This window comes from Dermacentor silvarum, chromosome 3 (genome assembly GCF_013339745.2).
Source record: "Dermacentor silvarum isolate Dsil-2018 chromosome 3, BIME_Dsil_1.4, whole genome shotgun sequence".
In the NCBI taxonomy this organism is placed as follows: domain Eukaryota; kingdom Metazoa; phylum Arthropoda; class Arachnida; order Ixodida; family Ixodidae; genus Dermacentor; species Dermacentor silvarum.
The window spans coordinates 109597522-109741700 of NC_051156.1; the positions used below are offsets into that span (position 1 = coordinate 109597522).

Below are 144179 nucleotides of genomic sequence, written 5' to 3' on the forward strand. Positions count from 1 at the left end.
TTTCCTAGAGCTTCAATCCAAGTACTCATGTACAGAGTTTTACACAGACGCTTCTAGATCACATGCCGGGGTTTCTTATGCAGCCGTCGGCCCATCTTTCTCGGAATCCGGTGTACTCCACCCGCAAACAAGTATCTTTACGGCTGAGGCCTATGCACTATTGCCGGCTGTGAATCACATAACGAAAACAAAACTTGAAGAAACAGTTATATTTACAGACTCTCTAAGCGTTGTGAAAGCCCTGATGTCACTCTGCAAGCACAAAAATCCTGTACTCATTGAGCTCTATTCTGCCCTATGCAGAGCGTATGTAGCAAACCAGCATGTAATAATATCCTGGGTGCCGGGCCATAGAGGCATTGAGGGTAATGTGCAAGCAGACCAAATGGCCACATCAGCGACATCACACACTAGTAATCTTACAGTAGCTGTTCCTGCAACAGACTTGAAACCTTTCTTGCGAAAGAAACTGCGAAGCCACTGGCAACGCTTGTGGGACGCTGAAACAAGTAATAAACTTCACATGATTAAACCACAGTTAGGTTTCCGGCACTCAGCTACGAAACCACGACGAATTGACGTCATATTCTGCTGTCTCAGAATAGGACACACGTACGGCACCCACAATTTTTTGCTTACTGGTGATGAACCACCAACCTGTGGTAGATGTGGTGAGAGGCTGACCGTCCTCCACGTCCTGCTGGAGTGTCGGGAAGCCGAACCGGAGAGAAGAAAACATTTTCCTGTAGCATACCGCTATCATATCCCTCTTCATCCCATGATGATTATTCGTGAAGAACCACTTTTTAATGCCAATGCAATCCTTGGCTTTTTGAGCGATGTTGTGCTACATGTTATTAGTCCAATAAGTTCGTAGCGCATCCTCTCTCTAGAGGATGCCGCTGTGATAGTTTTTTTATAGCACATGCCTCCAGGCCCTTGTGGTTCAAGGGCTCTCTCTAGGCAGTTGTGCTTCTTGCCAATTACTGCATCTTAAATATTTTAAATATCGTGTCATTCTTTCTCAATGCATTCTTCATTGCATAGTACACCTCATTAGTAATTGCGATAATTTTAGTACATGTATATTTTACGCACTTTACAGCGATTATTTTAGGCCCCTTTACAGCCACGCATCATCTATTTCTCAGAATTCATCACTCCACTTACAAACTCACAAACACTGGCATGGCGCTCTTTGGCCATACTTGGCCCTTGCGCCATTAAACACCATACATCACGGCCAGGTCACCGCCTAATACACCGCCAGCATAGACACCTAAGGTTTTCGCCCTAAAATAAGTAGTCGGTGGCACAATTCGTCCCTGCTCAGCCGGGCCATGCCCATCTGCGGAATTTGGTCCGTTGTGTGAATCCAGCTTAAGCGAAGTTTCCTTTAATTGTTTCATTTATACCCGTAATGCCAAACCAACCTTATCTGAACGCTAAAAGGCACCCTTTTATAAGGGTAAGGGAAGTATAAGCTTGACAAAAAGGCAAGGCATGATTCAGAAACGTGCATTTTTGCGTGAAAATGCACACTTATGAAATGCGGCCTTATCATCATAAAGAAATGAGGGTGCGAGGAAGGCTCTGAACTTTCCTTAGCTATAAATCGCTCATTTATAAACAGAAGCATTTTCTTTGCTCAAAAAATAAAATTAGTGGCAGTGTCGCCAGTCAGGCGAATCATCAATTGTGATAGCAAATTAGCAGATAAGGATAGTACATCTTATCGGCCGTATCAACTTCTAAACGTTCCCTTGTTAACTAAATTTACAAGTATGAACACATCACACTCGACGACCGCGAATACTCGCTGTCAAAACGCTGCCGTGAGGAAACGCTGCAGCAGCTGCGAGCACAGCGCTAACTGAGCCCCGAGAATACGCAGCACGCACAAAGTTACGAGCCGCCGACGCACCTAGACCATGCCCCCAACGCAGATCGCTCTCAAGATACCGCCACATAACGCAGTTACAGCGGGAGTAAAGCTTCACCCTCCCCCCGCCCACCTCCCTACCCTTCCCAGGTACCTCGAAACGTTGGGTCGCGTGGGCGAGATTCAGCCGCGATCGCCGTCTCACCCTCGGACGCTTTCAGTCGCACATACGTATACGGCGCGCGGCGACTATTTTATCGCCCTTGGACTTAATACGAAACATCACGGCGATGGCGATGGAAACAGGGACGGCCGCACCGACGGCAGAAGTGCGCCTATAGTGTCCATATTGCCGCCAGCATACTGAGAACGAAAGGACGCCCGCCGCATCATAGCTGTGTCTCAAAGAACCGCCACAACACAAGCGTCAGGCAGGGCACCGCAAGGCAACGCTGCGCCGCACGTGCCCACACCACGTGCTGACAGACCGGTGGCTCGTGCTCGAGGATCGAATGAATGGTACGTGACAGGAGGTGAAATCGAAGAGAACAACGTAAGACGAGGCGACGCTCGCAGGCGTTTTAGGGGCGAAGCTCCTTAGGGTGTGGGTCTGTCCCTACTCTGTAGTATGTAGTCGTCGTCGTAGTAGTAGTCAGTCGTAGTAGGTAGCCACGTCTACTTTTATGAGAAAAAAAAATTCCGAAAGTTGTGTCCGTAGCGGAATCGAACCAGGGACCCCTCGCTTCTGAACGCGCGGCGCTAACCACTACGCCACGAAGCGCACATGGACACACGCACCACGATGGCAATAAATACCCAACATTAACGAAAGACTGCGCGTTTCTAACGCGTTTGTGCTAGCGCGTTACGGCCCGAGTAAGAAGCTGGTGTAAGACGCTGTGGCCTCTCCGCCTTACCCCCGTATTCATAAACGCTGATGGCGTCGGCAAACGCGGTGCACGTTCCGGCATGTGTAAACGGCTGCGTAAGACGCTGTGGCCTCTCCCCCTTACTAGAGAGTACTGCACGTTTCTAACGCGTTTGTGCTAGCGTCCCCTTAAGCGGGAGATGGTGCAATTATAGTGAAGGGCGCTGTTATAAAAGTTGTCGCAGTTTCACCTGAAAGGCGAAGCATCAATTGCGATAGCAAATTTGTAGAGAGCTATACGGCGTAATGATAGTAGGTTTATCAGCTGTATAAACTTGGACATGCAGCAGCACCGGCAACACGCAGAACTGTTGTCGACGCTCTCGGCGTTGTGCCCGCGTTCGCACAAAATGCGTGCGGCGTTGGTGACTGTTGCCGGAGCCTCTGATATAAATAGGCACTTGGTGCCGCAGCTAAACGTCGCCTCCCTTCCCTCCCCCACGGCCTTTCGTGCGTCAGAAGAAGGCGCGTTTGCTCTACACATATGGTGATGGTAAAGGAGGAAAGAGACGCCTACCTCTGCAGACCTTAAGGGAGCCGCACGCCTCTAAGACATCATTTCGGCAAGCGGGACGGCCTCGCGGCCTCCCATCCCACCCCGGGCCTAACAGGCCCGGAACAACACCCCCTGCAGTCTCTGCAGCACACGAAGGCCTTCCATCCCGGCCTGATACGTGCCGCCACAGCCTGCCGGTTTTGCTTCGCCGAGCCATGGCGACTCCACCCTATCCTCCTTTCTCCCCCACTTACCCCTTCCCGTTGGCGCTGAGCCGTGCTCCCTCAAGGGCTGCAGAAGATAGCGTCAACATTTCCCTTTCCACATGAACCACTTACTACTACTACTAAGGGAGCACGGCACAGAACGCGCGTTTGTTCTCCGCCGTGCGTTCACTCCCCGTGAAAGCGCGCGTCCCTCGCGCCCTTTCACTCGCACATACAGCGTTCGGCGGCGCGCGGCGACGATTTCATCTCCATTGACGTCATACGGAACCTCACGGCGACGGCGACGGCAGAAATCTGCTTTGGAGTGTCCATATAATTGCTATCGCAATAAATACAAATGACGTCACATATGGCGCGTGTCATTGGTGGAAGTCAATCGTTCGATTTAGTGCGGCGAGACTGGGCGAATTACACGGAAGATTCACGGTTTACCGATGATTCCCTCCGGAGCTTCGCCCACTCATCATCATTCACCCCGTGGATATGCGGTGTTTTTTGTTGAGTGTTGAGTCTCGGGAGTTGTAGGGCGCAGGTTCGCCGAGAAGAAATCAGTTTTATTAGAAACGGTTGTCGTAGCTGTCAGTTACAATATATGTAAATGCTATCGTAATAAAAAGCAATGCACCTTATTACGCGCCTCGAAAAGGGCAGTCTGAAAACTGCGAGTTGTAGCTGTCGTGCATCTCTCATCTGGCAGCATGTATCACCTTTTAGGGGCGAAGCTCCTTAGGGTGTGGGTCTGTCCCCTCCTCTGTAGTATGTAGTAGTAGTAGAAGTCGTCGTAGTAGTAGTCCTCGTCGTAGTAGGTAGCCACGTCTACTTTTATGAGAAAAAAAAATTCCGAAAGTTTTGTCCGTAGCGGAATCGAACCATGGACCCCTCGCTTCCGAACGCGCGGCGCTAACCACTACGCCACGAAGCGCGCGTGGACACACGCACCACTATGGCAATAAATACCCAACATTAACGAAAGACTGCGCGTTTCTAACGCGTTTGTGCTAGCGCGTCACGGCCCGTGTAAGAAGCTGGTGTAAGACGCTGTGGCCTCTCCGACCTTACCCCCGTATTCATAAACGCTGATGGCGTCGACAAACGCAGTGCACGTTCCGGCATGTGTAAACGGCTGCGTAAGACGCTGTGGCCTCTCCCCCTTACTAGAGAGTACTGCACGTTTCTAACGCGTTTGTGCTAGCGTCCCCTTAAGCGGGAGATGGTGCAATTATAATGAATGGCGGTGTTTTAAAATAGGAATGACGTCACATATGGCGCGTGTCATTGGTGGAAGTCAATCGTTCGATTTAGTGCGGCGAGACTGGGCGAATTACACGGAAGATTCACGGTTTACCGATGATTCCCTCCGGAGCTTCGCCCACTCATCATCATTCACCCCGTGGATATGCGGTGTTTTTTTTTAGGGGCGAAGCTCCTTAGGGTGTGGGTCTGTCCCTCCTCTGTAGTATGTAGTAGTAGTAGTAGTAGTCGTAGTCGTAGTAGGTAGCCTGGCTACGTCTACTTTTCTGAAAAAGAAAATTCCGAAAGTTGTGTCCGTAGCGCGGAATCGAACCAGGGACCCCTCGCTTCCGAACGCGCGGCGCTAACCACTACGCCACGAAGCGCACGTGGACACGCGCACCACGATGACAATAAATGCCCAACATTAACGAAAGACTGCGCGTTTCTAACGCGTTTGTGCTAGCGCGTTACGGCCCATGTAAGAAGCTGGTGTATGACGCTGTGGCCCCTCCGCCTTACCCTCGTATTCATAAACGCTCCTCGACTTGAACTTGACTTGCCACCGCCTTAGGCAGCGCGTTCAAAACGCGTTGAAGGCGGTGGCAAGTCAAGTTCAAGTCGCGGAGCGTTTATGAATACGGGGGTTATACTCTCTCAGTAGTCATGTGATGGCGTCGGCAAACGCGGTGCACGTTCCGGCATGTGTAAACGGCTGCGTAAGACGCTGTGGCCTCTCCCCCTTACTAGAGAGTACTGCACGTTTCTAACGCGTTTGTGCTAGCGTCCCCTTAAGCGGGAGATGGTGCAATCATAATGAATGGCGCTGTTTTAAAATAGGAATGACGTCACATATGGCACGTGTCATTGGTGGATGTCAATCGTTCGATTTAGTGTGGCGAGACTGGGCGAATTACACGGAAGATTCACGGTTTAGCGATGATTCCCTCCGGAGCTTCGGCCACTTATCATCATTCACCCCGTGGATATGCGGTGTTTTTTTTATTTTCTTTTATAGCAAAGCTGCATATGGCTACTTTCCAGCGAATCGATGTCCGTAGACCAGAAATCCCGAAGATTGTGCAAAACCCAGCCGACCCGTGGCGGAGGAGAAGCAGGCTTCAAGCACTCCACCAGCCCCTTGCAAGAAGAAGTTGGGCTCAAATACAAGCCGTATCAGATATAAAGCTGATAAGAACGGATACTACGCTTTTACCCGCGTCGGCCGCGTTTACGTCCGCACCATACACGTGTACGCCATTCCGCGTATTCAAACAAGTGCCTACGAAACTGAAGGTCTTCTGTCTCCTGACGTCATGCTCTATGTCGGCTCCTTTCCTCATTTCTGCTCTAACTGTGAAATGGGTAGGCCGCATGTTGTTCGGTCTGCTTAACAGCGGGCCTACCAAGAACGACGGCGTGAACAGAAAAAGTTGTCGCAGTTTCACCTGAAAGGCGAAGCATCAATTGCGATAGCAAATTTGTAGAGAGCTATACGGAGTAATGATATTAGCTTTATCAGCTGTATAAACTTGGACATGCAGCAGCACCGGCAACGCGCAGAACTGTTGTGGACGCCGTCGGCGTTTTGCCCGCGTTCGCTCAAAATGCTTGCGGCGTTGGTGACTGTTGCCGGAGCCTCTGATATAAATAGGCACTTGGTGCCGCAGCTAAACGTCGCCTCCCTTCCCTCCCCCTCCCCCACGGCCTCTCGCGCGTCGGAAGAAGGCGCGTTTGCTCTATATGGTGATTGTAAAGGAGGAAAGAGACGCCTACTTCTGCAGCCCTTAAGGGAGCACGGCGCAGAACGCGCGTTTGTTCTCCGCCGTGCGTTCACTCCCCGTGAAAGCGCGCGCCCCTCGCACCCTTTCACTCGCACATACAGCGTTCGGCGGCGCGCGGCGACGATTTCATCTCCATTGACGTCATACGGAACCTCACGGCAACGGCGACGCCGACGGCAGAAATCTGCTTTTGAGTGTCCATATAATTGCTATCGCAATAAAAGGGAATGGTCGTCGATGGTCTCCTTCCGATGGCGGAAGGAGACCATCGACGATGAGTAGACCATTGACGCCCAGCGTAAGCATGCTGCCCGCCAGGAGCGCGAGGTGAAAAGAAATGTGAACCGTCCACGTGGCCCCGATCCCGCAAACTTGGTCAATCAGCAACGGTCAATCATCGCATACACAGCTTCGCTCGTCATCCACCATCACAGAGTGAAATGACACTGAGTTTTTTTAAATAATTCTTTCGCTTTCTGCCACTGGTTTCATTTGAGTTGCTTAGGCTCAGTGTTGTTTTATAGATCACCTGCCAATCATCACCGAATCATAGCGTGTTAGCCAATCACAATTCTTCAGGCGCACGTTCTTAGACGTGTAGCATAGGGGTCGGCGAAGTATTTTGCCCTATAAATATTGCGCTGTTTCATGAAGTATCGGTTAAGATGAACGGTCACACGTTCTTGCGGAGCAATCTTCTACCGCCAGAGAAAACAGCATTTTGGAGGTTGCGTGCCCCGGTCGTAAGGTCACAAAAGAAACCCGTATAAGTTTCATTTGTACGATAGTTTGGTGCTGCATTCGGGTGGATGACAATTTTTCCTTTAGAATTTGTCTTTCTGCTCTTCTTTTTGTGGTGCTGCGGCGTGGTTTGTTCACTTTTTCTCATGTGCGTTTCCTGGAATTTTGCACATTTTACTTTTATGTTTTGTAAATATTATTTGTTTACTCATCTATTTATTCAAGTGTTCGCTTACTTATTAGATTTTTTCAACTAGGCGTTCCAGTTAACTTTGTGCTTAATCCACAAAACAGTGTTTTCCTCAAAAAGTTATTTGGAACGCCCACGCATTTCGTCGGGCATTTTGAAAATTAATATCACGAAACTAGTTTAGTCCTGAGAATTCGTTACAAGTGGATACGCCTAGCGAACGCAGCGGCTAAAATTCGTAGCTTGAAAGAGTTGCCGTAAACAAAATAATTAGAAAGTTATTAGCGTAATTATGTTAATTATTCAATTAGGCGTTTTGATTTCTCGTGGAAGTATTGACCGCCTCATCGAGTAGTTTAGATCAAAGATTATAATTGTGCTTTCTGCGACAGAAAATTTTAAAAAATTTGGTGCAGCTAAAATGAGCACCCTGTATAAGCTGCAATATTCTTTTACAGGGTGTTTTTACTGGAGAATTTTTGCGAGGGCAAAGATGTGTAATTTGTTTTCAAAAGGCAAACTTGGGTATATATAGCAAGTAATTCATTGTTCACGCGTGAATGTGCAAAACTTTCATAGAGTTCTCGTCGCTTTCATTTGGGGATCAACGTCGGGAGCGTATACGGAAAACCAACCTATTTCGTCGTGCACGCTACGGAGGATTGAGTTTGCCGCACCTCTACATAAGACAGCTAGTTAACCGATTCATGGTTGTTCGCGATGTATCACACCGCTTTTTGCGAACTGTTTGTCAAGTTAAACTGGGAAGAGCATTGCCAAACTTTGTAGTCGCGTCGGAAAGTATGCCGGAAGGCCTCGGTAGATATCTAAAAGGGTCGACCTATCATGTGTTTATCTGCAGGCTCGTTTTTCATTGGACCACCTTTGGACTGGGTCGCGGAAAAAACTATACAAAGATATGTGTGACATTGTCTTACCAGTTCCTCTTTAAAGATCACAATATTGTGCCGGACTGTGGGCAAACGTTGTTAAACGAGTGAAAAGCATGAGTGTACCAGGAGGAGTTAAAATAGTTTTTCTTCAAATTGCGAACAAATACGTTAGATGTGAAGACTTCTATTTATTTATTTATTAAAAATACCCCTAAAGGACCTCGCGCAGGAGTGTGTTACATAGGGAGTGGTCAATACAATAACAAAAATAAACGTTATACAGTGGGATAAGTCAAACGCGGAAAGAACAACGCATGCGCGAACACAAATATCACAAAATAATATTGGCTCCTAATAACACAAAGATAGACATGGAAGAAGCAAAAACAAAGAAAGAACAATGTGTCAGAAGTTGTACAATAAAAATAGCGATAGTTTTAGTTTTCTTTCACAACTTCTGTCATTATTCATGAAATTTAACAGAATCAATGACGGCGGCTATGTGTGATGGCAGTGCGTTCCAGTCAACGATTGTACGTGGAATGAATGATTGTGAATAGTTCAAGGCATGACACGCAAAACGCTTCACTTTGAAAGGAAGGTCACTTCTGGGAAGGATGGCAACTGGTGAAGAAAATAAGTCGTCATGAAGCAATGGGTGATGATAAAGATTGTGAAACAGTGATAACCGTGAAGCTGTGCGTTGTTGCAACCAGTCTGGCAGTTCTGTACGAATTTTCAATGCTGAGACACTAGAATGACGTGAGTAGTTTGAACATATGAAGCAAACTGCGCGGTTTTGAAGTGATTCGATGTTGTTGATTAAGTAAGCTTCGTAAGGGTTCCAAATGGCACATGCATACTCGATTTTAGGATGGATTAGGATGATGTAAGCAAATTTACGTAGCTGCGATGGAGATGCTTCTAGTTATGTTTTAAGAGACCTAGTGAGCGGTTAGCAGGTGCGAGTATGACGTTGTTGTGATGATTTCAGGATAAGTCTGAACTAAGGTAACCACCAAGGTATTTGTAAGTAGTAGTAAGTTCAACTGCAGGGTTATTTGAAGAGTACGAGGTGGGAATGCGATTAGGGCTTTTAGTGAAGGACATAAGCTTGTTTGAGAATTATTAAGGCACAATATCCATTTAGAGCTTCAAGTGGTTACGCAGTCCAGGTCAGCCTGGAGTGCCCATTCGTCATCTTTTTTTTCGTCAACTTATTTGGAAGAAAAGGCTTTTTTGTACCTTGGGGGACTCCTGTTTCATTTGTCAGAAACGAACGTCAGAAACGATTTTTCAGAATCCAGAAATGATCGAGCATGTATTCCTAGATTGTTGGGAAGCATTTTTCTTCTGGAAGGTCTTACAACGTACTCTCACGAAAGACCTACCAGTGGACTCTTTCGGTATACGATTTTTGCAAGTTGAAAATGAGGGTGGTATTCCATTTGACCTCATTAGGCATTTGGATCTCCACAGCATTTGACGATCCAGGATGGCAGTTCCGAACGCTGACATAGACGCGAAGTCGATAAGACTATATTTCAAGGAAAGCATCAACAGAATTATAGCTGTGTACCAGTTTCAAACCACAGAGCCTGAATGGCTCCCAAGAGTTGAAGCACTGTTAAACATAAACGAATATAAACGGGATCGCGCAAAGCCAGTTCCGAGATACTGTTCCCTCGAATATATCTTTTTGTGTAATTGTGCTGTTCAATGTTGCAATAAAGAAGAAAAAGGTGTATAGCCTGGTGGTCATGACGCTCGCCTTAGCACCATGGGTACCCAAGTTCGAATCCAGCCTCGCCAAGGTAGTATATTTTACTTATTTATTTAATACTCTCACTCTATGTTGTTTGTCTCTCTTTCTTTCTCTCTCTGCACCTCCTCTCTTCACGCTTCGTTTTGGCCGGGCGGTTGAATCTAGTGACAGACAGACGGACAAAGTTTTTCACGTTTAGGTAGCCCAAGAAAGACAGTCCTCGTTAAAACTCTTGAGAGCCCATGTAGCATTTACGAGATGAATGACGAATTGCCAGGCACTTTCATCAATGACATACAACATAAAATTCGGCAGAGACACTTACGATTGCTTACGTGTGGGAATGTGAAAGAATTGAAGTCATTTTGGCGAAATGTTTTTTTTTTTCGCGGTTTCCTTCTCCGCGCAAGCACTCGCCTGCGTTCTAACTGCGCCTCGGTAAGAGAAAATGAAAGCTCACCAAATGTCTCAGCGCACTCGCTTGCCGGCGAGGAGATCATAACTCGAAGGACCACTCAGCGGCATTCAATCAGACAATAATACTTTTTATTTCATACACTCATTTTTTTCACTGATGACGTGGCGCCACCTCCAACCCACTGGTTGCGTTGTCACGTACCTAACGACGCACGCAGTAGGCCACACGTTTAGTCAGCCAGGTGACTGTGACGTGACGTGCGCAATGGGGCATGCACTGGGCACATCTTTCGTCAACCAGAGCCGAGGTGGCGCTGTGGCATCGGCGAGGCATGTTCGTCTCGCAACACGGAGGCCCGGGTTCAATTCCCACCCAGACCGATATTTACCTTATTTTTTTCCAAGGCATTAATTTGCTTGGTTTCCAAGAACCTCACTGAGAAATTTGACGTCAGTCGGACTATTTTTTGACGGGCTTTTACTCTTTGCCGTCGGCTATTTTAGGTACCATCATTCGGACACGCTGCCGACTACAACGCCGGATTTTCGCGTGGTGAAGCTTTGGCATTAATAAATGTGACTTAGAGGTCCGCGTGTTTGATATAGAAACAAGTGTGCTCTGCACTCTGAGTAGCCAGCACGCCAAGCTTAACTTCTTGAGCGACGTCACGCTATTTCCAAAGTATTTCCGCAAATAAACTTCAAAGATAGTCCTCTAACAAATACGAATGACAAAATTTCACAGTTTCAAAGTTTCTACAATGTTTTGTTAAGGGACCCTCACGATTATCACGGAGCAAGAGTCGTACAGAGCATTGTCACTGGTAGAACCTTTAAAAGATGATCAGAATTCATCAATGGTTCCCTTACAATGGAATAAATTCAGCTATCTATTGATCAGATGCGTTCATGGCCCTGGCACTGATCATCATCCTGGCCCTAAAGGACCTTGAAGTGTATTTTACAGAGCTTTCAGAAGAATTATCAGTGCCATGTTATTAGATTCCAGAGAACTGGAAGAATGCCAACATTTTACTAATTCATAAGAATGAAGACATTAGAGAATTTAGAAGTTATAGGTCCTTTAGCATTCTTTCAGTATTCCTATAAAATATTCACCAATATAATTTCCAATAGAATCAGGGCTACAGTTGGCTTCAATAAATCAAAAGAACAGGCTGGCTTTTGGGAAGGATATTCTACAATGGATCACATCTATATCATCAATCAGGTAATGGAGAACCTGCAGAGTACAATAAACCTCTCTATATGGCTTTCATAGATTAATAATATTGTTACGGGCCGCCTCCTTGCATTAAGGAAGAAGACGACGATCGCCGAAAAACGCTGCGCAGTGTTCAGCCATCTTGGCCATCTCTGCCAACAATCCCTCTAGATAAATACTATCCCTTTTTCGTCTCTTTGACGCCCCGTCACAATATTATGATTTGATTTGTAAACATATACACAGGAAAGAGAAAGCGAGGAGCAAGGCTGGCAACTGCCACCAGAAGGGGCACAACGGCTGCCTACTCTTCAGAAAGGAGGAGACAAACATAGAAAGGAAAGATAGGAAGGAGGAAAGAAAAAGCGACATGACAAATCTCAAAGAATACAGTACAACATACAGTAGGGCCCATCCCTGCAGGTCGTGCTACTAAAGGATGTAAAATAAAAGAAATAGTTGCTGGGTTACAAACGTGCCCCTAAGTTCGTTGCCTAGAAAAGTAAGGAGAGCGCGATGAGCTTGATCACGTCGAGTCGCGCAACCACTAGGATATAAACATTCGTCTAGAGTCGTACACCGCAGGCCAAGGAGATGATAGTCCCACACTAGCGATATGCGTTGCGCACTGAAAGGGGGACATTCCAATATGGGGTTCTGGAGTGTCTCATAGCCACCGCAAGACGTACACGATGGACTGGTCACACGTCCTTGTCTGTATAAACGTTCGTGCACGTTAACACAGCCAACCCTTAGCTTGAGTAGTTGCGCTCTAGCACGAAGAGGCAAGCTTCGACCACTAACACGCGGCGGGAACGTTCCATTTGCGACGCGCTAGTCTGGATGCTGCTTGAGTAGGTGGCGACGAATCAGCAGACGAGCGTCATCAAGCTTGCACAAAATTTCCGGGCAAGCACAGTCGTTATGACTGCAAGTTGAAGCCAGTCGATCAGCCTCTTCATTTCCGACGATCACTACGTGCGAAGGTATCCATTGAGCAACGAGAGATACCCCACACGGGATAAAATTTTGTTGGCAGAGTCAGTAATGCTGCGCACAATTGGGCAATCAGCCTGACTGCGTTTTAATCTGCTAAGGGCAGCGCAGGAGTCCGTAAATATGACAATCTTCGGTGTGGTTAATTCCTCTTGCACGTATTTCAGTGCAACATTAATTACTGCTAGCTCCGCAGTTGTTGACGAGGCCAGATGGGGTATATGAAATATACGTCGTGAAGGGCAGAAAAAAGCCGCAGAGGCGCCTTGACCTGTCGCTGTGTACAGATGCATCTGTAAATACTTGAAGGTACTCTAGAAATCTCTCGAACATGTGCGACTGAGCCAATTGGAATATGGCCGAAACAGGCATATGGACTTTTTGTGTATGTCAGGGATTGTAAGGTAAATGGGCAGTACGTGTTGGGTGATATCTTGCGGAGGCGAATGCGTAACTGAAGCATCATGGTCAGAAAAGTCAGTAATGTTCATAAATAATGCCGCCATTTTTCCAATGCGAGAAAACGGGCTGTGAATCAAACGATAAAGGAGCATTTGACCATTCGATGCGCGGTGGCGACGCTCAATATCATATAGAGCTCTCTGGTCTGCTTGTAGTCTTAGAGGTAAATGATGTGCTTCAGTGAGTAATTGAACTCATTGCGCCTCACGAGGTAACCCCAGCGCTATTCGAAGGGCAACCCGATGATCACGTTCCAGTTGGGCCATAAAACTAGGTGGGACGTTCAGGAACGGTAACGCATACATCATGCCTGAGAGTACAGATGATTGGTACACCTGCAGAGCCGTTGTTTGGTCACAGCCAGCAACTCTAGCACTCAAGGTGGCCCCATACTTAAGGGATGGATTGCGATTTTCGTCGTACGAATTTAACGGAAGGACGCCAAGAGATGCGATCATCCACAATTAAGCCCAAATAACGGTGTTGTCGCACCGAATTTATCGGCGTTTCGTCAAAGGTACAGTCGGCTCATTGTTCGACGAGCGCGTTGTTTAGGGTGGTATGCTATTACAGCCGACTTAGCAGGTGATATCTGCAGGCCAACTTCACCCACCCAAGTACTCTGAAGTCGCGTTCAGAGCTCTTTGCAAGCTTGCACGAAGCCGCGGGCAAAGGTGTGAAGGGCCGCTTATCCACAGAGCAATATCATCTGCATAGATGGATATGCTCACAGGGAAGTCATTGTCTCGAGGCGAGTACTGTGTTAAACAGAAGCGGCGATAAGACGCTGCCCTGTGGGACACCGCACTTAACAGTGCGGGGTTCGCTTGTTATTGCTCCGACACGCACTTTCATCCGGCGCTCCGATAGGAAATTGCACACAAAGCGAAGCAGATGACCCGAAATTCCCGCGGTTGCAAGAGCGAAAATAATCGCCTGATGGGGAACAAAGTCGAAAGCTTGCTGTACGTCTAGGAAGAACGTGTAGGCGGAATGCTTGTTTGCTTTAGCACATTCAAGCGCTGAGACAAGGTCTGAAATGCTGTCCAGCGCGGAATGACGGCGACGAAAATAGCTCATCACTTCAGGGAAAAAATTTGCTTCTCTAGCCGGTCTTCTAGACGAAACAGGACCATTTGCTCCATTGACTTGATGACATTTGATGTTAGGGATATCGGCCGGTAGGACTTGAGGTATCGTGCAGGGCGCCCGGGCTTTAAAATTGGTATTACCATGGACGATTTCCACTCAGCAACGATTACACCAGTTCTCCAAACCTCATTATGCTCGTCCAGTATACGGTCATGAAAACTATTATCAATGTTCCGTAATGCTTGATACGTCACACCGTCTTCACGTGGGGCAGTGCGGCATTTGGAGAGACTGAGCGCGTGTCGCAGCTCCTCAAGAGTGAAGTCTGCCTCGTCCATCTGGCAGGCTGGACCGTAGAAAGCAGTCATGGTAGTCTGACTTGTCAAAGAAGAAAGGTCGCCATTCGTGGTGTCACGGGACATAGGAGAGACGAAAAGGTCTGCAAATGCCTCCGCTAGAACTTTTGGTGAATGGCCAGTCGCTATGCACAAAGCAGCCGTTGGGTTCTTGCAGATTTCGAGAGTGCGGAGAGCCTTCGGTATGCGCCACACATTTCCAAAACCACTTCCGGTATGCATCGGCCTAGATAAGGCGGCCCAGCTCTTGCGACGAAGCTGTTTTGTATGCCACCGTATGGTTACATCAATGCGGTTATACAGAGTCCAGTCGGTGCGTCGTTTAGAGCGCTGTGTCCGCCTGTAAGTGCGGTGTCGACATGCGCGGAGCCGCAAAAGCTTAAGATCAGGGTTTGGTTTGCCGATACTTCGTCGTCGTTGTATTGTAGCTTGTCGTAAACACTTACTCACCCGATTGAACAGACTGTCTTGAGATGGTGCCTCTGAGATAAGCTGACGGAACTTATCCTAGTTTGTCACTGTATAGACGGTAGTCTCTCGGCCAGCAGTATGTGTTGGCCTTAACCAAATCGACAGGTGACCTGAGCCTCACGGGTCAGCTTCGCATGACCAGGCTAAGCACACATCTCTCGTTGAAATCGCAAGGTCTATAGAGGAATGCTCTTTTCATCTACCAATAAATGTAGGTGAACCGTCATTGAGTAATTCCAGATCATTCTTTATAATAAGCTCGTTAATTTCTGCGCCACGATTGTCTTAGGGGCGGCTACACCATCGCTGATGGTGAGCATTAAAATCTCCGCTTAATACAAACGACGCACCACACCGAGACACTAAGCACTCAAGTAGTGAGGTTTCTGAAGAACGTGTATAGGCCGGATGTAAATGCTTGCCACCGTCGTAGTCACACCCTTGAGGCTCACAGTAACACCTGTGCACTCAAACTCATCATCACAGATATCACCAGGGTCAAGAACCGTGAAATCCAAGTCAGCACGTACGTACACTGATGCTTTTGAAGCATCGCGCGTATGCGTCGTGTCCACACACTGGGAAGAGCTACAGGTTGGTTCTCCGCACTGAGTGTTACTTTGGACACCCATGGATACTGGCAGTCGATATTCGTCTTTCCTTACGTTAGTTTCCTGAAGCGCTATAACATCTGGTGGAGTCTTCATAGCAATGAGTCGAAGAACTAGATCAGCGTGTCACAGTCGCAGTGATCTGACATTCCATTGCAGCACAAAGGGGCGAGGCTGCTCACAACTGATAAGATTCTTTCCGGTAACACGTCTATTGAAGGCCGTCGAGAACTGGAACGAGGGCCTCCAAAAGTTGCACTGCTGCTGATGCTGCTGGTGTCTGACCACTGGCGATTAGAGACCTGATTACGTTGACAAGCATCTTCAGAATGACAAGTTGCGCCTCGTCGTTGGCTATGACCGGTTTATGCACTGTGTTTTCAATGATCACTGTGGTCGCAGTCTTTGTAGAGACTTGTGCCGACCATTTCGATGGCAGTGCTGGCCACGATGACTCCGAGAAGTAAAAGGTCCGCCCCCCTTATTTTCGATGCGTTGTTTGTTTGCATTCCTTGAACGCACTGTTTTTTGCTTAGTCGAGGCATTTCCAATCGCTGGGCCAGCACTACGGAGACGCGTGCTTTCATCTCCTACTGCCTTCTTTTTTGGCTGTCTCTTTTGGTGCCTTTTGTACGTCCTTCAATGAGGGACATCCTTTATTCGTTGCCAAATGTTCGCCTTTACAGTTAGGGCACTGATATGTCTGACTTTCACAAGCATCTACATGGTGATTCCCACCGCATTTGGCACATGCCAGATCTTAGGTGCAAAATCCCTAAACATGACCAATCTTAAGACATTTATGGCATTGTAAGGGCCGCGGAACGAAGGGGCGAACAGGATAGCGCACAGGTCCAGCCTTTGTATGACTAGGCAGCTTTCCACCGGCAAACAATATTTTCATACAATTTGACGAGCCCATCCTACGAAGGCTAATTATTTTGCATGGTGGTGTGCAAACGATCATGCTCTTAAAAACGTCGTCTTTAGGATCCAAGTCGACATCAGAGAGGACACCAGCTGCAATATGCGCATCCTGTGGTATGTAGGGCCGCGTGCTGACACCACAAATTTCAGACAAACCAAGCAGAGTTTGCACCATCTTACCATCTGTTGTGTCAACGGCTATGACATTTTTCCAGGGGTTCATGCGAACTACGTGGATTAGTCCAGGGGCAAGTTTGAAGAAGAAATCATTGAGTTCCTGCCGGGAGATAGCATTCAGGCTTTCCATCGCGTCGACGGGCATGAAGGCTACTGTCGTAGTCACGATGCTGCCGTATACGATGGTCGCTACGCTTGACGACGATTCCGGAGACGTCCGTTTCGAACGGCTGCGCTTGGTAGGTATAAAAACATTAGAATCTTCCCACGTTGAGACAGAAAGCTCAGAATCAGCAGCTATGAAAAGATACTTGATTTAGTAGAGATACAAGCAGTCGTATAGGCACTGCGCAATCAAGGAGTACAGGAGCCGTACGTGAATATCTAGGAAATATGTACAAAGATTCCACAGCTATATTGGCTCTCCACAAGAAAATGAGAAAACTGCCGATCAAGAAACGGGTCAGGCAAGGAGACACCATCTCCCAAGCTATTCACTGCATGCTTAGAAGAAGTAATCAAGCTCATAGACTGGGAAGGCTTAGGAGTGAGTATCAATGGTGAGTATCTCAGCAACCATCGGTTTGTAGATGACATTGTCCTATTCAGCAACAATGGGGATGAATTACAACAAATCATTGAGGACCTTAACCGAGAAAGTGTAAGAATGGGGTTGAAGATTAATACGCAGAAGACAACAATAAGGCTCAATTGCGTGGCAAGGGAACAAGAATTCAGGATTACCAGTCAACCTCTAGAGTCTCAAAAGGAGTACGTTTATCTAGGTCAATTAACCACAGGGGACCCTGATCACGAGAAGGAAAGTCAGAAGAATAAAATTGGCTTGGAGTGCATATGGCAAGCATTGCCAAATCCTGACTGCCAGCTTACCACTGTCGTTGAAAAAAAAAGTGTACAATCATTGCATTCTACCAGTCCTAACATATGGGGCAGAAACTAGTAGGTTAACAAAGAAGCTCGAGAACAAGTTAAGGACCACACAAAGAGCGATGGAACGAATAGTGTTATGCCTAACGTTAAGAGACAGGAAGAGAAGAGTGGTGTGGATCAGAAAGCAAACTGGGATAGCCGATATTCTGATGGACAATAAGGGGGGGGGGGGGTAATTGAAGCTGGGCAGGCCATATAATGCGTAAGATGGATAAGCGGTCGATCATTAGAGTTTCAGAATGGATACCAAGAGAAGAGAAGCGCTTTCGAGGACGGCAGAAAACTAGGTGGGGTCATGAAGTTAGGAAATCTGCAGGCGCAAGATGGGATCAGCTAGCGCAAGACAGGGGTAATTGTAGGTTGCAGAGAGAGGCCTTCGTCCTGCAGTGGACATAAAAAAGTAGGCTGATGTTGTTGATTATTGGATATTTTTCACAAATCTAGAGGTGGACGCCTTTCCGGAAGCGTTTTGTAAAAACCACAAGTATTAATTCTAAATAGGCCCGATAAAGAAGAACTGCGTTCTGTTAAATGCTACCGGATAATCACGTTGTCTAACGGTGAATGAAAATTTTTGACAACGTTTCATTTGATAGATAAGATTTTGCGATTTCAGTACTGATTAGTTTCCATCAGACGTGCGGACTTATGGGTCGACCCATTCAAGCCAACATACGTATCGCCCGTACATGTCTTCAATACATCTACGTTTTCCCTGAGCAGCTTGCAATGTTCCAGGTAGACCTCGCTAAAGCTTTTGATCGTGTGAGTCATTTATATTTATTTTCTCTCTTCGAAGAGCTCAATGATGGCTCCACTGTGCTTAAACGGGTTCGGGTCTGTTAAACAGTATTTTTGACTCGCTTAGTAATTAATGACCATCTCTGCGAACCCATTTCTATTTGATCTTCGGTTAAACAAGGGTGTCCGATGTCCCCACTTCTCTTCGCCCTTTACCTGAAACCGCTATGCTTAAGCGTAATTCAGTCGAGTGGCATCTATAGCTTCAATATTCTGGGTAATGAGGTAAAGTTGTTACCTTATACAGATGCCCTAAAGTTGTGCTGCTCTGATAAGCCCAGTGTAGTAAACGTTGTATCGACAAGCTCTTCACAATGAAAAGGTTTATCTTGACGTGGTGCTAGACGCATATAAATTAAGTGCGGAAAGAACGGATTTCGACACTGTAATGCTACGCTCAGAAATTCGTTCTAAACTGACTTTCTATCAGGGGCGTAGCCAGAAATTTTTTTCGGAGGGGGTTCATCGGCCCGACCGGGGGGGGGGGGGGGGGGCCAGCGTCTGCTTTCCTCTACGTGACGTCATCGATAACAAATATCGGTAGTTTAAGCACCCTCTATGTATGTATATCAAAGACATGGGACCCCCCCTCCCCCCTCGCGTGTGTGTGTGTGCTAGAGCACTGCACGGGCTCGGGCTTACCCGAAAGCCCGGGCCCGTGGGCCGGGCCGGGCCGCGTAGAACTGTTTTTTCACGGGCTCGGGCTGGGCTCGGGCACGGCGTGTGCTTTTTGACCCGGGCCCGGGCCGGGCTTGGGCTTTCTGGTGGTGTGCATGTAACGTGCAGTGAGTTATTCTCGGGCGACTCAACTCTGAAAAACATTATTTTTCGGTCTCGGGCCGGGTTCGGGCCGGTTTAGAGTCGGGCTCGGGCCGGGCTCGGGCCGGGCTCGGGCTCGGGCCTAAGGTAAAGGGGTGGCGGGCCGGGCCGGGCGGGTAACGTAGATTATTTCCGGGCCCGGGCCGGGCCCGGGTCTCGCCATAAAAGTTTCGATCGGGCTCGGGCGGGCCACCCAACGTAATAACGGGCCCGGGCCGGGCCCGGGCTGAAAAAATCGGCCCGTGCAGTGCTCTAGTGTGTGCTTGTGAAGAAATTAAGTAAAAAGTAATGTAAGCTCAGTAAAATACAGTAAGTACGACAGGTACAGTGGGCGTTTGGAGCAACCGTCTCTCATCGCGCCACTGAATGGACCAGTCTTCGAAAACGCATCATTGAGACGACCCGCCCGATCGGAGAAGACATCATTAATTGTTAATCTCCGTTAAGCGTAGATGGCGTCGTCCTCGTCGGGGCTAAGTGCGTTTCACAAGTCAAGGACGGCTATACACGTGAAAATGCACGTGTGACCATGCAGGCTATATACCTACTCCCATAGCAATAGCTTGTTCGCTGCGTCTTTGCGCTAGAAAACTGAAATACGCGCAAGAACGAGTAATGCTTTTTTTTACGAAGCTTTCGTCGCCTTGCATTTCCTGCGGCAAGTGCATGGGCCACTGTGTCTTCCGCTGTGTGCGAGCGTGAAGCCGTCATTTGCCTTTACGTCAACACATTCAGAATTTGACAGAATATTTCACCGCACAGCATAGATATGGCATGTGTACGCATTTTAAGTAATGCGTGCAACTCATTTCTGCTTCACTTACGCCGGTGCAAACAGGAAGCGGCCTTGTAACTCACAGACTCTCGACTGATTGGTGTACTAGTGATGCAGGAATGAACTCCGGTCTTGTTCAGTGCATAGTGCACATAATCAATTTCTCAGGACGCGTGAACTCCGACGAGAACTGTCAGCGCCTGCAACAACAGTTTACTTACGCTGTACTGCGCACATGTAATCCATGCTTGTCGGCTGTCTGTTTCGTGCATTCTGTTGCGAGTCGGTGGAATTTCACTGCTGGCATCAACCCTTTGGTGTGTACATTGCTGGTTTGGGATTCCACAACACAACAGCAACTACCAGCCTTTCGTAATTGCTGGTTTGAGATTCAGCAACACAACAGTAACTACCAGCCTTCCGTAGGGGCGCAATCGCAAACGAGAGACGTTTTGCGCTGCAGACTATGGCTACGTTCACACTTGGGAAGCGGCAAGCGCGCGGGTGGAGAGGCCAAAGCGGCCGGAAAATCTTTTCCGCGCATGTCCAAGTTCACATTTGTTTTGTTACCACCGCGGCCGCCGCTGCCGCTTTCGTCCACATCCATCTAGTCTGCGTACGTTTGTCGGCGTGGTGGCGCTCATTATCGCATTATTTGGAGCGGTATGTTCATTCACTGACCCACCCGTCATCAAAAGTGATCATCTTGCGCAATTACGCGTGTCATCTGCGACCTTCGGTAAATTCCTCGTTGGCGCTCTGTAATTCTCCTCACACGGGCGCGGTAGCGCTGTGTCACAGGTTGCTGCCTAGGCGTGATTATATTTCTTTAATAGCTTTTATTTACAAGTTGTAATAACATTTCATCATTTCGTATTATTTTCGGCGCCTCCAGGACACGAAAGTGGCAACGGGAACATCAAAGCTAAAACCCGGGCTGGCCCTTGTGTTGAGGCTCGCCGAAGCCTGCGCGTCCTACGTGAGACCTACGCTCCCAATCTATCGTCGCGACGAGAAAAGCACCCCGCGACTTCTGCAACATACCGTGCACGTGCGAGGAGAATTATGGAGCGCCAACGAGGAATCTGCCTAACTATTGTCTGTCATGGAAGTGGAAGAAGAAATGGCTTTTATACTTCTACCTACTTGTCTTCTAGAAGTGGACAATGAATAAACGGAAGACAAGAAAACCTCGGAAACGGCGGTGGTGGGTTCGCCTGGCTTTGCAAAAGCGCGAGAAGTTGGGTCACGCGACTCCGTTGGCTTCGTTGCCGCGCCTCCGGTCGCGCGAAGTTGAATACTATCGCGAGTATTGCTGACAGTACGTTTTAGTACTTCTCTAGTCGTAGAGCAAGGGGTGGTTCTTGATCGCGTCGATCAGCATTGCAGCCTACACTTTTGGTGCCATGTTCAATGTTACGACCGGAAGTTTACATGCTAGTGTAGCTTCCGGTCGAGCAGAACGACTTTCCGCCACGTTTCCGCTTCGCCATGGCGAAAAAATCGGTCCGAGACCAATTTGGCTCGCCGCCTGTTTTTCTGCCTGTTTTGCCGCCTAGGCGGGCGGATTTTTGCAAGATTTTGCCGCTTCCGCCAGCTTCGAGACCAAGTTCCTACGCGAACGCGGCCTAACCGGCACCTGAAGGGAAGCGGCGGAAATGTATACCGAAAATTCGACCACCTGGGGACTTTAACGTGCACCTAAATCTAAGTAAACGGGCCTCGAGCATTTTCGCCTTCATCTAAAATGCGGCTGCCGCATTTGTTGCTTCATTTGTTGCGCATTTGTTGTTTCAGAATGCGGCCGCCACATTCGCGCCCAAAACCTCACAGAGTGTCAAGGCCTTGACAAACACCGTGACAGTTTTTTTCCATATGAAGACATGATTCGCTGTAAATTACCAACCCAAACGGAAGCGCCCAGGAATGAAAGTGTGAAAGTAGCACCGGTTTCTTGAAATATGTCAGTGCGAAGCGACGAGAGCAAAGGGTGGGTTAGTGAGGGGGGGGGGCAAAAAATTTCGGGGGGGGGGGGGTTTGAACCCCCCCCTTGGCTACGCCACTGCTTTCTATTTAGGGAACAGTTGAAGCCTGCAATATGTTTTGGCAACAAAAATGTAATACGTATTTCAAGTTATTCACTGTGCCGGACTCTACATCCAACGTTTGCGCCAATTTTTTGCAACTTGCGTAAATTCTTCAACTTTTGAGCCCATAAGGTGAGGCAATAATTTTTGTCGAGTTAGTGAGGGTGGCCCGGACTTACTGCATCTTTGCCTGCGATAATAGTGGCTCGTTTCTTCTTTTTAACGATACTGCGCATCCCATATTTCGGTTATTCATGCAAGTCGCACTCGTCATTGTCTTACCTGATTTAGTTCTTTCTTTCAAACTTTCTTCCCGTTTTTGCTTGGGGGGGGGGGGGGGGGGGTTCATGCAAGAAGCTTGGTTGGTGGTTCGTTTTTCCGCGTCGCATAATGCCCCTGACACACGGGCACTCTAAAGTCCTTTAGGTAAGGGGACATCTATTGGAAAGGCGTTCAAACGCAGCGACCCACGACAAAAGAGTATCTCCATCCCGGCAATGTTCCTTTCCCGGAAAGATGATCGGGAATCGGCTTCTCGAGCGGAAAGGTGTACTCTCGCATACAACCTGCACAACTCATCAATAAAATAAAACCTGTTACATAACTACGGTGCCCCGTAAATATTTTTTACCTTGGAAAATGTTTTAATTTTTAGCGGTATTGCGATTTGTTGAACAGTGAATCTTTACTCTTGCTATACTCTCAAGCGCCCGCACCCCGTCGCTAGCGCCGCCATGTTGAATTCCGAAGATGCGCATTATAAGCCATCAAAAATGGGGAAAAATGTTTTTAGGTTCTACAATCACTAAATGTAATCTACATGCGCAGCTTCTTGTAAATGCTTTCTGTCTTGCTGCTTCAACAAGCAGCGCTTTTTTTTTCTTTGTTTGCGGCGTTAATTTCAGGAACCACCTAAAAAAGTTAGTGCGCTGCTATGTGTCGTCGGCGCAACTCTTTACTGCAAAGGGCCCTTCGGAGTAATAAAAGGGGTTTCCTGCAAAAGACTTTACTTTTGCCCATGTGTCAGGGGTATGAGACGCGGATGGCTACAAGCCTAAAACATGGCTACAGCAAAAGGGTATCTTTGTGCCTACTGTTAACTGTCGCCATTGTGATGTGCCAGAGAATATTGAGCATTGTTTTATTAGCTGCAAGAACGCCATTCTGTTTTGCGACCTCCTCTAATGGACTCTAAAGAAACAATTTGAAGTTAACCCTCATACTATGCGATGCTGCTGCCGACCTCTGATGATGATGCAATAGTACGATATGTTTTTTTTTCGCATAGCGATATAAAGCTTTTGAAAAGCACGAATGATGGACTGCAAATTCGAGCTGGATGTACCTACAAGGCTGAATTTTATCCAGATGACTGTGCACCTAAAGAATGTTTATGATGGACTTGATATTCAACCGGACTGGTACCCTATTTTGGTGAGGTGCTTATCCTGCCATCTTTCTAAAACGTGACCGGCATTTCCACCTAATTTATGAACAGTGCCTCCTATGTGTTTGACTGTCATTGTGCTTGCCAGTTTATGACTATGCAGAATTGTTTCATGTTTTATTCGGTTACATTTTACTGTAATATAAACCACGAAAAAAATCGGTTGTGCAGCGCTCACGTCTCCGTCTCTAAAGAGCTGGGTTCCATTCTCGACTGACGTCAACTTTTTTTTTCAAAATTCTTCGTTTTTTTATTTATTTCTGGCGAAGATGAAACGTTATAAATAGGCCGTTTCGCCACATTCTTTTCAACTAGGCACGTTAAAAGTTAACGGGATCTAGCTCAGGTGTGGAAATGTAATCGATTGCTTTTTCCGCTTTGAGCAGAATTTTACTGCACTAATGAACTTTCACAATTGTTGTTTTTATCACAAAAGGCACAAGCTTTTTCTGATATTTTCCAACGCTGTGACGGTCGCGCCTTACTCCTAGGCACAATTACAGCGGCGCAAACACGTTCGCCGATGAGTCGTCGCATTAGGGTTGGTGTCGCGAAAATACGGCGGAGCGTCTGGCGAGATTTTCAGACACACGAACGTCGTCCAGAAAATACTCTCCTTGAGCGCCGTACTTTACTCCTTATTACATTTTGAAAATGTTTACCTAATGTGGCGCACTATATTGTGTAACTATGTAGCATGTGTTGGTGATGCACGGGCAGTAAAGGTGGTGACGACATTGCATGACTGCCCAAGCAAATGTGTATCTCGAAATTTTGAATTTGTGCAATGATGCAGCCTACAGATCGTTCGACATGTTCTCTTCGGGATGCTTCACTGTACTAGTGCCATGACAGCTGCAGCGGCGTAAAGCAAGTGCAGCTGCTTCCTGTAGTAGTCCGAGACTTTATTTATAAAATGCCGTTAATAAATACAGCCGGCCCATTGTGTCGTGGAAGTTGGAGCGTAGATGTAGGGAATACGCAAGTCAAGAAACATGCAACATGCGGAGTAGGAAAACACAAGCAATACACCCGAGCACATTGCTATTTTGGAATTCAAAGTCAGTATCAAGCATCCACATGTTAAGTAAATGTTGGTTAAAAGTTAATAAATAAACACAGGCTGAAGCACTCGGTTGATGAGCAACCATATAGTCGTTGCATAGTTTCAGCTGAAGACTTTGCGATGCCTTGATTCTTGTTCACTGCTTAAGTTCCAGCATCAACGCCTGCAGTGTGAACTTTTTATTTATTGTGCACCATCTTGCCTATAATTATTGGTAAGCGAACCACTTGTGGCACCTTTGCAGACAGTAGGTGCAGCAACCCATGCCTCATGTGCCCTTGAAAATGCGTCCAGAACTGTCGTTTGTAAGCACTCTACAAAAGTTTTTATGTTTAAAGACAATATTTGTACATTATTTTTCTTACTTTTTTGTTAATTGGGCCGCTATAGCTAGTCTGCACTCATCCACGAGGTATACATATTAGCATTTTATGACCACCTAATTGCTGACTATTTTATAAATTTTCTGACATTACGGTTTTTGCATTATTGAACGAGTATGATAGTCTTTTTCTTAAGTGAATCTGGGTAATCAGTTATATATTCAAGCATTTCTTAGCGTTTTCTTCGCAAAACATTGCATGTTGTCCATCATTAGGTAGCTACGTGTTGCTGACATAAGTTGTAGTAAAGTATTAGTGGCATAATAACCTCAATTTTGATATCCCGCATTAGCCTACTTTTGAATAAGTTCACTGTTAATTTATACGAAGACCAAAGTATCCTGCAAGCATATAAAAATAGGTCCTAAAATATTCTCAGATTTCGGAACATTCTCAATATGATTTTGGTGGAGAAATTGATCATGGCAGGATTAGTTCAAGACATTTAAGGATGACCTGAGGATTATGAAACGCCCTGCATTTGATGTCCTGTGGTCCAGCTCAGGCTCACATTACGTTGTCCGAGCGCTTCACTAGTGAAAAAGTACTAGGAGAGGGGGTGTATCTACAATTCAGTATAAAACACTGCAATAGATGCAAAACCCTTTAACACCTCTGACGAAAGCATTAACTATCAATAGCCTCCCTACCCCTCCCTCCCCAGGTGACGCTAATCAACCGCGGAAACTTCCCGCTGAGTCCAACTGACTTTGTCTTGTAAATATTACGTGCCTTCTCTCTCTGCACCATAGCTGTGTGGAAGACCCCCTCCTACGTCTACTCGGCGTTCCACCGCTGCCCAAACTGGAGCAAGAGGCGAAGAAGCTTAGCACTATGCGATCGCACTATCAGTATTATGAGGGTTGCACTACCTGCAGGAGTGACTCGCTTGGCAAACAACATTGAAAATTGGAGGATGCTTAAGCTTCGCCTTTAAGAGTCGAACGCTATAGCGTGATCGAGCCCCATTCGATCCCCGTTATCAAACCCCTATGTAAGCTGGCTTTCCCGTTGCAACCCAGAACGTGGGAAAGCCAGCTTACACAGACCAAGTTTACACCGATCCCCTTGAAGTCGGACTTCACGTTTAAACATAAATGCCTTGCTGGGAAGACGTTTTTTCAGTATCAATATAAGTCGTGTTTTATAAAATGTGAAGGCACCTTTTTATTATTTTAATAATTGTTTGGTATTGGCCCAACTGATTATTGGTGAATCTTCGTTTAATGTTCCTTGATTTCTATTCTCGGTAGCTTTACCTTGTATTTGGTCTGCATCTTGGGGCGTGCCATGGGATGCCTGTCGACTCGTGTCAACTTTTTCTGTGTTACTGCTGTTTTTACAGTTCTTTTCAACTAACGTTTTGTGCGACGTCGTGTCGGCTGATGGGGGATGATTTTGATAGGCCTCCTTTGCTATGGGCGTGGCCGGTGTCTCGTTTGTAGACGTTTGTAGGCGCGCGCGTGTCCAAATCGCATTATGCAGGCGAAGTCCCAATTTCACCTGCCGAGGATGCGAGCGCTATCTGGATATCATTTTCACAAGTAAACTAAGCAGCTGCAGGTCTGGCAGAATTGCTGGAAAAGGGGTTTGTATTTGAGTTTCCTCGTAACAGTATTATGTTTTCTCGTACATTCAAATTACAATCCGATGCCACCAATCTATAGGTGGTGGTTAAGCTGTAATTTACTGTTTTTCTCACGGATTTCACTATCAGAAATACAATTTTTATTCACCTAAAACCTTGCACCTTGTGGAGGCCCTGCTCGGTTGGGGTAGTTCGGGATGATTTTCTCCGCCACGGACGTCGACATTGCACGCAGGTGCCGACACCGACTCCGTCGTCGACGCCGGATTTTCTGCGACACGCGGCCCTTAGGCTATCGCGTTTAATCATTAAACGAACGCACATCCAGCACTCATATCGACAAATCTGCCCACCATTCACCGCCTTTGAGTGCTCGGGAACGGCGCAGTTTTGCTGACACATTCTAGTGTATCGGTCCAGTTCACTTTACATTCTTTCGGGGATTGGCCTACTTTCGATTGTTCTATGTCTGGATCGGCAAAGTTTACTGTTACGCTTAGTCAGGTTTCGATTATACTATCTTCAGGATTGGCGCACTTTACTCGACGAGAAAGCGCCGGACAGACTTAATCGATTTTTGGTGCTATAGTTGGTTCATAGCTTGTCTTATCACCGACTGTTGTGTTTAGAGGTTTCTAACCTGCCTCTATCTTCAGTTCGCGCTCATAACATTTTCAATAGGCATACATACACTTAGCCATCGGCGTCTATGCAAACCTGTTTTCCTTTAAACGTGTCTGCGTTCCATTATGAATCGCCTGCTAAAAGTTAGTTAAATGAGCTTATAGTGATGACACCATCATCGAACGTTAATTATCAAGTTTCGAAGACATACCAAAGCATAACTTATGCAACTGTCTCCAATTGTTGAGGATGTGCCTACAGAACTTCGTAAAATAGCCTATAGTGGGTAGTAGCATTCAAGTTCAGAGATGCCCTGCAGAGGAGGTGCAAGACTCGTATATTTTCTGGTGACCTTCGTTTTCAGACCGTCCTTAAGGATAAGTGCGTCTTTAGACGCGTATGCAAGCCATAATTAGACAGGAAGACGTTGAGACAGGAGTGCGACTGTAGCCCGACTGTATGCAAGCCCGACTGTCTTCCGTCGCCCTTCCTCAGAAGCCTCCTCCGGCGCTGCTGTTTACATTTTCTGGCGCGCTCCGTTTTATTGCCATAGCAATTATATGGACACTTCAGATTGTTGCCGTAGCCGTCCCGGTTGTCCAATCTTCGCCGCGCGCCCTATGCTGTATGTGCGAGGGACGAATATACAGAGCGCAAATGACGCGCGGTTTCACGGAGAGCGAACCCACGGCGGAGAGCAAAAGCGCCGTTTCCGTCGCGTGAATGGTCGTGTTGGGTTGGAATCGAAGGCGGGGGGGGGGGGGGGGGGCGCCGTTGTGTTCGAGAACCAAGTGCGCATTTAGCGAGCCGGCTCAAGGGGATCTGGCGATTCAATCTCGCGCGCGAAAGGAGGATACTGGGAAGGCAGCGCGGGAGGGAGGGGGTGCGGCTTCTACTCTGCCAGCAACGGCGCACTTGTACTTTGCGCTGCTACGAGCTTTCGCGCGCACCCTATGTTGAAAGCGATCTCAACAAGGCTCTTACCTTTGTATGTGCTGTGGTTTTGCTGTTAATTTCTGTTGAAGCGATAGACCGTATGAACCTTCGCTCGCTGCTCCAGCGCGCTTGCTCACGCCAGCGTTTTGACAGTGGTTGTCTGCGGTCATCGAATGTGATCTATTCATGTTTGCTTGTGCACGCTGACACCATGCCTGTTCATTCAGTTAGTTAAGCCAATGTGCCCAAGTTTATGCAGCCGATAAAACTACTATCCTTACTCCGTGTTGCTCTCTAACAATTTGCTATCGCAATTGATGCTTTTTGCTTACCTCACAACGCGACCTTGAAACAAAAAGCTCTAAAGATTTTGCCCTAATTAACCGAGGTGGTCAAAGTTACTCCGGGCGTGCTTCATAATCACACTGGTTTTGGCACGTAAAACAGCGTTATTTAAAAAAATACGTGGCTTTGTTTGCTCTCTTCAAACGCATTCACTAGGAGAGAGAGAGAGAGAGAGAAACACTTTAATGTGTGCCTGGTATGGGGTCAGCGGAAGGGGAAGAGGTGGGAGGTCCTCTTCTGTCTTCTTCCCCCTTTATGCTGCACCCTGAGTTCTTGGACACCGGAACCAGTGGTGTCCTCCGCCATTTGGACGAGTCGGACTTGCACTTCCGGATCGGAGCTGAGCCGCGCGCTCTGCCACTGCTCCACGGTTCTGATTCTAAATAAGCATGTTATTTCTGTCGGACGTGTCTGTGACTGAAGGAGAAACCATGTGCTGGAGGTTTGTCCTACCTTTGCAAATTTTGCATTCAGCTGTGTCCTGGGTAATAGGGGCTGTAGGCCACAGGGTTTGGGAAGGTGTTGATCTCGAGCAAACGGAATAAACTTTATTTGCAAAGAGCTCAATTGTACCGTCGGCGCTAGTGCCACGCTGACATGTGGCACTTTTGGTTTCGGAAATCTCGGTGTGTTCAAATTGTAGGACACCTAAATGCAATGTTCAATTTTAATTCACGATAGCGGGATTCTTCTTGTCTGTGAACTTGTTTCTTGGAATCAAATTTACTGGTCAGCTACACGGAATGCAGGAACGTGGCGCAGACGCATCAGAAAAAAATTCTACGTATTCAAGAAATAAGGGAGATCGTCAACCTTCTCAAATAGCTCTAATCTGTCTGCTGGTGTGTTCATTTCAACAAAGTCTTGTTGACAGACTGGTCTGCTGCTTTGTCAGACAAGAATATGCTTTCCGTCGGCTCGAATACTTTGTATTGGGATATGAAAAATGAATCTGACATCCATGTTCTCTATTGTTCTCACTCCAAGCAGAACAGCTAGCACTCGCAACGTCGTCACAAACAGCCCTTTCGCTGCTCGAAGCCTTGTGTAGATGGGGTCGGCCGCGCACATCAGTGTTCGCTTGTGCATACTTGGTAAGGTCAACTAAAGCTACATCTATTGTTTAAAAGATTGTACCAGGCCTCCGATTTACAATAACACTTCCTCTTCCCACGTTTCTGCTTCTGGTACGATTATGTATAACTATCTTTGTTCTTTTATCTGCTCTGAAGATAACCCCTGCACTTTTTCGACAGCGTTATAGGACTATAAGTTCTTTTTCATTGTCCTCGTGCATGTCACACAATCAACGGCAGTGTGAAGATGTGATCACTGCTTGATTTCTGACTTCATTGTGCTGTACAATTTCTGTTACTCCTCCAAAGCCGTAAATCCATATATACGATGCGCGAGTGGCAAGGTTTTGTTTGTCGCTGCAAATTTTTTCTACATTTGCGTTAATGCCTGTTGATGCTGCTGGATATCAAGAATCAGATAGTGCGGATCGGCAAACCTAAATTAGTTTGTATTGGACATGAAAAATATTCAAGAAATATTTTCTTGAATCAGCAAATACTAACAAGTTTAGAACTCTACCTAAGATGTGCGCTAAAGTGTAAGGATGTCTACAACCTACTACTTTTCTGACGCTAGAGACGCAAGAAAATAAAGGCTTCTCAGTATTATTTCAATAGCTAAAGCTGCCTAAACGTTAATTGCGGTTTTCACAAGCTTAATGCCTCTGCTGAGTACTTCGTACTTTGTGCGGAGCATTTAGTAAATATGATGTAAATATTAAACACTTAAGGCTCAGTGCTTGCCTGTATGATTATGTTAAACACTGCAATGAATACTAACAGTTCGCTTCTCTACTTTTCACAGCGTTCATCTCGGCATGGCCCATTGAGCCCACAGAGTGCCGCCCGCTACATGAAAGTGAGAGCTACCACGGAATTGCCAAACTACCCGTGGATGAAACGCTCGTAAGTAGCCACAATGGAAACTTGTGCACTGTCTCGGAAGTCTTGATAAATAATTTTGTAGCGCTCATGTGTAGAAATGTAGAAACTTTCTAGATTAAGCTTAGTTGAGCTGTAGTAAGCAACGTTCTACATCAAATGAAAGCCTAATTTGAACTACATTGCTATACTTTTAATCTTTGCATATACTTTAGTGAATAGACCGTTACCAGAAATTCAGTATACTTAGCAAGTGCTCTTTTTTTAAATAAAATAAAGGAAAGAGATCTAGTCACCCTGTATTGGTGACAGCCAGTCCTTTTTACACAGCAGTAAGAATAATAATAAGAAAATCTTGTAAGAAAAGAAGAAACAACGCCATAGGTTCGAAAAAAGTACAGTATACAGCCCTATACACACTCGAACATACAGAGTTAAACGTCGAGGGCAAGTTTCACTACACCGAGTCCTTACATATACGCGCATACATATGAGTTGGAGAAACTGCGTACTGCCAGATGCTATTATGGGTGAACATAAAGCCTTGAACACAATAATAAACCGATGCACTTAAGAATATGCATCTCTGTTATGGCAAACATTTGTTTAACTGCCACCGATGGATAGGCTTAGATGCAAAACGCACGAAAATACAAAGTGGACACGCGTTCTAACTCCGCTTCGTGGGCCCTGCAGCATCTGTAGTGGTTTGAAGGTCACGTGCCGCTCGTCGCGCAGCAGTCATGAACAATGCTTGCCCATGCAGCGATGTTCCAATGTCGCAGCTGCGTGCTGGATACGCGCATGTAAGCCGAGCAGACAAACCGGGAAACTATGTATGGGTGTCTACTTCTGCCATCTGGAAGCGTCCTTTTGCCGCTACGGCACCTCTTTGAAAGAAGCTAACCTGGTCAGATCCATCACACATGCGAAGACAGCACACGACACCCCTGTGCCCCTAGCTTATCCAGGGCTTTAGATTTTCCGGTGCCGGCGTAACGTTACGAGTACTGACGCCTAGACGTATTCTGTTCCAACGTGAGTTTGCAAAAGCAGCGAAGCTTGGGAGAAAAGCTGGTTCATAAGCTACAGTCACTGCCATCAATAAATATGATCAGATTGAAGCAAGGATAGCTAGAAAACAGGCGAAATAACAATGTGGAAAAACTGTTACGTATCAAATATAATATATTTCACGTGTTTAATGCTCAACATTTATTAAAGCAATAATATATACTTAGGTCCCTGAGTAAGCCAGGATTCGGCTGGAATTCAATAGGCTGCATAATTTAGCACTGCCTTCGTTTTAAAACATTGAAAACTGCTAGGGACACTTTAAGTGAACAGCCCTAAGTATCACTATATGATTGGTAGTGTTAACTTTTCTGATGGAAATTTTAATCGCATGTTTAAAGAAAAAAATGTCATCCACCTGAGCGTAGCACGAACACACATCGAAAATCACACAAGTTTCAATGAGCCAGCTTTGTTCTTACAATTCATGCTCTCTCCCTCACAAAAAGAAAAGATCCGTCAAGCTGTATGCTTACAGCTTTTTTGCCAGGGGAGCCTTCAACACAACTTTGTATGTGTGTTGTGAATGAAATTGAATTGTATTGTATTGTATTGTATAAATAGGTTAAAATCACCTACTGCAACCCAAGTGAAGCGAACCTTACTCAGGTGTTGTGCAATTGTTCGTGTACAACTTTACAAAAACGATGCGCATAAATGTGCTTAGGTTCATCCTGAGCAGCCTCTAACCTCACTTATTGTTTATGTGCATCCACCGAAGTAGTTATAAGCGTAATCTCAGGCATATAATATATTGTTACGGCCTCGGCAGAGGGTTAAGGGAGCGTTTAACGATTAAAGCACAAAGCTGTAGCTCCTTGGGCTATGCTGGCTGGTATCAATCGTAGGAGCAACGTCGTCTTCCCTCTTTCTCTTCCCTCCCTTTCACTGGCAGTGACACGGCGTAACAGTCCTCCTCTCCCAGACGAAGCCCGCCGGGCAAGTCACTCCTGCTTCCTTCGTGTGAATGGCTTCAAGCGGGCAACATGAGTCACCTCAGTCTTGCATGAACGACGGCCATTTGAAGTGAGACGTGCAATGGTGTAGTTCACCTCGCTTAGACGATCGAGGATAACGTACGGCCCGGCATAGTCTGCAAGTAGCTTTTGGCTCAAGCCACGTCGGCGTATTGGAGTCCACAGCCACACGAGGTCACCGGGAACGTAGGTAACATGCTGGTGTTGACTGTCGTAGCGTGTTTTAGAGTGGTCTTGCGCGGCCAATGTACGTAAGCGAGCAAGTCGACGAGCCTCTTCTGCACGACATTATGTCTCTGCGATAGACAAATCGTCATGGATCACAAAAGGAAAGATAGTGTCCAGCGTATGACGAGATTGGCGCGCGTAAAGAAGGAAGAAAGGGCTGAAACCGGTCGTTTCGTGTTTCGCAGAGTTGAAAGCGTACGTCACGAACGGTAATACTTCATCCCAATTCTTGTGGTCCGAAGCAACGTACATTGATAACATGTTGATCAACGTTCGGTTGTGCGCTCGGTGAGATCATTAGTTTGTGGATGATAAGCTGTTGAGTGTCGGAACTTGGAGGCACACGAACGCAGCAATTCTTCCACAACATCGGCAATAAATTGGCGACCACGGTCACTTATTATCACGCGAGGTGGCCCGTGTCGGAGTATGATTGAATGCAGCATAAAATCAGAAACCTGCGCAGCAGTGGCGGAGGAAATGGCAGCGGTTTCACAAGTACCGCGTCAGGTAGTCGGCACACACAATTATCCACCGGCTTCCTCTTGAAGAACGCGGAAACGGTCCGATCAGGTCTATGCCGACTTTTTCAAAAGGGGAACTGGGGGGCTTTACTGGCTGTAGGTGACCGACTGAAGCTGAGTTAGGTCGCTTGTGGCTCTGACACTATGTACAACTGGCCACATAGGTGTCAATTGTTTTGCGCATTTGAGGCCAGTAGAATCGTTCCTTTGTGCGACTAAGTGTTCGCGCGGTCCCTAAGTGACCAGAGGTCGGGTCATCGTGCGTAACGCACAGAACAGATGTTTGAAGAGACTGCGGAACCACCAATAGAAAACGGGCGCCCGTCGTTGATAACTTCCTCTTGTAAAGAAGACCATCTCGGACGCAAAATCGGCCTTCGGATATAGGCCCTTGTGTGGCAGATAAATAAGCGTTCAAGCTTGGGTCTTTGCGCTGCTCTGCGGCGAATGTCAAGGCATCGGGAAAGTCAGGCGACAGCGAAGTGATAAGGTGGTCAAAGTTGTCGGCTTCACAGTCCGTCGTACGTTGTGGCATCCTAGAAAGGCAATCCGCGTCAGCGTGTCGACGACCACTCTTGTACGAAATAGTGAACACATATTCCTGTAGACGAAGGGCCCATCGCGCGAGGCGTCCGGATGGGTCACGAAGATTGACCAGCCAGCACAGAGAATGGTGATCTGTGACGATGGTGAACGGGCGACCATATACCTACGAGCGAAACCGCTGCACGGCAAATACTACCGCTAGGCATTCCTATTCCGTCCCAGTGTAGTTGCGTTCCGGCTTGCTTAAAGAACGGCTTGCGTACGCGACGACATGTTCTTTGTTTCTAGAGCGCTGAACGAGAACGGCACCGATGCCGACGCCACTTGCGTCTGTGTGAATCTCCGTTGGAGACGAAGGATCGAAGTGCCGGAGTATTGGCTGTGAAGTTAACAAAAACTTCAGCTGGCGAAAAGCGGCTTCACACTCAGGAGTCCACTGAAACGGAGTGTTCTTACGCAGAAGATTCGTCAGGGGTTGAGCAACATCCGCGAAACCGGGTATGAACCGCCGGAAATATGAGCAGAGGCCTACGAAGCTACGAAGCTGTTTGACAGATTGAGGTTGCTCGAATGATTCAACGGCTGCTGTCCTCTGTGGGTCTGGTCTAATTCCATCTTTATCGACGAGATGTCCTAACACCACTGTTTGGCGCTGGCCAAAATGACATTTCTTTGAATTCAGCTCAAGACCGGCTTTTTCGATACAGTTGAGTACAATATTGAGACGACTGTTGTGCTCCTGAAATGCGCGTCCAAAAATTACGACATCATCAAGGTAGCACATACAAATCTGCCATTTTAAACCACGCGGAATAGTGTCCATGAACCTTTCGAATGTAGCCGGTGCATTGCACAATCCGAACGGCATGACGTTGAATTCGTACAGCCCGTCCGGCGTAACGAATGCCGTTTTTTCCTTGTCATCTGGTGCATCGGAATTTGCCAATAACCGGCTCTCAGATCCACAGAAGAAAAGTAGGAAGCGGAGTGCAGGCAGTCGATGGCGTCATCAATACGGGGCAGCGGATAGACGTCTTTCTTGGTTACGGAATTCAGTCAGGCGATAGTCAACGCAGAATCTCCACATACCATCTTTCTTCTTCACAAGAATGACGGGAGCGGCCCAGGGACTCGCGGATTCTTCAATTATTCGCGGATTCTTGAAATATTGTTACGGCCTCTGCCGAGGCCGTAACAATATTTATTCACTACACCACAGACAAGTTAAGCCAAAAATTGTAACATCGAATCAGGCAGCTGGGCAATGTATGACGTCTATGCCGCAAATTCATTGGGACGAAGGTAATGATTAATGCTTCTCATGCGGAAGAGTGACAATAACAGAAGTTCACACAGATAATTACGACACACACCGCCCGACATTTAGGAATTCTGTACGTCTTGTATTACAGTACCACATATCCATCCTTGAGGATTCGCCAAAAAACAGGAACACATCTAATGAAACATACCAAATGGCTGCACAAAAAAACTAGTAAATCAAATAATCTATTGAATATAAGAAGCTATGATATTAAAAGTTCTGTATGCTTTAGAGGTGTGTATTAGCCGACGTTTTATGTTTGCGTTTTAAGCCAGAGTTTAGTTTTGTATTACGCCGAGCAGATGTGCGCTTACTGGCCCTACTTTGTCGATCAGCATACAGAGGTTATGAAAGCCTGTTGGCAGGCACTTTCCTTCGGCGCACGTATAATCGTCATATATATATATATATATATATATATATATATATATATATATATATATATACGGCGAGTCCCACCTATCACGCAGTACGATTAAAAAAAAAGATGCACGGCATTACGCGAAGCAAACCTAGTGCGTATTGTTTCCCATAGTGGAGCAGCCGCGAGTATTTTTTTCGTTACTGAGATTTAATTACTTACTGTAATTACTTATCCAACTCGACAAGTACTGTCCTAATTATCAAAGTGTCAATGAGAAAGTTGTACAGCAACGTGAGAAACTCCCGATAGAGCTTTCTGTTGCTCAATACGTGCTACGTAAAAGGGTTTTCCGAGCATCAAAGAAGCCCGCGAATGCACCCAAAGTGCCTCGAGCAGCCAGTCGTGAGGCAATTCTGCGCGTATTCGCGGGCTTCTTTCACACTCGGAAAAACACATTTATGTAGCCCCATATTGAGCCACAAAAAGCTGTATCGGGAGTGTTTCATGTTGCTCTACAACTTTCTCATTGACATTTTGATAATTAGGACAGTACTTCTCGAGCTAGATAATTAATTACAGTCAATAATTAAATCTCAGTAACGAAAAAAACACTGGCGGCTACTCCACTGTACTGGAAACAATACGCACTGGCTTGGCTTCGCGTAACGCCGTTCCTCTTTTTAATTCGTGTAGCTGGGACACCTGTATATATATATATATATATATATATTATATATATATATATATATATATATATATATATATATATATTGGAGCAGATAGCAAGTTAGCAATATATATGTAGCGAAATAAGCTAAATAAGGAAAATGACGCACGTTGAAACATGTTTGCTTCGAAAACGTCCAGGCTGTGGGCGTACCTTTGACATATATATATATATATAAAAATTAGGCATCTTCGTTGCCTTTGTCTCGTATATATATATATATATATATATATATATATATATATATATATATACGAGACCAAAGGCAACGAAGATGCCTAATTTTTATTAGTAATATAATAAGAAGCCAGCCAACAATGAGACCGAATACAGCACAGAGCACTCTATATGTAGCGAAATAAGCTAAATAAGGAAAATGACGCACGTGGAAACATGTTTGCTTTCGAAAACGTCCAGGATGGTGGGAGTACCTTTGTCATATATATATATATATATATATATATATATATATATATATATATGCCAGACCAAAGGCAACGAAGATGCCTAATTTTTATTAGTCATATAATGAGACGCCAACAAACAATGATACCAAAGACAGCACAGGGGAAATTACTCGTGATTCTTAGTTGAATTGACGGAAGGATAACGAATGGAAATGAAAGTGGACGAAAAGAAAAAGTGGCCTCAGGTGGGATACGAACCCACGTATTCGCATTACGCACGCAGTACTCTTATCAAGTGAGCTACCGCGGCTCCGTTTTCCCATCCACTTTCTTGAGGGTTTATCTTTATCTGATAGAACTAACCAGCACCTAAACTGATATAGCTAAACAGCATGTTAGCCAGCACTACCACTGACGGCCTCGGCGGAGGTTGTGGAACATTGATTCAGCCGCAGCCGTCCCATCTACGACAAATTTTTTTTTGCATATTGGCACATACCGTCACATATCAGCCATCCAATGTGGCACGTACACGCTTTGGGGTTGGTAGAAGAGGACGTTTTTCCTTGGTCTGGTGTCGGTTACGCCAAAATCTTCATTTCGATTGTTCGCCTTTACCCCTCTTGTACGTTGTTGGGTGTATGTTTTATTTTATCCAGTGTGGCCCATCCCCATCATTGGTACGAGCCATGTTTTGAGGAAGCAACAACAACAACAAGACGTCGACTCCTGGCTGTCTGTTGTTTGGCCCGTGACATTACTGGTGGAGGTGCGGGGTAAATGCACCTTCCCTCCCAAGTTTCCGCCGTCACTCCTAGCACCTTACAGACAGCCACAGCTCCCACAGCAAGAAGCAGCCGCCGGCATCAAGGACTAACCCCCGAATTCGGTCGCTTTTCATCGAGACTAGAAATAATGATGTCAACGACCACTACAAACCAGGCGAGCCAAACCTACGATGCCCAGTCTTCTCTCCCGCATGTTTTTCATGCGCCACAGACACCCAGACCATTCCACAGAGACACTTTTCAGGATAACCAAGACTGGCTCGGCCACTTCGATCGGGTTGCCAGCATCAGCGAGTGGGATGATGTTCGCAAGCTGCGGAGAGTTTACTTCGCGCATGAAGACTCTGCGAAGACGTGGTACGAGAACCACGAGGGTTCCTTTGCGACACGGCAAGAGTTTAGCCGACAGCTCCGTGATGCGTACCGGAACTAGAGCACTGTACGGGCCGATTTTTGCGGCCCGGGCCCGGCCCGGGCCAGTTTTTACATTCGGCGGCCCGCCCGAGCCCGATCAAAACTTTTATGGTGAGACCCGGGCCCGGCCCGGGCCCGGAAATAATCTACGTTACCCGCCCGGCCCGGCCCGCCACCCCTTTACCTTAAGCCCGAGCCCGGCCCGAGTCCGACTCGAAACTGGCCCGAACCCGGCCCGAGACCGAAAAATACATGTTTTTCAGAGTTGAGAAGCCCGAGAATATCTCTCAGAAAGCCCGAGCCCGGCCCGGGCCCGGGTCAAAAAGCAAACGCGATGCCCGAGCCCGTGAAAAAACTGCTCTACCCGGCCCGGCCCGGCCCGTGGGCCGGGCCGGGCCCGGGCTTTCGGGTAAGCTTGAGCCCGTGCAGTGCTCTAACTGGAACCCCGAAAGAACGGAGAGAGCTGAACAAGCCATCTCTACTAGGGACCAGCGGCCCAACGAGAGAGTCTTGATGTTTGTCGAGGACATGCTTCGTTTTTCAGACGCGCATACCTTGCACTGTCCGAGGAAAAGAAGGTGCGACATTTATTACGTGGAGTGAAAGAACAGCTTTTCGCCGGACTCGTACGCAGTCCACCAACAACCATGTCTGAGTTCGTGAGTGAGGCAACCACGATGGAGCGTACTCTCCAGCAGCGGTCGTCACAGTACGAACGCCATGACCTCCCGGCTACCTGCATGCTCTCTGGGGTCCGGCAGCGAGAAGCAGGCCCTTGCAGACTTCATACGAAGCGTTGGGCGTGACGAAATGCGGGAACTCCAAGCAGTGGCACCAGTGGGACTCCAACCACCTATGGCAGCATTTGGGGCCGCCACCATCTACAGGTCCCATCATGGGGACAGTGGACCAGTCTACAGATCTGTTCCCGGACACCTCCTCGCATCCGCTACCCGGCTCAACGTACCCGAACGTGCCTACGTATCGACCACCTGGCTCAAGACAGACTAAGGCAAGTGTATGGCGCTCGTCGGATAACCGTCCGCTCTGCTACCACTGTGGATAAGCGGGTCACGTTTACCGCGACTGCCAGTACCGTCAGCTAGGTCTCCGCGGTTTCCACCCCGACGCGCGGTGCCCACGCTACGGTGAGCGTCCCCGCGAAATCGAAGCGTATCTCACGGGCGAACGAATTCCTTCGACTGTTGAGCGCCGCCAATCGCGAACACCATCCACTCGCCGGTCCGTGTCATCTAGCTTGCCCTCGTCGTCTTACGCTCACCTAAGGAACCAGTCACCGAGACCTCACAGGGCAAACTAGGAACCGTGACTTCGGGGGGTGAAGTCGCTTTCCAACGAACATTCAAAGAACCTCCCTCGACGCAACGACCCTACGACGAGCGTTCCGGCTTTTCTTTATTTTCCGACACTAAGATTATTTCTGCCGACATCGCCGTACTTGTTGATAATCATGCTGTCACTGCCCTCGTCGAAACCGGTGCCGATTATTCAGTTATGAGCGGCGCAGCGGCATCTAAATTGAGGACAGTCACCACGCCATGGCAAGGGCCCCAGTTACGCACGGCAGGTGGCCATCTGGTGATGCCAACTGGAATGTGCACGACACGTATTCGAATCCGTGAGTCGACGTTCAGCGGTCTTTCCTCGTATTACCTGTTTACTCCCGCCCAATAATCATTGGAATGGACTTTCTTCGTGAATACGGCGCGATCATTGACCTACGTGATTTGCTGGTGTCGTTCGAGGACCCATTTCCTTCTGAAGATGGCAGCACCACCCTAATACCTAAGACCGCGCTACGTGTGGCCGATGAATCCGTGACTCAGCCCCCTCGCAGCAGCCTCTTTGTCGGTGTGGAATGTGAACAGGACGTCCCCGACGCTGTAATTGCGGAGGCAAATTTGTCTTTCCTTCTTGCACGCCAAATTTGCGTTGCCGGAGGAGTTAAGCCTCGAAACAGACAGGCTCACCTGCTGGTTACGAACTTCAGCGAGGAATATCTTCATCTTGCAAGACGCACCTCCATTGCATACTTTGCGGAAATTGCCGACGTAAACGATCCGCCTGTATTAGTTGTTCTTTCGCCATGAGACCATTCTGCTAAGGCGTTCGCGCACACTCTCGATGTGAACCCGGGTCTACCATCAGCACAACGAGAAAGGCTTCTGGATGTACTCGATTCTTTTTAGGATTGTTTCGCTACAACGACGAAGGTTAACCAGACGCCGCTTGCCCAGCATCGTATCATTACCGAACCTACCGAAAGGTCCGTTAGACAACATGCCTATAGTATGTCGCAAAAGAACAAGACGCTATACGTCACCAAGATCCGCAGATGCTTAAAGACGACGACCAGTCCCTGGGCTTCGCCAGTTGTGTTAGTAAAGAAGAAAGATGGTACCTTGTGCTTTTGCGACGATTATCGAACACTGAATAAGATGACTAAGGACGTTTATCCTCTGCACCGAACAGATGACTCCTTGGATAATATACGCAACGCTCGCTACTTTTCTTCTATGGATTTACGCAGTGGTTACTGGCAAATCGCAGTTGACGCGCGTGATCGTGAAAAGATCGCTTTTATTACTCCTGACGGCCTATACGAGTTCAAGGTCCATCCTTTTCGGTTATGCTCAGCGCCAGCTACTTTTCAGAGAATGATGGACACGGTTCTCTCTGGGCTGAAATGGCAATCGCACCTCGTTTACCGAGACGACGTGGTCGTCTTTTCGGACACGTTTGAACAGCACGCCCAGTGCCTCCAGACAGTTCTTGAGGCAATACGAACAGCTGGAATTTCTCTAAAACGAGAGAAGTGTCATTTGGGATTCGCGGAACTGAAGTTTCTAGGTCACGTTGTGAGCCATGCCGGCATCCGCCCAGACCCCGAGAAAACGAGCGCCGTCGCCGCATTTCCCGTGCCAACAAATAAGCGCGATCTACGCCGATTTCTGGGGCTCTGTGGTTACTACCAACGCTTTGTCAAATTTTTTTCTAAAATCGCTGAACCCCTGAACCAACTTACGAAGGAAGGCATCCCCTTTGTTTGGGATCAGGATCAGAGCCTCGCCTTCGATACCCTCCAAAACCTTCTCCAGACCCCACTTGTACTGAGCCACTTTGACTGGCTGTCTCTCTGACTGTCTCTGGCTTTCTTCTCTGACTGTCTCTGCGAATGACTGACTCCAATTTTTTTTTTATTTTCTCTCTTTATCTATTCTTCCCCTTTCCCCCTCCCCATGTGTAGGGTAGCCAACCGGGCACGTCCTTGGTTAACCTCCCTACCTTTCCCTCTTCGTTTTTTCTCTCTCTCTTGACGAGAATGCTGACACGGAGTTGCACACAGACGCCAGCAACGGTGGCCTTGGAGCTGTCTTCGTTCAGTGGCAAAATGACGTAGAGCGTGTGATTTCCTATGTGAGCGGAATGTTATCCGCTGCCGAGAAAAACTACTCTGCAACAGGAAAAGAAAGTTTAGCCGTTTGCTGGGCCATAACAAAGTTTTGGCCATACTTGTACGGTCGCCCATTCAGAGTAGCCAGCGACCACCATTCACTTTGCTGGCTCGCGAATCTCAACGATCCCTCAAGTCGTCTGGCTCGATGAAGCATTCAACTGCAAGAATTTAATGTCACCATCGTTCACAATTCAGGACGCAAACAAACCGACGCTTACTGTCTCTCACTTGCACCAGTCGGATGTGCCCCCGCTGACCTCGAAGAGCATGACACTTTTCTTTCTGCCGCATCAGCAACTGACATGGCTCAACAACAGCGCGACGACTTGGAGCTCAGACCTCTCATTGACTACCTGGAAGGGCGCACGTCAAGTCTTCCTCGAAGTTTCCCACGCTCGCTAGCCTCATTTTGTTTACGGTATGGCGTGCTTTGTAAGAAGAACTTTGACCATACGCAAGCTGCATACCTGCTAGTTGCGCCGACCTCGCTTCGTGACGATATTTTACGTGCCTGTCACGACGAACCATCGTCCGGACACCTAGGCTACACACGCACGTTGGAACGAATTCGCCACTCTTACTACTGGCCACGTCTCGCAAAGACTGTGGAGCAGTACGTTCGCAGATGTCGCGACTGCCAACGACGTAAGACTCCACCTGTGCGGCCAGTAGGACTGCTGCAACCAATAGCAATACCTCAGATTCCATTTCATCAGATTGGTATGGACTTGTTGGGACCATTCCCCACGTCATCATCCGGAAATCGGTGGATTGTGGTCGCTACAGATTACCTAACACGGTACTGCGAAACAAAGGCACTCCCAAAAGCTACCGCAGCAGACGTCGCCCAATTTTTCTTGCATAGCATTGTCCTCCGTCACGGAGCGCCAGCGAACGTCATTACTGATCGTGGGGCAGCTTTCACCGCCGAGATGCTGCAGGAAGTCTTGAGGCTAAGTGGCACTGCACATCGCAAAACGGCTGCTTATCACCCACACACAAATGGACTGACAGAACGCCTGAACAAGACGATCGCGGATATACTATCAATGTATGTAGCCATTGACCACAAGAGCTGGGACGATATCCTTGCTTACGTCACTTTTGCGTACAACACCGCTATTCAAGGAAGTTCAGGATTCACCCCTTTTCGCTTAGTCCATGGTCGAGAAGTCACCACGATGCTCGACGCCATGCTCCTTCTCGACAACTAGGGAATGTTTCACACAGATGCGGCCATGTTCGCCGAGCGCGCCGAGGAGGCCCATCACCTCGCGCGATGTCGTATTCAGTCTCGCCAAACCGCCGATGCACGCCGCTACAACCTTCTCCACCGAGAGGGTACCTACAATCCTGGCAATGAAGTGTGCGTGTGGACCCCCATCCGACAGCTCGGCTAGTCAGAAAAGTTGCTGCGTCACTACTTCGGTCCTTACAAGATTGTACGGCGACTCAGCGACGTTACCTACGAGGTTCTCCAAGAAGGCACCCCAAGAAATTGCCGTCGGCTTCCTCAAACTGAGGTTTCATGTTTCAAGACTCAAATCATGTTTTTGCGCGGTGACTCGACCGTCGAGTGACTATACTACATAGACGACTTAGCGTCGTTCTTTTTGTTGTTATCGTTTTTTTGTTCGTTTTTGTTCTGTCCTATGTTTTTTTTTTGCTTTCGTTCCATCTTTAACAGCAGCAGATTGTTATTTTGCGTTACGACACATTTCTTTCGTTTATATTTTAACCCTCATTTTTAATATCTTTTTTACCCTCATTTACAGCATGGAGATGATGCTTCTTAGGAAGAGGGGCTAATGGCACATACCGTCACATATCAGCCATCCGATGTGGCACGTACACGCTTTGGGGTTGTTAGAAGAAGAGGATGCTTTTCCTTGGTCTGGTACCGGTAAAGAGTGGGCTCCTGACTGTCTCTGTTGTTTCTCCCATGACAATATTATCATCATCAGCAGCAGCAGCACCCCATATTTATGTCCACTGGAAACTGAACCTGACAACGTTCAACATGCGCACCCTCTCGAGTGAGGCTAGCTTAGCAAGGCTATTTGAAGAATTACCAGGTATTGCCTGGGATATTATTGGCCTTAGTGAGGTGAGAAGAACTGGTGAGGCTTATGCAGTACTGACTAACGGCCACGTCCTCTGCTACAGAGGCCTTCCAGATAAGAGAGAATTCGGGGTAGGATTTCTAGTCCATAAGGAGGTGGCGGGCAACCTTGATAAACTCTACCGCCTTAATGAGAGGTTAGCAGTCGTCGCGTTAAAGCTGAATAGGAGGTATAGAATGAAGACAGTACAAGCCTACGCACCAACCTCCAGTCACGATGATGAAGAAATAGAACAGTTTTATGAAGATGTTGAATTAGCGATGAGAAAGGTACAAACTCATTATACTGCATGTAGTCATGGGCGACTTTAATGCAAAAGTGGGGAAAAGTCAGGCTGTGAGCAAGCAATTGGCAACTACAGCATCGATTCTAGGAACACTAGAGGAGAGATGTTGATAGAATTCACTGAAAGGAATATGCTCCGAATAATGAATACCTTTTTCAGGAAGCGTACCAACAGGAAGTGGACCTGGAAAATCTCTAATAGAGAAACAAGGAATCAAATAAATTTCATACTCTCCGCCGATCCTAGCATGGTGCAGGATTTAGAAGTGTCAGTTAGGGTGAAGTGTAGTGACCATAGGTTATTGAGGTATAGGATTTCTCTCAATTTGAAGAAAGAAAGGGCGAAATTGGTCAAGAAGAAACAGGCCAACCTAGACGCTGTAAGTACAAAAGCAGGCCAATTCAGGCTGGTGCTCGCAAACAAATATGCAGCTTTAGAACAGGAAGATGCAGACAACATAGAGGTAATGAATGACACCCTAAGTGGGCTGATCTCAGAAGGAGGAATTGAAGTGGGAGGTAAGACATCAAGGCAACCAGTAGGTAAGCTCTCCGAAGTAACACGGGACCTAATAAAGAAACGACAAAGCACAAAAGTGTCCCATTCAAGAGATCAGATTGAATTCGCTAACAGTCAAAACTGATCAACAAGAAAAAGGTAAGGGATATTCGAAATTTTAACGTAGAACAGATTGAAGAAGCTATAAAATGGATGCAGCATGAAATCAGTGAGAAGAAAACTTGGCATAGGACAAGGCAAGACGTATGCATTGAAAGGTAAGCAGGGCAATATCATCCGCAATTTCAATGACATAGTAAAAACAGCGGAAGAATTCTATACTGACCTCTACAGTTCCAGAGCAGTCAAGCCGCTTTCATTCGACATAGTGATGAACCGAATACAGAGGCTACTTCTATAACTAGCGATGAAGTTGAAGCGTCTTGCAAGACATGACCCGTAGGAGATATGCTTGAAAAGATGGAGGAGATACGCTTGAAAAGCTTGCGTCCCTTTATACGCAATGCCTGGCGACTTCAAGTGTACCAAAGAGCTGGAAGAGTGCCAACATTATACTAATTCATAAGAAGGGAGACGTTCAAGAATTGAAGATTTATAGATTCATTAGCTTGCTTTCAGTATTGTATGAAACATTCACCAAGATAATTTCTAATTTAATCAGGGCAACGCTTGATATCAGTCAACCAAGAGAACAGGCTGGCTTCAGGAAGGGATATTCTAAGATGGATCATATCCATGGCATCAATCAATCGAGAAATCTGCGCAGTACAAACAACCTCCTTATATGGCTTTTGTTTATTATGAAAAAGCATTTCATTCAGTAGAGATTCCAGCAGTCATGGAGACATTGCGTAGTTATGGAGTACAGCTGGCATACGTGAATATTGTGGCAAATATCTAGAAAGATACCACAGCCACCTTGGTTCTCCACCAGAAAATTAGAAAGTTACCTATCAAGAAAGAGGTGGGGCAAGGAGACACAATCTCTTCAATGCTGTTCACTGCATGCTTAGAAGTAGTATTCAAGCTATTAGACTGGGAAGGCTTAGGAGTGAGCATCAACGGGGAATATCTCAGCAACCTTTAGTTCGCAGATGACATTGTGCTATTCAGCAACAATGGGGACAAATTACAATAAATGATTCAGGACGTTAACTGAGAAAGTGCAAGAGTAGGGTTGAAGACTAATATGCAGAATACAAAAATAGTGTTCAATAGCCTGGCAAGTGAGCAAGAATTCAGGATTGCCAGTCAGCCTCTAGAGTATGTAAAGGAGTACGTTTATCTAGGTGAATTACTCAATGAAGAATTCATGAGATCATGTGAAGAAAATTTACAGAAGAATAAAATTAGGTTGGAGTGCATACAGCGGCCATTGCCAAATCAAGACTTGGCGCTTATCACTGTCATTGAAAAGAAAAGTGCACAATCATTGCATTCTACCAGTGCTAACATATGGGGAAGAAACGTGGAGGCTAACGAAGAAGCTTGAAAACAAGTTAAGGACCGCTCAAAGAGCGATGGGACGATAAATGTTAGGCCTAACTTTAGGGACAGCAAGACAGCGGTGTGGATAAGAGAGCAAACAGGGATAGCCAATATTCTATTTGACATTAAACTAAAAAAATGGAGCTGGGCAGGCCATGCAATGCGTAGGATAGATAACCGGTGGACCATAAGATTTACCGAATGGATACCAAGAGAAGGGAAGCGCAGTCGAGGACGGCAGAAAACCAGGTGCAGTGATGAAATTAGGAAATTTGCAGGCGCCAGTAGGAATCAACTGGCGCAAGACAGCGGTTATTGGATATCGCCGGGAGAGGCCTTCGTCCTGCAGTGGACATACATATAGGCTGATGATGATAGATATTACGAGCATAATATTCGCATCTCATCTTCCTCATCTTTACATATTGTCACGTTCTAGGAAAACAGGCGACCTGAAGTATTGAGTCCTTGTCTCTGACCGCCAGCTGATCAAATGCAAAACTCAAGCACCAGCGCGTGCATTGAATCATCTTCGTCTGCTTCTACGCTGGCGCCCGTCAAACAGGTGCCGGCGCATGGCGCGTGGACTAGCGCGCGTCTTCGTCTTTCTTATTTCTTACTGCGGCACGCAGATGAGTTACGGCCTATTGTCGAACATCTGGAAGGCCGCAACGTCACTCTGCCCGGACAAATAGCTCGCGAACTGTCGTCATTTTGTTTACGACAGGGTGTACTGTATAAGAGCTCTGCTGCCCACAACAAAACCGACCTTTTGGTCGTGCCAGCAGAGCTTCGTGAGAAAATTATGTTCGCCTGCCACGACAAACCTCCGTCTGGCCACCTAGGCTACACCTGAACAATTGTAGAGTGCGCAAATAGTACTATTGGTCGAAACTCGCCACTTGCGTTAAATGGTATGTTCAAGCCTGTCGTGAGTGCCAGCGTCGGAAGTCGCCAGCTGTGAAGCGTGCGGGATTACTGAATCCCATTGACCCACCTCGAAGACCTTTTGACCATGTCGGCATGGATCTGTTGGGCCTGTTTCCTCGGCCAACTTCGGGAAACAAGTGCATTATAATCGCCACAGATTATTTACCGCGCTATGCTGAAGCAAAGGCTCTCCCTCGAGGCACTGCTTCCGAGGTTGCGTAATTTTTTGTAAACAACATTGTACTGCGTCATGGCGCCCCATCGTGCGTCATTGCCGACCGAGGAACGGCATTTACGGCACGGCTCATTGAAGACGTTTTCCTATTAAGTTACACGACACATCGAAAGACGACTGCCTCTCACCCGCTGACAAATTGCCTGACCGAAATAAAGGCTCAACAAAACGATGACTGATATGCTCTCTATGTACGTAGACGTACAGCACAAAACGTGGGATGAAGTACTTTCGTACGTAACATTTGCGTACAACACCGCGACGCAAGAGACCACACACTTCACGTCGTTCTACCTTGTTTACGGTCGTGAAGCCCATACCATGCTTGAAGCAATGCTTCATTGCGACAGCTTTGATTATCTTGACCAAGACGCCGAGCTCTTCGTGCAGCGCGCCGCGGAAGCACGCCAACTGGTTCGCACGAACATCAAGAAACAGCAGTGCATCGACACACGTACGCCACTACAACCTCCGCCATCGACAAGTCGAGTACAAACCAGGAGATCGTACAACCAGAAGAGAGTACAAACCAGAGGTGCTGCGGCGAGTGAGTGACGTCAACAAGGAGGTTCTTCCTGACGGCAGCCAACCAACACGACGTCGAAAGACACTACCCAAGATTGTGCACGTTGTGCGGCTTAAACCATACCGCACTCCATAACCACCATGGTTTATGGACCATGCCATTCTTTTTGTATTATTTATTTTTGTCGTACACAATCAGTACCTCAGTTACATTGCCGTGCGTTGTGTGACTGCGCGTCAGCAAGCGTTTGCGTGTACATGGTTTTCCACGCGTGTACTTCCACGCTGGCCCTGTAGTGTGTGTGCTTCTTTTAGCATCGAGTCGATCCTCTTCCGAGGAAGGAGAATAATGCCACACCTTGCAACATGCATGTTGCAATGTGTGGCAATATCATAACCATGAGCCGCGGCTTCTTTGTCGTCGTGGAGCGGGATCTTCGAGAATAAAGAAGTTCCTCAGAAGTGTAAAGGTTGCTCCCCGTTTCCCAAGTCCTCTCACCGTTTCTCTTTGGACCTCCGCTCGGGTCGTCGCGTCACCCCACCGTTTGCTGCTATGGCCAGTCAAGACCCAGCCTGTACAACGGAGACCGTTTTGCGTCAGTCGTCTTGCGTCTGGACAATCAATAGCCGTCAGCGTGACCCCCATGTATTCGTTGGCTTACGCATTGAAGACTTCGAATAATGGCTCGAGAACTACGATCTAGTAAGCGAGTACAAGTGGGACAATTGCATGAACTCCACGACGTCCCTTCCTACCTTTCCGACGTCGTTAAAACTTGATTTTTGAACCATGAGCCTGACTTCCTTGACTGTACCACATTTACGCGGACGTTTCGTGGTATTTTTGGCGTTCCTGCTATTCGCACTGAAACGGCGAAAAAGAAGCTCGACCAGGGTGTTCAAATTTTTCGGGAAGTCGTATACGTCTTACATTGAAGATGTCTTCGCCCTGTGTAGGCGTGTCAACTCCACTATGTCCGCAAGCGACCGCATCCGTCACATCATCAAGGGAGTCAACACTATTGATTTTAAAACTTTGGCTACACAGAACCCTACTACCGTGCGCGATGTCACCAACATGTGCCAGCGCCTTTAAGAACTGCAATCCTTTCGAGTTCACACAGATACGTATGACGATCTTCTGCCTGAGGCTACGGACCTGCGCACTTTGATCCGCACCATCATATATATACGTGAGGAACCTCACGCGCAATGTTCTTCCTGTGCTTCTGGCACCGTCACCTTCCATGCTGCGGCCGGCTTGCGCGCAATCATTAAAGAGGTCGCGTCTACTCACCATGCAATACGTTATGACGCTACCATCGCTCCTACAGTAACAGCATATACCGGCATCGCCGCGATGTCTGCAGTTACGACCACACCTGGGAACACACCATCTGCACACACACCCGTGGCTACAGTATCGGCGCAGGTCCGTGCTCACCTTTCCTACCTTGCTTGGCGTCCTACCCGCCCTCTTTGTTATTACTGCGGGTACCGAGGGCACATTTCCCGGTTCTGTCTACGGCGCCAACAGGATGAGACGCGTGGCTACGCTCCTCAAGAACGCTCCGATAGCCGTCTATCTATGACTTAGCAGCGGATGATATACCCACCTTCTTCGTACCGTTCACCGTCTCCCCAGTAAACAGCCGATATGCCTCCCACGTACCGTTCCTCTCGGAGCCGCGCACCTTAGCCACGCCGTCTCTCAGTTTCCCCATTTCGGCCCGCCTCACAGGCCCTGGGCCTCCGCTCGGAAAACTCCAAGCTGCAGTTTAAGCAGGGGAAACCGCATGCACCTGATGGCCTATAATTCCTGTGAAGCCCCCGTAAAATTCATTGTTAATTTTTGTGGAAGGGGTTCGTGTAAAAGATCTTATTGGTGTTCGTGTCGAATGGTGGCACCAACCGCCATTCCTATCATTCGTGCTGATTAATGCTCCCGCTTACGAAAAGTTACCACGCCATACTGCGGCGCTCCTTTGCGTGGAGCAAACAATGCCACCATTAACCCGATCGCGCAAAGTGCAGTACGTGTCTCCATCGATGGCATCCATCATCACATAGTATTTCCTGTGGTACGTGACTGTACTCGCAAACTTATTTTGGTTTGGAATTTCTTGTCGTCGGTCTCCATGTTTATCAGTTGTCGCCAGCGCCTCCTATCCCTGACCAACACCTGTCAGCATTGCCATTCAAAAGATGATGCGCAAAGCCCTTCTGTGACAGTGACAGATTATGTACTTCGGCCATCCGGAGAACTAATCATCGCCGTTCGTTCAGCAGAGATTGTACACGCGACGTGTCGATTAACCCTTATGGCCGCATTTCAACTAGTGGAATTGTGATCGCTTCCAACCTTCTTCCTTCCACCGATGGGTGCGCAATGGTTACTGCATTCAATACTACTCCCGATCTCTAATTCTTGCGACGTGGATCAACTATCACATACGCTGTTGATACACAACCCGTTGTCCTCGTTCCTCTGACTGCTGCAGCTATGGTGTAACCTTGCCTCCTCTCGACTCTTCTTGCTCTCTTCTGACAAGCTCCATCAGCCAAGACTTTTCACCTACCCAAACTCGAAATCTATTCGATTTGTTCATAACAACAATTGGCCGCCATCCCACCCTGCGAACGTGAATGTCCAGCGAAGCTGTATCAAACACCACACATGGTCGAGCATTGTAGTTACGCTGTTTTTCTGGCGTCTTTCATTTCCGTGGTCTACCCATGCCAGTCATAGAACGAACTGAATGAGTTGCTAGACGGGTCACCCTTTTATATATGCAAGCGTGCTGACGTCACAAGCGTATATATATATATATCTATATATATACGGGAGGTATACAGCTTCGCTGTAAAACTATGCGTGGCTCTGCTACCGCAAACACCAGCAACCCGCGGAGCTGGTGAAAGCCTGGTGCATTGGTTGCAAACCACACAGTTAGTTTTATGGCGCTCCGGATTTCTTCGCGATGTTCTACGTAGTATCGCAATGAATTGAACCGGCGACGTTCACCAGCCTCCAGATCTTCACTTCTTCGCCTGCGCGCACTCTCCACATCTCTTAATCTAGACTCGGGATGTTCTCTTCTGCGACGCTTGGTTTCAGCTTCCCTAGCTCTCGCTTGAGTCTTTCGGAAGCAACTAGTGTCCAGTTCTCTGGTCGAAACTTGCCAAGCCGCCACCAGAGGCATTACACCAGGCGCACCAGAGGCACGGACACAGGGCGCATTCGACGCGAACGCGGGGAAACGCGATCGGCGTCGGCAGCAGCTCTACGCGTCCCACTAACACATGCCTCACTCCTCCGCTCCACCTCGCATCGGCTATGCTGTGCGATGCTATTTTTATACTATGCTTTCACTCTCACTCAGCTCTCTCTCCCCTAGCCCGCGAAGCTATTGCACAGCTGGTATTAAGTATGGCGTTTTGTGTTTACGCCACGAAACTTTCCAGCCAACGAGAGGTACACAGCTTCGCTGTAAAAGTTATGTTTGGTCCCTCTGTCATAGGAATCGGTAGAACACAAAAATGAAACGTGCCTTCACAGAAGCTGTTTCATGACTGCTTCGTGAACTCGCAGTCCGCTGCAGCGAAAGACGCACCATTTGCGGGCCGCGGACCGTGCTGCAGGTTTGCTTGGAGCGCGCGTGCTGTTCGCGATGGCATCCAGATGCCGAGTCACTTCGGCGACGTACGAGCATTTCGTCCGACGTGTCTTGGACAGCCAGTTGAGGTGCGACGCGCTCAGCTTCATAAATACGAGTGAAAGAGTTCGCAGCGTGCGCAGCGAACGAGTGGAGGCGTTCTGCTTCACATTGGCGTTTCTCTCGCCGGACCAAAGCGAGGTTCTCCCTTCGACGCCGTTGCCTTTCTGCGCCGCTTAGCGCAGCAGATTTCCTTGTTGGTGCTATCGTAAGTGAAGCAGTGGGGAAGACGTCGTGTAAGCGCTGCTGATGTATGTTGATGTATGCTGATGCACTCCGTAGGCGACGAGCCACCACGGGGTAATCGGACGCGAAAGACAAACCTTGTACGGAAAGTTCCAACATCAGCTATAGCGCTTTGGAGCCCCCGCTGTGCTGTTACTACCCGAAGCGCTCCCTGTCGGTGCTCGTTAGTGTCTGCCACACACCACATGAACGAGGCGCCAACGCCGGGCCAGATTCCAAATCCAACTTATCAGCGTCCGAAAATAACCTCACGAAAGCAAGGGGCCCTCTGGTGCGCCAGCAAACGCCGGTTGTGGTCCAAAGACTGAGTCAGAGCCCAGAGTTGTCAAAACACAATAAAAATATACTTCAAGCAGGGCAGTTACATGCACACACACACGGTTCAGTTAGGTACATCACAATGCAATTCAGATGGATGTTACAAAACTCGGAAAAATAATTAACGACAAGCACTACGAGTCCAGCAGTACTGCATGAATAGGAACACAAAGTCTCCACTCGTATTCACTCTTGCTGGTCTTGAGCCGGACGATCTCGCGTAGCTCGAGGCGAATCTCGAAGGAACTTCTGAAAATGCATATGCTCGAGGAACTCGTCGACCAGCTTGCCGGGGAGTCCTATTCTTCCGCAGACGGTCAGTTTTCACGTCACATCTCTTCACCGGCGTGGTCTGATCTCCCTACTGATTTCCACACGCCGCTTTTATTGCCTCCGGCAGCGCTTCTCGAACATTTTGACGAAGTCGTGCTCCCATAGCATGAATGAAGCCTGGAAATCTTCTAGACATTTCTCGCATTTTGGACCGCGGCTCCGAAGACTCTTCGAGAAGGGTGGTGATTCATCCGTTGGCGCACGCTCTGGCTCTCGCACTCCTCTCTTTATCTCGGCTCGCCATGAGTAAGGATCTTAGAGGTTGTTCCAGAGGGCGCCCTCCCAATCTCCTCTTAACTTTCGCGTATCTTGTCGAAGCTTCTAGACTCCGTTGATCGTGTCGGCTGTCTGTACCGTAGGTGCTCTCTCCCTCTGCCGAAGCTGCCGCGGGGCCGACATGCTCTCTCGCTGTCTTGCGTGACACGCAGTGCGCGGTATGATTTAGCGCACTTTTGTGACAGTGTCACGATGCAGTACTCCGCTTCACCGCTCCTAAATAGCGGCGCCATCCCTGCCAAGAAAACATATTTTACTCCTTTCTCGCTAGCGCAGAACATCACATCCGTTACAGGAAGTTCATCCGGCGTGAAATACTTTCGTGTTAAAAAAATGGTGCCTGGTTCTGCGTCCATTCGCACGTTCTCGGTAAGACGCCTGTCGCCACTTATCGCATTTAGACCGACGATTCCCGCACCGTTTCATTCATATAGAGCCAGTCAAATAGAGTGTATCTTCCTGTGCGCTACGTTATCGAAAAAATGTGTTATACTTGCTTGAATGGAATATAGTACACGCTTGCTCAAGTCCCTGGTATTCTCCAGTGGTCTTTGTACAGAAAAAGAACTGCTCAGTACGCTTTTGTGTCGACTACCGCACCCTCAACAAAATCATGCGCAAGGACGTTTATCCCCTGCCACGAATTCATCACGCCTTGGACTCGCGGCGCTGCTCTATTACAACGTGACCATATCTCTCATGATCGAGTCATTGCCTATGCCAGTCATTGCCTGCCCATATCAGAGAAAAACTATATTATTACTGAGCAGGAATGGCTTGCTGTGGTTTGGGCTGTGCGAAAATTCCGCCGTACTTACCCAGCCACCGCTTCAATGTCGTTACAGACCATCGCGCGTTGTGCTCGCTCTCTTCGCCGAAGAACTTATCGGGTCGTCTTGGGCTGTGGGTGATTCGATTGCAGGAAAACGACTTTGACAAAACGTACTGCTCTGAAAAAAGTTGTCGCAGTTTCACCTGAAAGGCGAAGCATCAATTGCGATAGCAAACTTGTAGAGAGCTATACGGAGTAATGATATTAGCTTTATCAGCTGTATAAACTTGGACATGCAGCAGCATCGGCAACACGCAGAACTGTTGTCGACGCCATCGGCGTTTTGCCCGAGTTCGCTCAAAATGCGTGCGGCGTTGGTGACTGTTGCCGGAGCCTCTGATATAAATAGGCACTGCGTGCCGCAGCTAAACGTCGCCTCCCTTCCCTCCCCCTCCCCCACGGCCTCTCGCTCGTCGGAAGAAGGCGCGTTTGCTCTACATACATGGTGATTGTGAAGGAGAACAGAGACGCCTACTTCTGCAGCCCTTAAGCGAGCACGGCGCAGAACGCGCGTTTGTTCTCCGCCGTGCGTTCACTCCCCGTGAAAGACGCGCCCCTCGCGCCCTTTCACTCGCACATACCGCGTTCGGCGCGCGTCGACGATTTCTTCTCCAAATGACGTCATACGGAACCTCACGGCGACGGCGACGGCGATGGCGACGGCGACGCCGACGGCGACGCCGACGGCAGAAATCTGCTTTTGAGTGTCCATATAATTGCTATTGCAATAAAAAAGCACTAAGACCCCCGACGCTCTCTCCCGTTGCCCGCTTCTGACTTCGCATCGTACACCCACACCTCCCCAAGACAGCCCCACTCTGGAGCCATCTTCATCTCCTTTACGAATAGCAACACTGGAGTGGCCGGGCACTGACTGCCATCACGTCCTTATTTCGAACCAGCATGCAGACCCATACTGTCGGACTATTATTGACCACCTCAGCGGTTCCTCCTCTCCTGCAAACGTTCGTCTGCGTCGACAACTTTACCAATTCATGTTGCACAACCGGGCCGTATGCCGCTACATTTATCACCCGATGGTGACAAATGGGTTCCCGTCATTCCGCGTTCTCTGCAAAGCGATGTTCTGTAAGCTTTTCAAGACGATCCAACGGCAGGTCACCTTGGCTATCACAAGACTTACGACAGGATCCGAAGCCGGTTTTATTGACCTGTCCTCTCCTCCACCGTGGCCAAGTATATCGCCCCTTACGTGCTTTGTCAACGCCGCAAACGCCACACATCTGCTCCCGCTGGGCCCCTGCAACCCCTTCCTTGTCCGGCCTCTCCATTTGATGTCGCCGGAATAGATATGTACGGCCCTCTTCCTCTGATCGCCAACGGTCATCGCTGGATTGCTGACAGCTGTTGATCACCTCACACGCTATGGTGAGAAAGCTTCTCTACATTCTGTTACAGCTTCTGAAGTTGCGGACGTTTTCCTGCGAAACATATTTTTACACCATGCAAGCACCAAGTATGCTCCAAAGCGACCGCGGCAAGGTCTTTCTCTCTTTCATTCTTTCTGAAGTTGTCAGAGCCACCAGCACTGCTCATAAGACAGCGTCCAGCTACCTCCCACAGACCAATGGCTTGACCGACCATTTCCATCGTACACTCTCAGACATGATCTCAATATACATCAGCCCGGACCAAACAAACTGGGCTGCAATCCTACCATTCGTGATGTTTGCCTAGAACAATGCATCTAAACGTACAACCAGCTTTTCCTAATTCTTCGTTGTCTACGGCCGCTCACCAACTTTCGCCCTTGATGCATCGTTCTTCTTCGGGCCTGTTACATAAGCAGTGCCTTTTTCCAAACAATCTGTTTCCCGCCTCAACCACTGATGCCACCTCGTCTGCAATAACACCGACTTCTCCTAAGACGCTCGCAAGCAGCGCTACCACACCACTCATCGCAGTGTCATGTACTGCCCTGACGACGAAGTATTACTTTATACACCAGTACGTTTCCCCGGTATATGTGAAACATTTCGTAGTCGTTTTCTTGGGCCCTACCCGATTACTGAACGAAATTCACCTGGTAATTGCCATATTTCGTCTCTTTATACTCCCTCCGACCGTCACTGTCGCGGGACAGAGATTGCGGCCGTGTCTCGTTTGAAGCCTTATGTACGACGCGTTTCGTAGCACACTTCTGCGGCCAGGCTGACCGCTTCTACCCAGAGGGGGCAATTAGTGTGAGGACAATATTCGCACCTTATCGTCCTCAGCTGTACAGATCAGAACCACCACGAGCCGCCGCGACTTCTTTGTCGTGGCGGAGTGGGATCTTCGAGACTACGGAAGTACATATATATATTATGACGGAGCAGTTATCACGACCATCCACAAACACACACACACACACACACACACACACATATATATATATATATATTTGGCTTCTGATGATATATATATATATATATATATATATATATATATATATATATATACAGTGTCCGAGGCATGAGGAGGCATGGGCCCTGCTTCGTAGCCAACATACTGTAGTGCTTCTGCAATGACTGCGCGGTGTTACGTATTCGGCGGCTCGACGCCGAGGGCGGCAGGACGACCGGCCCAAGGAACAGACGACCCACGCAGTGCCAGGAAGACAATCACCTTTATTCTTTCAGCGACGCGCTTTTTGTGCGCTACGTGGCCAATCAGGGTGTGGCAAAAATAAAAAGAAAAGATATCGCGGCAAGCGGGGTAATCTTATCTGCAGGCACCAACGTAGAGTGCGACCAGCACCGCGAATGTTACAGCGGATCATTGCTCGTAACGAGGGGTCGTCGATGGTAGTGTTTGCAGTGGTGTCTGGCAGCAACCGTACTGATTTGAGTTCGTCAAGGCGCTGGAAACTAGTGACGATATCAGCGACGGTAGCGGGGTTCTTGATGGCTAAGATATTGAAAGCGATAGCTCCGCTGCGTTTGAGGATGTGGCTAATGCTGTCTGATTCGGTCATGGCCGTGCTCACGCGTCGGCAAAGAGCAAGCACATCCTCACTATACGACGTATGAGATTCCCCGAGTTGGTGCTTGCGAGTGTTTGAAAGTTTGAAAGTTTCGCAGTCCGTGAAATCAACCTCATGGTTGAAAAACCAAGTTTTTGCTACTGCTGTGAGATGAAAGGCGACGTGACGTACCTTGAGCCGATGGTGCCAACGGTTAGCCGAACTCACTCGGTCATAGTCGTCCAACCAATCCTCGACATTTACACCGCGAAGTGCAGCAAACAGATGGAGATCACGCTGGTGCCCACCGACTATCTAATACGGAGTGGCTGGGGTAGAGCACTGCACGGGCCGACTTTTTCAGCCTGGGCCCGGCCGGGCCCGTTTTTACGTTGGGCTGCCCGCCCAAGCCCAACTAAACGTTTCACGGCGAGACCCGAGCACGGCCTTGGCCCGAAAATAATCTACGTTACCCGCCCGGCCCGGCCCGGCCCGCTACCCCTTTACCCTAAGACCGAACCCGGCGCGAGCCCGTCTCGAAACCGTCCTGAACCCGGGCCGATACCGAAAAAGATCACCGAGCGGCATTAAAAAATAAAATACGGAATTAATGAAAGGAAGTTATTTTTAAGGCTTAAATACATCTCATATGCAATTATGAACACCATTTGAGCGGTCTGAACGCAAATGCCAGCGCGGGAATGAACCTGCCGAGCAGTATCGCCAGCCGTTTCCAACGGCGCGACCTTGATGCGGCCCAATCCACTTCTATCGCAGCACCGCCACAGTATTTTTCCACGTCGGGCGCCTCACTGCAAAGCACGCGCCACCCATATGCGCCACCCCAACCGCTCGTCCCACTCAACCGTATTCTAGTAAACTATAGCCGAAGCGCAGCCACGACCGGTCGTGAGCGCAGCGCATGGATGGAGTAAATGGAGAAAGAAAGCTTCTCGTTCCTGCTTGGTGCAGCGTAATGCGCTATTGCTAGGCGGTCGGTTGAGAACATCCGTGCAATCATGGATGGGCGGAGTACCATATATCAGCTACCATATATATGACCGCGTGTGTAGGTGTGCGCGCACACACACGCGCACACCTACACACGCGCGCACGAACGCACACACACACACACACACACACACACACACACACACACACACACACATTGACTTGTTTTCCAGTGCTTATTGACCAGATGCCTTCACCCGAGAAGTTCACGTACTACGTGACGCCTGCGCTAGATAGCATGCTCTACATCCACTACCGTGACCGTGAGTGGTATCGAGTGGTGACGCCCGTAAACAGCGGGCTGTAATTGAATTTCTGACTGCGGAAGGTTGTGCGCCCCTCCACATTCATCGCCGTCTGACTGCATTGTATGGGGATGCCTGTGTTAACGTCAGCACTGCGCGGAGGTGTGCCAGGACTATGAAAGACCAAAATGCAGCCGCATCAAACCTCAACACAAGCCACAACCGTCCGCAGTCGGAAATTCAATTACAGCCCGCTGTTTCAACCAGACATCGTCACTGGATGCCATGGTTTGCTCGATTACTCTGGCGTGAGAAGAGATAGGAAGGTGGGGCAAGTCACATTCTATAGCTCAAACATCAATGCATTAATGATAAAAGAGTTCAAAATGTTTGCAGTACTATTATTAGCAAAGTAGTGGGCTTCAAGGCATTACATTATCAATCGCCCTCGTCTGTACGCTATGCTAATTTTGCAAATCACAGTTTTAGTAACGCAGTGCCCCATGCACTTTCTCTTCACCATTTACTTGCGTTCTTGCGTCGTTCGTTTCTAGGCCTTCGAGCACCTGCACGACATTTTACTCTATTTAGACAACACCTCAGTACCTAATCTAATGGCTCTCTGCTTTCTTTTTCTTCGTAAGCTGATGTACATCTAGCATTTCTTTTTCAGTATGCATATAGTTGAGAGTTAGTCAATGTCCTACAACTTACTACCTTACGTCGTCACCCGTGTAGCACTGCTACACAATCATGAGCGTTCTCCAATTCGCGTAATGTTCGATTCTAACGCGCCTCCTACCGCCGAAAACGCTCCATGTCGGCATTGTTCAACGGGTGAAAGTCGCACCTCGAAGCTCGTTATTTCTCAAGAATGTGCTGACATTAAATCACTTACAAAATGTAAGATAGCGCAGACATCACTAGCAGAGGCTGTGTAAACTACCGTGCTGGCTTTATTCTGAACCACGGTGCGACTTCAGCGCCTACAGATCACTGTGAGGCGGCTGTTCCACGCAGAATCGCTCATTCGGAAGACAGTTGAGTAACGTTGTTGTAAACGAGTAGCGCCTTGGTTAGCCTTACTCGTCCCGCTTCTATAATAGTGTCGGCGGCCTTGGTAATGACCTTTCCCATTCGATCACTCTACCTAACGCTGTTTCATGAATCTTGAATGGTTACATTGCGAGAAGTTTTTGACTTTGTAAATTCCAATATAGGAAGATCGTTTCCTAAGTGCAAATCCATTTTGGTTGCGAAGGAAGACAACAAAGTATTTCCGCAAAAAGATAAAAATATAATGGTTATTGATACGCTGAATTATCATATTTTTTTCGTTCTAGGCGCCTTCAGCAGTACAATGCAGATGTCTCTGCGCCATGATCAGTGAGTCCGTGCTACCTGGAAGCAAGCTGGAGTGGTTTTATCATTGGGTACCCTGTCAGGTTGGGACTACTGCATTGCTTTTAAGAAAACGTGATTAGAAGGAAATCTTGATGGCGGTGACGGGAGACCTTTGTTTAAACACTTGCGACGATGTTGAGCACGTAGTATTACAATGGTTGTGGATTAGATTAGTTGGTTCTTCATACAGCTTGAAATTATTTATAACACATAATAAAGACCCATACCTTTATTTACACGCCAATAAATCACAAAAAAGCTCACCTTGGGCAGCCTTATTCGTAGCTACTCAGGCGTATCGAAATTATAGAGCTGGCGCCGAATTCACGCATCATTTTTTTTTCGTTAAAAGTACTTGCTAAATAGCCTAGGTTAATAATATGGTTGTTTCGGCACTTGTTTAGCAACCATACTCATCAATCGTCTAGCGCAGGAATTACATTTAAATGCGTGCCCTTATTTCTTCAAGGAACACTGCCCAATTAGTATTTTATTTTTGATGTAACAGCCATTGGAAATTTTTACATTGTTGCATGCATATATACCGATGCCAGGAGAATAACAAGCCCATCTTGTGCCTACACATAGTCCACATATCTTGAAAATATAAGTTGGCAAGTCAACTGCCGGCAGTAAAAATGCATTACACAAAATGCAAAATAGGTGCCCGTTAAGAAACTACATGGCGGTCAAAATTATTCCGGAGTCACCCACAACAGCGTGCCTCAAAATTAGAACACAGTTTCGGTACGTGATAACCAAAAATTTAATGAACACTAGCCCCACCGATCGTCTACCCACAATGCAGAGAGGCACGTTTGTGCTTTCTGACGACGGCTAACCTGTGTTCACTTCTCTGTCTGCGTGACGTTATAAGTGCACGTCCACGTAGTCACTTTGTACCTTTTATCTCTCTTATTTTTGTCATCGCCCGTGTGTTTCCCCAGGCGCGTGGTAGCCACCACCAGAAACTTGTCTGGTTAACATCACTGCATCATCTCTTTCTTTCTCTCTTTTTATCTCTCTCTCTTTCAGCAGTGTGGAAGCAGTGACTTACTCGTATCTTCCTAAATATCTGCGAAAGAGTGTCTATTTTTTTATCCTGTTGTGTGCTGTAGAAAAATGACGATATCTTCTTCGTTCCCACATATTTTTTGCGACCCTTCGTCACAAAAAGAAAATGTGTTGCTTTGCCCAGGGAGCATCGCCCGCTATGTGTCCTGTCAAAGTGTGCACCCATGCAGCCCACCACCATCATGCACGACGTATCCGAAGAAGTGCATTTCAAGATATTGGAAGGTTCATTCAGGTGGCGCTACCTTTCGGCGACACATTGCTCGACAATTTGTACACCGCAACAAAGGGTGCCGTCGGCCTGAGAAAGACAAAATCATTTAACTAAAACTGCAACCCAGCGCGAGTGTTTCTGTCAATGCCTGTGTTAGTTATGTTACCTATATGTTACTTAAAAGAGTCATATCCACCCGAACAAGAACCAATCGCGGTATGGTTCCTGCAACGAATGATTATATCTTGTCAATGACCAAGGGCTGAATTCAAAATTTTACACTTTTATTCACATGGCTGGTTTGCCATTGGCCGGCCACCTCCACTAATATGTCCAACATCAAGGCTGCCTGGTAGATGCTTTTAAAGGCCAACCGCAACATTATTGCCTATGAATGCTTAGCATATACTATCAATGTATTCTTGGCAAAGCCGCAGGGCTGGTAATTGTCTAAGTTTCTTATTAGCAACCTTTAAATAGCGCTTTAGCAGACGACGCGTGCACCTGGGGATGAGCAGTAGTGAAGCGGGTATGGCGAAAGTATCAGAACGCTAGACGACTTCTGATATCTCAGTAGCGCCTGGGTGCCCAGGTGCGCCGTTCGCTCAACATTTGCAATGTGATGGGTGCAGGGTTGCCAGGTTTGGCCGTTCCTCGCCATATTGGCTACTTTTAGAGGCTCCTGGCGACCAAAAATTGCGATTGGCGACTTGGCTACTTTCCGGCTACATTTGGCGGTGGTAATTAATATAGGTAGGTGTCCAAAGGGCGGTAGCCGAAACCTGACGTCCATGATGTGTTTCCGGCTCCGGCAATCACTTCTGTCGCATGGAGCAAGCGCAAGCATGGCCTTCGGAATCTGCATTTGTTACCCAGATGGGGCCGTCACTGAGGCGCCAATTTGGGCACAACCTAATATTACGACTGCTCCCTCGTAGCAACCGCACCAAACGCCAAACCGATCTCAAAGGCTATTCTGTTGCGCGTTGTATTGGCTGAAAGCAATAGGTGGTATCCTAATCCTGCCCTAAGTGAGGGTTCCCTCGATAGCGAATCTCGACGACCATGTTTTGCGGCGCCCAAAACGACCGCAAGAACAGAAAACACGACATGGCTGTCATGACCTAAACATTACTTGTTAGCTAGAACAGAAAAGGGGTACCAGTGACTACATGCCGGTGTGACTGCATGTCCTATAGAATGCGCGGGAACGTTTGGAGAGAAATGAAAGTAGCAAAAGGACGGCGTGCGGCGAGTTCATCGTGCTAAAACCAGCGAATCAGGTTCTAATAAGGCAAAACACGCAAGAGTGGGCTAGATATCCCGGAGCAGTGGCTGGAAGACTCGAAGCTGAAAGGTAAGAATGCATTGCAAAATTCAAATGTGATTAATGAATCTGTTAAGGGGTTCGAACCACAGCATGTTGCATATGCGGAACGGAGTTTCTACATCTCTGTTTGGTTTCAGATTGGATTGCACCTATTCAAGGTACTGACACATCGGCGCGGTGCAAAATTTGCAACTGTGAAATGAGAGCTCACTACACCCATCTCGTGACACATGCTGATACAATGAAACACCGTAAAAAGGTAGCACCGAGTGACCGGCAGCGGCTGCGGGACGCGATCGCACCGGCTCAGACGGCCGATGACATGAGCAAAGTTGTGCTTTGAAATTGCAATATTCACCACGAGTAACCTAACCATAAATTGTGCCGATGAACTTTCTCATTTTCTCAGGGGTGAACTGCGATGCAATCTAGTCATGCAAAAAACGAAATGCACAGCACTTGCCACTGACGTTATCGCGGCATACTTTGCTGCCAAACTGAGGGAAGATATCGTAGGCAAACCTTACTCTCTTTTGGTTGAGGATTCAACCGATGTTTCACCAAAGAACCTTGTGTGCGTTGCAATTCGATTTTATAGCGGCACCGCCAAAACGATGGCTACCACTATTCTTGACTTGAAGGAAGGGAGAGATGGGAAAGCGGAGTGTATATATTATGTAGTGCACGCAGCATTTCGCGAGATTTTCTGAATTGGTCTAGCGACTGACGGCACAAATGCAATGCGCGGGCGGAATTATTTTTTTGTGGTTAAGAATGAAGGGTGAGAACCGTTCTCTAGCATTAGTTAAATGAGCATGTAACTCTCAGGACATTTTAGCCACAAACGCAATGGAAACATTGGCTGCAAACCTCGAATTCATGTTAAACGAGAACCCACAAGTACTTCGATAATAGTAGCATGAGAAAAACTGACCACAGGAATGTCTGCTGTAAGAGTAGTGCAGCCCAAGAGCAAGCCGAACCTTTCGTGGCCTCCGTGATTAGCTCCGGCAGCGCGCCGTTGCTCCAGCCGTCCCATTCGCACGGACAGAACGTAATCTGTCTGAAGCGGTCATACTGCTCCTCTCTCCACACCGTGGCGCGCACCCCATGGCTCGTAAAGTCATTGAAACCTGGTAAGTACTGTAAGCATTTTCTCTTCGCCGCCGCGCCGCCGTTTGGTCAGTTGCAGTCAGGTGATCACTTCCCGCCATAGATTTTCCACGCCACGCCGGAGTGAACAAGCAGACAAAGGCATCGCTGGCACACGCCGTGCCTATGAGCCAATAACAAGGTCGGATTTTGAATCTTGTATAATTTAGGGCATATGGAACTTTCCTAGACTTAAAACGAAACGAAAGGAAATGCCCGGGTGCCGCAACCACCGGGAGTCCGGGAAATCTCTTTTCACGATCCCAACTAAGCGGAAAGAGTGACAGCAAGCGCCGTGACATCTCTTTGCACCAAATAAAGCACGACAAATTCACACCCACAACGTGAATTTGATGGTATCGCAAAGTTGAAAATCTTTGCGGTATCATCGAACTGCCTAAATGCCATGTAATGTGATCGAGATCGAAGCTTCTTCACGCGTTTGCTTTGAAGGCTCTGATTCGCCTTGCGCAAACAAAGCGAGGATCGATATTCTCAGAAATATGCAGAAGCGAGCAAAACGTGACTCGAAGAGTGTCGGAATGCGGGTGACTTTGTGAAAATTAAGACAATGTCGTGCGAAAACCACGGCAATAAAGATCTGTCGACCTGTCAATATCGAATATTAAAATATACATTTTCTCGTGTGTTGATGTTTATTACTGCTTCAAACAATGGGAACGTTGCCTTGATACATCTGTTCTAGCATATCTTTCCTGCACTTAGGTTGTGCTAGTGGTAGCCATCCAGTGCACTGCACTTAGGGACCGTTTATCTTATAACGATGCGTGGCAGCGCTTGATACCTATTCAGCCTAAAAAATGCTGTGTGACACACAAGCATCAGGTTCATTTTGCATTTAGAACGAGTGGCGCGCAGTTGAATGCTTCACTTTCCGAATACATGTAATTTATATCGTATCTAGCTAAGCGAAACACGGTTTTGTTTGTGGATTTCACAGGGCCCTCGCCGCCAACCATCGTGCTGTTCTTCACTGTAGCAAGCCTAGAAAACCCAATCAAGAGCGGCTCGCGTTTTCTGCAACGCGAAGAAAAGCTACGAGTTAGCTACGAGGGTAAAACAGTAAATGTAAACAAACCCGAGACTCACGTAGGCCTGCGACGCATAAAATGCTTAAAGCACGAGTAATGTTGTGTAACTATGCAGGCTGTCATGTAGCTTAGTATACTCTTGGATAGCTTCCCAACGAGCACTAAACTTATCGGGAAGGTGAACAAACGAAAGAACGGCCGCTTGAGCGCCAGTTCGCTGGTTTCGCTGCATGCAATTTGGCGCCTGCAAAAATCTTCCGATCGTACTTATCTGTACTGCTTCGCACGCATAGATGTACCAACTCATCTTTTATGTAATGGGCGATGAAATCTGTCGATTTGCGATAATATCAATCGCTGAAAGCGAAGCTACAAAGCTGAGCGGCTGCCGCCCGAGAGAGGCGTTGAACCAAATCGGGCAACAACAGCGCACTGTTGCCTGCGCGCGCTCCGGTGGTTGCGGTTCTTTCCAGGTTCCAGTGACTTTAATGGCTCGCTTTCCCTGATGCGTACGGGCGCAGTGGACGAAAACGCTGGTATCGCAGCGTGTGTGCGACGCGCACTAGAAAATTACTGCGCAGTACTGCAGGCGAAAGACAGAAAGTAGCTTAGTGGTGCAATGAGGCAATTGCTTCCTAAATTCCGACGCAGACTTAGGACCGGGGCGAGGCAGATCGCTATGAGAGCGTTCGTTTTGCAACACGCAGGTAATTTTCTTTATTTGTGTAGTGCGTGGTTTCAAAACACGAAATATGTTACATTTGAGCACAGCGGTCTTTTTATTTGTGCAATTGTTGTACATATTAGTTTAGAACCTGAAATTACATCTTTGTATAGAGATCACGGAGTTCTGTAAGTTTTCCTGTGTAGAAATGGTATAAATGTGATTTGTTCTTGAATGCATGTAATAAATGTTCGCTCTCAGCGCTTGCAGGTGCCACTCAATGCATTTTTTGTCCCAATACAACGTGGGGCAGGGCAGTGCACAACAGCATGCAATGCATAATATTTTTTGACGTTGTATATATTGGAATCAAACTGAGGCTAATTTAGTCGCTTTTCTTTTCTTTTCGTGCTCGGAAAGCAAGAACGAGGGTTGAAAAGAGGGTTTCAGACGCTATGCAGCGACTGAAAACTTTGCCACGTGGCCTTATCTCCTGCGACACGTAGAAAGCGTCAATGCGAACATGTCTGCCATCAAGTTCTGGACCGCGGTTCATAAGCCTCAGAACTCGTCAGATTCGAATCCCACGAAGGACATCGCGGCAGGTGCAATGAAGCTGCTGGCTTGCCGTTATCCAAGACAGAAGCGGAACGCGTATTTTTGACCGTAACATTAATAAAAAGTGACTTATGAAACAGAATGTCTCACAAACTGCTCGCTGCAATCCTGAGTTAGGTGTCACCAATTCTAGATTTCGAGTGCCGCAAGAAATCGTGGAAAAAGTGAGCAGCAATATTTGCAAGTGACGTGCAGGTGTTGCTGGCCTTTGCAGCTAGGCATTTTGGTAAATTATGATACAATAACATGCGATAACGTTTTTCTCTCTTATTCTTGCTTGCCTTCGGTGCACCAGAAAACTCCAGGGTTTCCCTGCTTCTATTTATTTTTATAGGTAATACAACCGACTCTTGTTGGCTTGAAGCACTATAGCCACTTTTTTGTCTACTAAATAAGTATTGTTCCGCAGTTGGCGACCTTATATTGCGATAGCAATTATATGGACACTCCAGACGCATTTCCGTATAAAGTCCAAGAGCGGTAACATTGCAGCCGGGCACCGTATGCTGTATATGCGCGTGAAAGCGTGCGAGGGTGATCCGATGATGGTGGCTCAATCGGGGAGGAAGCACGCCATCTAGCGTCGTGCTCAAGGCACCGGGGACTGCGGAGGGAGAGGGGTGCTTACTTTCTACTCGGGCGGCAGCTACCTATAGCACAGTCACGCACGGCCGCCCGAGCCCTATCTTAAAACCGATCGGTGATGGGGACAGAGTGCGCCGAGTGCTCACAGCTTAGTGTGCGCTGTGTTCTCGCCGCTTAGTTCGCGTTGTAGCATGAAGGTCCATCCGGTCGCTGCTGCTGCTGCCGCGTTTTCTCACTCCAGCGTTTTTACAGCGTGTGTGCGGTCATCGAGTGATATGTGTACATGTTTGCTTGTGCGCGCGTGGCACCATTCTCGTTAATTCATTTAGTAAGCGAACGTTTACAAGTTTATACGGCCCAAAAGACTGCTATGCTTACTTCGTATAGCTGTCTCTTAATTTGCTATTGCAATCAATTGTTATTGCCTTTAGGGCGAAACTGCGACTTTGTTTGGCTACTTTCGTACTTTTCGGCTCCTTTTTCTCCCGAAGACCTGGCAACCCTAGATGGGCGTCTCTCTCGGCGTGCTTTCTCGTTGCGCACGTGATTTGAGCTGTTCCAGGAATGCCTACACGTAGCGTGGCCGTCGGCTGCTCGAACACGCAGTCAAATACGAGGGATGGCTGTGCAGTACACAACGCTCCGTAGAGGAAAACCGAACATATATTTTCTGCCTCCAGCTTTCAGAGCGCAAGCGTGCACTGCGCCGCAGAAGGCAAGTGCGACGCATATCAGCCAACGCGCGCAATGCATGTCAGCTGCACTTGACGAAGCTGCTCAAGTTACATTTCACGAGCACAGTCAATTACCAGTGCAAGATCTGCTTGCCAATGGCAATCTCGGGATGGCTATGGCACACGAAAGCACACGTTAGTTGTATTCAAGGGCGGTTTTCTCGACCAATCATTTCCCCTAGTGCATTATGTGCGAGAAATTTCGCGCATCTCTACATCAAACGTTTCGAAGTAGACGAACGAAGCCCTTCTTGACAGAGTGCCAGGAACGCTGTCAACAGGAACAACATGCGGTATGCGGCGGCAAGCCGCGCACTAATGCAATGTCGCCAGAGCAAAATGGGCGAAACTCTGCCACGGCTAGTGTCCGGCCACTCTGGCGTTGAATTTAAGTGCACTCTGCGCCGAGCTCACGGCCGGGGTAGAGGGAAGACAACTCCAACCCGGCCGTGCAGAGTCTCCGCCACTTCTCATCGTTTACTACCGATGGTGGTAGTTGTCTGCTCGGTCGAAGAGTCCGGCGTTGGGCTGCTGAGCACGAGGTCACGGATGCCAGCCGCATGTCGATGGGGGCGAAATGCGAAAACACCCGTGTACTTAGATTTCGGTGCACGTCAAAGAATCCCAGGGGGTCCAAATTTCCGGAGTCCCCCACTACGGCGTGCCTCATAATCAGATCGTAGTTTTGCCGCGTAAAACCCCATATTTAATTCTTTTTTAGTTGGGCGTTTCCCAATTGTCAGGCAGCTGCCGGTGAAGTTCGATCCGTGCTGCCAACCCTACAGAAATTTCCTCCAGATCTAGGGATGTTAGCTCTTATTTAGGAACAATGTTTTATATTTTGGGAGAATTTTGTGAAGGAAAGAAAGACTGCTGTACTGCAGAAACATGCGCTGCAACATCATTGAAGGTTGAGCGCAGTCCCTTAATTCATCAGTTAAACTTCTAAGAACCACCTTGGTGATAAATTTAAGGTATACTTTCTCAGTCTATCTGCAAAACAAACAGGTTTACCAGTACGAAAAGTCTACTGGCCAAGGGAACAACTGTATCCTTAAAATAAATTATGGTTGAGCCCTCTTTCATAGGAATCGGTAGAACACGAAAGTGAAACGGAAGCTGTTGCATGTTTGCTTGGTGAACTCACGGTCGGCTGCAGCGAAAGGCACACGATTTCCCGGCCGATTCGCTGCAGGTTTGCTTGGCGCGCCGCGTCTTGTTGGCGAGCGGCGTGTAGCTGCCGATGCACTTCGTCGACGGTACGAGCATTTTATTGCGATCGCAATTATATGGACACTCCAAAGCAGATTTCTGCCGTCGGCGTCGCCGTCGTCGTCGCCGTCGCCGTTGCCGTGAGGTTCCGTATGACGTCAGTGGAGATGAAAGCGTCGCCGCGCGCCGAACGCTGTATGTGCGAGTGAAAGGGCGCGAGGGACGCGCGCTTTCACGGGGAGTGAACGCACGGCGAAGAACAAACGCGCGTTCTGCGCCGTGCTCCCTTAAGGGCTGCAGAAGTAGGCGTCTGTTTCCTCCTTTACAATCAGCATATATGTAGAACAAACGCGCCTTCTTCCGACGCGCGAAAGGCCGTGGCGGGGAGGGGAAGGGAGGCGACGTTTAGCTGCGGCACCAAGTGCCTATTTATATCAGACGCTCCGGCAACAGTCACCAACGCCGCACGCATTTTGTGCGAACGCGGGCAAAACACCGACGGCGTCGACAACACTTCTGCGTGTTGCCGGTGCTGCTGCATGTCCAAGGTTATACACCTGATAAAGCTACTATAATTACTCCGTATAGCTCTCTATAAATTTGCTATCGCAATTGATGCTTCGCCTTTCAGGTGAAACTGCGACAACTTTTTTGTTCGACTCCGTAGTGTCCTGGGAGGCCAGTTGAGTTGCGACGCACTCAGCTCTAGGAAATGTGAGCGGCAGATTTCGCAGCGTGCGCCGCGAATGCCCGAAGGCGTCTGCTTCACGCTGGCTTGTCTCTTGCCGGACCAAAGCGAGATTCGCCCGTCGACGCCGTTGCCTTTCTACGTCGCTTATCGAAGCGGTTTTTTTACCATCGCAAGCAAAGCAGTAGGTGGAGTGTAAGCAATGCTGATGCATGTTGAAGCTGCTCTCCTTAGGCGACGAGGTGTCACAGGCTAATCCGACGCGCAAGAAAAACCACGTGCGGAAAGTAGCAACACCAGGCTATACCGCGTTAGAAACTCCACTGTGCTGACCATTAACCTCCATTGCGCTCCCTGTCGCCGCTCGCTGGTGCAACGATGCAGTACTTCGCTTCACCGTTGCTAGCTAGCGGAGCCATCCCTGCCAACAAAAGTCCCAGGTGTCCTTGGCTGTCTCTCAGGGGAAAGCCTTCTGAAGCCTACTGTAATTCACATTATTCCTCCTTAATGCACCTTAATTAGGCTCAATCCTTATTCATCCACCTTAATCAACCTTAATCTACCTTAATCTACCCATATCTTCCGTAATCCACCTTAATCAACATTATTCAACTTAATACACCTTAATCGACGTTTATCCACCGTAATTCACCTTAATCCTCCTTAATCGACCTTAATTCACCTTAATCCACCCTGATCCACCTTAATACAGTTATTGATTGATTAGTGATTGGAATAAAATCACTTTACTATCATTAATTACTTGGCTAATCATTAATCATCTCTTATTCTCGGCTGGACATGATCTAAGGCTTTCTCCTTAAAGCACATTTTACTCCTTGGCACTAAACATGTCTTCCGTTACATCCTGTAACGGAAGGTATACTTTCTCAGTCTATCTGCAAAACAAACAGGCTTACCAGTACGAAAATGTACTGGCCAAGTGAACAACTGTATACTTAAAAGAAATTATGGTTAAGCCCTCTTTCATAGGAATCGGTAGAGCACGAAAGTGAAACGGAAGCTGTTGCATGTTTGCTTGGTGAACTCACGGTCGGCTGCAGCGAAAGGCACACAATTTGCCGGCCGGCGGCCGTGCCAGCGGCCGTGGGATGAACTTTCGTTACATCCTATGCCGGAGAACGCGGTGAACTTCCGTTACTGTAACGGAAGTTCATCGCGTTCTCCGCCATAAAACATTTTCTGTTCTTTATTGAAAACTTCTCCCTTAGTGAAACGTACTCTGTTCTGTACGTTGTATGCGTGATACTAATGAATGAATGCACTGTTCACTTCATTTCGCTCAGTGATTGTAGCCTCTGCATTACAAGGGGGATGAGCCATTGCATTTTTGCTGATGTCATTGTAATGCTGTAATGTAATTACAGCATTACAATGTGTCATTGCTGATGATGATCATTTCTGCTAACGGCGGACACGAAGCATGCCGACCATCCAGAGACTAATTGCTTCACTGTAAAAGGCCCAATCTCCTCACATCGTTTGTCAGCAATATTTTCATGAGGAAAGCAAGACACATAGAAAATTTATATTTATTTTATTGTCTCGAATCCCACTTAACTCAATGGGATGTATGCGAAAACGATCAAAAAAGGCAAGTCAAAAAGAAATTCCACCAAAATAAACGTGTGGGGTCTACCAGAAGAGCGTCTGTAGACTGCACTATTGATCCGAAATGAAAATGCTTGTTTTGAGGACAGTGTTCTGTTACACCACCTGTCTTGATTCTAAATTAAAGGCTTATAAAACTCCACCCCCATCTGCAAAAAGCACTGCATCGTGCGAGGAATGCATCGCACCAAAAATTCAACAGTACTGCCTCTTCTGCCAAGCATAACAAGGAAAACCAGGTTTTTACGTCACATCATGATTCCAAGGCAGAAGTTTATAGAACGACATCACTCATGGCAATAGGTAGAAATGAAATATTACTCCAATGAAAAATTTAGTCCGCAAAAGCATGCGCCTAGGACCAAGGATGTGACAATTTCATAGGTGATTTTCATTAGGTTAATTAAACACGTGATAATATGCACATCTTATATGTCGTATCGAACCATTGTTCACACTAATTTCTTCAGCTTACGTCGTGTTGCATTGTTCCGCTGCGTTTTAACTTCAATTGACCCTCCACAGCTGCTTGTCGCAATGCACATCACATCATTTTTCAGTGTCGGTATACATATTGCATCCTGCCATCGATGTCTCCAATCATAAAATTTCCGTCCTCAAAGTCGCTTTTTAAAACGTTTGGAAAGACTTATTGCGCGGTTCCGAAACATGACTAAAATTATTTAGCTCTTAATGTATGTATAATCCAGTGCTTCTATAGTTTAAATTCTGCACCTAATATAGTCCAAATCCAGCTCAAATCCTGCGCTTAATGTAGCTCAAATGCAGTTCAAATCCAGCTCAAAGCCTGCTCAAATCCAGCGCTTAATGCAGCTCCACTTAAGCTCAAATGCTGCGCTTGTGTAGTTAAAATGCAGTGCTAATGCAGCTCCACTTAAGCTCAAATGCTGCGCTTGTGTAGTTAAAATGCAGTGCTAATGCAGCTCCAATAACGTGAAACCTGGGGAAGTGCGAAGCAGTGATGCGCCGGTGCTAGCGCTGGAGGAAAGAGCAATCGAGCGCTTGTGAGGTGGTGGCGCCCTGTCTTGCGCTACGCTAGTACCAGTGTGGCGTTTTGGAACCAATTTTAACGAGTTTCTGCTAATTAACGAGTTTAATGCTTGATTATTCCTGTCTTTTAAATTATTCTGAATCATGCTAGGTTATTTTAAACTACGGGTTTTGTAAAATTTTGCACATATTTTGACCCTGTTTTCAGCAATTGTTTTTGAGCGTGATCACGCGACAGACTCCGACAGCCCGGGCCCCTAAAGTGCTTGGCACTTGAAATCACCAACGACCGTTATCGGTGCGACGGAGGTGTCCGGCACTAAATCTCGAAAATGCGCGGCATTATAAGAAAGCGCAAGATGCTGCTTTTTCAAGGGCAATATAGATAATTCAGCAGACACGTTTTTGAGCTGGTAACAAATAGGGCAGAAACGATAGGATGTTTGTATATCTTCACCAAACCAGGCTACCTCAATAGCGACGGCCGCTGAATGGCGATAGGAGCAGCGAAAATATTGAGAAATATGTTTGCCAGTATATTGCATAGAAATATGCATTACACATGGTAGAAGAGTAAACTTTAATGCATCTGGACCAGAACCGCGCTGTAGATTTCATCGATAAACTCCTCCGGCAAAATTCAGCTCAGGCAGCGCAGAAGCACGACAGAGCATCACCACAGATCAAGGCATCTATGTTTACATATATTTAAACTGACGATGCCGCCCAACGACAACACGTGAATATCAAAGATGTTCTTGGCGTCCAGTGAGGAACACGCCCGCAACACCGATGCACAAGCTCACCTGCCCTTGGCAGACAGAGCCTGAGTGCGAAAACTACCGAAAGATTCGAACGAAAATATTCGCTTTAAAACGGGTCAGAAAGCCATCGAAGTCAACTCGATATAATAGAACTAATCAAGAACTTGACGTTGTTTATTTGTTGGATTGTGGATATTTATGTAACATTTGTTTATTTTATATACGTAGTATTTGTTTAATTGCGTACTTGCTTAGAGAACAGAGTCCGTGGCCGGCACATCTGTAGCGGTAGTGCAGATGTGCCGGCACTAAACGGCACATCGCCGTATAGGCTTCACCTATATGGCGAGTCATTATATAAGTGGTGTTGGGCAATGATGGGGTGATAGTTAAGTATGTGGGGAACATTGAAGCAAACCACTTTTGCATCGAAACGTTCAGCCAATTATGATGGTGGAAGTGACAGAAAATATCATCCATATGCTATGATGGGAACCTACTTGGCTAGGTATAGTGTATGCTTTCTCTCTGTCTGTGTGTGTATGCTTTCTCTCTCGCTCTCTCTCTCTCTCTGTGTATGCGTGTTTCTTTTGTAGCAGCGCAAACGGATGAGTAACTGCTCTATTTTATTTTGTTCCTCATCTCCTGCTTTTTATCATTGTTCTCAGCTGCACAGAGACTCTGCGACGTACGCCGTCATCCTTGCCCTGTACCGAGCAGATGTGGTTGATCAAAGTCGTCTCACCTGGTCAAGCTCGGTAGTCTGCGGCATTCGAGCCTCTTCGTCCTAAGCACTTAAGTCCTAAGTGACCCTTCGTCCTTTCTTGTCCACTGGTGTAGCGGTTGAGTACAAGTGGCCCATTGCACGGTTACATTATTAGTATTGAAAGCACCCAGACATGAAATTGAAAATTCTATAAGCGGGTGGTTGAACAGTGTGCGATTACTGGTAGTCTCTTTTCCCAATCAGTCTCTTTCGTTGGCGAAATTCAGAGGGCGTATTAGCAGCATATCTTCCTTGTGCCTTTGAGCAATAACCCATAGAGTGGAAATGACTGCCGGGACATTTTGGATGTGAGAAAAAAAATGCGGCAGAACCTTTCTCACGGTGACTGGTGACGGTAATGCCTTTAGCGCTGAATCAGTATAGCTACACAACGTGTTGCCACCGTCGGAACGAGTTATGTGTAGTGCGTGTACAGCAGCGGGATTCCTCTTTCGCGCTATCCTAAGAAAACTGGGCGCCATCTAACGCCGCAACCCCGAAGCCTGTGCATGGCGTCCTAAATGCATGGCGTCCTAAATACATGGCGCGCTTGCGCGTTCGAACGCTGAGACACACGTCATGCGGACAATAGGCCCTCCTCTCGCACTTCTTTCAGGACACGCTGCTCCATCTAGTGCAACTGCCGAGAAGTCCGTGCGTGGCCATCGTGTAGAGAAGCGTGGGGCGCCGGCGCAATCGGACGCGGACAATTGTTCCCTCGCGTGCCGAACACTGCACGGCACGTATTCAGTGACCCAAGTTCGCGAGAGTTTCAGTGAGAGAGCGGAACATGCCCAGTTCATTCATGGCTCAGCTCGCAAAATCGTTGGCTTGAAAGGCGTTTATTAAGGCCAAAGCCTTATATGTCTCATCGTTCAGTCAGTCTTCAACATCCGTGAGCGACAACCGGGTCGTCTTAGAGAAATCGTACCCGATGATGACTCGGTGTAGCAATTCACTTACTACACCGACGCGCCATCGCATCTTACCTATACGCCAGTGCTCACGAACAACTCTGATGGTGTGCGGGTCACCGTCGTCATCGTCTACTATGAGTGAGCATGCAATGCTCACGCAACGATTCTGATGGTGCGCGTGTCGAGCAAGCAACGCTCGCGCAATAATTTTGATGGCGCGCGGGTCACCATCGTCGTCGTGTTAACTATGAGTTAATTGAGGCACTTGAACCCACGACCTTCAGTGGGAGTAGAACCCTGGAGCTTACGTGGGCGTCGAATTAACCCACCACCTTTGGCGTTAAGGCGAAGTTATTAAGGCACCGTTAATTAATATAGAGTTAAATAATTCACCAGAGCCAACCACCTTTGGTGGAAGTCGAACCAACGACCGTTGGTGTTAATTAGGGAGAGGATAATTAAGGCAAGGTAATTAAGATAGCGTCACTTAAGGCACCCGAACCCACTACCTTTGGTCGGAAAAACAAGTCATAAAATCTAAAAGCGCATTCGAATGAGAATGTCAAATAATTTATTGAATGTCCCTTGAGCGCGCAGGCTTTCGCCTTCACCCGCTTTGGCGTATGCTAAAGTGAGTGTCAATTTTTGAAAGCGGCGCACACCTAGTGCATTTGTGACACATTCTGCTAATGCCGTCGGGCTGCTGACCTTTAAGAACTCTTGTGACGTGGGTTCGATTCCGCTCAGCATCGCATAAATTAAGGCATCGTTTTTGTCATTGTAGAGCGGCACATTTGCAGTGGCGCATACCTAGTTACTCAAGTTGACGTCAAAGACTCATTGAAGAGCGGCACACACCTACATAGCAGACAGCCGGTGACGCCTAAACTTGGCACCAAAGAGGTGGTTGATTGAAGACCAGGGCTGCGATATTGTGGCGATGCCTTATGACTTATTTTACACTAGTCTTATCATCCACCGCTCACGGCCGGCTGATCCCGTTGATATAACGCGAGCGGACCGTCGCTCTGACCACTGACAAAGCGCGATAAGCGCGAAAAGGCATTATTACTTTAAAGGCATCGCTACAAAATACCGACCAAGTGGAACATATCCAGTGCTCTAAGTAGTGACAGTGACAAGAACTTTTATTGGTCCTGAGAAACTGGCCAGGGGGAGCCGAAGGCTCCCTCAGGTCAAGTCGGTGGCTCCGCCCACGATGGCACCGGGAGGCGAAATTCCGTTGCGATGTCATGGGCCCTCTGGACTGCCTGGAGTTGGATGTGGTGGTGGTCGCTTCTTAGGAACTCCTCCCACTGTTCCTTTGTGGCAAGCATAGAGTTTTCTATGGCTGGGCACAGCCAGAGCATGTGATCGAAAGAGCATGAGTCGGCTCCGCATTTGGGGCATGACTGCGGGAAGTGCGGGTCTATCCTGCTAAGGGACCGCGGAGTGGGGTACGTGCGGGTTTGTAACATTCTGAGCGTGCTAGCTTGTGGTTTATTTAGTTTTGGGTGAGGAGGAGAGAAGCACCTTCTTTCCAAGCGGTAGTGCTCCAAGTAGTCGTCTGAGTTTTATTCGGACAGCGGTACTTACCCGCATCTACAGGGACCCATGTCGGCGTGAAAGACGTTCGTTGAAGAGTGGCACGTATTGCCACATACTCATTGACGCAAGTTGGCCCGATGGTTGGTTTCGTACCCTGTTACTTCAGCACAGCAGCCCGATACGCTAACCATTCAACCACGGACTACCCAGGTAAGCGGGAAAACGGTTAATTACGTGATACATACATGGATAGATAGCCCCTGGAAAGTGCGTGTACCTTAAGAATGCTAACGTATTAAAAGCAGCCAAATGCGCCACACGTTGGCGCCGCACCGTCTTTCTGTCATGGTATCAGTGCGCAGGCGCGGCCATCGTGCTACAAGATGGTGGCGCAGCCTTGGCGGCGGGCAGTGTAGGCCACTCGCGCGCTTGATGTAGCAGACGACGGCAAACGAAAACATCGCGAGCGCTCTAAACAAAACTCTTTTTGCAAAGTTTGGCGTAAAATATGCCGACAATTACCGCAGTTGCGTCCTAATAAGTACACTGGTTGAATTATTATTACACCGTTGACACCTAGATTGTGATTGCAATTGTCACCAGCGTGCGCGGGATAATGCATGGCTTGCAAAGGCAGCGAATGCATGGCATGCATTCGTAACACCAGGGCCTTTGCTAGCACCGGCCGCGCCACCTTTAAGTCCTGCAGTCTCTTAGCTGCAAAGGCATTGAAGCCAAGTCCCATCAAGTCACTCGCCCGCAGAGTGACAACGGGAGGGTACTATCCTGGACATATTGTCGACATCTTGGCCATCTTGTCAGCTTTGATTGACCCAGAGGGCTGCTACGAGCACATATTTCAATGGTTCAAAATGTGGCAGTTAGAAAAATTGCCAACCCGGTGGAACTGCACAATGTCCAGAAAAGCAACGCCGGTTTACCTGGTGTTTTATCTCGTTCCGTGCTGTGTAACAAGATGGATCATTCTCACACCTCGCTCCATCGACATTCCCAGAGCCAGGGCCACTTTCTAGACCCGGCGACATAGAGTTCTAGAAGCAAAACTGGGCGAAAAATGTGCCAACCACAACGGTGGCATGTTGCTACCTCTCATATTTGTTGCGCTATAAATTTAGAAATTGTGATGCAAGAACAAGCATTTACACGTACCACGTACGTACAAATAATGGGAAAAGTTCGTTACGAATCTTTTTCGGAAAGCTCCGACGTCAGTTTATGAAACATTGATGTAAATGTTATGGCGCTTGAAAGAAGGCGCTTCAAAAAAATAATACTGTGGTTTATGTGCAAAAACCACGATAAGATTATGGGGCACGATGTAGTGGCGCATTGCGGAATAATTCTGAGCGTCTGGGGTTCTTTAACCTGCACGCCCCATCGAAATGAGGCCGCCGCGGCCCGGATTCGACGCCGTGATCTTGGGCTTTGCAGCGCAATGCCAAAGTGCCAAAGCAACTACGCCCCAGGAGTGGGTGAATGCGTCGGAAGGCGCCTAAACTAGATGGCGCCACCACACAGAGGTGTCTGCAAACACCCCTGCAGGAGGAGGCAAGGCTCCCCACCGGACTAGGTTTTCGTGGAGATGGGAGGGCACCGGGGGCCTGGCAGCGGCAGTGGCTAGGGGGCCCTAATGTCCGCCTCGGCGCTGACATCGAAGCGTGGCGCTGGCGTCGGGGCACCCTAGCAGCGGCAGCAATCAAACAACGCCCCGCGGAGTGGTGGACGCTTGTGCGCCCATAGCCCGTACTGTGAACAAGGGATAAGCGACGTGACAGTGCCCGATACCTTTGTGCGTTTATTTATTTTTACTGCGATAGCAATTATATGGACACTCCAGGCGCATTTTTGTCGTCGCCGTCGCCGTGAAGTTACGTATGAAGTAGCACTGCATTGGCCGATTTTTTCAGCCCGGGCCCGACCCGGGCCCGTTTTTACGTTGGCTGCCCGCCCGAGCCCGACCAAAAGTTCTATGGTGAGACCCGGGTCCGAGCCTGACCAAAAGTTTATGGCGACACCGGGACCCGACCCGAGCCCGGAAATAATCTACACTACCCGTCCGGCCTGCCCGCCGCCCTTTTACATTAGGCTAGATCCCGGCCCGGCCCGGCTCGAAACAGGCCCGAACCCGGACCGAGACCAAAAAAGACCAGCGACCGGCATTAAAAAATAAAATACAGAAGAAATCAAAGGAATGTATCCTTAATGCATAAATACATGTCATATGCAATTATGAACACCATTTGAGCGGTCTGATCACAAATACCAGCGCACAAAGTAGTACGAGTGACCCTGCCGAGCAGTATCGCCAGCAGTTCGCAACGGCGCGACCTTGATGTGGCCCAATCCATTTCTATTGCAGCGCGGCCACAGTTTTTTTCCACGTCGGGCGCCTCAATGCAAAGCATGCGCCTCTCCAGCCGCTCGTCCCACTCAGCCGTAATCTAGTAGACTCTAGCCGAAGCGCAGCCACGACTGGCCGTGAGCGCAGTGCATGGATGCAGTAAATGGAGAAAGAAAGCTTCTCGTTCCTCCGTGGTGCAACGTAATGCGCCACTGCTATAAGCGGGTGGTTCAGAACATGCGTGCAATCAAGGATGGACGCAGTGCCACATTTCAGCCTCGTGGCGAATTATCTTATCTGACCAGTCATCGTTTTCCCAATTCGCCTTTAAAGAATCAGGAAATTGCGAACGCGCTTACACCGCACTGAAAGCATTAACTAAATTTATTTAGGCAAGGAATACAATGGCATCCTTTGCGTTGAGGCGGCTTCGGTCTTTCTGTACTTTTACATTATGTTCAAAGAGCGCAAAACACTACGGAAGAAGAAAAGGGAAGTACCGAGGAGTAGCACTGCTAGCTTCCAGCTGCGCCGGGGCAACAGGTTTTTCAGAGTCGAGACGCGCGAAGATAACTCGCTGCACGTTACATGCACACGACCAGAAATACCTAGCCCGGCCCGGGCACACGTCAAAATGCCCGAGCCGGGCCCGGGTTTAAAAGCACATGCCCCGCCCGAGCCCGTGAAAAAAACTGCCCTGCCCGGACCGACCCGGCCCGTTCCCGGGCTTTCGGGTAAGCCCGAGCCCGTGCAGTGCTCAAGTATGAAGTCCAAGGCCGATAATACCGTCACCGCGCACCGCATGCTGTAGATGCGGGTTAAAGGGGCCGAGGGGAGCCGGTTCAAATTGGCGCGCGAAACGGTTGAAATCTGGGACGAAACGCGCCGCCTTCCGTCGCGCGAATGGCCTCGGGGGGAGGGAAGGGAGAGGGGTGGCTTTATGCTCGCGCCATCTTTAGGAAGCGATCTGCGTCGGGGGCTGAGTAAAAACCCGCCGGGGTGGCTCAGTCAGCTAAGGCGTTGCGCTGCTGAGCACGAGATCGCGGGATCGAATCCCGGCCGCGGCGGCCGCGTTTCGATGGAGGCGAAATGCAAAAACGCCCGTGTGCTTGCGTTGTAGTGCACGTTAAAGAACCCCAGGTGGTCAAAATTAATCCGGAGCCCTCCACTACGGCGTGCCTCATAATCAGAACTGGTTTTGGCACGTAAAACCCCAGAAAGAAGAAGAAGGCTGAGTAAAGCTGCCCCTACGGCTCATACCTTTGTGCATGATGCGTTCTCGCAGCTGTTTGCGCTGAAGCGATACACAGCGCCAAGGTCACTGCACTCGCTGCTGCTGCCGCGCTTCCTTACGCCAGAGTTTCGACAGCGAGTGTCCGCGGTCATCGAGCGTCATGTGTTCAAGTTTGCCTGTGCGCGCTGACACCATGCTTGTCATTTTAGACAGTAAACGAGCTGTATGCAAGTTATACGGCCGATAAAACTACTATCTTTACTTCGTATAGCTGTCTACGAATTTGCTATCGCAATTGATGGTTCGCCTTTCGGGTGAAACTGCGTCTTCATTTTTCTTACATGGTATTTGTTGCGTCATGTACATGCGAGAAACGTACTATACACAGGAAACGTGCAAGCACTAGCCAACACATCTCGTATTCCTGGCTCATAAAGGACCCATAAATTACGTTGAGCACTCCGTGCACAACGCAAAAGCTACACGTAATTTTGAACTAGAAATAGTGGCAACGACAAGCAATTGATCAAGAGGTGGAAACATTACGGTTGGAACTCTGGAAAGCCATACATGTCCTTTTAGTGAGCAATCCTTTGATCATATTGAAATTTCGATGAAACAACGGGCTCAGCGTTTCGGTCCAACATGCGTGTCTTTCACATGTAGTCCAATTAGGAAAAATATATCAAATGGCAAGTCTTCTCCGTGGGCTGCTATACTGTATAGGATGGTATTCGTATTCAAAATGAAGTCTGTCTTAAGAGTTATTTGAAGCACGTGCCAAAATAATATTGAATCCTTACAACTTATGAAGCAATGCTCTATAGTCTTCGCGACATTTCACTGTGGACACAAAAATGCCTTTTTTTGTGCAACCACGTTTTCACGGGTAAAGTTTGACTGGGTAATTTCAAGAAAAATGTTTGTGCACTTGGGTTTAAAAGCATCTTGCGAAAGTGCTTCATGTCCTGGCCGACTTTAGAATGTAGAAAGGTAAAGGGTGCGTGGGAAAATCACTGATCTCAAATCTTTATACAGTTGTTTTCTGGACGCTGTGCAGAGATACTCAGTAGAAATAAATCATGCGCCATTACACTCTGTGAAGGTGGATCAGCAGCGAAGCTGTTTGGCTTACGACAGAGAGCACACGACTTGGGTCGTCTTGATCTCGGGAAAGATCTTCGTCGGTGTTTGCCGCCCACCGCGGCGGATTGCATTTGCGCATCTGTTCTCGCCGTCGCTATTCGTAGGCACGCTGCTTCTAGGGTGCGCACATACGCGGCCTCCCCATTGCGACGACAGAAGGGAAATTTAAAATGGAGAATGGTAGCTTGTCTTGCCGACAGCGCATGACGGTGCCACCGCCCCGGGAGAGTGGAAGGAAACTAGGCACGCACGAGCTTGGAACGACTAGAAGAGATGGTGGTGTGAACGTATGCATAGCCGACGACGCATGCCACACAGCCGTAAATCTATGAGAAACATGGTGTCCATTATTGATAACTAAAGAAGTAGGTGCCTACTGATAACTAATTTACTCAAAATGCATATCCAAGTGAAAAGACGGTTTTTGATCAGAGTGATTCGATTTTACATCAAATTCGGCACCTCAGTTTTTGCTTATGGAGTTGAAAAATGCTCGCAACCGTAGCGATTGACAGCTTCTCAGCAGAAGGAACCAACAGGAATCGGAAAGCGAAATACACTTTATACATGAAACCCCACAAAAAAGGTCGTTCAGAATATTGGCATGAAACTAACAGGTTGGGTAAAGCGCTGACTAAGTTAAGTTATATGAATGACCGTGGTATTGTTTGTAAATATGCAAAAAAAACAATCTGTAGCACTAGTAGATGCACCATACGAAGTCCACCAGCACAAGCGGGTCTTAAGCTATTATGTCGCCTCATAGGCTCATAGGTGGAAGACCACACAAATGTGGCGAATGTTCTATGAAAACGTTGAATGTAAGTCCGGGCAAAATCAAGTACTGGAGTAAATAAAATATTTTTGTAGCCAGTAACAAGTTACTCGCCGCCACCCTATGAAATATAGAAAGGCGGTGGGACGTAAAGGTATCCGCATGGCGTTGAAGTGCCGGTACACCTACTCGCCAGAAATGTGCACTAAGCTTATACGCATCAAACAGACTTGTTTTAACAGCGGAACCGCTCTTAGTCGACTCTACGCCGTCTGTCCGGCATCATGCAGGTCACGTGACCAAGAGAGGATGAAAGCTGCGCATTGGACGCAAGGTCGCGTGACCAACAGAGATGTGCGCTGAGGGAGGAGGCGACCAATGATAGGCCGCGCTGGGTGCGAGTAGGAGAGGCGATAAGTGAAGGTGTTTCTGTGTGGCGCACCCTTTCGGATAACGCGCAACGCGTAGAGCTGCTGGCGACGCCGTCCGCGTTTCCCCGCGTTCGCGCATAACGCGCGCTGTGTCCGTTACTGTAGCCGATGCCTCTGGCGGTAGCTCGGCAGGTTTCAACGAGAGAACTGGACACTCGTCGAGTAGCGTCGTAAGTCGCTGCCTTTTCTCGCCTCGAAACGTTTTAATATAATGTAGCTTGCTGTTGTAGATCTGTGCTTAATTGTGTTTACGCAATTGCATCACGTGCAACACATGCACATCTGACACTCGTAACACTCGGTGCAACTAACACACCTTCGCTGTTTGACCATCTTCATGGAGTGGAAGAGGCGGTGATTTTTTTGCTTACTCAGCATTTATGCATTATGTGCAATACGATATGCGAGAAACGTCCAAGCCCTAGCCAACACATCAGGTATTGATGGCCTAGAAAGTACCGATAAATCACGATGGGCACACCATGCACTACCAAAAAACTTGAACAAATTTTGCACTTAGCCGGTTGGCAACGACAGACAACTTATAAAGAAATGGCACCAGTCCGTTCTGAACTCTGTTAGGTCATACATGTCCATTAGGTGTTCGACCATTTCAGCATACTTAAATTTCGGCAAAACAATGGTTTCAGCGTTTTGGTCCAACATGCGTGTCGTCCACAAACTATGTTGTCCAATTAGGAAAAAACATATCAAATGGAACATCCTATTCGTGTGGTGCAATCAAGTACGGGATGGTATGTTGACTCTAAATAAAATCTTTTCGAGAGTTATTTAAATACATCTCCCCACGTATACTTCTCTCGTGCCAACACCAAGTAGCTCTAGAGCTACAGATTGTCTCCACGTATTGATAATGATGATTATGATAATTTTCATACTATGCGGTACTTATCATACCCACAACCAATGCTCCACTATTGCTATGCGCCACAACCACTCAGGTCAACAACTAGCTCTTCGAGATGATGGCCGCGTGTTGATAATGATAATAGTTCCCATATTATCAGACATACTCACAACGAAGAGTCGGCCAAGAAGCGTGCCCGCGTGGTGATAATGATGATGATAACTTTCGTACACTAGCTCATACACAAGGAGAAGGTGGTACCATACTTGTATGGCACTTGCCATCAGTGCGAGATTGGCCAAATGGGCGCTACATCATGTGACAACGTCCACTATTTATTTCAGATGATCACCGCGTGTTGCTTATGATTTCCATTCTATGACACATACCAACAATAAAGACTCAGCCAAGAATCGTGTCCACGTGTTGATAATGAATACGATTTCCATACTATGGTACATACCCACAACCAGTTATCAGCTAAGGAGCGTGTCCGCATGTTCATGATGATGATTTCCGTAATATGCCACATACCCTCAATGCGGATTGGCTTAGAAGCGGCCGGTACATGTTGTGCCACCAACTAGCTCTTCCGATATTATCGCCGCGGGATGATAAATATGATTTCCATACAAAGGCACATACCCACATCGGCTGATCGGCCAAGATGCGGCCTGGTACATTTACAATAAATAAGAAGAAAATAGGAAATATAAGCCGATATAATATTTCCACATTGCATAGCACGGGAGAGCGAGAGCACATGCTTGGGCCTTTTCCTTTACGCTACAGAAAAAGTAGAGACCGAGTCAATTTTTATTATTGAGCAAGGAAAGGGGGGGGGGGGGGGTGTTCATCGCGCTTGGTGGGCAGTTTCCTTATTCCATGATACCGTGGGCCCTGAGCATCTCCGAGGCGTGGTTCACCAGTTCCAGTTAACTTTGTGCTTCAATGCATAAAACAGCGTTTTCCTCCAAAAGTTAACTGTAATGCCCATGCATTTCGTCGGACACTTTGAAAATTAATATCTTGAAACTGGTTAAGTCCTGACAATTCCTTCCAAGTGGATACGCCTTGCGAACTCAGCGGCTATAATTCGTAGATTGAAAGACGTGCCGTAAAATAAATAATTTAAAATTTAAGTAGCGTAAATTTGGTAAATATTCAATTAGGTGTTTTCTCAGAAGGGTTTGCGTGCGAGCTAGTTGGTACGGATCACTCATATTTAAAACAGCGCCAAAAACACGGACAAGAGAGAACATTAGACGAGCGCTGACGGCCAACAACACCTTTATTGAAGACTGCGCATATATATACAATTCGCAACAGGTAGAAAGAAATAAAAAAAGAGGAAAGGGGAGGCGAGTCATCGTCTGTTAACGCCTGCTGCACATGCGTCAAAAACATTAAAAATACAAATGTAGAAATACACATGGTGGACACAGGCCAAACTGATTAACTCCTCAGGAACTTAAGTTCCTTATCGCAGAGGGGCAGGTGTTGTTGGCTGTCAGCGCTCGTCCCGTGTTCTCTCTTTTGGCGCTGGTTTAAATATGAATAGGCGTTTTCATTTCTCGTGGAAGCAATAGCCGCCTCGTTGAGTAGTTTAGATCAAGGATTATAATTGTGCTATCTCCCACAGGCAATTTTTAAAAATTTCAAACAGCTAACATGAAACACCCTGTATATACTGCCCAGCCTTTACGTTTTGCCGGATTTTCCTGTAAGTTGTACACGTGATCTGTTGGAATACGTTCTTTCGAGATGTTTTATTGTCACGGCAGTCTTATTGCCAGCCGCGCTTGGTATCAAAGCACCCTGGAAGGACCCTCTAAACAGTGATATTTTTCAGGCATGTTCACCGACTTCCTCCGGCATGTCCGGGCCGGGCTTCATTTTCATGCCATAGACCTGTGCTGTACCTGGACATCAAACAAAATGCCCGGGACGGTCCGAAATTTGCGGCCCATGTTGTGCTCTTTGTGTGAAAGAGGAGTCTGGCTGCATACACGCCTCATACCTGACGCGTTTTGGCGGTGACAATATGGCGTGCCGCTTCATCGCTACTTACAATGCTAGACCGCTACATCGCAATGCTAATTACACTGACGTAGACATTCATCGTGAGATGGATTCTGCCGCAATTTTTCCTCTTTACGTGTGAATTGTCGTTTCAGCACAGGACTAAAAGAATGGAGCAATGAGACAGCAAAGTACATAGATTCTAATTGCGCAATCCGGATGTTGAATAATTTCAATTAGCACACAGACGAAATTGGCCCTGCTATGGTAAAATCCGTTAGCAATCCGACGTCACATTTTTATTAGCACATAATAAATGGGCAGGTTGACGCATTGGAGTTTGCACTGAGTGAATGTGCATGGGATATCCGGACTATTACGGCAGGTAAACTACCGTAGGACTATAGAGTGTCTGTAAAAAACTTGTGCTCTTGTTGCTTTAGTTTAAACAGCACAATTTCAATAAAAATCTATTATAATATTGAACGAATACAACGGAGAAATATCTATCATCACTCACGCATTTTTTCTTGGTTTTGCATTGCATAGACAATAGATAAATATTCTGGTTGGAAAGCATCGTTTTTGACCTTCACCAGTCACGATGATGAAGTAGGCATGCGAGTGCAATTGTTCTGTATTCACTGCGAAAATTTTCTGGGAATTGAAACAATGGAAAATATTACCAAATAAAAAGAAAACAAAGCGATCTTGCACAATATCCTCAATTTGATCCTTCCTCAGATCATATTCCGCGGTGAGTTTTAAATTTAAGCAGTATTATTCGTAGAACAATGTCACACAAATACTTCCCGCCACAAACATGGATGCCACTCAGGTCTTCCTCGCATTCACTCTCTTAACTACTGGTGAGTGTACAACGCTGATACCAAGGTACTATTGCGATGCGCCCTGTCCTTATTTCGTGCTTTATGAAGTGAGAATGTCGAATCGAAAGTGAGCAGTCAAAACCAGCGTTCACACGGACCACAAAAGTTCACTGTTATTATCTTCTAATTCGTCACCTATAATTTCTTAAGGTATCACTTTTTACGCCTTCATCTTAAATGTTCGTCGAATGCAACCTGTTGCATGCACTGCCAAGAACGGTTCTGTCGAAATTTCGGCAAGAAATAAAGAGCTCATGCAGATAAAAAGTAAACGTCTGAATCTATGCGACGTGCATACTAAGTAAATAAATGCTTTCCAGATACAAGTGATGTGTACAATTTGGTAACGACAGGTGTAAGCAAAGGAAAGTACATCAAGCAACATTTAGGAATTCCGTACGTCATGTGCCACAGTGAGACATACCCCTTCTGGAGTTTTGCACAAGACCGACACAGCTCCAGTGACACATAAAGAATGGCTACATCAAAGATAGTAAAGTAAATGAAAGAATTCGTAAAATAAAATTACCCATTCAATAAACAGATTGGTGTGTTTTAGCGATATCTGTGAGCCGATGTTTTATCTGGATGTTTTATGTAGGAATCCTACAGAGTGCGATATGCCGATTGTGGGAAATTGACGAAGAACCCAGTGGCGCATAGTGAGTGGCTATATCAGAGAAAATAAAGTAAATGTAAGAAACTGTTAAATATTATTTACAATTCTACCACCAGATCAGGGCACTTTTCGGATGCCGGTCGGCTGGCCTAGATGGGCGGGATTTAAGTAGGAATGAATTTTTCAGTACGCCGAACAGAGCTGGGTAACACGTGGTGAGTACACAAGGTTTGTATGAGCCACTTCATGGGCACCTTCATATAACCTTAGTGTATATATCCACAAATATATTTGGCAGGACTGCCACAGCCAGACAGCAGCCGCGGTCAGAAACGTCTGGGACCATTGGCAAAGAAATATTTTCAATAAAAACGAGCTTTGAGTTAAAAAACAAAATAATATATTGTACAAATTATTGCATCGCTTGCCTTGTTTATATAAGATTTGTTGCGTGAGTTGCTCCACAAACATTTGTTAGGTTGTTTTTACTGAAGTTTGAGAAACGCCTTCGGGGTAAAGCACTGACGAAAAATTTTATTTCATGCTCATTGGTTTCTTGTATGGTATTTTTCGTACAAGTTGACAAAGACCGCTAAACTAGCATTGTTTTTTGTAAAGACGACACCCAAAGTAGCGGCAAGTCCAGAACGTTTATAGCTACGTTGACTGCAAGGATAAATCACGTTGCACAAAAAATGTGATGATCACTTGATGCTTCGGTCAGCCCGTGCTATGCAATGGTTTACTCACAAGCATGTTGACGACGAGTTATGATTGCTACATGGAAGCAGTGAAGGCTATCATAACATCTCGAGTACATGTGTGGCAACTACAGCCAGTAGAAGACGATGAGGCTGACGCTGTAACCAGAAAGTGCTGCGATAGAAAAGAATGTATTTCTCTTCCATGCCATGTTTACATAAGATTTCTTGCATGAGTTGCTCCAGAAGATTTGTTCGGTTGTTTTTACTGAAGTTTGAGAAACGCCTCCAGGGTAAAGCATTGACGAAAAATTTTATTTCATGCTCATGTATATTTACCAACACACCTTGGACGGCACAGATAATTAAGATTTCAACAAGCTATTCATTACTAATGAACGTAACGAGAGTAAGATGCCAAGCTGCTACGGCACTCAAAGATCATGGAGGAAAAGTGAAAGTATCTGGAAAGCTCCTTCACAGTTACAACTGTGAAGCGAAATCCTTATCTGGCATGGGCTTCTACAGCAGGAAGAATAATTTGGCTATTATTTGTAGTGTCACAAATTATTTATCAGTAAATGCGCAGGACAACATTCCGGAAGTAACAAGGTAGAAAAATTCATTGTCCTACTTCTGCTCGTGAACGACGCAAAACCCCAGACGATTTTGCTTCCCGAGTCTGTCCAATATTGAAGAAATTGACTGTTGTGTTTTAATTGGTGTTCTGCCAGTTATGCAAGGGGGTTTTCTGATGTAATGCGGGCAAAATAACTTGTAAGGGGCAGTACTCGAAATAGCCAAAGCCCGCATCTCTCTGTATTTCTGCTGCAGGTGGCCCTTTTAAAATCCAAGCTTTGAAACCAAGTCCATTGTACTGTCAACGCTTGGTTCCACCTGTAATAGTGAGTTTATGCACGCCATTGCATAGCTTGTCCTGCACGTGTAACACTGGCTACAAGCATGTTATCTTCATGCGACTACGTGCCCCCATCATATCATCCATATACCTTGAACAATGAAGGGATCATTTTTCCTCATACATCAGGAAATCTCCCAGTAATGACTCCGCTGTATAAACATATTTGATAAATAACATTTAACTTAGTTTTACAACAATATTACTGTAGAAGACTGCGGTACAGATCACGTCATCACTTCCAACACCACTTTCACCTTGATTAACCTCGAAGGCCATGCCCCTCGCTTCATCGTGTAGAAGGTGTCCAACATTGGTGGCATAAAATCTGAATAAAGTATAAATCTAAATAAAGTTTTCCACAGCTTCTTTACTTTTAATCTTCCTGTGCTGACTGAAGACACTCGCACCGGCCCCAGTTATTCGTACCGGGAGTATTTGAGAACTTTCTTATCGGCACCTTTGCAACAAAAGTCTCGAAACAACATCAAATATTTTTGCAATCGTTTATTATTACGCACATTATATAAGTCTTGGCACAAGAGAAAACGCCGCGTTGGCACCAGAGCACCTTTAAATATAGTATTTTAAATTCGTCCTTTGCTTCCCAGTTTGATTAAAAAAAGCACACACCTCCTAATTTTGTAGCACTATATTGTTCCGCCTAACTTTTAGAGTTACTAGTGATAAAAACCGCCTCAGGCACCAATGTTTCCAGTAATCGTTAGCGAATAAAAGTTTAAAATATCGGAATTACCTCTGCGGGCAATATCCCAATTTCACAACTCTATGGGGGTCATTTTCATTCGCTCGCTACGCAGTCCCCTTTATGCAAAATTATGTGACTCAAGAGGACACGCATTCATGTAATATATTGGCCACGTTGACCACTTCATTCATTCTTCTCAGCTCCAGGAGCCCCGTTTTGCATGTTAACTGTGACGTATTTTTATGCCTCATCTATAGTTTCAGTATTATACGGGGTTTCTAGCGAACACGTTCACAATTTTTTAAAGTTTGCACAGATACCACAATTCTAGTGCATGAGCTGGTCTACTTGAAGAGAGGCACAATACTTCCCCAGGAAATTAAAATTCATAATCCACTAATTACCAAAATTTATAAATTAAATTTTTAACTGATTACCGCATAGCCCCTATTGCAATTTACAAATTCTAGCCGTGGAGCTGGCAAGGTGAATCGACTTGGAAAGAATTATCAGGATGACGCAAGTTTCGAGATATTAATTCCCAAAGTTTGCTAAGAAATGTATTGGCGCTCTAGTTACTTGCTTAACAAAACGTCGTTTTATGCAATGAAGCAGAAAAGTAACCGGAACACCAATGCATTTTTCCGCAAAGTTCGGGTATAATATCTCGCAACTGGTGTCATCCTGAGAACTCGTTTAACTGGATCCGCCTTGCAAACTCCACGGCTAGAATTTGTAAGTTGCATTATGGGCCATACGGTAATTAGTTAAATTGGTGAATTTTATTAGTCGATTACGTATTTCAATTTCCTATGGAAGTAATGCCTGGCTCTTCGAGTAGACTATCTGATAAACTAGAATTGCGCTATCTGCAACAGGCAACCTTTAAACATTTTCGAAAGTGTTGGCTAAAATACCCTGTATGATGCTGTCGAGACTTGCGCATGGAAAATACCCTGCACATCATCCCATGGTTAACAGTGTCATTCGTACAAACCTGGGCGTTTGCACTTGCATATTGCGGATGCTCGTCGTCCGCCATTTGCGATAAATTCTCAGCACACTTCAGTACATTACATATGCAGCTTCTATTTGTTGAATATTTGTTGAAGCGGAAGTACAAAGCAACTCACCGCGTTGTAAGTGTCTAGCATGCGGCTGACACCCCAACATCGGTCAGCTCTTGATGCTGCATTCCAGACGTGGCATCAAAGTTATCAGTTCAGTCTGATCTAACCCATGTTTTGTTCGATTGTACATATGGAACGGCGTTAATCACAATTGACATCTAACTATTCAAGAAAAGCGCCGTTGCCAGTACGAAGTCTTTATACCGAGCGGACGGTGCTTCGCCGGATTTTCATGCTTGGAATGCACGAGACAGCAGTGTTGACAACCTGCTGTCTCGGGTTTCTGTTTCCTTTTTTGAACCTAAACATTGATATCATAACATCATACTCGGCTTAGACATTGTATCGGCTCATTCTGCCATATATGGCAATCCTTAGTGCTATTCAAATTTTTGACACCCCACACAATCATTTGAATCATACGTGTTCTTCGAGGAATGAATAAGAGCGTTTAAAAGTGCATGCGCCTCTATGTTCGTCGCTGGTGCAGTCTTGGTTTCCGATACGGTTGTTGGTGGTACTCATGGTTGTAGCCTATACTGTAGCCTATACTGTGTTTCGCTGCCTGTGTGTAAGCAGAGTATGCGACCGGAATTGTCATCTGCAAATGACCAAGTCCGCCAGCTGCGCTCAGGGAGCAACGAAAGTACACAGTACGTGAAATATCACTGGCCTGTAGTTTTCCAGAAGGCTATGGAGCGCGGTCGAACGCTGGTGCAAATATTCACCGATATGTCTTCTCATTGCTCTGGCTGATTTTTATAAATGTTATCGAATGGCTAAACAAACTAAATCACACTTGATGAAGTGTGAAATGGGCTTCCAGGAACTACGACACGGCATTGGTTTCTAGTTTTGCGTTTTCGCTTATAGAAAGCAGAATGTTAAGTAGACATTTTTTCGTATAGCATCATTTGCGGATGTGGGCGGTACATTACATTTACCTAAAGAAAAATAACACATAACTTGAAACCAATAGTTCCATATTTTGTCTGTAATGATCGTATCCTCTCCTGTCTTCGTATCCTGTCCTTACATTTTGCGGCATGGTTGGCGTAAACGTTTTGATGAGATTGTCACGAACCAATGTGTCAGTTGTCACAGCACCTGAGGCGCTATGCTGATGTTGCCAAATGTCATTATTTAATCACAAGGCATGGTCCGGCTCTGGTATTAGATGCACGAGGTTAATTGTACAAGTTTAGAACTGTACAAACAGAACCTCAGTGACTTGTTTTAAAATGTTCTGACTCCGTCAGCTGAAGTATAAAAAAGCACTCCCATTCCATGGTAAGTCATTGATGAAATTGTACGGGCTGGTAATCAGAATGTGCTCGTTATAATCAACAGAGTCGATTGAATGCATTATATAGTCAGCAGCAACAAAGTCGGGCCTTCGGAAGTCTTCCAACACGTTACATTCAGGACGAAGCTGCCCAATGTCTTCCTGGTGTGACACGCAGTGTAAGTAATGCTCGGCTCAGAGCTATTTAGCCAGCTCCGAGCCCTGTCGATAACGCAAGTGACCAACTCCTCTGCTGACGCTCCAGTAACCATATAATTCTGTAGCGCTCGGTTGAAGTTCTTAGGCTTGTTGCCCACATCAAAATCCCTCAACCAGTGTATAGCTGTTGCAACAAAATATGCCACTGGGTAGGTGGCATATTTTAAAGCCCTCTCAACATGCTGGCGGACTAACATAGCTGATTTTTATTAAATATGTGATTCTGCAGCACACGAATCTTGGGCAGCTATTTACTCACATAGGCCAGTCATTCTTATCCAAAGCAATCAACAACAGAAAGAAAAGGGACACCCCATGGATCTAACAGTACACTTAAATACTTTACATGTACGTGTCTGCATACCAGCACAATTGTAACATTGCTTTGACCTATTTACTTTTTCTAACAACACCCAACGTCATGACATGACCGTTTTATGCGTTTTATAGCTGTGAAATTATGCTGTTAATGCATACAATGCTTCCTCATGCGCCGCGCTTGGACGCTCATTGCGCTCACGACTCAATTACCAAGAACGTCACGGCAGCAGTAATATGTGTGTACAGACGATGGGCTTCTCAAAGATCTAGTACGATTGCTGTTAGGCACAAACCATCACTATCCATCTGGCTCTCTTATAATATCATGGACTTCGACCACGAAGTACCACCTCTCAGAAAATCTCCTATACCGTAACGAAGGTCATTACCTGCGTTTGAGACATGCCAGAGAGGTTAGTTATGAGATCACTGTGATACTCCTAAAGCTGCCTTATAGATAATAATCATCTATGGACGATTATAGCAAGTTTTCAGTTTTAAAAGTAAGCTTTATTAAGGGACCTTCTCGGGCGCCGCCTATTCGAAAACTTATAAAACGCAGAAATGTTTGTATTGAAAATGATTTGAATGAAATGTGTTGTATTTGAGCGAGAAAGTCGGAAGCATAATTTCGGTTTAAGGCATAAAATTTTCTAGAAAATTGCCCAGATTGGTACCTTTAGCAAACGTACAACTACGAAGTTTACAAATTCGTGGCTTCGCAACAAAAACAGATATCCCTGTTCTATAAAGAGCATCCGTTCGATCATCCAAAGAGAACCAATTTGATACACCAGGTTTCAAAATGAAGCTTTCCGGAATTTTTAGAAATCGCCTGTGGCGGGCAGCGTAATTCTTGTCGTTGAGTTGTGGTATTTCATTAAGTGGACAATAAATAGTAGCACGAGAAATCGAAACACATATTCAACTAAATAATAAATATTCACTAATTAAATTCTCAGATAAATACTTTTCTACACATATTGAATTTTACGAATTGTTGATGGTGAGCTTGTAAGGCGTATCCACTTAGAATGAGCTTCCAGAATGACACCAGTTTGGAGATATGCGTCATCAAACTCGCCGTAAGAATGCACTTTTCCACTTACTTTTTTACCAAAATGCTGCTTTATACAATAAAAACATAAGTACTGGAACGCCCATGAATTCCGTCCCACACTTTGGGAAGTAATATCTCGAATCCGGTGTCATCCTGGAAATTAATTTCAAGTGGATGCGTCTTGTAAGCTCACTGGCTACAATTAGTACATTGCAATGTTTGTCGTAAAGTAATTACCTAAGAAATTTATTAGTGAATTTTTGTTGATTAGTTAAATATGTGTTTCGATTTCTGGTGCTACTACTGTCCGCCTCTTCGAATAACCCAGCTCAACGATAAGAATTATGCTACCTGCCATAGGAGAGTTCTTAAAATTCCGTAAAGCTAAATTTTGAACACCCTGTATTGAACACCTCTTACGTGATATTTTGCAATATATACAGCTCGTTTTGTAAAAGTTCTTCTCGCATGACAGTGATATATTTCAAAGGAATCTATAATCATTAATGTTATTTTCATGGAGTGTCTTGGTGCAGTTTGCAGAATTGTAACATAATTTCTCTAGCACAGAAATGCATATGTAATAGTTTCCTTTATTACCGTTTTGCAAAGTTCAACAATTTTGATTAAAATTGATGGCATAAATCAAGATTTCTCTTGTTAATTTCACTAGATGCCAACCTTTTCTTGTAAGTACAACATCAATTTCGGAGCAGTGGTTGCAGAGAAAAGAGATTTCTTTGTATTGTATTTAGAATACTTCCGCTTAATTAATTCGTTCTGGCCAAGACAATTTCGGATGTTGAAGAACATGTCGGCGCTTGCGCTCAGGGGGCGTGCTATCAGATCTGTTGTACAAAAATCAATCAATAATAGTCAAGACTTCGTCAGGTTTGGCAGCTACATTCTGTGTCTGGAATTCAGTCGTGGTGGCGGTCCTACCGCGTGCCCACAGACGTTGTCAACGTCTCTCACCTGAAGCCGCATTTATCCACGAGCAGGAGTCCTACTTCGCCTCAGCTAGTATTGTATACAGGGCTTTTACCCCGGATATCCTCTCACGAACAAACTCAATGCGACCACAAAGACGACGTTCTGCTTGTCGACAATTTGGTTGTGATCGCGCAACCAGCCTAACTGGCCATCTTTTGTAATTGTCACGCTTCGCTGTGCTGTTTGTCTTTGAAGCAGCCTACAATTACATCTTGTTAAAGCGAAGGTTTATTTGCCTCTCCACCGCCCCCCCCCCCCCCACTCTCCTGTTTTCGGTTGTTGGCTGCTTCCTGGTTGCTACTTTTTTGCATGCTGTTTGCTGGCTGCTGTCTTGTACGATTGTGTGCTACCGAACCAATTGCAAAGAAGCATAGTATGTAATGCGAACCGAGGTGGTCGTCGGTTTGCATTATAATTGATGCACGTAAGCGTGGACGTGAGCTCCACCGCAAACACGCCGTCGCTGCCATGCTGTCGTGATCATTCCGTCATCTGCAATTTATCGTCTTCATTCTATTGTGATCGTTCTCGTCACGAACGTGGGCATAGTTTCGCCGTCTTCGCTTTGCTGTCGTCACTGCGTCGTCATTTCGTCGTTATCGCAACGGCGCCGTCAGTCTATAGTGATGATGGCGGTTTCGTCAATCATGCAGTCATCGTGATTCAGTAGTTGTACCATAGTCGTCATAGCGTCGACATCACGATGTCGATTCATCGCCATCATGCTGTTGCCGTTAAGCCATCGTCACCATTGCTTCGTCGTTATACTGTCTACGTCATACCGTCGTGGACTATCCATCGTCATTTTCCGTCGTAGTGTTTCCAGTGTTGTTATCCCCTTGTGGTCATGACGTGTACGTCACGCCATCGTCGTTGCGCCAATCAAGGCTACTACGTCGACGTCATTCTGTTGTCGCCATACAATCGTCATGCTTTCGTGGCCGTTCTATTGTCGTTATTCTGTCAACGTCGGTATTATTTCACTGCTAAGCTTGGAATCCGCATGCCCGAGCGTCAGAAGTTCATGTGGAGGAAGGCGTTTCGTGGTGAAAATCTGTCCTACTTGGTCCAGTGCTCTATATTTGCAAATGATCGCTAAACAAAATCGGTTTTCATCCCATTAATGGGAAGTGCACAAAACGGTTTATTAATTAGGGCGGAAATTCTAATTCCCAGCATATTGCTTAAAATATCAACAAAATGGATCCCACAATCTTGCATAAGTATAAACGTTTGACCGATATATCTTTTGATACCAGTGATATACAATTAAATAACATTTTGCGAACATAACAATTTTAAGTATTTAAACTTTTTATCACCAGTGCTCTTTCACTGTCGAGGTCCACTAATCTTGATGTTCATTTTTACTTTTCACGCGTGTTGATTTAGGGCCATTCATTAACACCCTCTTCTTGCCCTTTACAGACTTCAGTCCTTTCTCCGTGTACATTTCCATGCGTTCTGCGTCTCAGCGAAGCACACTGGAATATTGTTTTGCAATCGGAGAGTGACGGAACGCCATGCAGAGTGAGTGAATCTCTTACGCCTTCACAATTCGCGCCATCCATCCTGTGCATATTCTTCACATTTTCTTTTTCGGAAATCAACGGGAAAATTAATGCCTATGGCGTCACAGACACTAAACCCTGGGGCAGTTCTGGACTTATTCTCTCGAACAATCGTTTATTCCAGCAAGAATGTTTTCTTGCGGCAATAGCACTGCAACGGAACATGAGAATTTCAGATAATTATGTATAGTGATGATACTAGAAGGTTTGTTAGTGTATTCCGATTTTTGGTGACTAGCGAAAAGTTCTTAGAAAAATCTTCGTCAAGCTTATTAGTAAATATAATAAGGCTACAAAAACAACTGTTGCTATCACACATAACGTTTGCTAATAAAGATAGCAAAAAGTCGAGAACCATGAGGTATATGGAACGCAGTGAAGAATGCAAAAGCTCTAGCTGCTAAATTTACTCAGGCCCGGTCACACCAGGCCGATGGTTTAATTGCACTTGCGATGACATTCGAGGAATCGTGGCACTGGCTAGAACGTAGCAAGCACAAAACACGAAGCAATTTAGGTGAAATCACGTGCAATAGGCACCGGGCGCGGGATGAGCTTGGACCGGTGGCGCCTTTATGCGGCGGCGCCGCGAATGTAATGGCATGTGGCGGCCGGGCCGCGCGCAGCAGGCGCTGCCGTGAAACCAAGGCTGATCAAACATGTTGCGTTTTTGGGTGCACCAACAGTTACTGAAACATGACTGAAGCTGGTTAAGCCATTCAATTTAATCGTTGTTCATCGCGGCATCGCGTTTTTCAGGCGGAAATCTGTATATGTGCGGTCTGTAGGCAACAGCGCGTACAGTGCTCAGCAATTAAAACGCGATGCTCGAATCGCATGGTCGCCAGCGCTTTTTGCATTGACTGTAAGCGCTAGGGACACCAAAGTGATGCATTGTGGTGTAGAGTGAAAGCGAGAACCTTCGTAACGCATTATGACTGCATCTGATCCCACGGCGCTCATCTGTGGCGCGAAAAAAAAAAAAACGCCGGCAGCCGCGCACTGCCAGCGCTTCAGTCACTGGGCACTGTATATTTCGGAAGCTGATTTGCTATGGTCTAGTTGTTCTAGCGTTAATAAAACAGTCCTTCATACGCAAGAGCTTCATGTCCCACTTGTCTGTCTTCGCCTCCGCAGTGTAACGGCTCCGGAGCTTGGGCACCGAAGGTGAACACTCAGATTTGTGGTCATTTTGCCGTCTTATCAGTGTATCAGTCTTCCTTTTAATGTACATTTTCCTTCCTAGCAATTCTCAACTCTGGTTGCGTCCGGCACATGACTGTGCTATGCATCGACGGCGATCGCCGACGCAGTGGCGTGTTCACACTCGCCGCCACCGACGGCTCCCGTCGCGCTAAGCTAATTAAAATCGGCCGTGACTGCAGATTGGGCTAGTTTATATCAATTAAGAATGGGGAAGCATTGTAAAGATAAAAGAACTACAACGAACAGAGAACGGGAACTTACTGACACATGTGCGATCGGCGAAGCAGCTCAAGAAACAGAATAAGACGTATCTCTCCTTTTCTGTCCATAAGTTTTGTGTTCTTCGCCTACTTACATGATTAAATACGCAAGCATGTTAAAGCGCACAGCAAAATAACATCTGCAATATAACTGCTGGAGTTCCACGTCTTAGCTTGCTGTGGTGAGCTCCGCTCGCGTGGTGCATTTGCATCGCAACTTACGCTCGTTTTCTGCTTTATATACTACCTGATGCCACGCATGTGATCTGCCTTGTACAAGTGACGGATTTTCTCAAAAGCAGACACCAGAAAATGCGTTTTCCGGTGTGTCAGCCCTTAAAACCCGCAGTGCCAAATCACTGGAAGCGCCGAGCGCCTTCGTCCAGTCGTCTGCTTCACATGCCAGTGCTCTGACAGCTGCCGTTCGCGGCGCTGCTTAGCCAGCATATCGCCGGCGCGCCGCTGGCGCCTTACGACGGCCGCCTCGGTGCCTATAGCAGAGTTTATATGACAACAAAGCTTATGTGCCGGGATAAAGCAACAGACTCCATTCCAATTATTTTCTTTTTCGCTCTTCCTTTCGCTCTTCCTCAAAGACAGAATTCACTGAGCTGTGCCGTGCGTACTCAATTTCCTAGCCAAAACGTTCTACCGAAGTGGCAGCACACTTAACTTACGGTGAGATATGAAAGCGAGAAGGAAAGAAATCTCGGAATAAACGACAAGGAAAGAAAAAAGTGCGGCCATCTGATAACATGATGGCACATCCTGCATCTGTAATTGAGGCTATATTCTCGTGGAAAATCACTGCACATACCTTTTAGACAGCTTTTTTTTTTTCGGGGCTTCTGCTGCATTGCCGTCAAACGCAACCGTACTCGCCCGTTCGTTGCACCGCCATCGAAAGAGTGACAGTGGAAGTGGCCCGCATTAATCTCACATTTCTGCGAGAGACACCATTGATGGATAGATGGTGACATATTTTGGGCAGAAAGAAACGCTAAGGCTGGAGCAATTGCCGGCCAAGTCTGCCAGGGCTAATTCCGCCTTTAAGAACATCACCACCACCACCACCCTATTTGAGCGACCATATGTACAATACTAATTAGGGAAAGGAAAAAAAGAGACGTGCATACTAAATAGTTCATATGACTTCAAGTCTAGCCCAGCAGCACCCGCGCGTCCATCTGGATAATATGTGATCGCGCTGCACACAGTTGCAGATGCAGTTGTAATGCCGCGCGTAGGCTGAATATCTGCTCCCTCGGCAGCCGGTGCCATCAAAGGTGCTGGTTGACAAAGTTGCGAAGGCTTCCATGGAAGTTTCATCGTGCCCTATCGCGGGCACGATGAAAACTCCCATGGAAGCCAATGCAGACAGAAGCAGTGGCTTCTGACACTGTTAAATGTTTGGCATAAAGCTTCACTACGTAACATCTGTATGTTCAAGTTTCGTGGTCTATAACACTTTACCTTCGTATCAACGTTTATGGCTTCTCCCTGGCTTCACATCATGTGATAAAACACGATGATGCCATGCACCAAGTCAAGAGTTTGTTTTGAATGTTCATGCGGCGGCACTTCGACAGAGGCGAAATGCACAAAGACGCGTGCTCTGGAATTTTGTAGTCGGGTAATAAATCATAGGTTGGTTATGTCAAGGCCATGATTTCCTAACTACTGTGTGTGTCATAGCCCAAGTGACAGATCATAGAAGTCAAGGCTAATCGGTCAACATCACCACAATTATCAGGGCCCACGTTTTCATAAATGTACCGGTTTCATAAGAACTCACGTTGGAGTGCACGTTAGTACACTGCATAGCACCGCGCGCAAACCACATAACGGCCGAACATTCGGCCTGGTTTCAGATCAAGTTGGTTCAAGTCATCGATCTGGCTGCACTCGCGCACTCTGTGCTGAGCCCTCACTGCCGTATAGTACGAGACTCCGGTGGGGTTGGTGTTATCCAAGTGGCGGCAGACACCGTTCTGTGAACATGCGAAAGCGGCCTCGCAGTACGAAGCCAACTGCGGCTCAAGATCAACAGTGCGTTAAAATTTCGAACTAATTTTGCATGCTGTAAAAGGTCATCAGCTTATTTTCATGTACACTGCAGGACGAAGGCCTCTCCCATCGACTTCCAATGACCCTGACGTTCGCTAGCTGATTTCAAATTATGCCAGGAAATTTTATACCTTCAGTACCCCACCTAATTTTCTGCCGTCTTTGGCATCACTTCCTTTCCCTTAGCAGCCACTCTAATTTTAATCGAGCACCCGTAATCTTCCCTACGAAGTACGGTGCCGCCCCCGAATCAACTTTTTCCTCTCAATACTATTTAGAATTTCTGCTATCATCGTTTTCTCACTGATCCACACCATTCTCGTCCTGTATCTTAACGTTACGCGTAACGTTTTCATTCCATCGCTCAAATGCTGATCGCGGCATAACTTGTTTTTACGCTTCGGCGTTTCTGCCCCTATGTTTGTACCGGTAGAATGCTGTGATTTTACGCTTTCCTTTTCAACGACAGCGTTAAGCTCCCGGTCACGAAGGGGTGATGCTTACCGTATGTGATCCGGCCCATTTTCATTCTTCTGAAATTTTCTTTTGATGATCAGGGTCCCCTGTTAGGAATTAGGCTAGACAACCTGACTCCAGCGCAGATTCGAAAAATTGAGTGCCGATCATGAATTCTTGCACTGTTTTCAGGCTACACAACATTACCTTCCTTTCCTGCATGCTATCCTTCAGCCCTACTCTTTCAGTATGTCGGTTAAGGTCCTCAATCATTTGTTGGAATGTGTTCGCAGTGGCGCTGAACAAGACAATGTCATCTGCAAGATGAATGTTGAGATATTCGCCGTTCATCTTAACCTCAAATCCTTTCCAGGCTTATAGCTTGAATACTTCTAAGGATGCAGTGAATGGCATTGGAGAGATTGTGGCGGCTTACGTGACCCCTTTCATGTTAAGCATTTTCCCCTTTTTCTTGTGGACAGTTGTAACGAAATAGGAATGAACATGAACATGAAGCTTTCGTCCTGTCTGGCTCGTGCGAGCCGTTGCGCGCGGCGGAACGATTTGCAGATGTTTTAGCTCGTTCTCCATAAAATTTAAGGGATATCAGTTCATACGAGGCCGTCGCTCAACCACGTGTAGCCTTGTGGTGCATTGGTAACTATTGTGTGCGGAAATTTGAGTTGGACACGCCGTGGTTGCTTAGTGGCTATGGCGTTACTCTGCTAAGCACAAGCTCGCGAGATCACATGCCGGCCACGGTGGCCGCAATTCGATGGGCGCGAAATACAGAAGCGCTCGTGTAGGATGCTTTGAGATAACGGTAAACAACCCCTGGTAGTCAAAATTATTCCGGAGTCCTCCAATGGGGCTTGACTCATAATGTAGATCGTGGTTTGGAAAGTAAAACTTATTAATTTTTTATTTGAAATTCTCTTGGCTCCAAAAACATGCGACGCTCATGATCTGGCACGTTGTGTGGGCGGGTCGTGAACTCTTTTGTTTGTATCGGTTTTTACTCACGGAAGAGCAGCAGCCTGACTTAATCACCAGCGTTAAATAGAAAATATTCTTACTGTCTGATCGTTTATCGTAGGAACTAATCACAAAAGTGCTTGTGTACGCCCAACCCAATGCATTCCGAAACACATAGGCGCCAATCTTTATTAAATATCTGCGGCAGCAACCGGCGGCGTTCCCACGCATTTCCAATCTAGTAGACCTAAAATCATTATGCTACGTGTACGATAGTTTCCTGTATTACACCGATGGCGTTTCTCACCACAGTGATCACTGCGGTTGGTAACCATGCATGACTCATGTCAGTATTGCGCTTCGGTATGCCCGTTTGGCCCTGTTAAGCAGTGATAAACACAGGCGACCAAATCAAAAGAATTATACGGCTATTTCAGGATACAGTTTCCCTAAAATGGGTGAGTGCGTTGTAGAGGACAGGACGAACAAGACCAAACAAAGTAAAAGTCGGATTTCGTCCTCTTCTTTCGAAAGATGAAACAAACACACACTGGCCAACGCCGCAATAAGACATCGTATGGTCATGCCGCATGCTTGGACCACGCGCAAGAAACAAAACAAAAACATCTATAACCCAGCATCTACAACAGCTTCAGACACATGCGCAGTCCGCAGCTGGTCGCTCGACCACTCGACAAGTGTGAATCCCACTGTATGGTATGCTGTTATTAGTAACAAAACTGCTTTATTTTTTATTGGAAACCTCAGCCAAGAAACGAGGTAGTCGCGTAATGTATATACAGATAACAATTTGAACTCTTGTCAAAGTGAACAGCGCAACTTATTCCGTAGCAGAACGTGACCCACGCTGTTGGGATCATCTTATGTATCCTAACTACTCATTGATGTTAAGTGAAAGCTAACAATTACAGTGCGAATGGTGTTGTAAGGGCACATACATGAAAACATTTTTTGAAGTACAGAACTAATCTGCGAGGCTGATTCTAGGCTCAAACACGGCTCGCACACATCTAGCTAGGTGCTCCATGCCCCTTAACGCCAGCAGGAACTCTGGTCATGCTAGTGTAAATCACTTCAGTACATCTCACATATCCGTTTACCACTTAGAAGACACTACGTCATACAAAATAGACTGCGCGAGCGTGAAAACAACCACCGGAAGGAAACTGGTGACAAGCTGTACTGCAAAACGAGTGCCAAATTGAACTCGCTTCTAAAGCAGGCTTATTGTAGATGCGTGAGTATCGCCCTAAGGTAGGGCACTTGGAATGAACTTGTCTGACCGTCAAGCCTGTAACTATCATTGTGATAATGTATAGTAAGGCGGCGGTTCCTTCGCAACCTGCCCTGCAAGTGGCCACCTATGCCGTGCGAACTACAACCATCAGTACTCATCTTGTGCTGTGTTTCCCCCGGGAAAGATACTGGTAGTGGCGGCTACAGATATTTAACCTAAATGAATGCCCGAGCGATTAGGTGAGGTTTTATTTGGGCCAGGTGCGTGAGCGACATGACATTCTTGCACATACAAAGACACTATAGCCGGAACCACGAAGTGTTAGTGCTATGTTTAATTGTTAATTACGGGGTGCTGTGGTTGTCGCTGTGTTGGAAATGTTAAAAACTGAAAATTCGTAAACTCTGTCGCTACTTTAAGCGACCTTCAATGTTTTGCGCGATAAAACCTGTTATTCTACCCTTTATGTAAAATTAGCCTGAAGCAGAGGTTGGCTCTCCATATGTTAAATCACCATTTCATGTAAGAAGCGTCGTGAGAAGCGTACGTACGATAATCGATCGAATTTAACAGCCTCTTCTACAGTTTGACTTAGAAATCAAGTCAGCGGACATGACGTGTAAGCTATCCCCCAAAAGACCTGTCAGTTCTGCTTATCCAAGTTGTCAACGGGTGAGTACTAGCGGGATTTGGGCTCAGCGTTTGCCCAGGTCGCAGAGGCACTGTGGTGGCATGTGTTATGCCATTTACGTAATTTCCATTAAACTAAGGGCCGCCTATAGTGAATCTACGATTTTATCGAGGACGTTTCGTGTCTTGAATGTGACTACAGAAGCTCTTATTGGCGCTGGTGTGCTGTCTCCATGGCGCCTGAAAATCTGGCTAAGATGATTAAGTTTTCCATTTCTGATATCCCACGGAATTGCCGAAACCTTAGTAGAAATACGATATAGCAAGCAGCATGATATACCAAATATGCAAGTAGTTTACTCGAGAAAGTGAACAATGAAAAATGCTGGGTTAATGTTATCGTTTTTTTATATGGTACGGTGCACTTCAGCAAACATATTGAGTCCAGTGAGAACTGTTCTCGCCTATAGCGTACTTTTCATGTTGATAGCGGAAACACGAATCCAAATTCTCAGAACAGATCAGCTTAATAAATTTCAAATTTTTAGTGGAACGAACGGCATCATGCAGTGCCAGAGTGTATGTGAGATGTTGCAAAACCGATAGGTAAAATAATTAGCTGATATGTTGGCTTAACCCAGGCAAAAGCCTTACTTTCACTTTACCTACAAGCACTGCGAAACAAACCAAATTAGAAAAGCTTTTAAGTTCAAAGCGTCTTCTCCATGAACTGAGAGTCACAAAATAGAGAGAGAGATAGAATATTCCATGATGTGCTGGAGATGTTAGCCTGGCTGTTCGCCTCAAGCTGCTGGCTGGTGATTATGATATATACAGTGACAAACACTTAACAGCACATACAGTCACACACACTCACACACATATATACACTATATAGATATTTACAAATTATGGTTAGGGCTTGTGGCCTTAACCAAAAATGGAGGTATAGTAACTACTCCAATTGAACACAAACTCCCCCAATGAACAGAAACCTTTACTACAAAGTTCACTGCTAAAAGCCCCTTGAAGAGAAATTTCATTGCAGTGAAGATGGTTGAGGGTATATCCCTGCTGCCTTCATATACTTCATCTCTGAACTAGAGCTGCATGAACCGCATGGTTTTCCTAATGACGAGACATCGTTTGCAGAAATGTACCGAAAATGTTTAAAAGACGTTGTCCTCATCCTTGTATTTTTTGTTGTGTGTTTTCTTTACATTCATAGGGTGGCTTGTGTGCGAGTGGAATTTGTAAGCCAACGCCATCATTTCAAGGACACAACCGCTTCCAGCAGGACTTCATCTCGTTGGTCATGCAACTTGGTTTTGGCTTCGGTTTCAGCGACACCAAAGCTAACCGCCAACGAATTCCGGAGCTCACTATTAGCAGCCACGGGCGAATTGGGGAGACAGATGCTCTGATGAACACTGAACGAAAGCTAGGCCTAAGTGATAAGTCAGGAGTTGGCGGTGGCCATGCGAATGCTAGCGGCATAAAACATATTGCCGGCAGCGTTGGCGGACGAAATCGTAGACGTTTTATTTACGGCGATGGTGCGATATCTGGGGTAAGTGTCTCAAGCGTCAGTAGAGCTGGAGACGTTCAGGTTATTGAAGGAACTAGCGGACTTCGTCGCCAGAAGCGAGCGTTACAAGGCATCCCTACTAGTCCTAACGACTACCGGTATAAAAAGCTACTGGAAGAAATAGGTGATGACAGCGATGAGATAATCGCTTTACCAGGAAACAGAGGCGGTGCAGACAATTGGACTGGGCTAGGCAACAGGGGTGGTGCTGGCGGCAGAATAATCTGGGATCCCTATAGATATGGTCGTACCTTCACAAGTCCTTTCGAGTCCGGTCGCAGCAGCTACAGTACTGGACGCCATCACGGCCTTGGTGGCGGTCGAGCATTGGCCATGCTTGCTGGCGCCAGTCTCATGGGAGGCAGCGGTCATAGAGGAAGCAGCGCGATTCATGGCGTACCGGGCAACCGTGGCACAGGTATTTATGGTAGAATCTCAAATCGCTCTCCCAGCTTCGGTAGCACCTCTTCGGGTAGCCGAAGCATTAGTCGTGGTGCCACTGGCCTCGGAGGCAGAAGAATTGGGAGTAGCAGCCATGGCGGCAGTGGTCGTGGAGGAGGCGGCCGTGGTCGTGGAGGAGGCGGCCGTGGTGGCAGTTGTCGTGGAGGAGGCGGCCGTGGGGCACGAGGGTAATCGTTTCTATGCTGGAAGCAGGAAAATAAGCAACCGTGTGCACCAGTGAGGCTGTAGCTCACAATACCTTTGTAAGTGCTCAAATGCTTCTGGAATAAGGCGCCCAATTCGTCGACAAATATTACCATCGGTTGGCATCGGTTGGTATTTCACGATTCGTTCGACATTTAAAAGGTGGGTTAAATATTGAAATTAATCTTCAAAGTAAGAAAAAAAGAAAGCAAGTTGATAATTAGACGAATGTGTTTATCGAATAAGAAAGAAACACTGGAGATTTTCATATATGTGTAATTGCGTTTGCCTGAGACATCAAGTGATCAGAGTCACGTGTAGTGGTCGTGGTCCCGGGAAGCGGTGCACTGTGCTGCATAAAAATTTGTTAACAAATGGTCAAGCAAATTCATCTGCAGGACACAGAAGTGATGGAATTGATGTATAAGTGGCAATTGTTTTTGATATTGTTTAAAATCTTTTTTAACACAGATAAGAGAAAAATAAATGACGGAATCTATAGTACAAAAAATGTTCCTCTCTACAATCTCTCTTGCGAATTTGAGCCAGACGATGTGTTCGTGGACCACAGTCCTCTACCGAGTACTCACGCCACCATAGAAAAGGACACACCGCCCTCACAAGACATGACCTTTGAAAATAAAAGTTTGTTCTCACCGGTGCTCACCTTGTTGAAGTCTATGTTTTAGTATATCTTTCAACAAAGGCAGCCCTACGCTCTCTTCAACAAGAAGACATAATATTCCGCCTTCTAGGACGCTATGGTGAATATCCTACTTCTTTATTGGCAGATCAATATTTATTCAAACAAGCGAAGGAATAAGTTTCTCTAGTAATTTTATTCAAGGTGTACCACAAGGCTGTGCAGTGTCTTAAGTATGTTTAACTTTAATGGTGTGATGGCGAATTTACCGGGGAGACTTCCACCTGCCCTACACTACTATACACATATATGCGGACATTTGCATTTGGGCCTCTGGTTCATGTGCCAGCCTTGAGTGAGTGAAACAACTTTATTTAGACCAGCGGATTGAGGCCTGGGCCTAGGCCGCGCCAGGGGCGGTAGAGAGACCCTGTATCCCGGCCACCTCTCGAGCTCGCTGGATGGCCCATAGTTGATCTTGCAGATCTGAGCTGATCAGCGCGGCTTTGCACCGCGCCCCAAGCTGTTCTGGGGAGACTGCATATTCATCCTGAACATGTGCGCAATCCCATAGAATGTGTTCTAGGGTGGCGTGTTCTGTCCTACATAATTTGCACAAGTCATCTGGATATAGTTCGGCGTAGATGCGATGTAGGTGCACCGGGTTGGGGAAGGTTCTAGTTTGAAGTCGCCTCCAGTCAACCGCCTGAGATCTGTCTAATTTGGAGCTAGGAGGTGGGAATATGCACCTCGACTTTAGAAGCGGGTGACGTCGCAGAATCTGAACATTCTGTCCTTCTCCTTCCAGGTCTCCCCTCCCGTTCCTTCGGAGGAAGCTTCTTCGCGAGCGCGGTAAATGAGACCTGTTCAATCAACTTTTCAGCAATGCTTGTGGAAACTTCTTGTGGAACCTTGGAATCATTTTGGAAAAATTCTTAAAGAAAGAAGAATGGAAGTCTTTTACAGTAAGACGGCTGTGCCGCCCTTCACCAGAGAGAGAGAAAGAAACGAAGAGGGAAAGGTAGGGAGGTTAACCAAGGACGTGCCCGGTTGGCTACCCTACACTTAGGGACGGGGAAAGGGGAAGAATAGATAAGGAGAGAAAAGAAAAAAAAACAGAGTTAATCATTCGCAGAGACAGTCACAGAAGAATCTTCGCTGTCACAAGCGTTCGTACAATCCAGTACTCTTGACGAACTGCAGAAGGGCCTTTGTGGCCTTTTGCATGCAAGAATGCATAAGCCATGGCCCAAGAATCTTTTCTTCCTAGCGCGTTCTGTTATCTAACAGGTTGAGTTTCGCTCGGAGAATACGTCGTTTAGTGTCAAAAGATGGACAGTCACAGAATCTGCTCAAGAGTCTCGTCGCACCCGCACAAATTGCACGCCGCACTGTTGGTCATCCCTATTAGGAACGAATAGGCGTTGGTAAATGCGACTCCCAACCACATGCGACCAAGTAAAGTTGTTTCAGGACGGCAGAGTCCAGGTGGTAGGCAAAGTCGCAAGTTAGGATCAAGAGAGTGCAAACGTGAGTTGGTGAAACCCGGTGAAATCCATCGCAGAAGTGCGATGTGGCGAGCAATCGATTAAAGTTGCCGCGCAGCATTCGTTCTTGAGAGTGGTATAGGAACCAGCTGATGTTTGTGATGAGCTGAGCGTGCTGCTTCATCTGCGCTGTCGTTGCCGACAATTCCGCAATGGCTTGGCAACCATTGAAATATCTAAAAGACTTTCAGCTGTGACTTGAGGGACAACCTCTAGACATAATAAACCAACACTCGTTTCTGGGGGTAATACTAGAAAGACAACGTTCTTTGAATCTCGCAATAAATGCGTAAATGACAAATAAACTGACTAATAAATGTTGTTCGCCGAGTAACAGACACAACATGGGGAGGGTTGGTTTCATCACTACTAAAACTACATAAAGCACTTATAAAACAAAATATAGCATATTCTTCACCTGTTCTGCATAGAATCTCCCATTCATTTGAAGAGCGACTTCAACGATTAACAGCTAGGAGCCTTAGACTATGCTATAGGCGTTCCTCGAGCAATCTCAAGTTTCTGAGAAATTGCAGAGGCACGTCATGCTCCATTTTCTTAGTATGAGGACTGTTGAAACCTGTTGACACTACTTTTGCATTTCAGTACAGCACAACAGGCACCCACTAGCAATTGCACTTATTTAGAGAGACAGGCCGAGCATTAGTAGGGTGATTCAGGTGCACAAAAATCTACTACCACAACAATAACTTTGTATCTCAGATATCTCCTACCCTCCATGCATGGCGACTTGTCGCCCCAAAAATTGAACTTTCGGTTGAGGGAATTATTCGCAAACGAGACATGTTCATGCTAGCAGCACAGCACTTAGCATTATACCGGATACACTTTCGGTACCCACGTTATATTGAAGTCTATATAGATGGTTATTGTCAAGCACATTTTTCTACACCTGCCTTTGTCATTCCGAAATGAAACTGAATACAGACGTGTAAACTGTCTCAAACGACATCATCAACTACAAGAAAGCTTTTTTCAACATTGTTTTTGTGACGATGCATAAATTCAATGTGAAAAGGAAACAATGGGTCATCTTTTGTCACTCGCAGGTAGCTTTGTCGTCACCACGTGGTGACATCAGGCATTCGTAGAACATGACGTTAGTTTACGAGACATTAAAGTAACTCACAAACGAAAGTGATGAAAATGGCACAATAATGTTCCACTGGATACCTGGCCACTGCAATATCGCTGGGAATGTTGCAACAGACAATGCAGCTGGGCAAGCGCATGCTAACAACCAAACTTATGGGCTCCCTTTAACGCAAGGCAAATTGTGGCACATGCTAAGACAGATCTGAGCCCGTGGTTGCAAAGTGACATGGGCCACCCTTTATCAGAACTCGCAATCTTCAGATTTATTTCACATTGACCATTCGCTTCAATTTCAAATCCCGTTCACGGGGAATACAACGACAGCCTTTAGAATGCTCATTCGCCATCTGCGGCTCGGTTCCGCGTACACAAACCACTTAAAAAAAAACTTTCCAGAGCTGATAGTCCGGCATGCAATTGTGGTCACGCGGATGAGGATGTACAGTGTCTTCTGTTAGAATGTCCGCTACACGACACACTCAGACAACGTTTAGCACGTGCTTTAGTGGCCTTAGACCATGGGCCCTTCCGCCTGAGTAAGATCTTAGATCCTTGGCCAACACATTCATTGCGAGACGAGCGTTATGGCCCTCCGAAGATTTCTACAAGCGCGCAATATTCTTGGACACTATTGATTGGAGTGTTTTTCTGTTATGAGCTCACTATACAGAATTTTTATGTGACCCGACTTTGGCAAATTCAATGCCTGGTTTCAGGTACCTTCATTTGAATCTAATCCTTGCTTTCTTATCTGCCCTGATTCTAGTTTAGTTATGTGACCAGACTTTGTGTTTACATTGCTGCACCTATGTGACTCGACTTTTTGCTGCTGTGTTTCTGAGTTCACTTTCAGTTTTAGTGTGGCATTAGTGCACTAATGTAACTGGACTTTGAGTTATTGTGATTCGGAGTTGACTTTTAGTTCTAATGTGTCAAGGTCCGTTCTTTTTTTTTCATGCCTCTATGTGAATAGCAATAGCCGACACCAATTAAAGGCAACAACATCTCATAAGCACCACATAATAACTAAAAAAATATTCCCTTTTGCTCGGTATAATTCCTGCTTGTTGACCCAAGAAGAATTATTATCTCCCACTTCTCAAGATAAAGATGGGGGCATAACTCGTCTGCGATGGCTCTCTACGTAAATGCTAACAGCATCATTTTGAGATGAAAATAAACTTATACTGCAGTGATTGGGCTCGCCAATGAACATGCGGCTTGATATGCGTACGTAGAAATCCACACGCGTCTAGGGCGGAGCGAGCGCATGTGATTCTCTAGAGCTTGCTAGGAGCAACCAGAGTAGCGTGGCACCTCATCCTCGTGAAAACCGACAGAAGCGTTTTCTGTGTACGAGTCCTTTATTCAAAACTTCAACAAAACGTACATGGGGTGGGCAATCAATCAATAAGAGTGCTCGTGTACGGCGTACGTGAAGCAACCCCGAAACATTTAGGCTTCAATCGTGATCGAATATTGGTGGCAGTATCCGGCATCGTGCATACGCGTTTGAAGTCGGCTATCCTACATATGTGTCTACATTAGCCTCCTGTATGAGACCTATAGCGTGGCCCAACGCAGCGATAACTGCTGTTGGTAAGCCAGTATTATAAATATAAGCTTTGGGCTTCGGCAATGCCTCTTTGTCCTGCAGTGTAGTAATATCCGAAGGCGATCGCACGAAAAGAATATGCGACGACTATCTCTGAGGACACAATTCAACAGAACGCGCCACTAGAAGACGGACCGAGAAAGGTCGAAAAATAAATTCATTTTAATACCTTTGCGACTTTTGCGACTTGTAAATATGAATCATGCTTGCCAAGAATCTTCGATCACCTGATTTTGTCGCCATCTTTCCAGGAAAAGAAGAAGAACGTGGTCTTATTTCGGCATTGGCTAAGACCACGTTCTTCTGGATAGATGGATAGATTGATAGAAGTATAGATGAAACGTGGTCTTATTTCGTCGGCATTAGCCGAAATAAGACCACGCTCTTCTTCTTACCTAGTAATATTCTTCTGATACCTAATATAGGGCATGCATTTTTTTATCATTACTTAAATAAGACCACGCATGGCCATACCGCATGCTGATCTCATGCGGTACAGACCAAATACATCTGTAACACAGCATCTGTTTGAAGATAGGCGCCATCAAACTACCCGTAAAAGTGCACTGTTGTTCTCCGTACTTAAAGAAATGCTCCTTTATGTATTCAAGCACAAAAGTGACTGGAACACCCATGTATTTCATCGCACACTTTGGTAAATAATATCTCGCAACTGGTGTCATCCTGGACATAAATTTCAAGTGGACACGTCTTGCAAGCGTCTGCAAACTCTCTGGCTACAATTCGTAACTTGTATTATGTGCCTTAAAGCAATTACATAAGAAGTTATTCAGTGATTTTATTTCATTATGGGCAAATACGTCTTTCGATTTCTCGTGCTAGTAATGTCGGCCTTTTCGAATAGTCCAGCTCCAGAACAAGAAATAGGCTATCTGTAATAGGCGAGTTTTATAAATTCCATCAATCTTAAAAATTGTCACCTTCAAATCGTCAAATTTAAAATCGTCAGAGATGGTGCGGTACTCTAGCACGCTCTGGAGTTTCCTTTCTTCATGCTAACAGCACCGCGGCTGCGTGTCCGCCAGCCGCGGTGCTGTTGTACCTTCGCCCATGCCCGACGGCCCTGGAATAATCTCGGCGTGCCAAGATATCACGTGCCCGAATATCTTGAGAGAGGGCGTTGCCTTAGTTCGCCCTTACTCTGCCTTCGGTTTTCAGTTTTCTCTACCAGCCTGCCCTTCCAAGTTCGAATATTTCACCCTTTCACAGCTTTCACAGGGGGAGACGGCGCCGGTTCCATGATCAAGTTAGTTGGCGCCTTTGTTCGCTTTTAATTAGGAACACTCACATAGTGTGCTCTTCTTAGTGTGCTTTTAATGCGTTAACCAACTAGCCCTGTTGACTCTTGCATTAAGCCGAATGCGAATCCTGCCTCATCGATATCTGCGTTTCGGCAACAGCAAAAATGAGTGCCGCATGAAATCGGCCTATTTCCGAAAATTATTTCCCCGATATTTCTTTTGGATGGGCATGTCACGTTTGTGCGACGCGCTCGAAATGTATACTGTGAGCTTGCCGCGACGTCTAGCTAAACGCTGAGACAAATAATTTCACACAGAAGCGAATGCTTTTTCCACATTCTGAGCCACTATTTCTCGCATTTTCATTTTTATTTCAGTGATCCTGACATGTGTGCGAGATAGAGTGCTACACAGACAAGTTTCCTTTTGTAATTCTATTGCAGCCATTCATGGTCCGTGGAATACGTCAGGTAGAGTTAGTGTCCCTGTATATCTGCATACAGGGACATTAGGAAGAAATTAAATAAACTAGAGGTTTTACAAAAAAAGCTCTTCGTGCTCTTGAACACGTCCGCTTCAATGATACCACATCTCCATATAAAATTAGGTATAAATTAGTTATACTCAATCTTTTTTATACAGAGAAGCTCTCACTTTATATGTTCACCCAAATTAAAGAAAACTGGGCAAATGTTGAGTCTATCTATCTTCAAACGACCGCAGACCGCCACTTTCGTGCGATTAACTATAAACTACCTAAGATTATAACTAATTATGGGATGCAAAGCTTGAGGTATACAATTACTAAGCTCCTAATTGAAAACAAGGAAATGTTAGACCTAATAAAGCAATCGTCTTCAATAAAATTATATAAAAGAAATATGTGTTACCGAACATAGCTCGTTGGTGTGATGTGCGGTTTTCATGTGAATTATGTGTGTTTTACGCTCTAAATGTTTATTCATGCCAGTTTGAGCCCAATGAATACTGTAGCGCTTTTATATGTAATACATGGTAAAGAACTATGCCTGTTTTTGTTTCCTATTTCCTATATTTTTTCCCGAATGCGTACTGTTGCAAATCGTGACATCAAGAACTGAAACAGCAGTACTACACATATGGTTAATTATGTTTTTATTACTCGACCAAAGTGTGTTGCGCATGCTGTATTTTTTTTTTTTTGTGGTTGCACATCGTTGTGCTTGTTTTTCTTAGCTTGCAGTGCATAGTTTTTTTGTTCTCGAACTTGCCTGATGAATTCCTTGTTCCCCCACTTCTTCGTCCCTTTTCTCCTTATTCTTACGCTGTCGTGATTGCGACGCTGGAGCGCAGATTGTACACGGGTCAGGGCCTCAGTCAGGCGCATGCTAGCGCCTTTAGTCCGGACCCTTTTGGTTTTCTGTAAGCAAACTGCAGAATTTGTGAATAAAAAAAGATAATCACTCATGCCAGGCTTATCACTGCGGGTTCTGTACGCATGCCAAAACTTTAAAGCTTCAACCAGTGTCGCTCGTTTGGTGACATGGAACTGCTTGGCTTCTTTTTCCATTGGGCCGCCATTAACGCATTGTTTGTGATCCGGAACGCGATCAGGAATCCTTGCATAGCCGAAGTAATTACTGTAGCGGGTTTATCATTCTGCAATGGCTGGGTGGCACAGTAGCGCCGTTCAAGAATATACGCGCTTCGAAGCTGAGTCCCATTCGCTCTAGCGGTAATTCGCGCGCTTGATTTTACAAAAACGTGTTTCGTTTCAACTCGTGTTGTACTGATTGCGTGTGACACACATGGTTTATTCGTTTCATTTCCGTTTGGTGGCGGCGATTATGTGTATTACGCACTCACTTGAGCTACGGTCATACACACTTCGAATCGACTGATTGCTGTTCGGCACTTCTGAAATTTTGTAATATTCGTGGGTGCCTGCTCACCTGTTCATGGCTGCGCTTTCGAGAGCACGCTGCATGGCGCATATATGTATGTCTATATTTTTTGGGACACCACCCATTTTACTCACTTAGTGTGGTTGGCATGCCTTAATTCGCATCGGCGTTCGTACAGCGGGTCAGGAATGTGAAAGATAGCGAGCCGTTAGGCGATCTCACAATTTAAATTATTAAAATTTTGTAATCTTACGTGGCAGAAAACAGGGCATGATTATGAGGTACGCTGTAGTGGGGGACTCCGGATTAATTTTTCCACTTTGGTCTTTTAAATTTGCACCCAATGCAAAGCACACGTGCGTTTTTGCAATTAGCCCCCAGTGAAATGCGGCCGCGGCGGCCGCTATTTGATCCCTCGCCCTCTAGGCGACGTCGTAGTATTGTCCGTTGCAGGTCTGCTATTCAATACAGTGGCTTCTTTACTTGTAAGCTCTGCTAACGCCGAGCCTGCACGCTGCGCTTGAAATGCGTGATAGTAGTGCCATGCCGGCATCACATCTGTCATATCTAATAGAGGGCGTTGCTTTTTTGTTCATAATTACCAGAATATTGAAGAGTCACTCATGGCAGGCCGCACAATTCTACTTCTTGAACTAGGTTACACTCAGAGGCGGACATTATTTGCGCGAAAGATGAGTGTAAATATTATACGAAGGAAGAATGTTTAATTAACCTCTGAACGAATTATATACGTATTATGAAGCAGTTGTGATTACAATGCAAGAAACTTGTCCACCATGTCCACAATTTATGCTAATGCACTTTTTGTAACACACACTGAGACACCAATACCGGATATCAAGATGTACACAGTGTCGACAACGGGAAAGTGTTTCTGCTTGCCTTTGGGGGAAGAACATCACTATGGGTGTATCGAACAATTCGCATTATCGATGTTCAGCCTAGCAAAGAGAATTATGCCTATTGAGCTGCGGTTTCAAAATTTACATTGGTACAAAAGTACACCATTTAGTTGCTTCTAATTGTTGGAGTCCCCGTTCAAGTCTAGTCGCATCTGAATTCACTCAGCCTATATTAATTATTATGTATCTGCACGTGTTGTGTAACGTGATTTTGGTATTAGAACATCAGAATCACCAGTCCACGCTGCCCAAATAAATTATATGCGATAATCAGTACGCGAAATTCTCACTCTATTCCACTGAGAAATTGCATTTCACCTCTGTGTATAGGTCGACAGAACATGCATAACTCCCACGGACTCGTTAACAAAAATTGGCGTGGGGGGGAGGGGGGAAGCACCTAGACTTACATGGGATGCGCATTTGATCAGGCGTATTCAGTTTCACCAAAACCAGATAAATTTGAGCGAAGTCGGGCTCTGACTAATTCATTTCTAAGTACGGTAGGATCACTTACGCTCCCGGCCTTACGACTCAATTTTGACTTTATTGCCTTCTCTGTTCCGTCGCAATGGTGGCAACGCCTGAATAAACATCATTTCACGTTTAATGTACTCTGCCACGTTGATCACGCAAGTGCCGTTTTCGTGCTTCTTTTTATAGTTCTTGTTCTGTATCGGAAGCTCGTCTCTTTCATAACCACTGCGCTCAACACTTTGCTTGCAAAGCAGCCGAAGCTTTTGCCTCAAAGAAAAAACATTGAGGCGCTACAACACCACAGACGCGTAACTCTGGCTACTGTCGACGCTTCGGATAAGCGTTTTATTGCGATAGCAATTATATGGACACTCCAAAGCAGATTTCTGCCGTCGGCGTCGGCGTGAGGTTCCGTATGACGTCAATGGAGATGAAATCGTCGCCGCGCGCCGAACGCTGTATGTGCGAGTGAAAGGGTGCGAGGGACGCGCGCTTTCACGGGGAGTGAACGCACGGCGGAGAACAAACGCGCGTTCTGCGCCGTGCTCCCTTAAGGGCTGCAGAAGTAGGCGTCTCTTTCCTCCTTTACAATCACCATATATGTTGAGCAAACGCGCCTTCTTCCAACGCGCGAAAGGCCGTGGGGGAGGGAGGGGGAGGGAAGGGAGGCGACGTTTAGCTAGCTGTGGCACCAAGTGCCTATTTATATCAGAGGCTCCGGCAACAGTCACCACCGCCGCACGCATTTCGTGCGAACGCGGGCAAAACGCCGACGGCGTCGACAACAGTTCTGCGTGTTGCCGGTGCTGCATGTCCAAGTTTATACAGCTGATAAAGCTACTATCATTACTCCGTATAGCTCTCTACAACTTTGCTATCGCAATTGATGCTTCGCCTTTCAGGTGAAACTGCGACAACTTTTTTCGTTTGTTTATTGCTGGCCGCGAACACCAGATGTGCCTACAGTCTGGCACCGCAGGATGCCACACCGTGGGCATGCTCCAATGCACCTGGCGCCCTCCGTGTTTACGTGATCGGATGCTGTAATCCGGCGCCCGTACTGTGAACCCGTCTATGACCCGTACTGCCTTCCTTTCTCTCCGTTGTGCTATCCCTATCCAGAAGTTCCGCAGTCACCACTGTACTCATTTCTACCATTTCACTATCTCATTCTTTTAACTCCTTAGTCCTGGGCGTATATTTACCGGTTCATAGCTCCACCGCAGCTTTCCCTCCATGGAGGGAGTATTGAGCCAATACCAACTTCCTCGACCACTGAGCGTTCTGTAAAATGCTATCACATTAAACGTTTCAGGATAACATGCCTATTCAGTACTATCAACTGGCCATACGGCAGCTCCTACGATTGACCACGAGGGCGAAACGTATTTATTATATGGTCAGGGGAGGGTGTCAGAAATCACTTCAACCGTTCGGCTTTAGTGAATGTTCTTGAACAGCTCGTTGGATCTTTAAGACAGGCTAACCTTACCGCATGACCTGTTTGCACCCTATCATTTGGAAAGAAGAACTACCCCCCCCCCTCTCTCCGTGTCGATAAAGTTACAATATTGTAGACTTAACATGCGCATAGTCTCGGTAGTGATATGTTATGCGCGTCGCCTGCTATGTGCTCTGTCTTTTCATAGCATAAAATGGACATGGACATGGCTAACTGGCGTTATATTTCGTTAAAAAGTAATAGAACGTTGTACTTTAGCGGCCCCTTATAGCTTCTTGAAGAGTATTTTCCTAGCATCAGATGTAGGGTTATAGCGTGCATAGCGATCTCGCTGCTGCTGATTTTCGTTTTCTGTCAGCTATCCCTCGAGCATGAAAAGCTTCCGCTTCGACGTTACGTTGTCGAGGGCAACAGCGAACATTCAGAATTTTTATGTAGCTGGCACAATTATAGTGGTTAGCGCAAGCACCATGGCACCACCGCTCGGATATGACAGTATGACACCACCACGCATATGACACCACCGCTCGGAAACATTTTATCCGCATTACCTCGCTTATTGGAAGGGCGACGCAAGCTTGATTCTGCGTTTGATTTTGCTTTGTTTATGGCTTCAGAGCTACACCCCTTTTGTACAAATTTTACCAGTGCACCGCGAAGTAGTTACGTTGCGCCGCGTAAAATCTCGCCTTATATAATCTGTAGCCACATTAGGTAAGAATTCTAGTCACTTTCATACCACGTCGCATGATGTGGCCGATACTGGTGGTGGCGAAGACCTGGCGTCGTGCCAGTCAACGACGCAGGGCCAAAACGAATGGAAATGAAAACATTCCATGCAGTATATGATCCGTGGATTCGTGATTACTAGAATATCACTTGGTTACTGTGGCGCCACCGTGTGTACCTGATGGTAAGCAACGCATTAGGCTTTATATAAGAACTTCGGTAAAACAGGCAGAGCAACCAGATAAGCACTTACGACCTTATAATAATGCGGCTTTCCACTTGTGTTCGGGAAGTGGGCTTGTCCAGAATGTGTAGGTTCCGTGTCCTTGACCGTGCGTTATGAAAAGGAGTCGTGGTTATACTTCATTAGGGGTGTGCTCAGAGTTATACAGTGACCTCTATAATTGTGCGCATGATATGATTTCAAAGAATATAGCTTGGGCACTAATGGAGGCCGTATGTATATAAATTATCAGCTGGAATGCACATATATCTCTCCTCTGAAGACTAGCTTATAGGTGCACGCATTCACTGTTTTATGAATTCGTTCGAGACCAAAGGAAGCAGGTGTTTTGATGGCATGAATTACTCTTCTTTTCAAGCCTCCTAAATAAATGCACATCTTTTTGTTGCACTGGTAAGCAATGAAACAAGCACATCACCAAAGCAACAGCGCCTCGGAATAGATAGGCTTTATTGGTGATCAAAAAAGCCCCATAAGTGTGTGATCTCGGTCCTCGTCAGGAAAATATAAAAAAACCTTAGAAAATCACTATTGTATGTGTTTGGTGTTGGTTGCCATTCTTGTGCTTGAAGACCCCGCACAGTGGTTTGCGAGTGCTTGCTACAAGTGCCACTGAGAAAAAAAAATGGAATCCAATGAGTCCAAGCGTACATTTTATTGTTGTTGAAGACGCATACCGCAGCCTCGCTGAAACCTTCTATTATAATGGCGATACGTCAATGTGTGTAATATATTGAATTATATAGCCAGCTGCAGCTTTCCAGGCACTATGATGAAATCCTGACTTCATAGAATGACAGTGAACAGATGTCCATCAATCACTACTTACAATGCAGCTACGGTAAGCTGTTCCTTCAACCCTATCTTCGAGCACACTGATTCACGTGGCTTCTCAGAATTCTGACGCAGCGTTCCGTTGAATACGTTTGATGCCGCAATACGCAGTCGCAGTAGTGATGGGATCCCTCAGGAGCAAACCTAATTCTTGTTTTCGGATGCAAAATTAGGCCATTAAAAACGGCTCAGTCTTGGCGCATTGAGTGAAATAACTAGTTATGGGTCATTAATCTTCACAAGCACTATGAAGAACAATATCCAGGGCCTCAGTTTGTCATTGAGGTGGAGGCAAAGTGCACTAAGAAATAACACGGCGGGGAAAATTAGTTTGACTAGGAAATATGAATTGCCTTCCAGCTGTGCGTCAGAGTCGCCACACAGGAATGGTGAAAATCAATTTTCATTTTGTTCAGCAAATGGTTGAAAAAGTCAGCTTTCAATATCGCCTTCAAATCTTGAAGGTACTGTGACCTAGTGCGCATGCATCACCATGCATCGGCGACCTGGGAAATGACCCTTAGTTAACCTCAGTGAATGAGTTCAAACTCCTTCATACGCGCAGGTAATACTGCCTGCTCGGCTGTCTCTTTAGCATTGCGCTCCAGTGCAAGCTACGCCAATTTTTTGCGTAGGGAAGTCATCGGAGGTGGACGAATGGCGATGTCGGCCAATTTGCTCGGGCACTTGAACTCCATAGAGACCGCTATACAGTTTACAGTGGAACACGTGAATTCTGGTTCTCTCCCTTTCTTAGATGCCCTCGTGACAAGAGAGCGACCGAACTTGTCCTTTTCGGTATTGAGAAAACCGACAGTTATATGACGATATCTTCTCTTTATTTGTAATAACCCCACTTGCCACAAGTTTTCTTTAGTCCAAAGCCTCGTCAAAGAGCCGAAATAATTTGTTCGTCCCCGCACCTCCATAAGGAAGAGAAAAAACAGTAATCCGTGACCTTCGGATGAACAGTTATAAAAAAGCATTTATTCACTGCGCCCTCCGCCGACGGAACGAGAATGAAAAGAATACGGCGGCTGCCGAATCACCCGGGCAACGGCACCGTGTCTCAATACCATGAGTTCGAGGTGGAAGCCTGGTATTAGAGTGTTTTATCAGTACCAAGTTACCGCAACAGTAAGTGCGGCAACACCTTACCGGTCGAAGACTGCGAATGCGCGCACGTTACCATACGGAACAACTTTCCGTACGGCATACTAGACGGTAAGGAGTCTATACCGCATACAGTAATGTGCATACCGTGATTTGCGAGTCGACCGGGACCAAGCCAGATCGTAGTGAGGAACTGGCATCGGCCACAGAGTCCACACCGTGCGTGTCCGCATCTCAGGCGTGTTATCAGCCTGGTAGAACCAAGGGACGAGTTAACTTTAATTGACCTTCCGCGACGCCACGAAGTCGCAGCAATTATGAGAGCCCTTCTAACTGAAAGCATAAGCTTGAGCTCAACCGAACTTGTGGCCACACCCTTCGTAAAAGGTGCGTAATATACTCAGGCCGAATGAGAAAAAAAAAATCACGCGCCATTAGACTGCTGTGAAGGCGGATTACCAGCGAAGCAGTAGCAACATAGAGTCGACACAGAATTTAGATCAAAGGTAAAAGCAAATTTTATTTCTCTTGAGCGGCGACGGTGGTCATTCGGAAGAAACACGGACAGACTAGTATTTCGTTCGGCGGTCTTTATCGGCAGCATACATTCGCCTGGAAAACTTCCGCCACCTCGAGGAACCGGAGGAAACTAGAAACGCGTGACGGGACCGCCACGCCGCGAGAGCAGTAGGAAACTAGGTGTGCAAGTGTTGGTATCGACGACAAAGAGAGGGCAGTGCGAGCGTACACTTAGTCGACGCGGGTCGCACCGCGGCAAATATTTCACAAACCCTAATTATCTACCTGATAGTGTACTGATGTTGAAAATGTTGCCTTTTAAAACTTACCTATTGATAATGCATATCCAAGTGAGCATACGTGGAGATGTCGGCCGCATGGCAGCACCGCTGTGTGCAAGCATCATCGGAGCTGGGCTCACGCGCCCGTGCCACGCGCATCAAGCCTTAGGGTGGAGTGGGATTAGGAGGCTTGACAGCCGTTGGCCTGGGGCTTTCGACAGTGAAGGTTGTTCTTTGCTTGTCTCCCGCAATCCGTGTCGTCTCTGAGAGCCTCTGCTGGTCACTGGCTCTGAAGCCACGGCCCTGAGCCAACAACGTATAAGCTTTTGCACTGAATGAAGTGATTTTGCATCTAATTCGGGAGCTGAGTTTTTTCACACGCAGATATGTTGCAGTACACAATAATTGCAGAGAACCGTGGCTAAAGGCAGCTTCGCTATAAAAAAGAAAATTATGAAAGTCAAACTAAAAATAGAAAATGAATTGCGACAAAAAGATTCTGGTTGGTAGCGCCAACTAGTGACGCAGAGTTTGCTAAGAGGCGGGCGAAGAGGTTTTGTTGCAGTAACCAACTATATTCTACTTTTCTGCTGGTGTAAAGCGCCCGCAGTGGTGCGATTTGCCCTAATTCTTGTACCTAGTTCTTGTATTCTGCACGACCTGAATAGCAGCCAGTATCATCATTATCACCTTCCTGTACGCATCGAGCAACCCACGCCGCTAAAACATCTTCGGTAATCGTGATAGGTTAGTACGGAACGGTAATACCGTACCGTATAGCGCACTTCTAAGCATCTGCATGTTCTGAATCCATTCTGTAGTTTCCCCAGTACATCATTTTTTTTTTCAACCCACTTCGTCAGTTATAATTTATATGCTTGCATTGCCAGTCTATGTATCACCGACGTTAGCGTAACTGGCCCGTACGAGCTCGTTTTATGCTTATCACCTTTGCCTTTGTAGATGAGGTTCATCTTGCTTTCACGCCATCCAACCGGAATTTCCTTCATTTTAATAACTTATTAAATGGCATTACCAGTGCCTTGTTCTTTGGACAAACGTTTTTGATTGGCTGCATTGAGTTTTCATCGGGTCCTGCGGTGGTGTTATTAGGGTCATTTTCTTGCGTGGTTGCGCGGAGGCGAGCGCCATCTAGTGGCTGTGCAAGGAACCCAACGGCGCACGCGGCGCACCCTCTCAGTTGTGTCTGGTCGGCCTATTCGGCTAGAAAACACCCATGCCGCAGCACCCACGGTCACGCACACCCGGCCCGGTTCGCAAAAGAAGCTTCGTTTTTTTAAAAAAAGGCGCATGTAATTAAGCAGGTGCCAAGTTAGCCTGTCTTGTCATTTGAGTGTAGCAACGAATTACAGAAACATGAAAATGTCACACTACTTGTGAATAACTATATGGCGGACTCGTTTAACATTCCTCACAACTGTGGCACCGTACCTGCAGGATGTGCCTTTGAATCCTCGCCGCCGCTTTCGTATGCGAATGGGGCGAAATAAAAACCGCGCATGTGCACGACGCTTATAATTTCACCTCGGCAATAAAATTGATGCAGAGCCCTTGCATACGCCATCGGGATCATATTTGAAATTTGGAGTTCTGCAACGTGACCGTCAGTTCTAGGATGTCGCGCTCTTCGTATTGCAACCGCTGCTGCGCAAATCAAGCCTGCAGCATGTTTCTCAGCTGTACAATTCACTTAGCAACAGCCTCACGCCATTTTTAGAGCTTATTTGCAACTATTTCTTAGTTTTAGCTCTGGGCAAAACACGCAAGCGGTGACAGTTTGGAATTTCGTCTGCTTAAATCAAGAAGGGCTAAGCGCTACCCGAGACCCTACTTAGGTTTCGATGTTTTCCGGATGACTCTCGCTTTATGTAAAAATGCCGGGGATAACTCGTCACGCTAGTGTATATCATTTGCTCAGAATTTCACAAATCACAATTTCCATAACTTTCAGTTTTGCACGCCTTCCGCGTTCGCGTTCATCCTTCGCTGCGCTCGTTCGCTTGGTTACGAGGGACGACGCCGGCGTTCGCCACAGAAACAGGCATTTAAGAGCTGCGATCTAAACAGTGGCTGTAAAGTGCGTAAAACGTATATGTAATGAGATAATGGCAATTACTAATGAACTGTATTAAAATCACGGATTGGACATCGCGGCAGGAATACATGATGCACTAAAATATTTCAGACAAGCATTACTATCTTGACAGACCAGTTAGAACCGAAGGGTTTGGAGGCATGTATACACTACTATCGCAGAAGCATCCTCCGGCGAGAGGATCTCTTTTGCTAATAACATATAACACAACATAACTCAAGAAACCTAGAACTGCTCTGGTATAAAATTTGTAGAAGCTCCAATGTGCCCTTGTGGAATCCATACGCAGCGAAGCTTACGGGCCATTGTTCACGCGCACATTCTCATCTGGCTCAAAGATGTCCCGAACGAAGAGCTCTGCAATGTAATGCCCCTTTGAACTCAACCAGCGTTTTTGGGGTTGAAAGAAACAAGCTTGCTTACTGCGCCATTTGCTTGGGATACGCGACGTCCACTTAAACTCGCAGATGGACCGTCGACGTGGTTGCCAGTGGGCGCTACGCATGCGCAACGTGAGGTCATCTCCTCCAGTGCACTCTCCCCTCTGATCGCGGCTCTCCGCGTCGCTGCCCCTTCGCCCGCACCACCAGCTGCTGACGATTCTCATGCGTAGGCCGGCTCCCTTCTCTACCTTCCACTGCTCCGGCAGAATTAGTGTAAGCCGTGGCTCTGAAATCGCGCCGCTGTCCGGCACCCTAGTGTGAGCTATTCAGCGAGACAGCAGCAGCAGCAGCACGCGGTAGTTACGGTCAGTAAGAAAGGCGCAAGGGGGGGGGGGGGGGTTGCAAAGAATGGTTGGCATTAAGTAAAACAGTTCCGAACCAAGAAACATTACCGGGTGGAGAGGGGTATGCTGGTGGTATACTAGAGCAAAGGCGCTATTTCTCTCAACTTTCGTTCCCGACACTTCAGGAAGACGGTCAACCTCTCACCACATCTACCAAAGGTTGGAGGTCCATTACCACTTCGAAGGATATTGTGGGTTTCATAGTAAGTCCTATGCTGAGACATCTAAATAAGACATCAGTTCGTTGAATTTTCTTTGGGGAAGGCCGGAAATCAATCTGTGGCCTAATTGTCTGAAGCTTTGAGATATATAAAGAGTGAACAAGAGTTAAAAAGCTCAATAAAATGTGAAACGCTGTGGTTTTGTAAAGACAATAGCGCTTTTAGAACACTTAACGATTCTACGAATATTGCGTTTTCTAGTTGTAATTTGTTGGTATACTTCACCGAAGCTAATACTACCTAGGCTTTTGCAGTGGAGATACTTGTTTGCGGTGCAATACTTCATATTGAGAGAAAGAGCGACCAATAGCAGAGTTAAACAGAGTCAAATTTTACTTCCATGCGTCGGCGTAAAATTTAGAGCAGGAGTTTTTCGACTGACGCTCAAGGTAATGCGTTATGACTGGGATTTCAGCAGCATGCTTTGTAACTTCTACAAAATATATATCGCGTTCTGCCACCGGCCACTCACAAGGGGTTACAGGGGCTCGAGGTATTAAGCGATGTTCGCGAAATGAGATACACATTTCTTTTCGAAGTTCCCTCAAACACAGTGAGAAAGGCTGTCTCATAGAGGACCGATTACCAATCCTTCTCGGCTACCCTCGTAACCTGTCGCTCGCACCTACCACATAAAGCTCGCGGCCGCTATGTTGACGCACTTGGACTTTATACGGATAATCTAGGCGACACCGACGCTGACGCCGACACCAATGACGACGGCGGAAATTCGCCAGGAGTGTCCAGATAGCTCCTATCACAATAATGTATGAATGAATACATATGGACCAAAATATAACGTGATTCTGTTGTGTAAACTGTTCAACTGTCATTTCTTCGACAATTTTCAGCGTTCTTAGAAAAGTGCATGCTGGTAGAGTTGCGCCGCACCACAAAAAAAAATTGTGTTCGAGTTCATGACACTCCAGTGCAGCCTGAGTATTACCCCACTTTAGAAGTTGAACGTTACACTGTAGGTCAAACGTTGGTTTGGTGCTGAACGTCCGCAGGCTGAAGCTAAACTTCTGTGCTGCGCATCGACATTCCGTGAAACGTCGCAATTGCACGGAATGGAGTTGCAATGTGCCTATCTAACTGTATATCTTTGTTTCCTTTTGCTGCGCATGTATGTGTGGGCCCCTGCTTTCGCATGTAGGATAGGGAGCAGGCCTGCAGTAACAATTTACTTACAGCTAATATGCTGTTCAACAGGAGAATCTCTTCAAATCTGGTAGCACAGCCAGTATAGCGTAAGCAATTTTGGCGCAAGTATTTTCTATTGTACAGAAACTTTTTTACAGAAGTGGGTAAGTTTTGTTTTACGGCATAATAAGTCTCATGTCGTCATGTGTGCGGCACGCAAGAGCTATTCGGTCAGCAGACGCAAGTGCTTGCGCATTTGTCCTGTGTGGGTATGACAGCTTCCGCAGAGCGGAACAATGGACAGAAAACAGGGAATGTAGCAAAGTTTCAAAGCAGCTTGACAGAGTTATCATTGGCGGTCACTCTCGTTGTGAAATAGAATCAACGGCAGGAACAATTCTTTCCAGTAGCAGGTCTTCGCCCAACCTCTCATACTCAACTAGATCAATTATTCAAATGTATACTACATCACGTTTTTTATCATTTCTCATGTTGAAAATTGCTACTATTCTGCGTTTTTTAACAGTTCTGTTCTTCATACAAGGTGAGTAAAGCAATTTTTGTTCCTCTAGTGTAAGTTCACGGGTTCGTAGATTGCAATATACCGGGTGTTCATTATTAAGTTTTACGAAATTTTTAGAAACCGCCTGTGGCAGCTAGCATAATCATCATTGAGCGGGGTTATCGATGAGACCGACATTAGTAGCACGAGAAATCGAAACACATATTAAACGAATTAACAAAAGTTCCCTAATTAACTTCTTAGTGAATTACTTTACGACACATGTAGCAATTAAAGAATTGTAGCTGGTGAGCTCGTCAGGCGTATCGACATGGAATGAATCTCCAGAATTTCCAGATCAGAACCCCAGGGATCTCAGCGAAGCAAACTATCAGTGTCATACGTGTGCACATCATTTATACTTCTGATTAAGTGTGTGAAATATCCAAAAAACAACTTGTTCATAAAGAATTGTTGCAGGAGCTTTGCCCCTGTTCTCCAATATAATATTGTAATTAAGTAATTACATGGAAGAACTAGTAACTTTAATCTAGGAAGCATATACTTTGAATACCACACATTCGCTGACAGCGCGTCGTCGTCGTCGTTTTTACTCATTTCACTTCATGTCCTCACCTTACGCAAAAGCAGCAATACCACAGAACGGCCAGCTGTTCTGCACGTGGCGTACCGACCTTCCAGAAAGCATCGTCTCGATGGTTCAGATGCAAAAGAGACAAAAGCACAATATGTCGCCTTGAAGAAGACAAGTCCACTTGTCGAAACGTTGGCTGCTGCTCACATCTTGTTCTCGTGTTGCTCATCGTCCTAAAAAATACAAAGGTCACACACTATAACACTTATGAAGTAGAAAAGGAAAGAGGCACACAAGCAGGCTGAAGGAGAGTGGAAGTGAAATTTGCCTCGTCAGCATGTGTGATAGGGTTTTGTCCAGGAAAAAATGGATGATGTCATTCTACTACACACGACGGGATTTACGATTTGTGTCTTCAAGGAGAAATTCTCAGTTGACATCACTGAGAGAGAGATAAATGAGATGCGACAGGCAGAGAGAGAGAGGGAGAGATAACTTTATTTTGCCCAAAAGGTGTTTAGAGGAAGGGGTAATGACTGGGTTCTCCCCCGTCCGCCCTTTAGACGGCGGCCGGCAGCCCCTGGGCCGCAGCGGCGTCTTTCGCCATTTGGACTACTCTTGCTTGAACATCCTGGTCTGAGCTGAGCAGCACGGTCTCTCGCTGCTCCTCATATCTTATTATTAAATTTGGTTGTTGTGCTTTTCACCTGTTATTGTTATTACATTGTTTCTTGGGGTATGCCCACATTGTGTGTTGAAGATCTCCTCTGTTGTTACAATGCTTACATATGTCTCCGTATACGCCTGGGTGATAAAGCCAGGGAGGTTAACCGGAAGGTAGTTACCCAGTTTGCTACCCTGCAGTGGCGAAGGGGTAAGGGGAGACAGAAAGACAAAGAGAAATGCACACACATAGAAAGAGAGGGAGATAAAACACACGTACACACACATATACACAAAGGAACTCAGGAGTGTCACAGTCATGCAAGCCGGTCGCTTGTCCGAAAGAACTTCAGTAGTGCCATCATTGCCTTCTGATGTGAAGACCGCCGCAGCCGGCACTCTAAGATCGTAGCCCAGAAAGCAGCCGGTCATCGAGGCGTGCCAACGCCGTCACGAGCCGCAGTCTCTGGGATCTGTAGCGGGGACAATGACAAAAGCATTCGTAAAAGAAACATCACTGAGGCGAGGCAGGGCTCTATAGGGACTGAAGTAGCGGTGCAGTAACGTTTACCACCGACCGCGTCGGCGAATGCGTGTCCGTACCCAAACATGATTACCAGGTTGGTAGGTAACCTGGCAATGGTGAGTGTTATACCTCTCGGAGTTTATGCATTGCTAGTTATGGGGCGCGATTTTCTAGCGATGCCTTATGACTTATTCTATACTAGTCTTATCTTCCACCGCACACGGCCAGCTGATCCCGTAAACGCGAGCGGACCGCCGCTCTGACCACTGACAAAGCGCGATAAGTGCGAAAAGGCATTATTACCGGAAAGGCATCACTACAATATACCGGCCCTGAATTCGTTCGCGTGGGAGCTCGCGAAAGCCGCTGGCCAGCCGGGTTAATTCATCAGCATCAATGACAATGTTGTACAGATCAGGTAAGAGCATGGCGTCCAGCATTGTGGTTACCTCACGTCTGTGGAGCGACTGACCTCACGCCCGTGGAGTAGGGAATGGTGTAGTTATTAGAAAAACTGCGTTGTATGCGGATGTAATGTAAGGCAAAACGTCATCCCAGTTCTTGTTGTCGGTGTCCAACACGTGGAGAGCATGTCAGCGATCGTCGTCTTCAACCTTTCCGTAAGGCCATTTGGTCATTTGGCTGAGGATGATATGCGGTGGCTGGGCGATCAGCGGTTCCACGAAGAGTCATTACTTTTTGCATCATGTGTGCTGTAAAAGCTGCCCCATAGTCGGTTGAGTGCTGCTGTTGCACCATGCCGGAGAACGATGTCCTGGAGGAAAAAGTGGGAAATTTCACTGGCAGTGGCTCGCTGAAGGGCATTACTTTCGCAATATCGCGTTAGATAATCAGTAGCAACTGCGATCCAGTGCTTGCCAGCAATATACTTAGGGAACGGCCTGAGCAAGTTTACGCTGATTTGTTGAAATGGTGGTATTGGAGGTGTAACCGTTTTCAGGAAACCACCTGGGCACTGAGGTGGAGCATTTCGGCGCTGGCAGTCGCCGGAAGTTTCACACAATGCTTGTCTTCCTGGCTGAGCTTAGGCCAGTGGTAACGTTCACAAATTCGGGCCAAAATACGTGCGAATCCCAAGTGGTCTGAAGAGGGCTCATCATGGCAGCGGACAGAATATCGGCACTCAGCAGGATGAAACGACAAGCACAAGTCCAGTCACGGATGGCTAGAAGTTAGTTTTGTACACACCACTGCTGTGGAGCCAGAACAAATACGGTGAATGCGCGTTTCTCCGTGGAGTATGTGAGCAGCGGCCATAGTCAATAAGTTGTCTGATTTCTAAATCATCCCGGTGCTGCTGAGCCTAGTCAGATACATTGACAGTGCAGAGGAAACGACGGTCGTCATCGGTATCAATTGACACCGTTGAAAGTGAAGCGTGCGAAAGGCAGGCGCCTTCAGTGTGCCTCCAGCTAAACTTGTATTCAATTGGTGCGTCGAATTCACATCAAAGACGAAGGCTCCACCTGCCGAGACATGATAAAGAGTCTTAGACATTGGTTTCCCCACAGAGGGTGTGATGGTCGGTAACCGCTCCGAAGGGATGGCTGTAAAAATACGGCCGGAACTTAGCTGTTGCCCAGAAGACAGTTAAGCATTCATTTTCAGTGGTAGAGTAGTTTGTTTTTGCAGTCTTTAAAATGCGGCTAGCGTAAGCAATACCGCGCTCAACGCCATCTGTCCAATGCACAAGGACTGCACCAAGGCCGGTAAATGGCTAGAATGAGTGTGCAGTGGAGTGTCGGTATCGTCATCAAAGTTTCCCAGTAAGGATGGTGTCTGGAGGTGCTGCAGAAGTTCGCAGGTTTGTCTCTGCTCTGGAGCCCAAACAAACGGGATATCGTAATTTGTCAAACGTGTCAACCGTTCAGCGATCTTAGAAAAACTCTGCGCAAAGCCTCTCGGTATGTGCAGAGCTGCAAAAAGCGGCGCACATCACGTTTGTTGGCTGGTGGTGGAAATTTACCATCAGTCATACTCTCCTGGATCTGGCCGAACGCCACCATGACTAACAACGCGAAATGTGTAGTGCCTTGTATCTGCACAAAAATACGTAATTTGCAGAGTTAAGACATTAAGTCGGTAGGATAGGGTAAATTGACATGATTGGTCGCTTTGTAAGTAATATGGAACAATTTAAAGCAAAAAAGTCAATAGTGAATACCCATAGCGAGACATATGCATCATCATCAGCTTATACTTATGTCCACTACAGGATGAAGGCCTCTACCTGCGATCTCTAATTACCCCTGTCTTGCGCTAGCTGATTCCAACTTGCACCTGCAAATTTCACAACTTCTTCACCACACCGAGTTTTCTGCCTTCAACTGCGCTTCACTTCTCTTGGTACTCATTCTGTAACTCTAATGGTCTACCGGTTATCCCTCCTACGCATTACATGGCCCGCCCAGCTCCGTTTTTTCTTCTTAATGTCAGCCCGAATATTGTCTAACCCCGTTTGCTCTCTGATCCACACCGCTCTATTCCTGTCTGTTGACGTTATGCCTAAAAATATTCGTTTCATCGCTCTTTGTACGGTCCTGAACTTGTTCTCGAGATTATTTGTTAACCTCCAAGTTTCTGCAACATATGTTAGCACCGGTAGAATGCAATGATTCTACACTTTTCTTTTCAACGACAGTGGTAACCCTCCTGTCAGGATTTGGTAATACCTAGCATATGCACTCCAACCCAATTTTATTCTTCTGTAAGTTTTCTTCTCATGATCAGTGTCCCCTGTGAGTAATTGAGCTAGATAGATGTACTGCTTTACAGATTCTAGAGGCTGACTGGCGATCCTGAATTCTTGTTCCCTTGATCGGCTATTGAACATTATCCTTGTCTTCTGCAGATTAATCTTCAACCCCACTCTTACACTTTGTCGGCTAAGGTTCTCAATCATTTCTTGTAATTTGTCCCCATTGTTGATGAATAGGACAATGTCATCTGCAAACTGAAGGTTGCTGACATATTCGCCGTTGAGGGTCACTCCTAAGCTTTCCCAGTGTAAGAGCTTTAACACTACTTCTAAGCTAGCAGTGAACAGCATTGGAGGATAGTGTGTCCTTGCCTGACCTCTTTCTTGATACGTCTCTTTCTACTTTCCTTGTGGAGAACCAAGTTAGCTTATGCATCTTTGTAGATATTTGCCAAGGTATTCACATATGCCTGCTGTACTCCTTGAATACGCAATGCCTCCATGACTGCTGGTATCTCCACTGCATCAAATGCTTTTTCATAATCTATGAAAGCCGAATAGTGAGGTTGATTGTACTCCGCCTATTTCTCGATTGCCTTATTGATGACATGGATATGATCCATCCTAGAATATTCCTTCCTGAAGCCAGCTTGTTCTCTTGGTTGAATGAAGTCAAGTGCTGCCCTTATTCTAGTAGAAATTATCTTGATTGATATTTTATATAATACTGAAAGCAAGCTATTGGGCATATAATTCTTCATTCTTTAACGTCTCCCTTCTTATGGATAAGTACCATGTTGGCGTTCTTCCAGCTATCTGGTGCACTTGAAGTCGTGAGGCAATGCGTATAAAGGGCTGCAAGCTTTTCAAGCATTATATCTCCATAGAGGTACACATATTCCATAGAGGTACACAGCTCTCCTTAAAAATGCATGGGGAACCTTATAGTAGAAGTAGGCCAGCTGACATTTTGGGGTGGGTCCGCTTGAAATATGTGGTTGAACCAAATTGAAATTTGTAGATGGGCGAACTGAAATTTTGGTATTGACACACTTAAAACTATGGGATGGGCCAACTTAAATCTGGCTGTGTGCCAACTTTAAATTTGCACATGGGCCAACTTGAAATGTGTGGGTGGGCCAACTTGAAATGCGGGTTGGACATACTTAAATGACGGGGGGGGGGCACCATAAAATTTGCGGGTGTACCAACTTAAAATCCAGATTTGAGTTAAATATAAATTTGGACTTGGCTAACTTGAAATTTGGGGGTGGGCGAGGTTCAAATGTAGAGGTTGGCCAACTCAAATTAGGGAGTGGGCCAACATGATATTTTAGGGTGTGCGAACATCAATTTTAAGGTGGGCCAACTGAAAATTGGGGGTGGATCAACTTGAAGTTTTGGAGATGGGCAAACTTGAAATCTGGGGGCAGGCCAAGGTAAATTTGGGGGAAGGCCAAGTTCAAATTGGGGAGTGGGTTTACCCAAATGAGGAGATGGGCCAAGTTGAAATCTGGGGTGTGCCAAATTGTAATTTAGGGTTGAACCATCTTAAATTTTGGGGTGGTCAATCTTGAAATTTGGGTGTGGGCCTACTTGCGAGTTTAGGGTGGGACAATGTCCAAATAAATGCTGCTGAGATGCTTGGCGAGTTTTCATTGAGCTTTATCGAGGCGCAGTTAGAACGCAGACGAGAGCTTGCGTGGACAAGGAAGGCGCGCATAACAGAGGCTTGCGAGAGCAAAGCGAGGGTGACATGCCATCGTGGCGATAGATTCTCCGCTCATGCAACGCCTCACGCGCTACTGCCGCAGCTGGTTGGTGTTCTATTGCGACCGCTCTGCTCCATCGAGGTACGCTAGTGCCCGGTGTTCGGGCTCAATTGGTACAATTGCATTCAAGGGGTCAGATTCGGCGAGATAATCTGACAATTCTCTACTTGAAATTTGTGAGTGGGCCAAATCTGCCGACTGCCATATCGGATTGGAATGTACTTCCTGATGGTATCGTCAATGAAACTAATTCTGTAAAATTTAAACAGTTATTATTACAGCAGTGTTGTCCACAGCCCCACTAGTAAGCCCTTTTTTGGCTTTGTAATTTTCATGTGTTGACTGTGTTTAACCTGTTTTTTGCAACTTGTATTAATGTCTTTTTTGTTGTCGTTTTTATTTTTTGTTACGCCCCCCCCCCCCTCTTATGTAATGCCCCATCAGGGGCCCTTAAGGGCAAATAAATGATGATGATGATGATGACTAAAGCCTAAGCACTCTTTGCCACCGGAAAGGCCATAGGTAGACGAGTATGAGCTAGGAAAGGGAAGTAAGCAAGACTAAATAACAAAGTGGCAGTCGAGTCAAACAATGCTTACACTTAAGTGGAAAATTCTCAGAATTTCCATAGCTTTTCAGTGAGAGACGTGGAGAGGGAATTGCCGGAACCACTGATTCAAGTCAGTGCAAGTGTTTCTCAAACGTCTGAGAAGAACAACTATGTCGTCTAAGTAGAAGAGACACAATTCTCGCTTAGGACCTGGCAGAACAGTGTCCGTCATCATTTGAAAGGTCGCAGTAACTGAGCATAGTCCAAATAGCAGCACGTTAAATTCATAAAGCCCGTCCGCAGTTACAAACGCTCTATTTAGCAATCATATTCGTGAGCTTTGACTGCCAGTATCAGCTTCGTTATTTCATCGAGGAGAAGAATCGGGCATGTCAAAGGCTGTCTAGTGACGTTTATGTGGGGAAGAAAGTAGATATCCTTTTTTGTCATCTTGTTCAGTTTGCTGTAATCCACACAAAATGGAAGACTCCCATTCTCTCTTTTTTTTCACATGTACGATTGGGGGCCGCCCACGGGCTGGTTGAGGATTGCATTACGTCGTCGTCGAGCGTTTGCTTCACATGAAAATGAATCGCCTCTTTCTCCTTTTGTGATACTCGGCAGGCGTGCTGACGGAAGGGCGGTTCAGTCAGGTCTATTATATTGGTGTCTGCTGTTGGTGTCTGCTTTAATTTACATGCAGACATTAAACTTTCGGTTAATATCCATAAAACACTGTGTATAGGCTCTTTCTGTGTGGCTAAAGGATTATGATTTACGTCGACAGTACTGACAACCCCTGTGTTCGCTTTTGACGGCTGCAGAAAGCTCCGAAAACGTAGAGCTTTGTGCCTTCAAAATGTTTCTCAAGTAAGCGTTAGCCGTTCGCCTTACCAGGTGTTGGTACACACCGCTGAAGTTCATAACTAAAAGCTCACTGGTCCTGCGGTACATTTGTTGCGGTACATTTCCGGTACAGTCGAATAATGGCACAAGTGACGTAGGCTTCCCGAGTCAATAGCACTGACAGGATTCCTTCAGCGATGCTGCTATTGCTACGATCGGAGTCGCTCTCAGCCGTTATGAACATACGGGTTTGTGGTTGGAGTGTCTCAGCATAATTCACAACACGTAGCGCTGTGCTGAGCCCATTACCATCTTGCATTCCGTGCGTGGGGCTGTCAGAAAACGCTTGTCAGAAAACCAAAGATCCATAACTGCTTGGTGCTCGCAAAGAAAATCCATCCTAGGCAAGACTTTCCGGCAATCCTCGCGTAATTTAATGAAACACGCAATGCAGCAATTGGGAGCATGGTGGTGCATCTCCCAATTGGCGTCAAAAGATGCCCACCTGCTGTCCGGATGCTTGGTCCGTGCCATGGCGTCGTGACATTAATGAGTTTGGCAACTACAAAAAAAGCGGCTCCAATGTCCACGAGGGCAGTGACCGGTTGACTGGGTAATTGTCGGCATGAGTGGGAATATGAGCAGAAGCATATCTGGCGTCGACTGCATGTGGCTATGAAAAGGAAACGTAGATGGTCGGCTGGCGTGTCGGAGGAGGATGGTTATATATTGGTTAATGGCGGCGCACCCCCGGATGTCACGGCTCTTAGCTTCCCTCGTGTGAACTTTGTGAGCTATAGGTCACATAGTTGATCTGCCCCCAACTCCGTGAACGAACGCCGAGTCTAGGCTAGGTGACGTAGAGTGTCGAGAGGATAGAGAGCGAAGCTGGCGAATCTGTAGAGCCGGTGACTGGTGGTTTTCCAAGTATTTGGAAATAGCTCGGTGCACTTCAATATCACGGGGTCGACGTGTCTGTAGGCCAAACCCAGCAAGACTCATCTGCTGGTATGTTCACTCTTGGTAGAGGTGCCCTGCTTTACAATAATGATAGCAGAGTGGCAGATTGTCGGAAGTGTTCCACACACTGAATTTCCGCACGTTTAAACTTGGGCTTCCGTAGAAGTACTGTGCCGTCTGTTACGTGGATGAATGGAATGGATAGCTGACTGCCGGCATTGGAGCGCGTAAGGCATCGGCGTACTTCAGAAGAAGGGCCTCGGCTGGTCGAACGACCAGCAGTTTTACCAACTGCGGATCCCTTCGCCGACCACATCAGTCAAAGCAGTCAGTGTGGTTGAGCAGACACTGCGTGAACTTTTTGCAGCTCATGTACACGCACTAGTTTCCTACGGGTCCTTAAATCAGAGGTTACCGTGGACAATGAGAGATGTAGAGTCGCTTGGGCTCTCGTACTCCGAAGACCGCTGCCGTAGCATATGCTGTATTGTTCATGCTTCACTGAGGAATTCGGCTAGTGTACCTGGTAGGCTGCGAATGACATCTGCGAACGACTGTGTATTCCCTCCCCGCATCAACCAGCGTAGGTTCTTTTTTTCTGTCATGCCGGGGTCAGATCGCCTTAATAGCCGCGACATGTCCTCAACCAAAATGCCGACGCTCTTTTTGGTATCTGATTCATTGAATTGAGGGCGCGTTCAGCTTGCTCCTTAGCGTACGAACTTCCATAATTATTTCGCAGCTGGCTACGAAATTCAGGTTAGGTTGCCAGGCTGGCTTCATGGTTTTCTAACCAGGTGCAGACTGAGCCATGTAGAGCTAAGTAAACATACCGGTACTTCTGGTGGTCGCCCGATTAGTTCTAATGGTCCAACCAGTCCTCAACGTCTTCAGAACGGCCAAAGAATGACCAGCTGTTATGCACATGGTAATATTGACGATATGAGGCACATGACAAATCTTTGGTGCTCACTTCTTAGTGATAAGATGAAGGAAAGAAAGGCACAGACTGAATTGCTTCCTTTAAAGCTCTGAAACTCGCAATTACAAATAGCTTTGTCGCTTATGATGTTCTCTTGAGTGTGAGACGCCGTTTTTATCAAATCCTAAATATAACTGACATTTATTTTCCTCGCACTAATATCACTTGCATTGGAGGTTGCGTGCCTAGGCGCGATGATCACGTATCAAAAAAAAGAATTCTAGTTCGTTTTTCGAAGGAACTAACGTACAGATGCAGCAGAAAGCGATTAGCACAAGTGACCGATCACTCGATCAGATAAATTGCGGCACACGACGCTGTTGTTCCCTAGCACACCTGAGAACGAGAGTGCCAGTCAGACCGTTTTTGAAACATGAATCATGTGGCACTTTCAATACTAGTGTGCACGGTAACAATAGAGCCGTGTACCGAAATTTCCCTGCTGCGGCCATCGGCCACCTGTGCTAATCTTTTTCCGCTGCACAGGAAAAAGATTCTAAGAAAAAAATTTCACACAGTGTGACCATCGGTAGTAGTGATTTGAACCTTTCGTATCAGTATTGTGGTGGAAGGTTTTTGATACTTGACAGTAAAGATGAGCCTACATATTTCATTACCACGCAGTTTACACGTTGTTATAAGCAACCAATGGTGACCAATGCGCATCTCGAGTGTGCAAATTATTCCTCATTAACAGTTTGCAGTAAGGATCAGTCTTATAATACGTCAGCCCTTACCTCAAAATAAATTTACTTTTTTAAAGCCTTAGCTGTCTATGTTGGCGGTGCCCTGGGCGAAACTGGGCCGAGACGAAAAATTCCCGGATTGGCGCGACATTTCTCAGGGAGGGTACCGTAAACAAAGTAAATCAGCGGCTTTGAAAATAAAATTTGGTACATTTCGGTATGGGTAGGAATCGGAACCTGGGCCTTCGGTATGCGAGACGAGCATGCTTCCCTGAAGACATGGCTGCTCCACGGTTCTGGCTTACTGAAGGTGTGCTTAGCGCGTGCGTGATTGCACACGTCACGTCGCAGCCACCTGGCTGACTAAAGGTGTGGCCTAGTGCGGCACTAGGCCATATCTTCCTGAGGTACTATGTTATATGTTCATACGTCGCGTTCCGCAGGTCGCCTTAGTGCCACCCGTACACTTTCCGTTGCCCCTCGTTATCTCTTACAAGAAATCTATCGGCGATTGTATAACATATTGCATTACCAATACGCCTTACAACGAACTCGGGTGCCGATTGTATAACTATGTATTACATAATGTGCAGCACACTTTCGCATTCTTGTTTTGCAAAGGTGTAACACCTTCTGTACTTTTTTTTCTGTTTTGCATTCAGGAACAGTCTGTCAAAATGAAGCAGTTTACCGAAGGAAACGGTATTGTCGTCGACTTTTTACACCTGCGATTGTAAGTATATGACTTCAGGGAAGGATTCGCGTTGCTGTACGAGGTGGGCATACAGTGTGACGTCTTATTAGAAATAGCGGTTCTTGTGGGAATAATACTTTTTAAACAAGGTTGATCCTTGATTTCATTGACGCATACATTGTAAGGATGCGTGATTGTGACCCGTTTTTCAAAATTGGTAATGACTAGAGGCCGGATCTTTAGGCATTAAAAAAGCGCGTTTTAGGCGCCAAAAATAGGCAGGCAAAACGACGTTTTAGGCCTCCAACGTCATAAACATAGGCGCAATAAATTTTTACATAAACGCAAATAATTTCAAAAGAAGATGCACGCGGCCTATATCTACGATAGGAAAACAAGAATTTTTTTGTCTATGATGGCACAAAGGCGCCAAGAGTAGAACATAGCCATGCAATTGTCCCATAAAACTGCTGGACTAATGACGATCAATTAGCTTCATTCAATAAGCACACTGCTCATATTCATGTTCAATGGCCACTGTACTCGAGCGTCGCATATAGTGAAACACGCATGAAAAAGAATACTGAAAGCTGGGAATACTGATTTAAAAAATTATACTTTATCTCTGCCTGACGCAATTAAATTGCAAATTACAAATAGCAATTGCAAATTGCAAATTGCAATTTACAAATAACAATTGCAATAGAGACTACGATTTATTAAGAAATTAGCATGTTCTTACATGAGGACTGTTAGGTACAACTCTTCGCAATTTCCTCATATACAATGACATTATCCAAATTGTACAGGCCAGACGTCCCAACACTGCCAAATACAGTTCCACCCATTTGAAGTGCCCATGTTTGAAAATATCTGTTTGGAGAGCACGCGGAACGTAGTCTAAGAATTACTGTGAAGACTGTGGAAACAATAGCAAACTACCACCACCTCCAGATTTTTGGATTCAAAATTGTGCCTCTTGTCACTGAGATTGATCTCGTACGCTAGAAGGAACGCCCGACGGCGGTGAACAATTTAAAAAGTAAATTACAAACAAAACAAAAGCCGCGTGCACATAACATTTTTCTTTCTTCTTTTGCTCTTCATTCTCCTTTCCCCCAGACGGCTCTCCGCGGTTTCGCATTCGTCAACTGCTCGCGCAATGTCAGAGCCGCGGCGTATGCTCGCCCGCGCGTCCCATTTCAATGCTGCTAGCAGTTGTTTTCCGGGAGTTGGTTGAACTGAAGGACTAGGTTGAACCCCATAGAGTTCCGAACAGTCAATGTTGCCCGGTAACATGAATAACGGTTCTAACTGCACCCGAAAGCGAAACTTGAGACTAAATAGTGTTCATAAAGGCGCCGATATTGAAAATAAGCATTTATAGGCATTTAGGAGCAAACGCCAAAATAGGCATTTATAGGCACTATAAAAACACTATAAATGCCCTTCTTAACCTCTAATTCATGCTCATATATCAAAGTGGGGCGATAGGAGCGCAAAGAACAAAAAAGGCATTTGCCTAAAATCCGGTCTCTAGTAATAACTGTGAGCTGAAACTCAGCAATGGAGTCACAAGGCATACTGCTGAAAGACCAGGACATATGATGTATTGGTAATTTGTTTATTGTATTCTTGGCATATTGCTTCTATGTTGCTCAAGTGAACAGATTGCAAGTACACGTCCCATTGCGGATGCCATAGGCATCTTCTGTAATGCCACGGCTCATGGCCTCTTTGAGGCGTAGTAAATAAGTAAATCAACAAAACAAAGGAGATATGCGAATACGTTAGCAGTAAGAAGGTAAATTGTACTGTATTCGCATGCATAAATTTTTTATCACTGCCTCATTTCGTCTCCGTTTAATGCTTTTCTGCAGTACATATATGTAGGGTGTCACTTCGTCCTATCTTTCGAGTGCCCTGCGGTTAAATATTACTCTTGAATGGCAAAATGTGAAATAAAACAGTTTTGAGTTAAAACAAGATTAACAATGCTTTTAAAATTTCTAATCAGCTTAGAGCAATGGCCACACTATAACAGCCGACGTTATCCCGTAAAACCCCTGACATTTGCACTCAGATCGACCCCATCTAAAATACACGTTGACACATCGATGCGTTTTTCATGCTAGTGAAATATAACATTTCGATCGCTTCACTGGGAAGCTTCAGGAGTTTTTTTGTTGACTTTATCTCACTTTTCAGAATTCAGCCATCGGCGTGTGTACATTTCCGTGTCTATTATTATCCCGCGAAGAACCTCCAAAGATACTTGTGCAGTGGGAGCCCGACGGAAGTCTTTGCAAGGTATGCGCCACACTTACTTTTTCGCAAGGCCTTTCGCGCATATTGCTGCACACAACGGCATATTGTGGCACTCTTCAATGAAGCGCACTAAACAAACTGGTTTATTGTGGGCGAACTTATGTGCGTGTGTAAAAACTTTTTATTTACAAAAGTCCTGAGGCTCGACTATTTCAAGTCGAAGCGGGCCGCTCCCACGATGGCACCGTTAGGCCCAGCCCTTCAGCGACATCGTTGGCCCTCTGGACAGCCCGTAGCTGATCTTGAAAAGATGAACTCTCCAGCATCTTCTTCCAATGGAGCCATTCTTGTGCCCGGAAACTTAAGACTAAACACACTCACACAATTGGCAAGCAGAGTTAACAGAGTCCCGTTCCACAGTCAGCCACGTCAGAATATTGAGCACACGCGCAGCCGCGTTGGCGTGCACGAGAGACACGCGCTGTCTCGCCATGCACGAGGTGTTGCTGGTGCTCTTCTAACGGCGGTGCGATGAGACGCCTAGAAGGATACTTCGCGTGGAGAGATCTCTGCGGCATTACTCCCCCTCCGAAAACGCATCGTCCCGATGCGCGTGAAGGAAATTTCATATACAGAAGCGTTTTCATTGTCTGTCGAAGTACGGCTTCATGCGGACTAAATGTATGACCTCTGCAAGGTTGTGGCGCTTTGATAGCGCTTGTCCATGAGGAATGACTTCGTAATTCAGGTAACCTACTCGGCGAATAACTTCGTAAGGACCAAAGTATCGGCGAAGGAGTTTTTCGGATAGGCCGCGACGACGCACTGGTGTCCATAAATACACTTTATCGCCTGGCCGGTACTGAACTTCTCTGCGGCACAGGTTGTAGTAGCTGGCGTCCCTACGTTACTGCTGGCGTATACGGAACCGTGCCAACTGACGGGCTTCTTCAGCTCGTTGTAGGAAGTCGTCCACATCGTATGGGTTGGTGTTGTTGTCAGCATCTACTGGTAACATAGCATCCAGTGTGGTTGTGACTATGCGGCCATAGACCAGTTGAAATGGAGTGACCTGAGTTCTCTTGAACAGCCGTATTATAGGCGAAAGTAGCGTAGGGCAAAATTGCGTCCCATGTCTTATGTTCTGTTCGAGATCGACATACATGGACAGCATGTCGGCCAGGGTTCAGTTTAGACGTTCCATCAGGCCGTTTGTTTGGGAATGGTATGCTATGCTTTTCCTGTGACTGGTGTGCGTCATCTTCATCAAGTACTGCATCAACTCAGCTGTGAAGGCTGCTCCTCGATCCGTAATCACGACCATTGGTGCACCATGTCGCAGGACTATGTTATAAACGAATAACTTCGCAACTTCAACTGCCGTTCCTCGTTCAAGGCCGCCAGTTTAAGCATATCGTGTTAAATAGTCTGTCGCTACTACGATCCATCTCTTCCCTGTAGATGACGTTGGGAACGGTCCAAGTAGATCCATTCCAACTTGCTCAAATGGAGTCTTCGGTGGGTCTATGGGTTGGAGAATGCCGGCCGGTTTGACGGGTGGTGTTTTGCGCCTTTGACATTCCCGGCATGTCTTCACGTAATGCGGCACCGACGCTAATAACTTAGGCCAGAAGTATCTGAGTCGAATTCTGGCGAACGTTCGGCTGACACCTAAGTGACCCGACGATGAATCGTCATGGCAAGCTTCCAAAATTTACGGTCGCATGGCTGATGCCACGACGAGTAAGAATTTTTCCTGATTGTGTTCAAAGTTACTCTTATAGAGCGAATTATCTCTGAGACAAAGTGACGATAAACCTAGAATAAACATTTGCTGAACTTGAACGTCGTGTACTTCGAGGTGCTTGATGAGTGGTAGGAGTTCTGTGTCGGCCTGTTGATGCTCAGCGATTTCCGAAGCTGTTATCACAGTAAGAAACGGGAAATCTTCGTCAGAAGGAGCAGACTCCACTGGTGAGCGGGACAAGCAGTCAGCCTCATGATGTTTTCTCCCAGACCTGTATACAACCGTAATGTCGTATTCTTGGAGCCTCAGACTCCATCTCCCAAGTCGTCCAGATGGGTCCTTTAGGCTTGCCAGCCAGCAAAGGGAATGGTGATCGCTGACTGCACGGAACGGCCTGCCGTAGAGGTATGGTTGGAACTTGCTGATAGCCCATTTGACAGCCAAACATTCCTTTTCCGTCGCAGAGTAGTTTGTTTCAGCTTTCGAGAGGGAGCGGCTAGCATACGCTATGACTTTCTCGTCCCCGTTTTGCCATTGAACTAGAACAGCGCCGAGACCAAGATTGCTTGCGTCGGTATGGACTTCTGTGTCCACCGTCTCGTCGAAGTGGGCGAGGATCGGTGGGGCTTGTAATTGTTCCTTTATTTCATTGAAGGCAACCTCTTGCTCTGCATGTCACATGAAAGGTGTGTCTTCTTTAGTAAGTCTTGTTAGAGGTTCGGCAATTTTGGAGAAGTTTTCTACAAATCGCCTATAATAATTGCATAGTCCCAAAAATCGCCGGATTTCCTTCTTGTCTGTCGGCTTCGGAAATCGCGCAACGGCAACAGTCTTGTCGGGATTCGGGCCAACACCTTGTGCGCTGATTATGTGACCCAGAAAACGAAGTTCTTGGAATCCAAACTGATCTTTTTCAGGTTTAATGGTCAGGCCTGCGGAGCGGATAGCTTGCAGCACTAAACGCAGCCTTTGCACATGCTGGTCGAATGTTGCAGAATATACCACCACGTCGTCTAGGTAAACTAAGCACGATTGCCATTTGAGACCCTAGAGGACACTGTCCATCATGAGCTGGAATGTCGCCGGCGCACAGCAGAGGCCAAATGGAAGTGCTTTGAACTCGTACAGACCGTCTGAGGTAACGAAAGCAGTTTTTTCGCAGTCTCTTTCTTCCACTTCAATTTGCCAATAACCACTCTTAAGATCTAATGACGAGAAAAATTTGGCATGTCGTAGCCGATCCAAGGTGTCATCAATGCGTGGCAGTGGGTATACATCACGCTTGGTCACGCTGATCAATTTCCGGTAATCAACACAGAATCTCAGTGTATTGTCCTTTTTTCTCACAAGAACTACGGGTGACGTCCACGCACTGTTTGATGGCTGAATGACATCGTCCTCAAGCATCTCTTGCACCTGACTCTTTATGAACTCTCGTGCAACCAGGGATACTCCGTACGGGTGTTGGTACACTGGTCTGGTTGCTTCGTCTGTTATTATGCGGTGTTTAACAATCGGTGTGCGCCGTACCTTTGACGAAGTGGAGAAACATTCTGCGAAGTCCTTGATTAGATCTTCCATCAATTCTTTCTGGGTTGGCGACAATCTTGGGCTGATTGCAACTGACGTTATGGCGTCATTCGTAGTTTTTTGCAGCAGGCAGCGTAGACGCTAAGCTACATACATCTGTGACTGCAGAAACGCTGTGTAGAATGGCGATGGCTGTGTTTTTTGCGACATGCTGAAATTCACTTCCGAAATTCGTCAGCAGTACATCAGCACACCCATCGCGTAGCTGAACAAATCCCCGGGCTATACAAATACATTTCTTCAACAGCAGCTCGATGTTGGCATCCGCTACACCTTCCAAGTCGTCGAATGCTTCACTTCTTACGCGAACCAGCATGCTGCATCGTGGTGGCACGGTTACGTCATCATCAGTAATCCGCAAGGCAATGTGCTCTGGCTCCTCTGACTTTTGCATATCTATAGCCTGCTTCGTAGAAAAGGACACACATGAATTCTGCAGGCTGATTATGGCACCGTTTGCTAGAAGAAAGTCCATCCCGAGTATTACATCGTTCGAACATTCGGGTAATACAACAAAGTCAGCGACGTAAGCAAAACCTCGAATTCCAATTCTCGCTGTGCATCTACCCAGGGGTGTAATGAGGTGCCCCCAGCTGTGCGTATCTGGGGTCCACTCCACGGCATCAAACTTTTTTCAGTTCCTTTGCGAGTGCATATCTTACGACGGAATAATCAGCACCTGTGTCCACTAAGGCATTCAGTTCGCGACCGTCTATGATAATGCGCAAGTCTGAAGAAATTCTCTGTTGACTCATCTTATTCACCCGTTTCTGTTCGTCGCTGCTGCTCGGCAAACTCGACGGATGATCTTGGCATTTCCCAACGTCAGCGGCCTCGCCTCCACACGTCGCTCGCTTTAGTTTTTCTGTCGTGGGCTCAGTGAACGACGTGCTGGTGAACTCGAGGACGGCCGTGGGCTAGGTGACCGGAAGCGTGCAGACGCTGGTGATCGCGGCTGGCGTTGGTATCGAGCCGCCGAGTTCTGTTGTCTGGACAAGTAGTCCTGAATTTCCACGGGTCTTTCACCATTACGGGGGCAAGGTGCATTCAGCGTAAAGCCGCGAAGACCTGCCCTGCGATATGGGCACATTCTGTAAAGGTGTCCAGCTTTTCCGCAGTGGAAACAGAGTGGTGTCCGGTCGGATGCACGCCACACGTCGCTTTTTCGCGGCCTCAGCTCTGCCAGAAGGGGTTCACGGCGCGGAGTCGGCTGGCGGCTGCTGGAAGCTGCGAATAGATCATTATGCACGGATGGCTGGCATAACACATCAGCGGACGTCGGCAGGCGACGTACCGGTGGCGCTTGTTCGAGATGCACGGGCGGTGCCTCAAATCCTGGCTGCAGAATGGCATGCCGAACTTCATCGCGAATGACGGCGGCGAGAGTTGAAACTGTCGGCGTGGCTTGCGATGGCTGCAGCTTTCGAAGCTCTTCCTTTACGATAGAACGCACCAGTTCTATTAGCGCTTCGGTGTTGCTGCCTGGGCTTGCTGACAGGAGGTCGGCTGGTGCACTGCTGACATCACGATTGTAGTAATGGGCACGCTGCTGCAGCGCCTTTTCTATGGTCGTCGCCTCGGTGCGAAACTCAGCAACACTGCGTGGTGGGTTGCGAACGAGTCCTGCAAACAGATCTTGCTTAACGCCACGCATCAGATGGCGTAGTTTCTTATCTTCGGTCATGTTTGGGTCTGCAGGCTTGAAGAGGGGGGACATGTCCTCGATGAACATGCCGACACTTTCGTTAGTGCGCTGGTTTCTGGTTTGAAGGGTGTTCTCTGCCTTCTCTCGCCGATCGGTGCTGGCATACGTGGCAAGCAACTGTTGCCTAAATTCTTGCCAGGAAGACAACGCTGCTTCATGGTTCACGTACCATGTCCTCGCTGACTCTTCTAACGCGAAGTACACGTTGCGAAGCTTCCGTGCCTCGTCCCATTCATTGAAATCTGCGACTCACTCGAAATGTTCTAACCAATCTTGCACATCTTCGAACCCATCGCCATGGAAGGACTTAGGAGTACGTGGTGGGTACACGATGAGCGGCGACGATGCCACCGAGCTGGTCATGGTTGTGCGTTCGCTGGTAACTTTTGACTGCAATTCGGCAGCAACAGGAAGTGGTCCGAACTCTGGCGGGTCTCCTCGAAGGCGGCGGCTTGTGCGCTGGAGTACTGGAGTCAGCTCTCCGGGTTCCAATCGCCGAGGGTCAGGGCTCCGCTCTCTTGCGCACTGGGGACTTCCAATCATACCCCGCACCTCCACCAGAAATGTAGCACTCTTCAATGAAGCGCACTAAACAAACTGGTTTATTGTGGGGGAACTTGTGCCCGGAAACTTAAGACAAAACACACTCACACAATTGGCAAGCAGAGTTAACAGCGTCCCGTTCCATAGTCAGTCACGTCCGAAGATTGAGCACACGCGCGGCCGCGTTCGCGTGCACGAGAGACACTCGCTGTCTCGCCATGTGCAAGGTGTTGATGGCGCTCTTCTAACGGCGGTGCGATGAGACGCCTGGAAGGATACTTCGCGTGGAGACATCTCTGCGGCAATATAACCTCAATCTTGACCAACATAAAAAAATAAAATAAATCGGAACAATGACACTGTATGATCAAAAACGTGTCGTCTAGTGTTGTAATAATTAGAGGAGCCTGTCTTGTGGAATATAAAATATTGGCACAAAATGAAATGAAATGAGGGCCACAGTAAAACGTCTCGTCAGATATTCAAGAAATGAGAGAGCATCATGCGTAGACGTTGAAAAATGTGCTACGTAATGCAGTTCCGGAAATGAATGCGATGGCACATAGCGTCCCCATTAAAACATGCCATGCCCGGTCTCTTATTTTTCTCTTTGTTCCTGAAAATGTCCCATGGCTTTAAGAAATATGCGCGTCTCACGCGACTGATTTCCACTTCTGTGAAGGATTTTAATGAGACAACTTTAGTACCGAACATTATTCATTCCTTGGAAGACCGCTGCCGGACCCACTATGTATAGGTAGTTTCTGAGCACAAAACATAAATTTTCAGAACTATTTATTTTTTAGTACGCTTTGGCGATCTGTAATACTTTTTATAACGCACACATGGTAAATTATTGTATGTTTAAAGAAATATTCAAAAGCGAGTCAAGCTCAACTTGAATGCCTTCCTTAATGAGTTGGGGGGAAGTAAAGGGTGGTGGTATTGCGCATTGCACTGTGCGCGCCACCACGCGCGTGAGGGGAGAAGGAGGAGCATTGGACAGTTTCAAGTTTAAAGAAAACAGGGGTTCTTTGGCCCTATCGGCCGTTTTTCCAGTTAGTAGTCAATAGTAGATAGTGGAACTCAGCAAGAAAAACATTCGTTCTTTGGCTCTCGTGTTCTCTCTCGCATCTTCTTCCCTTTTCTCTCTCTTTCTATGGCTGTCTTTCTCGCTCGCTCCTTCGTTCTCTCTAGCTCACTCTCTTTCTCTTCGTCTCATTCACCGTTCGCTCGGTCGGTCGTTCGTTCGTTCGGGCCACCCGCTTACATTCACAATCATCATCGGTGGTTTGTTCACGTTTCTTTTCTGTACTATAGTCATCATTGGCCTATGTTTTTACTGCATATGCGCACGGGGCCGGCCCACATTTTCAGACCGCACTACCTTCGTGGATTGGCCCACATTTTTCGACTGCCCGATACTCGGGATCGGCCCACGAAGAGGGCTGAATGAGATACGTGATACGGAAAAGTGGTGGTAGCCTAATAAGAAAGACTGTAAACGATACAGGCATCGACGTAGCAGTTCCCAATGACAAATATCTGCCACAACGAAGCGCCGTCATTGCCGGCTGATTGCTGACTTATTACTGTGCAGTTGGGCGATATTTACTAAGATTACATGATTGGCTTGCCTTGATCTCTTGGCTGACATTTTATAGTTCCTTTAGGCTCGTTTCCTCTTTCACGCATCAGCTTTTTATCATCTGTTGCATCCATTAATCAGCACTTGCGACTTTACAATTTTTAAACTTCGGCAGTTGTGATACCGGACACTAGTGTTTGCTGAGAAGAGCTCCAATTGTAGTATGTGCTGTTAATAGGTGTTTAAAACATGAGGAGAAATTTCATTACTGCCCAAATCTTCGAATCTGAGTCGTGCACACGGTAAACCCTGCATAAATAGCGAAGTGAACTACGTGCATGATATCTCCATGCTTACCGAGCTCGGCACGCACCTTTGAATTGCCACCGAGACGGATTTCATGTGATGGGTCAAGATTATGTATCTTGTTATTCTCTCGACATGTCAACAATTCCACCTGCCTGATACTTCAGCGTCACGCCCTAACCAACTCGCTGGTACCTACTTCGACCATACCCTTACCAAAAGCTCTGCTCGTTTTCCGCAGAAAAGTAAGTTTTGTTTTATAAAACAAAAAAAATTGTAAAGTTCCGCTCTGTGAAGATGGATGACAAGCGAAGCTGTGTATGTGGTGATAGACCGTTGCTCCGGTGAAACGTTCCAAGTTTGCGAGGTCGGAGCCACTAGGACGGTTTACATTTCTTTTCGCCTAGCAGTCATGGCGCTTTTCGCCGCGGACGCCCGGCGTCCGCGGCCCACTCATTCTCGGTGGTGTCTTTCCGCCGCCGCTGCGCCCATTTCTTTTAACGCGAGAGCGTTAAGGGCCCCGTGTCGCAGAAAATCCAGCAGAGGTGTCGGCGTCCATGGCGGACAAAATCATTCCGAACCACCCTAACCTGGCAGGCCCTCCACAAGGTGCAAGGTTTTGGTGAACAAAAATTGAATTTCTCACAGTGAAATACATCAGAAAAACAGTAAAGTACGACTTAACCACAACCTACAGGCATGGTGGTGTGGGATTGTAATTTGAATGTACGAGAAAACATAAATCTGTTACCAGGAAACTCAAACACA

The 144179-nt window shown here is 46.6% G+C and overlaps 3 protein-coding genes and 1 pseudogene across 3 annotated transcripts in view; 3 read left to right on the plus strand and 1 right to left on the minus strand.

Annotated features, from left to right (window-relative positions):
- Positions 1-5815: 5815 nt before the first annotated feature.
- LOC119446926 (U2 spliceosomal RNA) lies at positions 5816-5995 on the minus strand (annotated as a pseudogene).
- A 23666-nt stretch (positions 5996-29661) lies between these two features.
- Positions 29662-60368, plus strand: LOC119445683 (uncharacterized). Its single transcript, XM_037709964.2, has 4 exons — positions 29662-29786; positions 30574-30674; positions 58893-58994; positions 60152-60368. The coding sequence occupies exons 1-4, from the start codon at positions 29744-29746 to the stop codon at positions 60353-60355; spliced, it is 450 nt and encodes a 149-aa protein (XP_037565892.1). The 5' UTR covers positions 29662-29743; the 3' UTR covers positions 60356-60368.
- A 24134-nt stretch (positions 60369-84502) lies between these two features.
- LOC119444666 (keratin, type I cytoskeletal 9-like) lies at positions 84503-103914 on the plus strand. The gene is made up of 4 exons (XM_037709033.2): positions 84503-84621; positions 86797-86867; positions 94027-94128; positions 102250-103914. Exons 1-4 carry the CDS (start codon positions 84576-84578, stop codon positions 103240-103242), a joined length of 1212 nt encoding a protein of 403 aa, XP_037564961.1. The 5' UTR covers positions 84503-84575; the 3' UTR covers positions 103243-103914.
- An 18617-nt stretch (positions 103915-122531) lies between these two features.
- Positions 122532-144179, plus strand: part of LOC125943935 (uncharacterized PE-PGRS family protein PE_PGRS54-like) — a 91780-nt gene continuing 70132 nt past the window's right edge. The window contains exons 1-3 of the mRNA XM_049663519.1: positions 122532-122713; positions 133633-133703; positions 135873-135974. Of these exons, the coding sequence (XP_049519476.1) occupies positions 122626-122713; positions 133633-133703; positions 135873-135974 (261 nt within the window). The 5' untranslated portion in view covers positions 122532-122625. The remainder of the gene's footprint in view (positions 122714-133632; positions 133704-135872; positions 135975-144179) is intronic.

Bases quoted from the DNA above. Each gene is read 5' to 3' on its own strand.
- LOC119444666 (XM_037709033.2), top strand. From the start codon at position 84,576: ATGGATGCCACTCAGGTCTTCCTCGCATTCACTCTCTTAACTACTG. The intron at 84,622-86,796 runs GTGAGTGTACAA...TTTCTGCTGCAG, and splicing joins ATTCACTCTCTTAACTACTG to GTGGCCCTTTTAAAATCCAA. The intron at 86,868-94,026 runs GTGAGTTTATGC...TGCCCTTTACAG, and splicing joins GCTTGGTTCCACCTGTAATA to ACTTCAGTCCTTTCTCCGTG.
- LOC119445683 (XM_037709964.2), top strand. From the start codon at position 29,744: ATGGGGTCGGCCGCGCACATCAGTGTTCGCTTGTGCATACTTG. The intron at 30,675-58,892 runs GTAAGTAGCCAC...TTTTCGTTCTAG, and splicing joins TACCCGTGGATGAAACGCTC to GCGCCTTCAGCAGTACAATG. The intron at 58,995-60,151 runs GTTGGGACTACT...TGCTTTGCCCAG, and splicing joins ATCATTGGGTACCCTGTCAG to GGAGCATCGCCCGCTATGTG.